Below are 144,179 nucleotides of genomic sequence, written 5' to 3' on the forward strand. Positions count from 1 at the left end.
TACGGACCTACACAACATTTCTGAAATTCATTGACAACAAATTGCCAGAAAATATATTATACCAACGGGGAGAAGGAAATGATTCAGTATGATGTTCTACAAATAAAAAGTTATAAGTCAGAATTACGTAAAGTAAATGTTGACAAAGTTCAGAGAGAACAGGAAAGTACATGTTGAAAGTGTTTGCACAGACATATGGGGAACGACCGTGAGAAATTACTTAGCACGGCAAAGTGAATTTCATTTATTCAGTTGTGATAAAAAATGCATAAAACCGCAATATGCTTCTAAGAAATATCAACTGGAATAGCGATATATGGACAGCAAGAATGAGATAGATTATGACAGACAGAAGCATTACAAGTGATAACGAATGGTAGGTGTGCATTATATTTTTACAAATCATTGTTGAAGCACATGTGGGTTTTAAATACGGTGGCAGTAAATTTAGAACAATTTGATGCATGGAATATTCACAGTGGCATTTATATTGAATAAACTGGAAAGATACTAACCAGTTTCACCTATGGACCTCTGATGCCTATGTTCCATTTCTGTAGAAGACATGTATTCTGTTAAACAGATGTAGAAAAAACTATACTGTGTGAGAAATGGAACAATTAAGTCGTGTTTCCAAGTCTTCATCCGTATAACATTGATTCGTATAACATTGTTAGAAATTAACATATGAGGCAGCAAGCAAAATTACTTACCAGTTTCAAATGAACAGTTCAATTCTAAATAAAATGTGCAAAAACGTCTGGGGCCGGATGATTAAAAAACACACACTTTGCAATTCAATTATCTATTGAAGAAGCCACTCATTGTTGATCAATTGTCCACAGCCATTCGATCAGGAAATGGTCAGGAGCAAACGTAACAATATTCTTCAAATAGATTGTTACTTTTTCAAAATAATGCTTGACAATATGTCGTCTTATGGGGTGATTTGAGAAGTAGTGCATTTTTTTACAAATGAGAGAAGTTAGCTGCAGTAAAACATCTTAATTTCAAGAGAGTAAAAATACGTGTGTGTAAAGGATTTTGTTTCTGTGTCTATTAAATACACTGCTTCATAAGGTTAACATACACGCTTAAAATACTCCACACAGCGAGAGAATGTTGCTACCTACATAGCACGAACAACACAACACTTGTGGACGCACACAGACGCACAAACTGCATTTCTGTAAATTTCTGTATTTTTTCTACGTCTCCTATAGATTTTTAATTATGCAACATCATTGATTGAAATCTGAAACATTTATGTTTGCTTTTCAGACCATGCAATTTCTGAGTTGCAAAAGGAACAATGATTGTCAGATTTTTTAAAGAAAATTCTGTTTGTGATTCTTAATGTGTAAAACCACATTCATAATGCCAAAGCAAATGCAAAGTAATATATTACATTCCAGGTGTACTTGGACTATCTCATTACGAACGAATAACTGAAAGAGACATATTTCAATTCTCTGAAACAGAATTCTATCAAGTAGTTCCAACTCCAGGGTTTGTCTTGTTGAAACGGATCTCAATGATACTTAAAAAAAAGACTAAGATTCAGGAGCTCACAATGCTGTCAATGATAGAAAAGAGTTCTGAACATCACTGACAGTTTTCACCATCTTCCGTCCAAGTTATGACCTTTCATGTTATCATATTTACTCCTGAATAAAAAGCGTAATGATATCTTCCCAATGTAAACTCTCATAAGCTGAAACATATAAGTCTGATCAATTCTAATTCAACGTGACAGAATGACACAACTTATGCGATTGCATGATGAAAACATTTATAAAGGGAGATTTTGGGGAAAAAAAAGAACATTTTTGATTTTGAATTTGATTTTGATGTCTGGCGTACTCAAATACAAACATACAGGAAGACAGTGAGAAGTGTAGAATGTCGCCACACAAGGCACATTTAGGTCCAAGTGCGTAGGCACATAATCTTTAGAACGAGGAAGATGGAAAGACAAAGTTTAATATTACACACTGCAGTAATTACAGTACAGTGGAAATCAAATGAAGCAATGTGAAATGCTACAACTTGCACAATGTCTGATGTTTAAGCACAAAATAAAGAAATAATGTTAGAAGTTTAATAATTATTGTGATTAATCAGTGCTTAACCACGGTGGGGGAAGAAGTTTGGAGGATCACCTAGCACCTGTAACTCCACACAAGGCCGACAAAATGCAACCATGCCAGACCGAGAGACCAGCAAGTTGGGCCACCAAGTGATCAATGTGCCATGTCAAGATTCCACCATATCTGGCTAAGAGACTGCCACGCTGGGCCACGAGCTTGCCGTACCAAGTTGGAAAGTTGCCTCACCAGGTCTGCCATGACCCCTGATGTGAAGAGTCTGTGGCTGTGAGAAGAAAGAAGACAGAAGAAGAAATCGAAACATAAAACAAGAAAAAAAAGAGGAAAAATGAAATGTAAATGGACGGAGCAGACGATCTCGTTTTAATATAACCTACTGTGTCGCAATCTTCTTTGCTCACATGCAATGACCCTTAATCGAACGTTTCCTCATAGCTGAGACTCTGCAGCTCCAGCAAAACTCTTTTCAGCATTCATTGCAAATGCATTTTTTTTTGTAAAAATGTGTCATAATTGAGATGTGACAGAATTAGTTTAGATAATTGACATTGACTTCAGAGTTAAGCTTCTAACGTTACAGATATTCCTGCTTCTTTGGGCTATTTTCATCCAAAATTTGATACCATTTTTGACTGATCACTGCAAAAGAAAAAAAAAATCAAACCTGTCATGCTTGAACTCCAAAATTAGGAGCCTTTTGTTGCTGAACTCGACAAGTGCACCCGAATTACCAACAGGGAAATAATTGATACTGATTTTAGAAAGAAGAAAACGTTATACTACTCAGAGCACCCAGACATCCTGATGATTAAAATGGCAGAACAATATAAAAGTGAAGAGATTGTGGTCTGGGCATGAGCATAACTATAAAGATAAGATTGTCAATTTTAAAATTGTTCATCGAAATCGAATCTATTGTAAATAACGCTTATAGATACAGACAAAGTTCCTGTTTACTCTGAGAACATTATTGGTCTTTGAAGCACCAGTCCTGCTATATCTTTTTGTAATTAGTACTGCACTTTACATTCTAACACAAAGATTCATAAGGCAGCGTTTCAAAAACAATGAATTTCTTCTATCCATGCAAACATGGCTCTATTGATGGAAGTTTTTGAACTCATAAGCAATCAAGGTTATCAACTCATTTCTGAATTATTGTAACCTCATGAAACTTGAGCTGGCATATTCTTCAACAATGAAAATGTGGGTTATTTACAAATTTTCACAAAAGAAAACTTCATTTCTACATATAACAAGTTATTTTCAAATAGTATATGTAGGCCATGATGACAAGTTGCATGACAAATACTTCCTTGTGATTTTTTTTCAATTGGTTTAAATTGGTATAAATGTGATACTGCACGTTTGAATCTTTAAATGGAATAAAATCCATATAAGTATCGCATCCTGAAACTGCCTGCTGATGAAAATTTCAAATGGTGATTCTATTTTTTTTCGTAATTTTCTTGTGCAATCTGCAAAAGTCAGGTTCCGAAGAGATGCATTTCAATGATGAATTTTCAGAAAAGAAAATGATATTCTCCATCCTTCAGGTATGATACTGGGGACTAAATGCCTACACAACATCGTGGGTTTTCTGAAAAAAAAGTTTGCTAGGCTTTTTTTTATTTCCTATTGCAGGCAGACCAGAAATTATTTGCATTTCCCCATTCCCAGAAACTGAAGTCTCGACAAAACACTTTCAGGTCTGTAAATGCTCAATGACTGGATGTAATACCACAACTCATATCGCTGCCAATCAGATTCTGAGATACCACGCTCAAGTGTGTCAATATTACCAATGAAACAAAACAAAACAAAAAATACTGCAGACCTTCCAAACAGCGGAAATCTCCCTACTACCGATCTTCTTACCGTACCTATTTTGATCCACTCTTGTTGATAAACATCAGTAAATGTTGGTGGCATGACATTTTTTTAAAAATTATCTTCATTTTCTCACGATACTTGCAAACATATTAAAATATTATACCACAGAAAAAGTTGACATGGCACCATAATTCCATTGGAAAATTATATTTCTTTCATAAATTGCTCACATGATTCTCAGTTGACTTGCCTTCACTATTTTCAAAATAAATCAGTAACAGTGACATCAGAAAATTCTTAATTGTTGTAGCTGTTATCACAACAGCACAATTACAGAAACTAAGGAAGGCAAATCATCCTGAAATTTGCTTTCAAATTGGCTAACATATGTTTCTGGAGCACAGAAGCTGACGTTTCAGGCCGAGACCCTTCATCAGAGAGGGCCATGGGGAGATGGTTCTGAAATAAATAGGGTGAGGGGCAGGAGGACCGAAGATGGATTGAGGAGAAGATAGATGGAGAGGAGAGTATAGGTGGGGAGGTGCGGAGGCGATTGGTCAGTCAAGGTGCGAATTGAGGTGGGAGGAGGGGATAGGTGAGAGGAAGAACAGGTTAGGGAGGCGGGGGCGAGCTGGGCTGATTTTGTGATGCAGTGGGGGGAGGTTCGAGCTGGGCTGGTTTTGGGATGCAGTGCGGGTAGGGGGGGCGGCTTTGAAGCTTGTGAAGTCCACATTGATACTATTGGGCTGCAGGGTTCCCAAGCAGAATATGAGTTGCCGTTCCTGCAACCTTCGGGTGGCATCATTGTGGCACTGCAGAGGGCCCATGATGGACATGTCATCTAAGGAATGGCAGGGGGAGTTAAAATGTTTCACGACTGGGAGGTACAGTTGTTTATTGCATACAGAGCAGTGGTGTTCTGCAAAGCAGTCCCCAAGCCTCCACTTGGTTTTCCCAATGGAGAGGAAGCCACACCGGGTCTGCCTTCTGGACAGACCACTCTCTCCGTGACTCCCTTGTCCACTCCAACCACACCACACCCGACACCTTCCCCTGCAACCACAGGAAGTGCTGTACTTGCCCCCAAACCTCCTCCTTCGCTCCCCCATCCCAGGCACCACGATGATTTTCCATATTCAGCAGATGTTCACCTGCACATCTGCCAATGTATTATACTGTATCCACTGTACCCTGTGTGGTTTCCTCATCACTAGGGAAACCAAGCAGAGGCTTGGGGACTGCTTTGCAGAACACCTCCGCTCGGTTTGCAATAAACAACTGCACCTCCCAGTCGTGAACCATTTTAACTCCCCCTCCCATTCCTTAGATGACATGTCCATCATGGGCCTTCTGCAGTGCCACAATGATGCCACATGAAGGTTGCAGTAACGGAAACTCATATTCTGTTTGGGAAACCTGCAGGCCCATGGCATCAATGTGGACTTCACAAGCTTCAAAACCTCCCCTTCCTCCACTTCATCCCAAAAACAGCCCAGCTTGCCCCCACCTCCCTAACCTGTTCTTCCTCTCACCTATCCCCTCCTCCCACCTCAGGTTGCACCTCCATTTCCCATCTACCAACCTCATTCCGCCTCCTTGACCTGTCCGTCCTCCCCGGACTGACCTATCCCCTCCCCACCTCCCCATCTATACTCTCCTCTCTACCTATATTCTCCTCCATCCATCTTCGGTCCGCCTCCCCCTCTCTCCCTATTTATTTCAGAAACTTCTCCCCATCCCCCTCTCTGATGAAGAGTCTAGGCCCGAAATGTCAGCTTTTGTGATCCTGAGTTGCTGCTTGGCCTGCTATGTTCATCCAGCTTCACATTTTGTTATCTTGGATTCTCCAGCATCTGCAGTTCCCATTATCTCAAGCATACATCTCGTTTTGTTTTCTATGTGAAATACTACTCTTCAAAGTTATAATTTAAAAGTGCGTATAGATTAATCTGTAGTGTAGAAATTGAATTGCATGGCAGATATTTCCATGACATAGCTATTGCTAACTGAGACTGTGCATATTTTCTTATTTAAAGAAATTGACTCCGTCACATTATGTAACATTCATTTTGCCTATTATAGCCTTCTGCATTCCCTCCAGTACTTATATAGTCGATTGCTCAATATCCCACAGTTGTAGTCGTTTCGATTAGGCTTTCTCACCGAAAAAAAAATCTATTTGCCTTCCCATAATTTGCTCCCTGTATGTTTATGCCTTATTTACACTGTACTTGCTGTTCCCTAACTCAAAAAGTTGATTTTTTTTTACATTACCTTTCCTTTTACTTATTAGCATACATTGTCACCAGTTGAGAATGACCAGGGCATTCAAATCCAGTGATTCTTTCTTTTCATTAACCCGTTTGCAACAACTAACCCTGACAAAGTCTATGTTTCTAAGATTGCACTACTGTTTTGGATATGACAATTGTGCAACTTATTATTATTATTATTATTATTATTATTATTATTATTATTATTATTATTATTATTATTATTATTATTATTGTTGTTGTTGTTGTTGTTGTTGTTATTGTTGCTGCTGTTGTTGTTGTTGTTGTTATTATTATTATTATTATTATTATTATTATTATGTGCAATATCAACGTGCTGCTATATGTGATACTATCCAAAATTGAAATGTTTCTTCATTATTCACGGGAGTTGATTAATGCTGCATCTTTCAAAAATCCTCAGGCCTGCCTCTATAATGAGTAAACTGGCAGAATATTTCAGAATGAACTGAGCACTTTTTGTTGTTATAACCAGCATTGCCAGCTCGTTTCCGTGAGAAGAATAATGACAGCTAAATCATATCTGAACTGTTGTGCTCAACTGAGACAATTCTACTTGTTGATGGTCCTTAAATTAATGGGTTATTTCCCTAGTCAACATCCCTGTCTCAGGCTTAATTCAGTGTTCCAGTGATGCTCAGCGCATATTCAAACTACAGCACCTCAACTTCTGTTTGGGGACTCAAAACCCTCTGGCTTTATTATCGAGTTCAACAAATTGATTATGTGATAGATGAGCAAAGGGGTGGCAGCTGGAATATTATCTAGATAAATGTGAGTTGCAATAATTTGTTACAGAGAATGGACAGGACTTGAAATGTCATAGAGCCATCGAGCATGGCCAAAGAAAGTTCAGCCCATTTAATCTACCGCAACTATGATTCCAAACTCAAGAAATCGAACCTTCCTGCTCCAGGACCATACCCCAATTCTTTGCTATTTATGGACTTATCCCAAACATTTAAAAAAGCATGGTAATTATACTTACATCCATCACTTCCACAGGAAGTTGATTCCATAATCAAACCCACCTCTAGTTAAACAAAAAGTGACTCATCATTTTTAAAAACTGTGTCTTTTTGCCTTGAAAATGTGCTTCATAATCGTGAAATTCCCCATTTCTGGAAAAAGACAATTATCATTAACTCTATGTATACCCCTCCTTATTTTATAAGTTTTTTTTGCCAGGTCTCCCCTCAACCTCCAAGACACCAATGTATAATGTTTTGGCCGACCCAGTCTTTCTTTAAAACTCAAACTTTACATTCTGGCATCATCCTAGTAAATTGCTTCTCTACTCTCTCTGGGTCAATAATATCCTTCCTGTAACTGGGGGAGCATATCTAAATATAGTTTTCCAGGAATGACTTTACCAATGTCCTCTCCATCCTCAATATGACTTCTCATTGCCTATCATCAAGCACTAAGTACTTAAGACAAACGTGCAAATCGATTTTTACCACTCTGTCTTTCTGTCATATGAGCGTTAATTCGTTATGCACCTGAACACCTAGATCATCTGTCCTACAACACTATGCAAGTACCTACCATAAATTTTATATGCCCGACCCTCGTTTCACGTGCCAAAACGCAGTATCTCTCATTTCCCTATATTGAAACTAATCTAAAATTTTTGAGCCATTGACTGATTTAATTACCTTTGCAGTCTTAGAAAACCTTCACACCTACAAACCTAATGGTTAGGTCTGGGCAGTGCTGCACAAAGTAGAGTGCTTAGAATGCAAGTTCATAGTTCCTTGAAAATGAAGTCATAGTTAGACAATGTCGTGAAGAAGACGTTTGAGTACAGGAGTTTGGAAATCATGTAATGATTGTACAGGACATTGGTGAGGGCACGTTTGCAATGCTGTTTATATGCTGCGTTAATGCTACTCTGACTGATACAGGAAGGATGCTAAACTCGGAAGGGTTCAGAAAATAACTGCAATGTTTTTGCTGTGGTTGGACGGTATGAGTTTTCTAGAGAGGCTGAATGGGTAGGAGCTATTTTCGATGGAGTGTCATAATCTGAGTGGAGACCTGATAAAAGTTTATAAAATCACGAGAGACGTGAATAGGGTGAATAGTCAAGGTCTCTTCCTCAGAATAGGGAAGTCCAAATGTGGAGAGAATTGGTTTAAGGTGAGAGTGTAATGATTTCAATGGGGTCTTAGCAGCAATTTTTTTTTTCTCGCAGAGGCAGTGGCCTGTGAATGGGATGAACTGCCGGAAGACGCTTTGGAGGTTAGTATGGTTATAACACTGAAAAGACATCTGGATCAGTACATAATAGGAATTGTTTAGATGAATATCGCCAAACCCTGGCAAATGGGACCAGAATGATTTGAAATATCTGGTCAGCATGGATGAGGTGAATCGAAGACTCTGTTTCCGTGTTGGTCCCTCAAAGCACCACAGAGCAGGCAATGACATCACATGGGTTGCAACCACAAACGGTTAATTTCAGCTACTAGTAGTCTCTATTTGCAGGTGTTCTTTCTCCAAGACTGGCCTTTAAACATTTTTAAAAAGCTAACTGCATTCCTTTCTCTGTCTTTGGGCTTTATGTCTACCTAACATTTACTGCCGTCTTTAGCTCCACCCCAACCTCTACAAAAATATCAGTCTATTCACGAGCTAGCATCAGTCTAATGTAGGGTAACTGGACCCGAAAATTTAACTCTGATTTAACTCCATAGATACTGTCAGACTTACTCAGATTTTTCCAGTAGTGTCCGCTTTTGTTTTTTTTTGTTTCTGATTTCCAGCATGTGCCATTGTTCTTTTTTTTCTCCCCTTACGAGCATCTAAACCCATGATGCAATTGAAATTCAGACTGATAATTGCAGCCCAAGTCCATAAAACTATGTATGCAGCAAGCAAGTGAAGTAAAAAAGACTGTATGAGATGCTTGCCTTCATTGGTTGGGACATTGACAGTAACAGTTGGCTAGTCAAGTGCAAATGTTGGTGAGTTGGTAAGGTGATATTTGGAGTCTTGTTTACAGTTCTGATCCCCACAAATAGAAAGACATGTAGGCTTTACAAAAGTACAGAGGATGTTTCAGAGATGTTGACTGGATTTGCGGGGATTAGTTAAAAGAAGAAGCTCAACAAACATGGATTATTTCTATTAGAGTCAGAGGCAGATAGTTGTGAACTGACAGAATTATATGAAAGTGTTAGCGGCTTGAATATGGTGGTTAGTTGCACTCTGTTTCCTGGGGTAGAAATATCAAATCACAAGGGTATAAGTTTAAATTGAGTGGCAGAAAGTTTGATTTTTTTTTACTTCCCAAAGAGTTTACTAAGTGGCTGGAATGCACTGATATGGGGGCTTTTGAAACATATATTATAAAGAGGCACATTATAGCACAAAGTTGAAGTTTAAGAGACATTTAGGCAGACATACGAAGAGAGATAGAATAGAACCCTGATTATGAACAGTCAAACGACATTAGTTTAGCATGGCATTATTGTCAGCATCGACATGTTAGGCTGAAGAGTTTGTTCCTGTGCTGTGCTGAGTTATGATGTATGCTTTATAAGTTTATATCACTGCTGCATTTAGCTTCACTTCCAAAAACGCATTTTCACATTAGTTAATGCTTTTTTTAACAATTTTGAATTCTTGCACCACCAGCCATTCTCAGCATTTTACCTTAATTTTGTAGAAAATTATAATACATTTTGTGACTTTCAGAAAATATATCTCCTCATTCTTGAATGAATTTAAGAAGAAGATTGCAACCAGTTTCTTCTTTAGTGCCCTTGGTGGGGAGTTGAAAAGCCTTACTGTCAGATAAACTTACTCTGGGCAATACTAATGTGATCCAATCGGATTCATATGATCTGTAGAAGGGATTTATATTTCAGGACTCGTGAGCAATCTTCATAAGTGTGAAAATGTACCATAAATGCAATGCTTTTGATTGAAGCTGCTAAAATATCCACATTGGCTGATTATGAAAATGGAGCTTTGAGAGCTTGTTTCGCTGATGAAATATAATACGCAGAAGTACATGTTGACAGATTAAGTGAGAGGTAAACAAATTCATGAATTTGCTCAAAACCTCAGAAGCATTTATGGTATCAAATTGTCTATTTTTGGGTCTATAACTTACCTTCTATCATACAACATAACAGTCCAATTCTCCACACTTAACCATCAACGATTTAAGTTCCCGTGTCATTTATTTCAGAAAATGTTCATAAAGCTGATTTTCATTGACGACCAATGTCTATATTCCTTCATGCCTATCGATCTGTGTTCAAATAAGTTATTCACAGTCAAGTGAATTCACCACTGTCAACAGACTGAACGATCCTATTGAGTAGAATTTCCACTGAATTCGCGATCGAAACGAAATGGCTACAAGAAGAGGATCACAGAATGCTGCAGCACGGATTTGTTATCCTGGACCCTCCCCCACTCCATCCCAGAAACTATCTCGTCACCATTTACAACAGACGAGTAAGGAGAATGACGGAATAAAACTCACTTGCTTGGCTTAGTGCAGCTCCAACAACAGTGAAGTAGTTTAACACTATCCAGGGAAAAGCCGCTTGCTTGATTGGCAGAACATCCACTGCCATTCACTTCCTGCACCACGACGCTCAGTAGCAGGAATGTGTATTCCCTCCAAGATATATTGAAGATATGTTCCCCAAAGTCCTGATGGAGCATTGTCCAAACTCACCGCAACTTCCGTCCAGAAGTCCTTGTGCAGCAGACACAACAGAAATATGTCTTTTCGCTAGGTTGGGTGAGTTCAAAACCACATACCTTTAAGTTGAAAGGGAAACATTTTCACAGGGACTGAAGAGGCAAGATTTCCACATAACGGATGTCTGTATGAGGAATGAACTACCAGATTAAGTGGCATTTGCTAATACAGTTAAAATATGTAAACGATATTTGGATAGGTACATAAATAGAAAAAGGTTTAGAGAGATATGGGACCCAAACAGGCAAGTAGGATTTCTTTAGTGCGAGAAATTTGCTGGGCATAGACAAGGTGGACACGGGTGGGGTGGCTGGGCGGTTGTTTCTGTGGTGTATCGTGGCATAATGATATGTTGCCAAATTTCATGAATGCATTATTCCCGTTCAAAAACAACGGCGTTGTGGTATTTTAAAGTTTATTTTTTCGTTTCTATTTCACTATCATGGCCGTCCAGGGTACATAACGAATCGATTATTTAGAATACAGTTAGATGACTTCGAGAATCTAATAATTCTTCTTGAAGTTTCCAGAAATTTTGTTTCTGATGGCTGTGCTGTTTCGACGATTACTACACTGTTTGCTGGAGGAACACGAGTTTAGTACCTTTCAAACGTTGACATCTGTGAGCGTAGATTTGATGATGTGCAATTTCAATTCTCAGTTTTCATGAAAAAAACTATGTCCTTCCTGTTTTGTTAGCAAGTTCATGACAATTGTATGGAGGGTGATAAACGTGAAGAATAATTGTGATTTTTAAAAAATTATTGTAATTCAGCATCGTAATTGCTCATTCACAATCATAAAATGAATAAGTCAAAATCAGTGATAATAAAATGTGAGGCTGGATGAACACAGCAGGCCCAGCAGCATCTCATGAGCACAAAATCTGACGTTTCGGGCCTGGACCCTTAATCAGAGAGGGGGATGGGATGAGGGTTCTGGAATAAATATGGAGAGAGGGGGAGGTGGGCTAAAGATGGAGAGAAACGAAGATAGGTGGAGAGGAGAGTATAAGTGGGGAGGTAGGGAGGAGATAGGTCAGTCCAGGGAAGGCGGACAGGTCAAGCAGGTGGGATGAGGTTAGTAGGTAGGAGATGGAGGTGCAGCTTGGGGTGGGAGGAAGGGGTGGGTGAGAGGAAGAATAGGTTAGGGAGGCAGAGACAGATTGGACTGGTTTTGGGATGCAGTGGTTGGAGGGGAAGAGCTGGGCTGGTTGTGTGGTGCAGTGGTGGGAGGGGACGAACTGGGCTGGTTTTGGGATGCGGTGGGGGAAGTGGAGATTTTGAAACTGGCGAAGTCCAGCAGATGGACATGTCCATCATGGGCCTCCTGCAGTGCCACAATGATGCCACCCGAAGTTTGCAGGAACTGCAACTCATATTCCGCTTGGGAACCCTGCAGCCCAATGGTATCATTGAGGACTTCACCAGCTTCAAAATCTCCCCGTCCCCAACTGCATCCCAAAACCAGCCCAGTTCGTCCCCTCCCCCCACTGCACCACACAACCAGCCCAGCTCTTCCCCTCCACCCACTGCATCCCAAAACCAGTCCAACCTGTCTCTTCCTCCCTAACCTGTTCTTCCTCTCAGCCATCCCTTCCTCCCACACCAAGCCACACCTTCAATCTCCTACCTACTAACCTCATCCCACCTCCTTGACCTGTCCGTCTTCCCTGGACTGACCTACCCCTCCCTACCTCCCCACCTATACTCTCCTCTCCACCTATCTTCTTTTTTCTCTCCATCTTTGGTCCACCTCCCCCTCTCTCCCTATTTATTCCAGAACCCTCACCCCATCCCCCTCTCTGATGAAGGGTCCAGGACCGAAACGAAAGCTTTTTGTGCTCCTGAGATGCTGCTGTGCCTGCTGTGTTCATCCAGCCTCACATTTTATTATATTGGATTCTCCAGCATCTGCAGTTCCCATTATCACTTGTCCTAAGTTATGCCTCTGAATGGGTATCGTTTCCCAAGTGCAATTCAGGTTGTGATACATGTCTGCATGTCTTCAATCTTACTCGCCATTTCCCATTTTACTGCAAGTCAACAAATCTATCAATGGAACAGTTTCCAACAGTTTCATCAATAATTGAAAAAATATTGTATTAATTTAGTACAGCTGTTCTCATTTCTGTTGCATGCTAACAAAAATTGACAACAACATAACAAGAGATTAAGTACCTGTCATAAGCAAAATCTAATAGAGAAATTTCAAGATTGATTAAGTGTTGCTGGTATTGCGTAACCATCCCAAATTTCCGGCTGGGGTGAAATTCATAATTGAAGTCAGTCTTCAGCAGCTACTTTCAGCTTACAATTTCAGGACTGACAAGTAAATAAGATGTTCTGTGTCATCATAATCATGCTGAATCTGCTATCCAGCACAGTGTATTATAGGATTGCTCAATAAGAGATGCAGCGCGTTGTCTTATCACAGAAATTAACGCCACTGTCTATTCTTAATTATTTCTGGCAGGTTTCTTGTCACGATATTGCATGTTTTTGTCTTTGCTGCATTTTGCAAGCAGAATCATTCCCTACAGGTAAGTTTGAGTACATTTACTTCCCTCACGTTTCCCTCAATGCTTTCAAGGCCCTTAAGTCTGCAATAAGCAAATGCGAACACATTCTCAATAAGTACACTCCGCTGCATTGTCTGATGCAAATTTCCCATATTGACTTTAAAATGGCTTTATTGATGTCATATTTGAGTATCACTCAATTTTATTCTAAGTTAATGGGCCCATTCTGCCCTTCAGAGTTTTTAATAACCCACTTTACGTCATAGCATCGACAACATGGAAACCTATCTTTTTTTTAATCCAACCCGTCCATGTTCATTGCAACAAATTCGCCACGCCCAGAGCCAAGTTTGACACCTTATGCAGCTGAAGGTATATTTAATTAGACGGTTCCGATTTCCTGTGACTTTTTATCAAAGATGACCTTATCAGAATAGTTATGTTTCATTTATGTGCTCATTCCTGTTCTACATTTTTATTTTCATGTATGTAGCTTTTTTGTCATGATTGCAATTTGTATTCTCATGCTTGAGTGCTGTGAACATTTTTTGTTTTTTTTTAAGAAGTCATCTCATCAGATTTGATGAGAAGTTATTGCATACTTGTAGGAAGAATGAAAATATTGCCAATTTATATTCCCAAATTTAGATTTTCTTTTTCGTAATAATAGGCATGGGATCGCTCACAAAACCAGTAAAATTTGCACGGGCAGAATGGCACTTGATGTGCTGGCAACATGGCAAGTGCCTGACAGAAATAATGAATGGGTTGTCCTGAGATGTGATTGAAACATTTTAGACATTCAGAGCAATACATATGTCATATGTTGGAGAAATGTCAATGTATTTGCACTCCTCGTGAATATTACTGAACTGGCTGCATATTATATGCTATTGTTTTTCGAGAGAAGGTTGCAGTTTCACTGTGTCTATTAATCACTTTAGTTTTGTCTTTTCTTCTTGCACTTAGTAGTTTTGAAAATACTCGTAAAGTGTCAACAGCGTGTATTTGTCAATTAATCATATATTCAAAAGTGTAATCATCGAAACACATTGCAAAGCTAAATGTTAGTTGAAGTTTTTTTTCTGCAAAAAGAAGCTACCAACTCTACCTTACAGGATTGTTAGAGGACACTTGTGATTTGCCCACAAGCTCAATTCTTTGGAGAGTTAACCTTGCTGCTATTGGAGCACAGGCGTCCTGATTGAAATTGAAGTTACCAATAAATGGCCAATCGTAATCTTTCTCGATTTGAATAATGTTTCTTTTAATTCAGCATCATTCAGATGAAATTCAGAACTAGTATTTCATTCCCTCATTGTGAGTCTCATCAATAATTTAGGTGAGGTTTTTTTTTCTAATTTTTGTTTCTAAAGTGTTCTTATCTTATTCATGTTCAAAACCGTTAATGGAATTAATCAAAGTTTTTTTTTCCTCACCTAATTTCTGTGTGTGTGAATTCTGATTTCTTATTACTGGAAGTGTAAAATAAAAAGAAATGTTTCCCTCAACCATTGTCTGGGTGGATAGAATTGTTACATTTTTCATTCATTTGAAAATTGGAAAATCGCTGACACATCTATAACATTGAGGCAACACTCTATCAACATCTCAGTATTCCGCTACCACAGACATACTTGTACCTGTCATTACGTGAGTAACTCTTCATTGGTTCCACTAATTGGTTCTGCTGGCATTTTCACATGCAAGCAATTATTAGATACAGCATTCTATTTCATTTCTAGTTGAATGTGACAATGGTCTATCATGTTGCTGAAACTATTGTTCATGCCTTTTACTGTGGGCACAACAAAACAGTTTAAATTTAAAAATAAATCTAAATAAACACGGAAAGATTAAATTCGTGAGATTTTTTTATTGTTTCATTTAGACAACCACAACAACAGAAAGCATTTTCTGCTCAAAATTTCAATTTTATTTCGTTCTTTCTCTCTGTCTCTCTAGCTCAGCATCAGTTTATTTTTGGATGGCCATGAGATCTGTACCGACATTACTGCAAATGCTGATGAAGATGTTGTCAGTTGTTGAGCTTTCAGATATTTGTTTCAATTTTAGCTAGCGATATCTACACTGTATATCAAGTATATTTTGTTTTATTTTGCATTGCATTAATAATGTGACCACAATATTTTTAAAAAAGATTATTTGGCTACTTCAATTTTAAAAGTTCTCCTTCACTTTGAGATATGCACGCGTACATGTGGTTGATCTCATACAGACACCGAGATTGATATCAGCCGCATGTTAGTGGACATACACTCACATCCCTCAATCAAGCCACAGGCTCCAGCCTGCTCTTCATTTTATTGAAGGACGCTGACACTTAGAGCACTGTTTTTTTTGGGTCGGGGGGGCGGGGAGGAAGCGAGGCTGACGTCAGTGTAATTCACCCCCTTCATTTTTAGGAAACACATAACATACTTCTTTTCTCTGTTAAAGGTAACATTAAAAAAATCACACATGCTATCTTACTTGACAACAGTTACACATTTCATCCAGGTGTATTATTTATAATGAAACAAAATTTTGCTATGGCTCAGAGAACGAAATGCTGATTACAGAGCATTTCAAAATCTGAACGAAATCGTGAACAGGCTTAAGGCAACATTGACCCTTACTATTAGGTGACCTCACCTGAATCCTTCCCCTGAATGGTGTATTCTGCAGAAGAAAAATACCATCACATGGTATTGAATGTAGCAGTTTTAAGGATCATACTGTAAATTTTAATGACATAAATTGAATTATTTGTCAGATTATCAGCACAATGTATTGTAAACAATAATCTAGATTACAACGTGAAGAACTAGCCTTATTTTTCATGATGTGAAGCAAAACTAGTAAAGAATTAGAACTAAATATTTTGTACTTTCGGTACTTCCATAGCCATGGCATCTCCAAAATATACAGACAGGCAATTATATATTTTAAGATAACAAATTTCCGAATTATACACTGTGAAAATTAATGAGTCAACCATTCCTAATGTTTCTTCAAAGTGGGATCACATATGCTTATTGTAGGTTTACTCATGGCTTCGCCGTTGACAAAAGCCTCGACATTCACAACAAAACAGTTTCACTGGCTATTTAAACCGATTAAGAGTGCCAAATTTTCGCCCATTTGAAAAGAATGCAAATTACTATACTTTATTAAACAGCTTGAAAGATTGCACAAATTAATATCTGGAACAGATTTTTTAAAAAAAATCATGCATCTAAGAATGTCTTTTATAAGACACACATTCAATACAACAACTAAATACAAATTGATACATTTTCCATTGGCTTGCCTTTATATTTAGAATGAAAATGCATAGAAATTGTATTTACTCCTGCTCACCCATTTTGTAGTTGAGTTTCCACAATATTTCGAGTTCTGAAAATAATATGCTGATTTTCATGAGTCAGTTTAAAATGGTGTACTAATTATGTAATACATGTTTCAACAGGAAAGTACAAATAAAGAAAAAAGAAATATTCGTAATAGGCCACAAGCATTGGATGTAAATTGGTTAATTTCTGAAGCTTTATGAATCCTTAGAATGGTAAATGTAGTGACAGATCCAAATAATCCCATTTGCTCAAAGAATTAACAGTCAGACTTATTTTTCATGCTACCTTTTTACTTCAATTCTGCCTTTAAGTGTGAGTAATGCTGGCCATGAGAAGCTTTAAGGAGCTGACAAGGTTTAACTTTGCCTGAAAGTAACCTGCAAGTGATCTTCACGCAAGCATGCTTAATGATTTTAAGAAATAAATATTGAATTATTAGCATTCGTTTGTGCAGTATGGGCTTTTTTCGATAGGCCATTCTTTATTTTCCACATTTATCAGCCTTTCAGAATGCAGCCTTTCTCCATCTAGTCTTTTTCAGAATCCAGCCTTTGTTCCTATCGAGTAAAGCTTTGAAAAGATCTTGAGTTTTGCAATTCAGTCCTGTACTTGCTGCTTCAAATCATGGATGAGGATGTGGCATGGATTGAACAGTGTAGGTAATGAAAGGTATTTTGACTTCATGAGGTCCACCACACTAGTTTGTGCAGCCTGCTGCTGTATTTTCTGTCTGCGTTCGATGGAGTTATCCTGTATGCTCATTAGTGCTCTTCCAGTCATAATAGAACAGTACTTTTTCCCCAGAGGCTGTAGAACTTGCAATCATTATATGAAATGTCCACACACACAATATGATGTCAGTACAGATTACCATTGTCTGATTAAAGCTCTGTCATCAGAGACATTTTCATTTTTAATTTCCCACTTAGATATTTGTGGAACATGTAACATATGATTTCAATCAGGCTTTCAGTACAGACATTACAACTGTTAGTGAAGATGGGAATGAATGGTGATGAGTGCAGGAATTCAGGGTATTGTTTCTCATGAAGATCAACTATGTATTTTTTTGGAAATTTCACTTGTCTTTTTTTTATTTTTATGGTTCTGAAATAGAATTTATTCCGCCATTTTAACCAATCTTAACAGTCATAAACAAAGATATTAGGAACTGACTATGCTCGAGAACCTGAGATAACAAGGTGTCGAGCTGCATGAACACAACAGCCAAGCAACTTCAGAGGAGCAGGAAAGCTAACGTTTGGGTTCAAGACCCGAAGCATCTGTCATAAACAAATGTTTTTTTTTCCTGTGTTAAAGAAGCAGGAAGTAACAGGACAGGTAAAGGATGGTAGTTGAAAGTTTGATCAAACAACATAACAGGGGAACGCACGTGAAGTTGATAGTGACACAAACATCAATGCAATATTCAAGTAAGAAATGTTCCTTATCAACACTGTTGAGTATTTTACCGCTGAGGAGGAGGATAGTCAATGATAGGTACATGAGAATACCGGAATAATCCATGATCTTAAAAAAAACTTCATGTCTTAGCGATTTGAAAACAAAACACGGTATTTATCACCTTCTGCCTTGTGTAGTGCAAATACAAACAAATCATCAAAGTTTCTAGTTACAATCGATGTGGGAAAAAAAAGCAACTTAAGTACTCAAGCACCACAATTTTTAGCATGAGTACAAACGTAAAATGGTACAATGGTTCGCTACATTCGATACTTTTCCTGTCTCGTTTCAACCCGAGTTTCTAAAAAAGGACGAGTATTCTGCCCTTTATCAGAAAAAAAAGTACATTTTAATCGAATCTCACTGAAGGTTAGCAATTGCACTATTGAGATGAAACCAATGGATACTATTTTAAATGTTTACAAAGTTTCCTACACACGAGCAGAGGCAAACAAAACTTATTATATGATGTAATTAGTGGAACACAAAACAAGATATCTGTTCAATAGTCCTTGGACATGGGACTTACTCGGATCATCATTTTTTTTCAGAACTCGCAGTATATCAATCAAATTTATCCAGGAGATGTTAGTTCCTGGCACCTAGTACAGAACAACAGCTTTTAAAATTATACACACTATGTCTCATGGATAAAAGTAACAGCTTCTAACATTTGAGAAGGAAATTAAAGTGCCTTTCTTTACACCTGAGTTAGACACCGAGGACAAAAAAAAACTTTCAAAAGTGCAAGATCCTCTGAACACATTGTTAATTCCTGCAAGATGTTCAGGACGCAAAAAGCCAGTCACTTTGATGTTTTGCTCTTGATGGACAGAAGTTTGTTTTTGCCACCAACAAGTAGCTAAGTGCACAGATCAGTCGGAGAACCTATAATGTTTGTATAACCTTATTCTTTAAAAAAAACTTTGTGTTTTGAGTGAATAATTTTTTTTCCCACCTCAGTCCAATAAGAAAATTCACATAAAATAACAAAGACAGAAAGTTCGCACATGCTTTCTGAGATTTCCAAAATAATAAAAGTTAGATGATGGTAAGGAAGAAGACAAAAGCAATCCACCTCACTTGCCTCGATTTTTTCGGTGAATTGTTCGTTCTGCAAATCATTAAAATAAAGAAACACTTTGTATAAGCGTTTCGAAAATTTACGAGCTGTATTATTTATATGCTTTCAAATATGATTGCAGAAATGCACTTATTAACATGACAAGAATACCTTCGACCTGCTATGTTTGCTATACCTCTTCAAATGATTACTTCACCTTATACTGGTCGACTGCCCTCTGCACTCAAAACAGTTTTTTTTTTAGTGCATTGATGAGTTCATTATTTTCTGACGGTGCAAAAAAATCAATTATAATTATAAGTGTATAATTCAGTCACTCCAACCTGCTACAGCTGCCCGTGACTGAGCAAAATAAAAGACCTGAATGCTACCCTCGGCATTGGAAGCACAAGAGGGCTGTCAGCATTTGGAAAGTTGGACAGTAGCTTGAAAATTGCTTGCTTCATGTAGTCTTCAACAGTAGAAAAATATTAGCTCTGTAGACCCAATGTAACAGAGCTAGAATTTGCAGCTGCAGTTGCTAATGCATAACGTATAGATAAAGACATCCCTCACTACATTTAATTAGTCAATCTCTCTTCAATTATCTAGTCAATATGCAACAATACTAAAGAATAGGACTTCGTTAAATTCCTTGAAATAATTACAAAGATAGGTAATGAAGTAGTTTAGATTCACCTATATATGACAAATCACCAAAAAAGCATTAGAAGAACAGACACAAATGAAATTACGAGTGTAAACCAATCTCAAACATTAAAACTAACCACAATATCATAATAGGAAGAATTGGAATACAGATTCAATGAATACATTGCCGGACATCCACGGATAAAGATAGAAATGTCTTGTTTAACAAAATGATGCTGCTGGCAAGTGTCTAAGAGAAGTGTACTTGAATGCAGTGTCTATTGTGGATAGCTCCAAGAAGCGATGTAAATTACGAAACCCTTGCAAGTCCTAAATTGACCGAAACCTTCTCTGAGTTTGACTGTTCAATCATATGATTATTTAGTTGGCACTGTATGCAACTAATGTGTAACATGCCATACAAGCACAAGGTAATCATCACAATTGTTGGATAGAAATAGAACAGGACTGAGTGGAGAGAATTGCAAAGAGCCACGAAACAACTAAGACCTGAACTTATACAAGACTGCGAGGTGATTTCTTGATTGGCATTTCCTGGTTGGTTGGTTGTTGGGGAGGGTTGAGAGGAGACATGAGCAAAGAGGATTTAACGTTATCTTGTCCAGCCACGCTGGGAGAATTTTTGGTGATCACGAACATGATGAAACAAGCAAATGGTAATCCAGTAAATACTAACTCCCAGACGGTGTGTTGCCTCTCTGGTGCTCAGTTCCAGCAGTTTGCGAGCAGTTGCATTAATTTATTGATGGGGAATATGAGCAGTCAGAGGTTGAGGTGAACATTGGTAACAGTTATGTCGGGAGAATGAGGAAAAGGTTACTGCTGAGTGAGCGCAGGGAGCCAGGAAACAAGCTGAAAAGCAGCATTTCGAAGGTGGTAATATCTGAGTTATGAACAGTGACACGTGTTTGTGAGGGAAGGAATAGAAACAGAGAACAGATGAATATCTGCATGAAAAGCTGTTGGAGGGGGTAGGGATTCAGCTATTGGTATCATTGGAACGTCGGTGGCAGGGTTGATCTACAAAAGAAGGCCAGAGTGCACCTAAACAGAAGGAGAACCAATATCCTTCCAGGGACATTAAATAGATCTACTCGGGAGGACTTATAAGGGGCTGGGAAACAAAACATCAGGCCATCAAGTGGACTGAATGAAGGCAACTTAGTTGCTCTAGCTAGTACATCAGAAAAGCATGGTTAGCACTCTGCATTGTGGCTGCAGCAACCTCGGTTTGAATCCGAGTCACAGCATTGCGGATAGGCAATGTGTTCATGTTTTGGGGTAGCACGGTGGCTCAGTGGTTAGCACTGCAGCCTCACAGCTCTAGGGACCCGGGTTCGATTCCAGCCTCAGGTGACCGTCTATGTGGAGTTTGCACATTCTCTGTGTGGGTTTCCTCCCACAGTCCAAAGATGTGCAGGCTAGGTGGATCGGCCATGCTAAATTCCCCGTAGTGTTCAGGGGTGTGTGGGTTATGGGGGAAGGGGTCTGGGTGGGTTGCTTCAAGGGGCCGTGTGGACTTGTTGGACAGAAGGGCCTGTTTCTACACTGTAGGTAGCCTAATCTAATCTTTAAAAAATGGTCAGGCAGAGAGAAGGAATTGAAGACAATGCTACTAATGGACTGAAGGCGTTTTATTTCAAAGCAAGGCATATTATAGATCAGACAGATGAGCTTAATTCATGGATCAATAGATGGGACTACAATGTTGTGGCTATTATAGAGACCTGTTTGAGACAGGGGCATGACTGGCTCGTCAACTTTTCAAAGGGTCACTATTTTAGACAAAGTAGAGGTGAAGGTAAAAAAGAGCACGAGTTGTATTACTTATCAGGAAGAATGTCGCATTTAAACTCAGAGAAGACAATGCTGGATGACTCATCAACTTAGCCATTAAGGGTGGAGATCAAAAACAAGATGCGTGCAATCACTCTGTTAGAATTGTAATGTAGGGACTCCAATTGCCACTGAGGCATTCAGGAGCAAACATGTAGGCAGATTATGGAAAGGTGCAGGAACAACAAAGTCGTTATGGCGGGTGACTTTAATTTCCTCAGTATTGACTATGGCCCCCTGAGAGCAAAGGGATTAGAAGGGGTACAAGGAACAAAAGAACAAAGAAACTTACAGCACAGGAACAGGTCCTTCAGCCCTCCAAGCCTGCGCCGATCGAGATACTCTCTCTAACCTATCATCTATTTTCTAAGGGCCTGTATCGGTTTGCTCCCCGCCCATCCATGTACCTGCCCAGATATATAATAAAAGATGCTAACCTCTACCATCTCCACTGGCAACGCGTTCCAGGCACCCACCACCCTCTGCGTAAAGAACTTTCCATGCATATCTCCCTTAAACTTTCCTCCTCTCAATTTGAACTCATGACCCATAGTAATTGAATCCCCCCACCCCGGAAAAAAGCTTCTTGCTATCCACCCTGTCTCTACCCGTCATGATTTTGTAGACCTCAATCAGGTCCTCCCTCAATCTCCATCATTCTAGTGAAAATAATCGTAATCTACTCAACCTGTCTTCATAGTTATCACCCTCTATACCAGGCAGCATCCTGGTGAACATCTTCTGCACCATCTCCAAAGGGCCCACATCCTTTTGGTAAAGTGGCGACCAGAACTGTACACAGTACTCTAAAGTGGCCGAACCAAAGTCTTATACAACTGTAACATGACCTGCCAACTTTTGTACTCAATACTCCGTCCGATGAAGGACAGCATGCCATATGCCTTCTTGACCACCCTATTGAGCTGCGTTGGAACAATGAACCTGAACACCCAGATCTCTCTGTTCATTAATTTTAACTAGGACTTTTCCATTTACTGTATAGTTCGCCCTTGAATGAGATCTACCAACATGCATCACCTCGTATTTGCCCAGATTGAACTCAATCTGCCATTTATCTGCCCAACTTTCCAATACATCTAATCCTGCTCTAAACTCTGACAGTCCCCTTCACTATCTGCTACTCCACCAATCTTAGTGTCATCTGCAAACTTACTGATCAGACCACCTACACCTTCTTCCAAATCATTTACATATAGCACAACCAACAGTGGTCCCAGCACAGATCCCTGTTGAACACCACAAGTCACAGGTCTCCAATTTGAGAAACTCCTTTCTACTACTACTCTCTGTCTCCTGTTGCCTAGCCAGTTTATTTTTATCCATCTAGCTAGCACACCCTGGACACCATGTGACTTCACTTTCTCCATCAGCCTGCCATGGGGCAGAATTCGTTCAGTGCATCTAACGGGGTTTCTTGATACTGTGTGTGGATAGTCAATCTAGAGGAAGTGTTATGCTGAAACTTGCTTTGGCTGACGAAATTTCAATGGCACAGAGTTTTGTGAAAAGCCCGATTATAACACATTAAGATTTAAGATAGCTATTTTATCAGGATAGGTCGGGACCTTGTGGGAAGGAGAAAAAGCAGATTACATCAATATTAGGCAGGAACTAGTGAGCGTTAATTGCGAGGACCTGTTATCAGATAACACCACATTTGACATTTCGGAGTTTTTTTAAGCATCTACTGATCAGAGTTCAGAAACATATGTTTCAATGAGATGGAAAGACAAGGATGGCACGATAAGGGGCTCTTGCATAACGAGTGATACTGTAAATATTATTAAAAGAAGATGCAGAAGCACATGTTAGAATTAGGAGGCGAAACATAGGATCATAGGTGCATAATGTCGGAAAGGGTGCATGATGGATTTAAAGAAACCAGGGAGAAATTCAAACAGGGACTCAAGAGAGCAAGAAGTTGTAATGAAATCATGTTGGCAATTAGTGTTAAAACGATCCAATATATTGCATACACATGTTGAAAACAAAAATATACCGTGTGAGAAGATGGTATCACTGGGAAAATGATGAAGTGATTTTTGGGTCGATTGAAAGTATCTAGGCTGTATAGATCCCCAAAGTCATATTGTATCTAACCCAGGCCATTGAGAGATGAAAAAGTGGAGTTTCTGGACCATTTTGCCAAGACATATTTATTGTCTTTTTCCACAGTAGAGATTTCAGAGGTCTTGCAAGTAGCTAACATTGTTTCTCTGTTCAAGAATGGAAATAGGGATAAATCAGGTACCTGCAAACTGGTGAATCTCAATTCGGTGGTGGGAAGCTGCTAGAGAGAATTAATGGATGTATTTGGAAACGTACGGCTTAATTAGAGACAATCAGCATGTACTGTGCTGATCAGTCAGTCAAATAGTCATCTTGTAAGGGTTACAGTTGATTTGATCATTTTTAGAGTATTTTATTCAATTCTGATTGTCACATTAAAGGAAAGACGTTGGTGACAGATTTTAAGAGAAGGCATAAGCGGTTAACCAACATGCTGCCTGCATCAAACAGTATGAGATACAAGGAGAGGCTAGGGAAAAAATCGGGTTGCTTTCTCCAGAGCGGTGGAGTCTGAGGGGTTACTTGAAAGAGGTCTCGATAGGTTGATGGTCAGAACATTTTTTAAAATCCCAGAATAGAAAAGTCCTTTACTAGGTGCTATGTATTTAAGGTGAGAGGAGGAAAGCCCAGAGGAAATTTAAGAGGCGTGATTTTCACATAGATGACGGCGGGAGCCTGCTACGAGCTGCCTGACCGTTTTACAACATAGGAATAATCTGATTATAAGAAACTAATATGTAATTAAGAGTATAACAGATGAAGACATTTGGCAAATCGGGGTGAACTAACTGTCATCTGCCAAGACAACAAATCTCTGTTCTAAAAGGAAAGAACCCCTGGCTCTCACAGAATTATCTAAGACTTAGAATAGCTGCATCTAAATGAAAGTTGCTTATGGGAAAAATAGTTACCATTCATGACAAATGAGTTCGATGGATAAGGCGTTGATAACAGAAAGATTAATCGAGCAGGTGTTCCTGACAGACGAATTCAACAGAAAGTCAGGAAGCACTCCAGAAAACGGAACCTGACTGTAAGTTTGTAAATAGTTTTGTTTGTTTTCCACTGTTAGAAGCCCATAATGAATTAGTTGCTTGTTGTTTGTAAAGGGACTTTCAGTTTTTCTTCTAATTTTCTAAATCCTTTATAACAAATTATGGACACCTTTTAAAGGATTACGCGTAGAGACTTGCATTTCTGGATGTTTTGGATTTAGTTATCGAGGGGTGGGAAAGTGTTTATTCTTCACTTAATAAAAGAGTCGGGGCTCGGTTCCTAGATCTGGACAGCTCAAGAAAGCGATCTGGATGGCTCAGTTCTGGATATCTGGAAAGACTGCAACAGAAAAATCCAGGCCTTGAATGGTTCACAGATAGACTGAGCTGCAGTTGCTGGAGTCAGAGATAACACAATGTGGAGCTTCACGAACACAGCAGACCAGGCAGCAGCAGAGGAGTAGGAAAGTTGACGTTTTGGGTCAGAACCCTTCTTCAGAAAAGGGAGGGGTAAGAGAGCTCAGAAATAAATAGAGAGGGGAGGTGTGCCTGGGGACGCTAGGTGGGATTTTGATAGGTGAATGCAGGTAGAGCATGGTGGGGATTGGTCAGTGAGGTGAGAAGGGCGGACAGAAGGTGGGACAGAAGATGGAAAAGTTGTGTCCGGTCAAAGAGGCAGCGATGGGAGGGTGAGTTAGTCATGGGAAATGTTGAAAATGGTAAAGTCCACATTTAAGCCATTGGACTGTCGGCTCCAGAGGCAGAATATGACGTGCAGCTCCTTCAATTTGCAGGTGGAGCTGTTGAGACACTGGGGGAGGCCCAGCAGAGCTATGCCCCCACCGCCCCCCCACCCAGTCAATGCGAGGGGGTGTTAAAATGGTTAGTGACCAGAAGATGTCCCTTGTTGCATACAAAGAGCAGATGCTCCAAAAACGTCTCTGAATCTCCCTTTGGTCGCAATGATGTAGAGGGGGCCTGGAGCCGATGCAGTACATCAAGTTGACAAATTTGCAAGTGAACCCCTGACTAATGTGTGAGGTTTGTTTTGTGCATTGAATGGAGGTGAGGCTGGAGGTGTCGTGATAAGTGTTACACATGTTGTGTGGACGAGGGATTCACGGAGAGAGCCATCCCTACAAAAGGCAGGCAGGGATTGGAAGGTAAATACCTCTTTGATTGTAGGATGGGATTGTAGGTAGTGAAAGTAGTAGGGAATGATGTATTGGATGTGGAGTTTGGTGAGGTGATATAAGGGGAAAAGGGCGATTCTTTCTTTACTTTTGACAGGCGATGGGGATGTGAAGGCTGAAGTGTGTGAAATGCAAGAGATGTAGTTGAGGGCATTTTTTTATCACCGGAGAGGGAAGTTACGGTTCATGAAACAGGAGGATATCTGTGATGTGTAGGAGTGGAACGCCATATCTTGGGAGCAGGTGCGGTGGAGGCAGAATAATTGGGAGTAGTGTCTACTCCCAAGATGGTGCATTCCACTCCCCTACCACACTGAGAAATGTATCATCAGTGGATTATCAGGTGAAGATATCAGGTATGAAAGAAAAATAAGCAGTATACCATGTGAGCATACTGAAACATTGATATGTAAGGGAAAACGAACTGGCAAGCAAAACAAGTATTAGTTAATGACACTCAGTTTGTGGAATGACGTCCAAAAGATGCGTATTTTGACGTCCGTCAGCATAGCTTTAAAAATGAGGAAGTCCTTAAAGGTTGGGATCAAATAATGAGCTATACGTCTCAAGAACAGACAGCTGAAGACTTGTTGCATTGCTAGAAAGAAATATGCAGAAATAGTTTGGGGAGGACTAATAACATAATACCTGAGGTTGAAGATGAGCTGCTCTTCTGATGAAAGCAAAATAAAACCTAGAGATTTAATCCTCCGAAAGCAGCCAGGTATAAAAGGATGTTAATAAGTAATGGTTGACGATTGAATTGGTTCCCAAACCTGATGGCATTCAACAACTTTACATAGATTATCGAAATATCAATACTGTGACAAAATCTGACACATGTCCAAGTCCAAGACTGGAGGATTGTGTGGACAATGTAGGACAAGGAATTTACATCACAATGTTGGACTACCTTGCAATTATTGCCATGTAACTTTGTTGGAGTGAGTGAAAGAAGTTTCTGTTTTTGAAGCACAAATGGGCTATACCAATTTAAAATTAAGCCCTTTGGAATTAAAAGGAAAGTTTGCCAGCCACTTCTCAAAGTTGTCTGAACAGAAATTGGCAGGTTTGACTGATTGTACCATCTACTTATATATTTTAATGATCTTTATCCATTTGCAGTAAGTTCACATAGAACGTTTGGTAGATATCTTCGAGAGACTATGGAAGGCAAAGTTTGTTAGAAACTGGGCAAAGACAGCATTCCCAAAGGAAAAAAAAAGTGATTTTATTTTCAGGGAGAAACAGAAAACACATACAGAGGAGACGAAGGAAAATGTAAAATAAGGCCATCGAGGAAATTCAAAGACAATCCATGAAGGAAGTATTACTTTGTTTTTCGAATTTTGTGGATTCTACAGGAAATGGTGGCACCGCTGACAGAGTTGTTATAAGAAACACGAAATTTTGCTGAACATAACAATGTCATGAGGCAATTGGGAACTAAAAAGCAGTGATAACCACAAAGTCAGTTTTAAACGCGTCAAATTTCATGAAATCTTTCAAAATCGCATTTGGCCTAAGCAATGTAAATGTTGAAGCTGTGTGGTTACAGGTAGATTATTGTGAAATTGAGAGGCCAATCAGTTATCTTTCAACAGAAAATCTTAACAACAGCCAAAAATTTCAACCATTGAATCGGAGGAATTGAGTTTGGAACCGGCCTGAGAACATTCTATTATCTAAGTTACAAACAATATATCAGAGAATGTTGTGTATACATATCACAGTTCTTTGATGTTCCTGGAATGATTTAATGACGAAACCACCTGATATTTTTGCTTGAGTCTCATTTGCAGATTTTGCATGTTGACGGTCAAGAATACATTATTGTGAATGATTCGTCACATGTTTAAAAGAAAAAAAGTTTGAATAAAATAGACAGTACTGTTTAGTGTGGCAATTATGTAGAAGTATTCTGAGGCATACAACTCTAGATTAAGGAAATATCTGTTGAGTAATAGGGGCATTAAAGTTTAGATATGAAGAAAATGAACCCATCTTTTCATAATGATGATTCATTTTTCAAAGGGAGAGGTATTGTGTAGGGTGTAGAGTAATCATGGACTGGAAGGCAGGAAGATAGAATTTGGTGATTTCTGAAGTAGTGTCCTGACCCGAAACGCCAGTTTTCCTGCTCCTCCCAGGCTGCCTGCCCACCCCATTTAAAAGATGTTCTTTTCCTTTGCTTAGAGATTCAAAAATGGATGTTTGTTGGCTTGTTGATGAATAGAGCATGCAAAGAGAAACAGTTCTATCAAAAGGCTGTACTATTAACCGGCAAAGCAGATTGGTTTACAAAGGCAACAGTATTTTTTAATTTAGCCAATTTATTTCAACTTGGCCGTTGGATACCAAAACCAATTAAAATTAAGACTGATGATTTTCATCAGATTGGAACAATCCAAATGTAAGAAACTGGTGTACTTTCAAGTGGATAAAATGTAATGACGTTTAGAAAGTCGTGGGAGAGTTAACTGTCATCTGCCAAGTGAACAGCTGTCAGATCGAAAATGAAATCATCACTGGCTCTCGTAGAATTCTCCAAGATTTAAAGTAAGCTCCATCTGAATTTCAGGTAATTATGGCACGAATATTTAATGTTTATGGCATTAAAAAGCACTTTGATGGAGAAGGAGTTCCTGACAGAACAATTTACCAAAAAGTCGTTCCTGTCAGAAGAATTTGTCAGAAAAGGCACAGAACATTTCAGAAAACGTAATTTCGAACGAGTTTTTTTTTGTTTCATTTTATGGCGTTCAGATATATACATTTATTGGATCAGTGTGCCATGATAATTTTATTGTTGGTTGCTCTCCGAGCTGGTTCAATAGTTTGTATACTTTTCATTACCCTACTGAGTAGCATTATCAGTGCAGCCTCCTATGAAATGCTGTTGTGTTTTCCCGCCTGGTATTTAAACTTTGCATTCCATTAGAATATAGATCATAGAACATTACAGCACAGTACATGCCCTTCGGCCCTCGATGTTGTGCCGACCCCTCATACCGATCTGAAGCCCATCTAACCTACACTATTCCATGTACGTCCATGCACTTATCCAATGATGACTTAAATGTGCCCAAAGTCGCAAAGCGTTTCATTCCCTTACTACTCTCTGAGTAAAGAAATCACCTCTGATATCTGTCCTATATCTTTTACCCCTCAATTTAAAGGTAAGCCCCCTCGTGTTCGCCGTCAACATCCTAGGGAAAAGGCTGCCCCTATCCACCCTATCTAACCCTCTGATTATTTTATACGTTTTAATTAAGTCACCTCTCAACCTTCTTCTCTTCAACGAAAACAGCCTCAAGTCCCTCAGCCTTTCCTCGTACGACCTTCCTCATACCAGGCAACATCCTAGTAAATCTCCTCTGCACCCTTTCCAAAGCTTCCATATCCTTCTTATAATGTGGTGATCAGAACTGTATGCAATACTCCAAGTGCAGCCGCAACAGAGTTTTGCACAGCTGAAGCATCTCTTGGTTCCAGAACTTGATCCCTCTATTAATAAAAGCCAAAACACTGTATGCCGTCTTAACAGCCCTGTAAACCTGGCTGGAAACTTTCAAGGATCTGTGCACATGGACACCGAGATCTCTCTGCTCATCTGCATTACCAAGAATCTCACCATTAGCCCACTACTTTGCCATCTGCTTACTCCTACCAAAGTGGGTCACCTCACACTTGTCTGCATTAATCTCCATTTACCACCTCTCAGCCCAGCTCTGCAGCTTATCTATGCCTCTCTGCAACCTACAGCATCCTTCTTCACTATCCACAACTCCACCGACCTTAGTGTTGTATGCAAATTTACTAATCCATCATTCTACGCCTTCATCCAGGTCATTTATAAAAATGACAAATAGCAGTGGACCCAACACCGACCCTTGTGGTACACCACTAGTACTTGGTCTCCAGGATGAATATTTTCCATTTTATAATGACTTCTGCCTCCAACTACCAAAAGCTGAAGTTCAAACTCTCCATTTCTGTTGTTCTGTTGATAAGGCTAATCTCTCTTTTTCTTCTTCTTCACCTAGTGTTATTCCTTCTTTTCATTTCTTCTATGAGAGTTTTTCCCCCTTTTCCTTTGCCACACCCATTGCTGTGTCATTTGCACCTGGAGTTTAGCTGATTGCCTTTCTTGTAATCTACCTACTAGTGTTGGTACCTCACATATTTGTGCAGACAAAGGCGACTCCAACTACAGCTGATCGTCCAACTCCAAAAGCCCTGAGGTAACCCATTTTCTGAATGAATCCCAATGTGACATACTCCATCCTCAGGATACAGCACTCAAAAGATCAACATTAAGCAAAACGCAATTTATTGAAAGACTATTGGAAAATACAACAAAAGAAAGAACTTAGAATAATTAACTCTGTTGGAATGTTAATTGATTAATAGATACTGTAACGATTACTCAATAACTGGTCAAGTAACGTAACATCCCTTAAACACAACCATTAGCAAAAAAGGTAATTTCAGAAATCAGATTTTCGCACATCCAATACCTGAACAATGAAGAGAAACCACAGCTTCTCGTTGTTACTGAGAGAGGAGGAAATAATGTAATCTTCTTCAGAACTTCAGCAGGCTCTACTACATCTAAAAGCTAGAAAGAAGCAACCCACAGAGAACCTGGCTGCACCTAACCAGGCTGTTTCAGTTTTTCCACCTTTAAAATAATGGTCTTGCAAGCTAGTTTTGTTACCATGCACGCTCGTAAAATCATATTCAATCTTTCTCCGGAAGAAACTAGGAGAAAATAAAACGCATAAAACCGCAGCATTATTACTAGGTTTTCACCATGTCATCTCTGATGTGATTATCTTTTCCTTTTCTGTTACAATTTCCAGCTCACTCACGTGTCTTGAGAACAGCATTGCTCCTCACCATTATTCTTGTGCAATGTTATTTCTACGTTGATCTGACCAAGTGTTCTGCATATTTCATATTTGTACGCTTTGTACAAATGTGTTTCGAGAGAGAAGAAATGAAATCGACCATGTGTGGTCTAATATTTCTGAATCCCTGAATAAATGCAACTTAATGAACATTATCCTATTTCTTTTTATTTATTGTCATGAAGTTGCAGTACTAATGCTGAACTGATTTTCTTTTTTTTGAATGTTTCATTCATTAAATCATGAACTGTGGGTCATGCAAGTGAGGTCAAAATGTTATCACCAATCTGTAAGTGCCCAGAAGGCAGACAAGGCTGAATCACAGTTCTTAGTTTCGAGGGTCGCTTTTTGTTCCTGTAAAGGCATTAAGAAACAAAGTGACTTCTGTTCTTTACTTTCAACATTGGCTTAACGGCCATCATTCAACTCTATTTCCAGACTTTCATTTAACACAATAAAGTCATGATTGTATTTGTGCCCAGGTAACGATTAATTTGATCTGTGGATTAATACTCTGGATAACAATGCAACAATCTGTTACCTCATCCAAAGATGAATGAAACTTGGTCAGATAAGAAGTTTTCACTTTCAATTAAATTGTCAATAATTTATCCAGATAATCATTATTCACCGTTCTCTTTTAAGCAAGTAATTCATTTGTCCCTTTTTGTTTACTATGGTTGTAAAACTGGTAGGTATTTAAATCTCCAGAAATGGAACCAAGATTCTTACACATATGAAATGCACTGCATATCAAGCCTGTCCCCTACTTTGGTACATATTATGGCTTTTTTTAATTTTAAGATTATGAATGGATTTGCAATGGTTTTCCCCAAGTTATTTGGCAAACTTAAACGAAATCATACTGTCAAATTCCTATCATATGAGCATGCTCACTTTTAACAATTTGATCATGTTTTAAAGCTCATTTACCCCTATTTGCCTGGCAACCAAGGAGAATATCTAATAATTCTTACTCACTTGCACGTTCTGCGACTTCAAACAATTTCAACAATTCCTTAATCACTGCTGTTTAACACGTAAAATGTTTATGACTACCGAATTATTTTAGTTAAGACATGTCAACAGTGTATTTTTCATTTATTTTCTGCATGTTTTTTCTTCATTTGTCTTTGCCTTCTGATGCTTCATATTATCTCTAATGCTCATCTCTAGCCGAACTTGTTCCTCGTTTGGAACAAACAAACAGTGTAAGATTGTACTTTTAATTCATTTTGGGCGTGCAGTCTGTAGATTGTCAAGATACAAATATAATTGTTACATTTAAATTACCACTGATTCCATTTCACCTTACCAGCTGTTTCCTGGAGTTGAATCAGCTGCTTGATCACTGTCAAGAAAGGAAAGCACCATATTAGCTTGCAATGGAGGCAAATCAAAGTCTGAGAAGAATGTTGAGCAAAGCTATTCGTGAGATATTTCAATTGATAGTGAACTGAAAGAAAAAATATTAGTAGAAATGCAAACTCGTTACATCAGCACACATCAATGGTGACAGAAACAAAATTGACAATATGTGATTATAAGCTTTTGTTTTGAGTTGGCAAAAAAAGTTGTGACTCAAGGCTTTACTGAATTTCAATGTTTTACCACACATATAACATTTATTCATATCTGATATAAGTTGCAAGCCTACCAACTCCCAGACCTACCTAGAATATATATCCTCTTACCCATCCTCCTGCAAGATTGACATCCGCTCATCACAATTCTTTCGCCTCCACCACAGTTGCTCCCAGCATGTCCCTTTCCACTCCCAGACATTCCAGATGCCCTCGTTTTTAAAAGAGCACAATTTTCCTTCCAATGTGATCATAAACACCCTCAAACGCATCTGTCGCGTTTACCACTCCACAAACCTCACAACCCTCCCCCGCAATGACAACAAATACAGAATTCTTCTTGCCCTCACATGTCACCCAATCAACCTTTGGATCTAACGTATCATTCACCATCACTTCGGCCACTTGCAATCTGACCCCACTATCAAGGAGATATAAATTTAATCAAGGAGATATTTTCCTCCCTACCCTAATCTGCCTTCCGGAGGTATCGTTTTCTCCATGAGTCCCTCGTACACTCCAGACACTCCACTAACCTCAACACCCCGGTACTTTTCCCTGCAACCACAGGAAGTGCTACATATGCCCCTTCACCTCCTTCCGCTCCCCCATCCCAGGCCCCAGAAAAACCTTCCACATTAATCAAATGTTCATGTGCATATCTGCTAATGTGGTTTATTGTATCCAGGCTTCCAGGTATGGCCTTCTCAACATCGGGGAAACCAAGCAGACGCTTGAAGACTGCTTTGTTAAGCATCTGTGCTTGTTTCATCACAAATACCAACACCTCCCAGTAGCAAACCACTTCAACCCACCACCCCGTCAATCCCTGGACGACATGTCCATTCTGAGCCTCCCCCAGTGCCAAAATAATGCCACCTGAAGGCTGGAGGAACAGCACCTCATATTCCACTTGGGGACCCTACAGCCCAAAGGTTACAATGGTCGCTTCATAAACTTCAAAGCCTCCTCACCCCCGACTTCATCTGAAGACCCGCCAATCTCGCCTCCGCTTCCTTGACCTGTTCATTTTTACACCCAGAGATCTGTTGCTCCCACCTCACTGACCAACACCCACACCAACTTGCTGCCTACTCACCTCTCCTGCCTCTTTGACCTGTCAGTCTTCCCTCCCCCTACCCACTCCTTCCTCTTCAATGACCAATCCCTATCCCAACTCCAAACCTACACTTACCTTTACTGGCTCCATGCCCGCCTCCTTGACCCGTGCACCTTCTCCCCACCTATTTGCTCTTCTATCCATTTTCTATCACTTCTTCCCCCGTCTCTGTTTATTTCAGAGCAAACTTCCCCTCCTCCATTTCTGAAGAAGGGTCCAGACTCGAAACATCAGCTTTCCTTCTCCTCTAATGCTGCCTGGCCTGCTCTGTTCATACAGCTCTACACCTGTTATCTAACTACATTTATTCATGATCACATGAAATCGAGAAAACTGCAGTTTTTGACTTATGATTACATCTCGTGGCTGCAGGATAACTGCAAATAAACATCAAAATAAGGCGTAATGTTCACTTTAGCACATTTAAGATAGCGTTCAACAAATATCAAGATTCTCTTCGCATGCTTAAATGCTTTCGCTGGCAATTAATTGTCACCTTTATCTTTCTTCTCTTGTTGTGCATCTGAAATTCAAATGCAGTGAAGTCCGTCATTCTTTATCTTAAATGTTTTGCACACTGAGGGAAATTTTTCCATTAGCATAGAGCTAAATATTTATCATGTAGAGGGTTGCAACACTGACAAATAATAGATTCAATTTTACTCAAAAACAGAAATTGTCTTACGCTCATACGTTTGCTTAACACTAGCAAGTGGAAACAAAAAAAGCAGGTTACAACAAACACTACCTCTTACACCAATATTAAAGTTGATGTGTGGAGTGCTTCTCTTGGTACAATCAACTTACTCTAAATAAGGAGAACTATTGTGGTTTTTTAAACCTGTTCACTTAGTGCAATGATAAAATAACCAGAATGTCCTTTCTTTCCTAATAAGACACATAGTAGAATGAACTAATTCGATGTATAAGAAAATAAAAAGCATGATTAGAAAAGATTATTCTCGTGCAAAGCATACTGAATTTTTATTAACTTATTTTTAACAGTAAAGGATTATAATCTTCATCACCCTGTCTATAGCAGCCAGCTGGATGATGGATACCAGCTTTTGCTTCTAACTCAGTTATATTGAATAAATAGTTTGAGGAGCAGGAATGTATGCCCAAGCATGGAAATGTTTTTAATTTGGGCAAGACTGAGCACAAGCACATAATTTAAGCTAATACAGTACCAGTGCTTTTTGATAGGTCAAATGACAATGATATCATCAGTTGAAGAAACAATCAATAAGAACGAGTTAAAAAAAAACATTAATTTTGAGGAAATTACAATATTTCCTTCAAAACAAGTATCTACAGAAAGCATAATCACACTTGATTCCAGTGGATTTGAACGGATTCAAACGAATTTGTGTGGTATCAATCTAGCAGTCAGCCGTGCCAGCCAGCCTACAAACCAATACTCACAAAATTCCTTACGGCATCGATTTTCAAGTAGGAATTTTTTTTCTTAATTATTTACTAATAAGTTGCAGGTAATTAAATAAATAGTCTCATTAATTATTCATCAGCAGGTCTTGTGAGGTGCTACAGTTCATTTGCCTAACAGTTGAAACCAGTGCGTTTTTTTTTGTTTGGGCACTGCGAGCCATGACAACAGTTTCCTCTGAAGTAATGTGTTGGACTCTTCTTAATATCAAAAAAATCAACTAGTTTTCTCTCAGTATGCCACTGTTTGAGAACAAGAGAATCTGAAATCGATAAAGAAGCAATTAAACTTCAGCTTGTCTGCTCCTAAGATGTTGCTTGATGTGCTGTGTTCATCCAACTCTACACTTTGTTATCTGGGATTCTCCAGCACCTGCAGTTCCTATTATCTCTGCATAAATAATTGGTTGTATTGTCGATTTCTTTAAAACAGTCGTACTACATCAGATCCATTGTGAAAGTGAACTGCACAAAAGTGTACAAGCAACGTTGTCAGATTTAGATGAACGTTTTCTCAGCGTTCAGCTTGTTAACTGCCTCTTTACTTTCTCATCAGTGTCTTCTCTGAGATTTGAGCACTGCATTACTGCCATCTACCTTTACCTGATCATTTATCTTTCACAATGTTGATATTCAGGTGTCAATTTAAAAAGTTATTGGAATTAATTCAATATTATTAGGCGAATTTTCTGAGCAGCGTTAAGCTTTTGCCGTTTTCGTGTACGTTCCTTTTGTTTATGGCAAGAAGAAACTCTCTGTTTGTTATGTAAGATTTTGTTTGGCGTTTGCTGCAAACAGTGTAGCTGTCCATCCATGGTAATAGCTCTCCTGTAAATAAAACCGTTATGAAAAACCACCTCATGGCCTTGTTTCTCCCTAATAAACAGCAACGTTAAAATAAAAATGCAATCTGCAGCGTCAAAGACAATCAAACTAGCAGCGAGAGTCAAAAGGCAAATATGCAAATTAGCACTAAACGTGGAGGGCTGACTACAAAGTGACAGTTGGGTACGAGTTTCAGACACTTGTGAAAAAACTTGGCATTTAACTAGTATCCAGCATTAACTAGTCATTCAGGGTTCCAGGGTACAAGTTGTTAAAGAAAATGATGTATTATATATGGGAGATTGAGTCTGGAATGAGATATTGATTTTTGGTGAGAGGTGGTATCAGTGTTGATATCATCGTCTGGCAAGGTCAGCTGGTATATTGGGTTCTGGGCCAATGGGCAACATGGCGAGGATTTAGTCTCCTTTAATTTGGAAAAAAAAGTTATTTTCTGAACAGCATGACATTATGTTTTAATGGTAGTGACATACCTGAAACAGTGGAATGAGTATCCTGTTAAATAAGTCACGTCACAGGGTGGGTGGTTGAGTCTGGTGACAGAGTTGTTTACGTTCTGCTATGAGAGGGTTTGTCTGATCTCAGTTACTTGATGAAAACTGATGGTGGAATAAATTTAGTGATGTTCAATGCATTCTAATAGTTCCGGAGCACTTAAGCTTGAGGACATAAGTTCATTTTTCTGGAGATAAGAAATACGCTGTCCTAGTGGTGAATTCTATAATGCATTGGGTAGTTTTGACAGTTTCCTGGGTAGAACAATTTCGAGGGAACTCATAAATTTCCTCTGCTGCACCATCTTACTCTATTAGAATATAGATTCCAAGTAAGTCCGAGTCTCAACTCCCTTATATGATGCAAAAACGACGATCAGAAAAAGGAGACCTATTGGACTGTAATGATTTAAATGGCTTCTGTGGAGGCAGTCAAGGAAATATATTCCAAAAGAAAACACAAAACACAAAGACCAACATCAAAAGTAAAGGCAGAATAAAAGAATAAGTGCAAGCGATTGTATTAACCTTAGGAAAATAACTCAATATCATTCCCCTGTGGATTGTGTATAAATACTTACAACCCTAACACAATTGAAGCAAGAAACAGATTAAAGCGACCGCAGTGCACAAACATTTAAAATGCATTATGGATTGAGCATAACTTCTATGGACCCGAAACTGGTGTGATTATTATACTAAGGCCTCCAGGTTGATTGGATATATAAATTCTCTGGAGATTTTTCACATCTCTATTGAAAGCAACAAAGTGTAATTCTGGGTGAGATGAACATTTATCGTTTCATACGAGATTTTTGGGTATTTGGTATAGTTCCTTTTATTTTGAATTTCTGAACGTAAAACTAAATACAAATGGCTTTCATACTCACCATAATAGGTTTTTGTTTTCATTCTTTCTGCACATAATTTTTTTGAAGAAATGAATGAAATCATGCAAAACTTCCTTAAAACTGAATAGCATTCACAGCTGGCCAGCTGGCTAAATTTGAAATATTTCATAATTTAACATTAGGTTCCAAGGGGAGCTATCAGTTAAAATTTGCGATGCTTTCCTATTGGTTATAGGAACTGTTCTTATTATTAATATATATGTTTCCTGGGGGCTTTGTTTTTTTTACTCATTCAGAAGTTATTATGAAACATAATTGCCTTGCTGTTAAGCAGTTTCATCAAGTGTTGAAGTTGTTGTTGTGTAGACAACAACAAGGCTTGATTAATCAGCTGCAATTCTGCCCCAAAGACAGCAAACGAATTATTATATATTCCACATTATTTTTCTATGTTAGAGTGAAACTTCCGATATTGTTTACTGTTGTGGTATTGTCCTTCTTCGCTTTTGATTGCTGAATACCTAATTAAAATCTATTAACATTATTTCGGCATATTTTACAATAGCTTTTCAAAACAAAACAAATTAAACGAAAGTTTTCCTTTTATGCATTCGCAACGTGCAAAATGGATCTAAGAATAAAATAATTTTGCATTGAATCATTTATTATAACTCACTATCCTTTATGCAAACTTTGGGTCAAAAAATTAAGAAATCGAGAAGTTCAAATAAATTCTAAAAGAAAATTGATGTAATTCTGAGAATTTTTTTTCAAATAAAAATTATCTAAACATTCATTTGCTCAAAATATGTCCAGTTGCAATAAAATTGTTTAAGAAACGTTAGAACACCAAAGTTTCTTCAAAGTGGACCAGTAATACAACGCATGGTGAAATGGATCTACTGCTTCAATTTTGATCCCAAGGACAATGTCTAAGTTTGTGTATGTTCCAAGTGTGTACCTTTAAGTAGGAGTGATGTATTTAAAACATTATATTCCTTTGAAATGAACGTTCCCATGCATACGGGAGTTCTTCTGGGTGCTCTGTTGCCTCCGACAGTCCAAATGATGACAGGGTAGGTACATTGATCATGTTAAATTGCCAAATGATTTCAGGGATGTGTAAGCGATATCGATTAGCAATGGGAAATGTGAAGTGATGGGATGATATATAATATATGATATTACTCAAGTTCGATTGACTTTTTTTGGCTTATTTACCTTCGAGTTTACAATCATGAGATGAACATTCTTGGATGAGCATACGTTTCTGAATGGGACTTTTTTGCATGCCACCACGGTAGTTTTTTTTTATTAAATGAATGATGCAAAAATCTGGAATAACAGACTTGACTGATGACGACCATGGAAACAATGCTCATGGTTTTTGAAATCTGTTAAGTTAACCAATATACTTAATAGAAAAGCATATGCTTTCTTGCCTGACACACATGCGGCTGCAACATCCCCTGCAATCGAGTATATTTTTTTACTAGCCTCTGGCAATAAATGTTGACATATTCAGTGGAACTGATTCCGCACAATGTATTCAGACCAAATTGCCAAAATGTCTGTTTACTCTTACAATTTATATGTTTGTAATTTCGTATGCATTGCTAGGAGCGGATAATGGCTCGAAATATCGTATGGATATTTTTGTTATCGCAGTGAAAGTTTTCTGCTTCACAGACAACCTTGGTGCAGATGTTATAGAATGATATCCAAATAGATTCTTTATCCTGCTAACACATTATAACAGAAGACTAAGCTAGCAATGGCACTGCAAGTAAACATTAACATGGAAATAACAGAAAATTTCAGCAAAGCCTCATCCTTCACGTCAGGTAACATATATTTTCAATGTCACAGCCATACTACCTCACGCACAAGGAAGGATCGTCCAATTTGGTATTGAAGCATGCCGACTTGGTGAAATAATAGATTAAAAAACCTGAGCAAGTGCTTCAAGACAGAATAGCACAATTATCTGTTAGAATAAAAAAAAGACAAAATATTTTCTATTTATGTGCAAAGCACATCAACAAATATGGAAACAGAGACAAACTCATATTCTGAGGTGCTTATTGATGTTATCCCTTTTGAAAGCTCGAGGAACAAAATATGGATGGACCGTTGTACTCTTACCTGCTATAACTTCGTCAATATGATCTACCATGCCGTTATTTTCACTGAGATATTGTTGTGGCATGTCTCTTCTGTCCCACATTCTGATGTGTTCATCAGCGAACATTGCAGCTGTAGAAATTGGTGAAATGCAATTTATTACGAAGTTTATTACATTGCAACAACACAACAGTTAACATTTCAGCAGTACGTTTCAAAATACTGACGTAATTATTGAAATAAAAAATGGTAAACAGCACAGTAAAATGGAAATGTTTGAATGAATGCAGAAACGAATGAATGGATTTATTAAGAGAAAAGCTTTTATTCATCACCACGATCTGCTGTCAGTTTGAAAATTAGCAGAATACAAATAAACAAAAAGTATATTTTAAATAGAAGTCCATCTGCATTCTCCTGCCTCCTCCATGAATCATGAACCAGCCGTGAACCATCACAGATACGCTACCGTGAATGCTGGTGTCAATTAATTTCAAATTCGCCAGTATTCAGGAACTGCCACTCATTCTGGGTTGATTATTCTCTATCACCACGTCACAGTTGGCTTTCATTTTTGTTTCTGATTTTCCTTTCCCTTCTGCAACATCTTCATTGTGGCCAGGGCTGGACCCAAGCAAACATGATTTTGACAGCTCTCAGCTGCCATTTTTCGCCCCTGAGCCTACCTCACTAACGTCTTCACTGATGTCGCAGTCGCTGATTGCGAGTCCTGTGCTTCTACCAGAAGTATAAGTAAAAGCTTGCTCAAGTCTGTACTGGACTCAATTGAGTCTGCATGAAGCCTTCTCATGTCTGTGTTTGGACAAGGCGACTCTGCATTGAATTCAGTCAGCTCCTACATGAACCCGTGCTGGTAAATCTTGCCACTTCTCAACTGTTAAGAGATTACCAGATATACAAAACGTAAGTCAGAGAGGTAAAGAAAAAAGGGGGGGGGAATCAGGAAAGTGAAAAGAAAAGACAACGGAGAGGCCGACCTGAATCGGGTTCAGCAGCCAGCATGCTTCATCAGCAAATCTGTTCTGAAGACTACCACCTGCCACAATCCTAAGAATGAAAAGGAAGTAAATCTCACTTCAACTGCCAAAAAGCATCGCGACATCTTCACATACAACAAAACACCTTCTTATGGCCCAGGCCAGACGCCTTCATAATGTTAGGAACGCACCAGCATCCATGTCACTCGTGTTAAAAAACACATTGATCGGCATTACGTAATTAGGTCTAGCATTAAGTGGAGCAGTGGCTATCACAACATGCAGCTTGTTGAATGCCTCCTGAGCCTACACTTTCCACTTGAATATTCTGCACTTCTTCAACAAGTCAGTCAGTGGAGCAACCACACTGCTTAAATTCTGTACAGGCATCCATTAAAACATAACCAATCCCCGGAATCGTAGTAGTCCTCTTCCTCAATGATTTGAGAAACTCCCCAATGATCTTTGTTTGCATGTCCTGTGGGACCATCTGCCCATGTCCAATAGCATGTCCCAGGAATGGGACTTGTGTTTTTGCAAATTCATTCTTATCACCAAGTTTGCCTGTTAAAGTCGATCAAACGAATCCAATAGATGCTGCAATCATTCATTCAATGTATGACGAAAAAAACTAGGTCATCGAAGTACATCATAGAATTGGGTAATTCAGAAATGATGTTGTTTGCTTAGCTTTGAAATATAGCTGCCAGATTTTCCAAACCCAATACCAAGACGTTTAATTGAAATTGTTTGTTTACTGTCATGAAAGCCACTATTGTCTTCACACATTTGGATACAGTTAACTGTCAGTGCCCTCTGACTACGGCCAAATTATAAGTGCAAATTGTTTGACTCAACTTCTCAGTATTGTCTTCCAATCACAGAAACCATATAAATAAATCGTTGCAATTGCGCTGACTTTATGGTATTTCACACAATATTGTTCGGTTGTATATGTTTTGGCACCATTACTGCAGCGGGAGCTCCAGTCAACTAAACTCACTTGGGTTCTTCTGTCTTTGAGCGTGTGTTCAATCTCTTTTCTGCATCTGTGCCAACTCCAAACCTTAAGTCTATATGGATGTTGCTTAATTGGAACAGCAGTTCCAATATCTATATCATGTACAATTAGATTGGTACTTCTCAACTTATGTCCACATATCTCCTCATGTGATTGCAACAACTTTTCAGGTCACTTTGAAATTTCCCGAAGGGAACTCTGTAATTTATCCTACTTTTTGAAAACATCCTTTTTGTCCAATTAATGTGAGGAGTGCCCAACTCATAATCCACTGAATGTCGTTCTTAAGACTGTGTTTTAACAAGTAATATATTATCTTTTTTTTTGCTTCCACTTCAAAATATCTTTTCAGGATGTTTCGTTGACAAGTTCTGTGAAATTTCTCTCACCATACTCAACGTCCGTTCAGTTTGTAAATTCAATAAATCTTGCATTTCAAGATTTAGCTACCCCTGGAAGTAACACTTTCATTTTAACCTATATGAGCAAAATTAAAAGGTTTTTTTTGATTTCCTCTCTGCTTCACATTTCATCACATGCTGCGCTACTTTTAAGCGACAGCCAACTGAGACATAACTTCATTTTTCCGATTTTAACAATAGCGTCTTCCCTACCCTTTTCACATGCATGCAGTATTTTTTGGTTTTTTTTTTCAGATTTAGCAATGGACACTGGTTACTCTGTATGGCACCTGATTTTTTTTTAATGAAAAACTCGACCTCACAAAGCTACTGAAATTTCCATGACGATTTCCAAAGCAATGGTATTTTGTCTGATTAAATCTTCTCTAAAGAACAAGTAAATTCAATACAGAGATAATTTCTTATCTATCATGACCATTCCAAATACACACTTCAAGTTCTTCTTGAACTTTATATAAAGGAACATCGATATGTGCTGTCTACGTCGCATTTAACAACACATCTGTTTCCTTTGAATTCTCTGGAGTGTAATCCAACTCCTTTGCCAAGAAAATAGTTTGATTATCCCGCGTAATTCTGCTTGTTCTTATCTGATTGAGTACTTGTTTGTAACTGAAATAAATGCTGATTTTATCCACTTTACATGAAAAAAAATACACTTGATTTACTTAGGATAAAATAAATGATGTACTTACCTCTAGGATCTTCATTGTAGCTAATGTAGCAATCTAACCTGTGCAAATTTACCTTTTCAGGATCTTTTAAAATTATTGTTTTGCATATATTAGCATGATCTTTAGCAAGTCGCATGGCTTATCCTCTGTGCACAAACATTCTGAAAGAATGTGCCACATATTGCTAATACAGAAGAACTTTGAATTCTAATTTTAACCTCCACCGTCCATTCTTTCCATTTCTGAGTTCAGTTAATACCTTAGGTGCTTGTCGCCATCAATGTTTTACTTTGATACTCACTAGGCTTAATTTTTCATCCTTACTATCCCTCTTAAACCTACCAGCCTGATAGAAATAAAGCTATAGTTTAGGAATTAATTTACAAGAGTGAACAATTAGTGCTATCTGTCAATTAGTTAGAATTCTCTAATTCTCAACAGAATTCTAAACATGTGAAGTAACGAGGTATTAACGCTGCCATGATTGCATTGGGGGTTTTATATGCATTTTTAAAAATACAATGTTCGTATCAATCAGTAAGGCCTACTTCTCCTAACACTTTTGTATATGAATTTTTTCTCCCAAATGCTTCAGGCGATAATTTGCCAGCCACAAATACTCAGCTTCATAATAATGGGAAAAAAAATTACATTTCCATGTGAACATAAAATACTAAGGCACAGCAGGAGAAATTTGTAATGTTTTAGTCCTTTTTTGTCTAAACATTGTATCAAATGACATGAGAAAGGCACATCCACTTTTTTGTCAACATTTGTTTGACTCATGAATATATATTTTGCATGACTGAGCTTCAAGTTAATACTCAAATTAGTAGCAGTATGGTCCGGAGTAATATGTAATGTCTCCTGTTTCTAGAGCTACATATGGACTGCTTCACACCTTCCTGTGTGTTCTCTTCTCCTTTCGTTTCTATTTTATCTCTTTGTTAATTTAAATCAATCGCATATCCCATTCTGTTTTTATTTTTCTCTGTGCTTTCTTTGTGTTGTTGTCCTCTTTGGGATTGAATCTCCTGTTTCATGTTTTTCTTCCAATTCTCACCTCAGATCAAGCTCAGCTAAGCGTAAGAACACAGAACCTGCAACCGACCTTCACAACCGAGGTACTATGTTCTCATGTTTTCACTGAACACAGAAAAGGATGGAATAGTAGCACCAAACTTAAATGAAACCTGATCATTCGTTATGATAAATGACCAGTCTTGCAGAACATGCTCCATTCTTAACTTATGAAATGCAACTCTCTCTCTCTCTCTCCCTCTCTCTCTCTCTCTCTCTCTCTCTCTCTCTCTCACACACACACACACACACACACACACACACACACACACACACGCACACACACACACACGCGCGCGCGCACACACGCGTGCGTGCGTGCACACATGCGCACACACAGTCCTTTGAAATAAGGGGTTAAAAAGAAATCATTATGGATGGAACTAAAATTTGAACGAAGGAAGACAATAGCAATTCTGGGGTTCAGTAATCTCAGCTCAGAATATGAGTGTAATGTTCTTCAGTTTAGTCAACGTGTTATATGCTGTTTCTTTTGATTCATAACTCAACTAATTCCATTGTCAAGTCAAATGGTAATGCCCACTCCTGCTGGCACAATGATTCATTCATTTGAAATTGCTCATGTATTGAAAAAATATGTCCACACTTTTCCAATTAAACAGTACCTGGACATTATCTGAATGAATTGTTAATTATATTGTGACCATTGTATCCTGAACTATCAAAGTCTTAGACAAGTTACTCTCGTTCAAATAAAAGTACTGTATTAGTCTAGCCTCATATATTATCAAGCTAAGCCAGCTGAACAATTCCTGAAATTCCCATAGAGCGGAAAACAGTATTTTATTGATGACAATTTCTCTCCACCATTTACGTGATAAAATTCAGGAATAAATAATAATCTTCATTTGCCTGCATTATTGCAGCTGCAACTAAAGTGAAGAGGCTTACTGACAAGCACAACGGAATATAACAGTACAAACCCTCATGAACTGATGTCCAGATGGTCTAGAGTATGCAGTGAAGAAATTTACAAAGTTTCCTTATACAGATTTCATTTAACCTATGATCAGTTGAATTTGGAAGGGGAAGGGAGCAAGTAGATGGGAACACTGCTAACTGAAACTCTGTCAGAATGCTGATAGTCATGGTGAAGTGTTTGATGGCGACTAAATTTCTGGCCAGCTGGACACTTTTTGACAAATAATTGCTGAAATATAATTTAGCTTATGCTGATCTCTGTCATTGAAGGGCGCATTCTAGCTAAACATGTTGCAATTGTGTACTTTTTCATATGTATTCTCTGCTCTGATCGTTCATAGACACTAGCTACTGACAAAAGCTCAGAAGAACTTTTGATTATTATTTGCTTCATTCTTTTTATTTTGTTTTAATGCTATATATATCTGAAATTCCAAGCAGGAGTGTTATTATTTCTTATGAAACTTAGGATTTCTGGAATCATGATACAGTTAACTGTGCATTTCTGTTTGTGTTATTTTTGTTTACTTTAGTGTGATGTATGCTAGGTTTTACTTCGTAATGAACATAGCAAAAAATGTTGTGTGCATTTTGGTGATTACGTCCTCATTATCTATTGTAAGCTGACAAGAATATTTCAATCAGAGGTAGTAAGAACTGCCGATGGTGGAGTCAGAGTTAACACAGTGTGGGGTTGATTCACCATAAACCCTGAAGACAGGTAAATAGAGTTCAGAGTAGAAGACCCCCTGGCATCAGGAGATAAAGAATTGTTGTACGCACTCCAAAACCTCAACAGAAATGAAGCCAGTTAAGAATTCTGAGAGAAAAAAAAAACAGCTCACCGAAAAGTATAGATTGAACCTTGACTAAAGTCAAAGCATCAGAAAAGACAAATTCCGCACAGCAGTGTGGGGAATTGTAACAAAAGCCTTCAATGCCTTCTTGGATTACTGGCCTGCTCAGACAAAAAACAACCCAGAATGGGAATGGTTCAAGAAAGCCTGCATTGGAGGCCTGGGCAAATCCCTTCCTAATTAGACAAAGGTGACCTTGTTCATCCAGAAAAAAAAGGGAACCTTTAGAATGTTATGCCGATGCCACGTTTGCAGTATACAAAGAATGTTGGGGGTGGTCCAGAATCCCATTCGAGAAGTGAGATATATCGATGAAAATTTAAGTTGGATTGGGTGCACATTTTAAAACAGTGATTGACCTGTGGTTGCTGGTTGGGAATGATTTAAAGAAAATACCTAGTCGGGGTCTAGAAGCAGAAAATAACGAAGGGAATGTTAGGAAGCTAGTGGCAGTTATTCATGGGATCCCAAATTAACAGGATGCTGGCTAGTCGCAAAGCAAGGAGAAATGGGCTTTGCTTGCCAGTAGGGAGGAAATTTCGCCAAAATTGATCCAAAAACAAATCATTAAATATGGGAATTGTGGGAAGCTGGGAAAGTGAGAAAAGAAGACTGTTGGTCTCCTGGTGGAGGCAAGCATGGACATGGATGAAAGCAGAATCAGGGAAATCCCCAGCCAGTTGCCAGCATAGTAAGCAAACTAACACAAACTTGCCGCAGGCAAGCAGAAAAACTAATCACGGACACGTAGTAGGTCGTAGACCATTGACAAATGGTAGGAGTTACCCAGACGTACATTGTGCTCCTGAGATGCTGCTTGGCCTGCTGCGTTCATCCAGCTTCGCACTTTGTTATCTTGGATTCTCCAGTATCTGCAGTTCCATTATCACCTGTACATAAGCACGCTGTCAGTGGGCTGGCAGTGCAGTGTGCTAATGTACACTGGAACTTTGATCATTTTCACTGATCTAGATTCACCATTATGTAATAAAGCATTGAAAATACAGGGTGTGGGTGGCGGGATTCGCCCAACCACTCTCAGCTAACGGGTTGACATAAAAGTTGCAGGTTGTGTAATTAATGTTTGTGTATGTAAAGATACTGAAGGCAGTATGCTAGGAATAGAATTATTGTAGCAATTTTGACCTTTAATTGAGTAAGAAATTCCTAAATTGATTGGAACTGCTGATTTTATTTTGGAATGGTGAGGATTCAATGCTTCTGTAATCTGTGCCACCACAATTCAATGGGAATGGGATTCCGAGAACACCAATCACAAGATGGCAATGATGCCCCCTGGCTTATGGTCAACTATCAAAACCGAGTGCGGTAGATCAGACATAAACTATTTAAGCTACTTGATAATGCACACATGCCTAAAAAGCAGCGCTGCACACTATCCAATTTGAAGACATTGAGGTGATTGAAAAGATTGTGCAAGATTTGGAGAAACAGGGGATAATAAAAAAAGTTCCACTCTTAACTCCCCAATTTGATTAATGAAACAGCCCGATGGATCATACCGACTAACAATTCACTTACAACAATCTAAACAAATGTGGTTGTAAGACAGTTTATATTGTATCAGATCCGACACTATAATGGACAATATGTGTCCCAAAGTCAAAATTATTACGGTCCTGTACATGACTAGCAGCTTCTGGGATTTGCTGATAGAGTCCAATCGTCAACGTACATTTAGCAGTGCCATTGATGGTGGGCTGTACACCTGGATGAAACAACAACAGTGATTCCACAACAGCCCGTCTAATTTTCACTCGGCTATAGCCGATTTAACAGCAAAGATTCCTAAAAAAAAGTGTTTTTTTTTGCAATACATTGTCATTATACTGTTTGTTTCTATTGGTTAAAAAAAACTATAGTACAGTACTGAAAACCACCAAAAGTTCTCAATTAGAGGTATACCTCAAGATTGCACAGTGAGTCAAATCAGAAGTGCCTAACCTAAGACAGATAATGACATAAGGCAGCCATAGCATTCCATTGGAAATGAAGTGTGCAATATTGCAAATGAAAAACAGCTAAGGTATTATTAAAGGTTAAGACAATTTAGAAGGCTACTTAATTGTTGCAGGACATTTGTAGAACTCTATCATGATCTGGCTGGACACATGGCAAGACCTTACAAAAGCGGGGCGACCTAGCTCGAAGACGATTGACTGAGGACCTAAGCAGGAGATGGCTTTTGTCAAAATGAAACAGATACCAGCCTCTGCACCAGCAATCAGACTCACTTTCACCTCCTTTGCAGTGAACGCTAGGTCAGTCAACCACAGTCGAGTTACAGAGACACGGAAAAGGCTCCAGCCTATGAGATATTAGTCAGTTAAATTGGATTGCTTATGCTGGAACAAGACTTGTTCAAGGCATCCAATGCACTACCTAGGTACTATTTCCATCATCCACCTTGACAAAACTAAGGAAGGTGATATTACACTCACTGCATTGTACAATACATATATTAGAAGCTGACAAACTGAAAGGAGTTGCAAACAGTTGACAAGCCAAATGGGAAGCTGTGCTGTTGTCTATAAACTAGCATATAAAGTTGTTCAAGCTAATAGAGAGCATTCAGCTAGCTATGTGTATTTAGAAGGGCAGACAAATGATTACTTCCACGTCATGGAGCAGGAAGAAGAGAGACATGGTCGAGCTAAGGAAAAGCCAACAGAAGGGCTTGATGTGAAGTGCATGTATGTCGATCGAGTGGGCCATAGTTAATTTGAAGGAAGCTTCATCGCAGGAGGAAGCTCAGTGAACCAAACTAAAAGCACATACTGCTGACCTGCAGTTTGGACAGGACAAAATGGTAACATCTACACAAGCAGTACATATGTCTTCACTGTCGTCTATGAGTGCATAATGGCTTGGACAAGGCAAGGTTACATCACTTGGCATTGCTGTGTAATTCAGCACGAGATCCCATTTGAGAAACAACTGCATGCAGATTTTGAAACATTGGAAGTCGTCTTAATTAAAATAAAATCCCGCAGAAAGATTCAGAAATCAGAGCAGCATTGAGCAATTTAGCAGGCAGTGCAGAAAAAAAAGCCAGAAAAGGAACCAATAACAGTAGCAGTGGTGAGAGAGGAAGAGGCCAAAGATGATCAATGAAAAACTTTAAACCTACAAGCAGCAGCTAGCTCAGAGGGAAAGGGCAGATGGATTTTAGACAGGACAGTGTTAGAAGCAGATGATGTTTGGAGAAAGGAAGGTAAGGTAGTAGCTCTAACATTATGCCAACTGATAACATGCAATGTTTATCATGGATTAGCACACGAAGGAAGGGATAGAATGATACAGATAAGATCTAATTGTTGGCAGTAGAAAGGAATTGGAAGTGGGTTGCTGAATTTTGACAGATGTGCACTGCACAAGGCACTAAATTAAATTTTAAAAATACATCAGCTCCATGCATGACGGCCATGGGAAGACATACAAATGGATTGTATAGGACCATTTCTACAATGTCAGAATAAGAAATTCTGTCTGCTCATGGTCAACTGCTTTTCCAGATGGGTTAGTAATGAAGGGTGTAAGCCTGAAACTTTGAGGTTCCTGCTCCCCTGATGCTGTCTGGACAGCTGTGTTCCTCTGCTCCCAACACTATCTTGATTCTGACTCCACCATATGTAATTCTTGCTTTCTACGAGATCAGTAGAAGTTTTCAGCACAACGGCCGCACCGGAACATTGGTGTCAAAGGTATTGGCAGCCAAAAAACAAAAAAAAAAATACCGGGGTGGGCTTTGCATCACAATTAATCTCAGATCAAGATATGTCATTCACAGGCAAGTGCTGACAGGAAGCATGAAAAATCTCGGGAATAATACAGAAGTATCATATCCCCTAGAATGCACAGAGATCAAGTATGCCAAAGAGATGAACAGAATGCTGAAAGATGGTCTGACCAAGGCAACGATAGAAGAAGGTGTTTAATAGGCCATTTCCCTACCAGCCATTCTTACGGTCCAGCGGGAAACACTATCGAGGTCCACTGAACTAAAACCCTTTGAGCTTTGAAAGGATGAGAAATGACCCTTCCCCAGGTCCTTATCATAGCTTGAGCACAGCTGACAAGCATCAAGAGACAAATCTAGGATTACAAGCAATCCTTCTGTAATCATTTACACAGAGTTTACGGTGTGGCACAAAACCCGCAGTTTGTTAAGGACTGGGATTCTGAGAGATGCCCAGGACAAACAAAAATGGCAGCCCTGGATTAAAGGTTTTGATGTAAAATATCTAAAGCAAGGGAGCTTTCTCTCCCTTATGGACAGACCTCATGAGGTAATAGTAACAGGTAAAGGGAGCTCATTTATGATTGTAAAAGAATAGGGAAATGGAAACATCCCATGCAGCTAAGGATATATATGTGTTAAAAGTATAATAGTCCAGCGTGTTAGTCTGATATGCTTGGTTACTCTCTCTCTCTCTCTCTCTCTCTCTCTCTCTCTCTCTCTCTCTGTCTCTCACTCTCTTTTATCCCACCAGCTTGTAGTTTTTAAAGGACCCTCACTTTGAAATCACCAACAAGCTGCAGGACCAGAAGCCTCGACCCCAGGGTGCCACTTTGAATAGATTAAGGTGGTATGTAAATTTATGTGACATGACTTTGCAGTGGCAAACAATAATGAATATTACTATTATCATTGTACGCATGAAAACGCTAATACCATATTAACTCTTCTTAATTTTTATCCCATAAGAGGATGGCAGGTGAGTAGATAGAAGGGATATTCATGCCAATACATTTTTATACATTTTGTATGCCTATCCTAAACACAATAATGTTTCCAGTTGTGGAGCTGTATGCACATCCCAATCTGATCCACCCTTTCATTGCCTTTGAACTAGCTGAATGAGGCAATACAGTATCACATGCCAGGGTTTTGGGGAAGGACACAAAATGCCCAACCAGGGAAATAAGATATGTCATCCACATCACTTTCCACTACATCCAATGCAAATCAGCAAGGTAAGGCCTGACTGCATTTGCAGTGCGGTACCAGCACAACTATAAGATTTCACATCAGCCTCCCTTTGTCACACTGAATAGCACTTTCAGAATAAGTAAAATTTAAAGGGACATATCTGAGACAACTGAGAGCGGTAATTAGTAACTCTATTCAGAGATATAAGGTCACCCCTCTGTTGTTACTTCATCGATGTCACCCCAAGTTTATCACGCTGTTCTCCATATGCAATAGCATCTATTTTATGTGTAGACACAGAGGCTATGTCTGACTACTAACATCGTGGACAGGATCATCAGACTTGAGCTTTATGGCACAGTTCATGCGCCAAACGATGCCTTTCCTGATCTATCCTTGCTAGAAGTGCATAATTGTGCAATCTCAGAAAGTAAAAGATTCTTCACCATATTAATGTCCGGGGATTGTAAAGCCAAGCTAGCCAGACAATCCATCTATCTGGCCACTGTCGTAGAGCAAGTGGCACTGTCACCTCACAGGTTCTCTGCAAGATAAATGGAGAAATGGTCGCCATATGAATCATGGCACGATAGAACTAATTTGCCCCAGACTAGACATTAGTCGAGAAAAGGGGCACACATTCACTCACTAGAAAGGAGTACTTTGAGTACATCCCTCATGAGTAGGAGGAAATTACTAATGAGGCCGTGCAGATAAAAGACTGCTTATGCAATCTGATTTAGACTGTTGATTAGTAATATCTTTGTGGCTGCAATCTGGACTAAGGCCTAAGGGGAGTTCTGCAAGTGTGGCCAAATACGGCTAAACAGAATAAAACAACCTGCTCCAGCAATAAGAAACAAAGTGGCCGGCAAGGGATAAGTAGAATTAAACTGCCTGTTTCAGCATTTAATTGAACCATAATGATACGTTTGAACAGGGCTACTCCAACATGAATGAGACACCCTGCAAACATCCATCCAAGGCAGTTCAATACAGAGATTCCTAGGGATAGACAAGTGATTATTTTCAAACTTATTAATGAACGGATGTTGTCCCATTGAATGAATAGCACCATTTACAACAAGGGATGCAAAACAACAGCTCATAAACCAACCAGCCTAACTCATTAAGTGGCTCTCAAATAATAGTATGATGAAGTCAATTCTGAAGAAGGGTCCAAAACAGAAACGTCAGCTTTCCTGCTCCTCTGATGTTACTTGGCCTGCTGTGATCATCCAGCTGTACACCTTGCTTTCTCAGAGTCTCCAGAATCAGCAGTTCCCACTATGTCTGATTAAGCAATTAGTTGTTTCTTTGAAGCCATTCACGATATTAAGGGATAGGTACCCGTCAAAGATTCCTCAGAAAATCAGAGATATATTTCAACAAAAGTGCAGATATACCTATAAACAACTTTTAATAAATGGATACGGTTAAAGAAAAACCTTTAAACTTCGATGTGAAGTTAATTAGTTTCAGAAAATGCTTATCTTATCTTTAAAACGGTAGTAGATTCGCCAACTTTAAGTACATTTAAGTCGTCATTGGACAAGCATATGTACGTACATGGAATAGTATATGTTAGATGGGCTTGAGAGCGTTATGACAGGTCAGCACAACATCGAGGGCCGAAGGGCCTGTACTGAGCTGTAATGTTCTATGTTCTAAAAGATATCCAAAACTCTGAACAAAAAAGGATTGTTCTCAACTTAATAGTCACAAAGTGCAAACAGTTAATGTATCTGTGTAACTTTGCATTTTATAATGATCTTTCTAAAAGTAATTAATGTAGTGAACATTATAGCAATTAGTTAAAACCAAAAATTTTTATATATTTTCTATACAGACATAATTAGAACAGTGGCAAATGTAAGAAGAAATCATTGAATTTGATACAGATAGGGCATTGAATACAATGAATAATGGAACTCAAGCAGTCCTAGAGATGAACAAGTCTGCGACAGACTAGAATAAGAAAAACTAGTAACTTCGGAAAGTGGATTAATAGGATGCACATGAAGATGCCAAGACCTGGAGATTGCAATGTCTGTTAAAGATGGTGAGATCATGGCAAACTGAGACTGTCCACAAGAATGCTCATCATCGATTAGGTGCTCATGGGATTGAGTATTACTGATAAAGGGGAAGGACACAATGACTACGCTTTGTGATTGTCAGGACACAACATGTATAAAAGTGTTGTATTTCACTGTAAAAATCAGCGTGTGCCATTGATACTTCTTCAGACATGAGCTGTAGATTAACAGAATGACAGTGTTCTTATGTCAAGGCCAGATTCAGTGAAGATTTTTGGCTCTCTCCCTGCATTAACCTGCTATTGCTTGAATAAGGATAAAGATCTGACACTTAGCTGAATCCTCCGTGCCTCTCTACTCTTTGTCCCCGGTCACGTATGTACCAAAACCAAGACATCAAGGACGCCATTTGCCTTCTTCATCATTTTGTCTGAAACTCTACTCTCAAGCAGTTATGCAACTGCACTTCTAGCTATCTTCGTTTTGGAACACTTCCTCGAGACCAACACTTAAAAGTGAATCTCCTTTGTTGGTATGCCTTACAAAACTGCCATACCTTACAATTATTTAAATTAAATTTCATATGCTACTCCTCGAACCATTGAACCATCTGATCAAATTCTCATTGTACACTGAAATAATAATCCTCACTGTCTACACCACCGACTATTTTGAACTATAAGCATATCAGTAGAACGGATTTTGGATCTCATGCGGATACTTTCTGGAATCTGGCAAATGAAATTATGGGAATAAATGCATTTTTTAAAAGTGGCTTTATGTTGGACGATTAGACAGTTAGTCAGCAGCGTGAGCTGAAACAGTGAACAGAGTTAGTCATGCTTTGAGAAGAGACCAAGAAACTGGCTGAGAAGTTTTGCAATTTACTAAGCCAAAGAGATACTGACCGGATTCATATCAGCGATTTTCAAATACAGAGTGAGAAAGTAATGGGGAAAAGTTACAAATTTCAAGAGGAAGTTAAAAAAAAGACTCACTTTGACGACACAACTGTAAAATAAACAATGAGATGATTTAAAATGGCTATGAATGTTGTGTGTAATTTCAACGGTGGAGCAAAAGGGGACCTTAGGTGATCAAATGAAAAATGTGAAGCAGATTGAGATGTGTACGCGACACATATCAGTACAAAGAGGGTAATATGTGCTGTTTAGACCCCATTCTATGAGGAGTATTGGGAGAAGGAGTAGATGATGAAGTCTTCTGAGATTGCTAGCAGATAAGTGGCAAGCTATGGAGAGCAAGGTTTAGCAGAATGAGATCACCCTCTGGAGAAAGGACTGGAGGAATGTTCACCACCCCTATCTCCCCCCAACGCCCCCCCTCCCCATCACCACGATGATCATTTGGGGACAAAGTTTAACAGTGCCAGGAGAGCTACAGTCACTGTGGGAAATTACACTTTCCACCTCTAATGACATTCAACACTCAAGAAATATAAGCAAGTGTTTAGGGAATGATCAGCTTGGGTAGACCTACGGGAACTGCCCCAATTTATCACAAGCAGCAAATCATGCAAGAGGGAAACTGGTTAGATAATGAGGAGGAGAGGTGAAAAAATAATACTGATGTGTTCCATTCTAGTATACATTCAGCCACCCCTGTGGCACAAAATGCGAGCAATAGATGCGATAAATTTGGCAGGAGCTACAGTCATGTGGGCTAATACTGGGGGACCTAAGAGGAAATACTTAATAAGAGAGAGGAAGACTAATCGCCAAAAAGTGCTTGCCGCAAGTATGCAGGAAGTGTTCTGAAGCATATAGGGCCCAAGCTAAAGTGATAAAATATAGCTGTATTTGTTGACAACTGGATGTTCTGTATGCTGCGATCCCATGGCAAAGTGGCGTGGCGGTAGTCACATGAGATGTTTGATTCATTCAACAGCAATGCACATACTGAGGTACTGGCTCTGAGGAAAATGTCCTGAGCCGAGTCGAAGGAGATGAGAGGTTATAAGTTACAGGGAGGGCGACCAGCATCTCTTAGTAATCACAATGTGGCATGGGCACATCAAGGTAAATGACCGACCCAAGGGGAGCATACTGGTCTATCAAACCATCAACACATGTCTTGGTGTGGGCAAGGAACGCCTCCCGTGTTTTTAAGTAGTGATAGGACCTTTGGAGGCTTCTGCAAGTGTTAAAATTGCAGGAAACAGCACTTTGCCAAAGATTTTCCAAGCCGGCAGAGAGCCAAGATGGATTGGACTCATGCACAGCCTTTGTGACTACAGGGACAACAGCACACGCCTCAAGAAATGTGCAACCAATTGAGGCATCAAGTACTTCGAACTCTAACTGCCATCATTGTTTCAGGGCACATTAATATTGTTGTGTAATGCCAAACCGGATGGAGACGAGAACCTTAGAAGATGATAGGGTTGGAGGTCATCCTATCATTTATTTTTGGAACAAGGGGTTAGTGGAAATTGCACCACCCTGAATACATCCAAAGAAAATGCTAATGATTGGACAAAAGTAAACAGTAATAACCTTGATGATTGCCTAAAAACAAAGAATTTAACCAGTTTAATCATCCTCCTTAGAGTTGGCTGCAACAGGATTATCTTCCTCCATTCATTCATGGCATGAGGGCTTCACTTGATGGGCAGCATTTACTGCCCATTCCCAATTGCCCAGAGGGAAGTTAAAAGTAAACCACATTGCTGTGGGTCTGGAGTCATATGTAGGCTAGGCCAAATAAGGATGGAAGTTTTGTTCCCTAAAGGACATTAGTGAAACAAATGGGTTTTCCCAACAATGAACTCAATGTTATCATCAGGTTCTTAATTCCAGATATTTGTTGAATTCAAATTCCACCATGTATCATTACAGGATTTGCACTTTGCTCACCAAAACGTCGTTTGGTTGGTAAAGTAATAGTCCAGTAATAATATCACTAGGCTATTGCCTCCACAGTTGCTGCTTGCTTATTGCAAGAGGTACATGGGCGATTGAAATCATTACTGCGTGGCTCCCAGTATCACATCTCTTCAGAAGGGGCACATGGCATGCAAAAAGCATTTCTGGTGGCTTTCTATGTGGTAAAACAATATTGGTAAAACAATACAACATTTTGAGAAGGACCAGTTAACTATTTTGATTGAATGTATTGGGGTTAATTATGGTGGTGCCGTGGCACAGTGGTTCACACCGCTGCCTCACAGCACCAGAGGCCCAGGTTCGCTTCCACCCCCAAGAGACTGTCTGTCTTCCTCCAGGTGCTCCAGTTTCCTCCCACAGTTCAAAGATGTGCAGATTAGGTGAATTGGCCATGCTAAATTACCCATAGTGTTCAGGGATGTTTAGTTGATAATAAAATGTGAGGCTGGATTAACACAACAGGCCCAGCAGCATCTCAGGAGCACAAAGGCTGACGTTTCGGGCCTAGGCGCATCATCAGAGAGGACTGAAACCTCTCTGATGAAGGGTCTAGGCCTGAAACGTCAGCTTTTGTGCTCCTGAGATGCTGCTGGGCCTGCTGTGTTCATCCAGCCTCACATTTTATTATCTTGGATTCTCCAGCATCTGTAGTTCCCATTATCACTGATGTTTAGTTGATTTGGGTTATAAGGGATGGTTCTGCGTGGGATGTTGTGAGGGCCAGTGTGCACTTGCTGGGCCAAAGGACTTGTTGCCACACTGCCAGGATACCATTAAAAAATGCATAACCACTTGGATTCTGATGAATAGATGTATGATCGACAGCATTGTGAGCCATAGCAAACCACTGGGTGACACTGCCACTACAAGGGAGAAATAATTCAATTAATTCAATCTCTTTCATAATTGCTAAAATTCACTAAATCTTGCTTGAAGACGTTCACTTATCACTGGAAGTGACACTAACACTTTGTTTCATTGAGCAAAACTGATTTTCTTTACCTCTTGTCTGATTCTGGTATTTGTCTTTCTGTTGTAATTCAGTAGATTCTTTTGAATTAAAAAAGTTCACTTTTCCCTCCACCTGTTCCTGAGTTGCCTCAAACATTTTATCAAACATAATCTATGATTATTCCAATTCAACTTCCTTACCGTTATTCCTAATCTGATCTTCCTGCTTCAGCCTGTGGCTTTGTGACCTTATTATCACACAGTCAGGAAAAATCCCATGATATAATTCCTGTAAAACTTCAGTTGTCTGACTTCCATTGTAATTGCAGCAACAGCATTTCCTACCTGTGATCCGGAAAATCATTACCAAGGGCAAATTGCATTCTAAGAGCCGTGAGTTCCTCGAGTACTGCTGACACCAATTCTCTACGTTTCAACCAATGCTCCAACGTCATTTCATGTAAGGAAGCAATTCCCGTCTCACAGTGAATTCCACATATTGTCACTTTTGCTGGCCATAGTCCTTCTGGACGACATGTGTCCTGATCTCTCATCTTCATCCTGTTTATTTCAAAATCTTTAATATCATCACCAGCTCCTCCTGAGCTATGCGAGCAGCGCTTACCCTCACAGGTAACTATTTTAAGATGATCTGACGCTTTCTTTCCAATCAACCTCTGGCACATTCACATATTCTCGTGCATCTTTTGCACTTACACTCTGCTTTCCTTTGCCACTTCAATAAACTGCACTATGTCGTCCTATTTTCCAACATCCTTCTTCCCTGTTCTCTTTTCTTAACCACACACACTGTGACTTCACGTGGCCTATTGTGAAGAACTAAGTTATTTTTAAATTATTTGTCTTTCCCCTTCTGAATTTCCTTTTAAATGCATGCTAAATGATCATCCTTGCCTTAAATGAGATCTATGTTTCCCTTACCACCAGAGGAATTCTCTTTTCCTCAATTTTTGTCCTTTAGAGATTGAAATTGATGCCAGAAACCAAACTTTGATGCATGAACGAACTCATAATCATCAGTTACTCCGGAAGCTAGTATTACAAGTTTTCACTCTCCGCTCTTCCACATGAGTTATCAGTTCTTCCCGAAGTGAATTTTTGAAATCCTCCAAAATTATCACCTGTCCAAGAGTGTCATACGTTTGATACATTTTCAATGCTCTTAATCGATATATTCACCAATTAGAATTACTTTGTTTGATCCTATCAAAGCCAATGTACATTTGACTATTGTTCCTCCTTAAATTCCTGAAATGTTGTGTGTAAGCTTTTGGCACTGCCTCACATTCAGTGAAGATGAAATTAGTGAACTCCTCATACTCGCCAAATATCTCCTTTGAAACTGGTGAAATTAACTCACGAGTTCTTCCTGCCGACCTTGTTTGGGTCTACATAACCCACATGGTCAATGGGCAAGCTTTCTTTTAGCCATTTTCTCAAATGAAATGAAAAAAGACTTCTATATCTTTCGTGTCAAACATACAGAATGCTTAGGCACATGTAAACAGATCCCCACATACTTTTAACTACGATGGGATTGCTCGTTATAACTGTTCTCTTCAGTAAGCTTTTCTTCTGCCTTCAGCTCTACCCTTTGAAGTCGATTTTATTTTCTCTAGTCGCCAACTTCTGAACTTCAAACTGTACCTCATTATGCTTTCCTGTTCTCCCTGTCTCTTTTATCTTCTGCGAGGGTCTTCTTCTCCTTTTCTTTTTCTTCTGTTTTTAATTTGAATTCAAACTGTTTTATTGCCTTTAGATGTTCAAGCTGCTTCACTGGCACTTGAATTTTAGCTTTTTGCTAGGATTCTGATGGCATTTACAATAAGTTTAAAGTTCAAACAATTGCTGTGACTACCTTTCCTTTCTCATAGGCAAATGTCACCGAAACCCCAATTTGTTTATCAATTCCAACAGGTCTGCATTGTTCATTTATTGTAAAACTCTCGGGAAAATTTCTTCCACTCCCGCAGAAACTGTAAAGGAGAGTTTCAGAGATAGTAGCAGCTAAGCATACGTTATTAAGGCTTCCAACCTTTATGGGACCCTAACAGCTTCTGACTGGTACAGCTAATAAAATAATTGAAAAACATGTTCTTTAAGAGCTGACCACTCCCCTTCTATTGTTCCAAATATTGAAAGAGAACCTGAAATCCTCATGAATTACTGACGCAAATAGTTTTCCGTAGCCACCTCCACACATCTGCCTTCACAATCTCTCTTCAAAAACAAAGTCCCAGGACAAAACATTTTTGAAGTAACAGAAGCATTACAAGAGAAACAGTCCCCATCTATTTAACAGAAAATAAAGTAATGCATAAGGAATCAAAAATTTAAAAAATGCAAAATATGTAACAAAAAAGTGCATACACGAAAAGGACAGTGGTTGGGTCTGAAGGAAAGTTTTTCACCCAGAGAGAGAAATAAATCATATAACTTATTGCTGCTGTGAGAGATATGGGCAACTAGGGTTGTAAAACGTCTTGGAGATGTTCAAGAAGTTGAGCTGATGGTCATGAATGAGAGTGGACATGGAGGATTATGTGAAAAAAAAATAATTCTGATATGTTCCTGAAAAAAACGACAAAAGTGTGAAGAAAAGAGGGTTTAGACATGCAAGGGTGGTCCGGGGCCCCTCAATAAATGTATATATTAGTTTAATGGGACCTCAACGCGCATCTGCTGGAGGATGATTGTACATCATGGTGATAGCAGATACCTTCAACAAATGGTACTCGAACTGATACTGCTAAAATCATGGCGAAGGTCCTGTTAGAAAAATTTTTTTGTTTCTTTTTAGGGTTTACCAAAGAGTATTAACTCAAATCAACAGGCACAAGTTATGGCCCAGTTGATGCAATATTTCATGACACCGCTACTAGAGATAAAACAAAGATTCCAAATATTCAACATGCCCAAACCCAGTCCAATAATTGAAAGGATGAATTGAACATTGAATAATATGTTGACCCAAATGGTGCATTAGCATCAAACTGCAGTGTTGATGATGAGCTTCCTGTCAACCTGTCAAACGTCATAGGAGCTACAGTCAGAGCTGTCCATTTCCAGGTTTGATAATTGCTTCATTGTACAGCCTTCTGATTTGTGCTGGCTATTTTAGTGATTGCAGAACCACTCATCAACAAGTTTCACTCCGGGCTTCAAACCTTAAATTCGTATAATATCTTAGCTAGACAGAGAATCCATATCCGGAAACCTGTGCAGATAAAGGCACTACTTTGGTACCGGTATGAAAAGCAGCTAGTCAACCTCCGAAAGATGACAGCAAAAGGTTCAGTCCCAAGCCTGATGGCCCGAAATTTGTTGAGAAATGTGCACCTTAATTCGATGAACATCTTTCAATTAGAAAATGACCGCCTAAGTAAATTCCCAATTAAATATCTGTTTTAATTTTTAGGAATTTCTGGCGCCTGTCAAAGGAGCCAAAGCTAACTTGATTGTTGACTAGGATGCAATTCAAAAATCCGAAAGGGCTTTTGCAAAACGTGTGAAAGGGGAGGCACTACTCAGAAAGCTGCACAGTAAAGCAATAATCAAACCAGGAAATTGGCAGCTCCAAACGAAGCTACTCTGCAGGGTGACAGATTGGTTTGCCTGTATGCATATTATGAACAATCGGTATAAAACATCTGGCAGCTAGTTACAACAACAATCTCTCCTATAGAGGACTTACATACAAAACAATGGGTGATGTGTGGTGGGCTGTATTATAGGGATCTAAACATCAGCCATTCATATCTTTAATTGCTGTTAGATGAAAACTCGAGGAGTATGCGCTTATTAATACCAATAATATTCTGTACCAATATATGAGACTGTCACTGGGGCATCATCAGCATGTGTTGATTTACACTGGCGGATGGAGAGTATGTCACAAGGTCTTCCCAAGATCACCATTTTACCCAATACCTCACTAATTAATTGGAAGCCCAATACAGAGCTTTAGAGAACTTAGATATAGTCCTTTCACGTTTCACCAAGGCAGGGGCACTCATTAGAATGGGGCAATGTGTGTTCCAGGCACCCCATTTGTCTTAAGTGGAGTAGTGAGTTAATAAAACAGGGATACAACTTTTGATGGATAAAGAAAGGAATAAGTGAGAGAGACAGGGTAGTTGTCATGGGGGACTTCAACTTTCCAAATATTGACTGGGAACACTATAGTTCAAGTACTATAGATGGGTCATTTTTTGTCCAGTGCGTGCAGGAGGGCTTCCTGACACAGTGTGTAGATAGGCCAACAAGGGGTGAAGCCACATTAGATTTGGTACTGAGTAATGAGCCCGGCCAGTGTTAGATTTGGAAGTAGGTGAGCACTTTGGTGACAGCGAACACAATTCTGTTATGTTTACTTTAGTGACGGAAAGGGATAGGTGCATACCACTGGGCAAGAGTTATAACTGGGCGAAAGGCAATTACGATGAGACTAGGCAAGATTTAGGGAGCATAGGATGGGGAAGGAAACTGTAGGGCATAGGCATATTAGAAATGTGGAGCTTATTGTGTGTCCTACATAAGTATGTACCCGCCAGGCAGGGAGGAATCTGTATAGCGTGGGAGCCATGGTTTACAAAGGGGGTGGAATCTCTGGTCAAGACGAAGAAGAAGGCTTATGTTAGGATGAGATGTGATGGCTCAGTTGGGGTGCTTGAGGGGTATGAGGTAGCCAGGAAAGACCTAAAGAGGGAGTTCAAAAGAGCCAGGAGGAGACATGAGAAGTTGTTGGTGTACAGGACCAGGGTTAAACCTAAGGCTTTCTATAGGTATATAAGGAATAAAACAATGACGAAAGTAAGATTAGGGCCAATCAAGGATAGTTTTAGTAACTTGTGTGTGGAGTCAGAGGAGATGGGGAAGCACTAAATGAATATTTTTCAACAGTATTCACTCCAGAAAATGACAATGTTGTCGAGAAGAATACTGAGATACAGGGTATTAGACTACGTGGGATTGAGGTTCACCAGGAAGAGGTATTAGAAATCATACAGAGGGTGAACTAGATAAGTCCCCTTGGCCGGATGGGATTTATCCTTGGATCCTCTGGGTAGCCATGGAGGAGATTGCTGAGCCTTTGGCATTGATCTTTAACTCGACATTGTCTACAGGAAGAGGGCCAGATGACTGGAGGATAGCAACTGTGGTTCCCCTGCTCAAGAAGGAGACTAGAGACAACCCTTGTAATTATAGACCAGTGAGCCTTACCTCACTTGTTGGTAATGTGTTGGAAAAGGTTATAAGGGATAGTATTTATAATCATCTAGAAAAGAATAAATTGATTAGGGATAGTCAGCACAGTTTTGTTAAGGGTAGGTCATACCTCACAAAACTTATTGAGTTCTTTGAGAAGGTGACCATATAGGTAGATGAGAGTAAGTCGGTTGATGTGGTGTATATGGATTTCAGCAAGGCATTCTATAAAGTTCCCCACAGTAGGCTATTTTACAAAATGCGGAGGAATGGGATTGTGGGAGATATAGCAATTTGGATCGGAAATTGGCGTGCTGAGAGAAGACAGAGGTTGGTAGTTGATGGGAAATGTTCATCCTGGAGACCAGTTACTAGTGGTGTACCGCAAGGGTCGGTGTTGGGTCCACTGCTGTTTGTCATTTTTATAAATAACCTGGATGAGGGCGTAGAAGGATGGCTTAGTAAATTTGCAAATGACACTAAGGTCGGTGGAGTTGTGGATAGTGATGAGGGATGCTCTGGTTTGCAGAGTGACACAGGTAAGCTGCAGAGCTGGGCTGAGAGGTGGCAAATGGAGTTTAATGCAGACAAGTGTGAGGTGATTCACTTTGGTAGGAGTAACCAGAAGGCAAAGTACTGGGCTAATGTTAAGATCCTTGGTAGTGTAGATGAGCAGAGAGGTCTCGGTGTCCATGTACACAGATCCTTCAAAGTTGGCACCCAGGTTGACAGGGCGGTTAAGAAGGCATGCAGTGTTTTAGCTTTTATTAATAGAGGGATCGAGTTCCGGAACTAAGAGCTTATGGTGAAGCTGTACAAAACTCTGTTGCAGCCACACTTGGAGTATTGCGTACAGTTCTGGTCACTGCATTATAAGAAGGATGTGGAAGTTTTGGAAAGGGTGCAGAGGAGATTTACTAGGATGTTGCCTGGTATGGAGGGAAGGTGTTATGAAGAAAGGCTGAGGGGCTTGAGGCTGTTTTCGTTAGAAAGAAGAAGGTTGAGAGGTGACTTAATTGAAACATATAAAATAATTAGAGGGTTGGATAGGGTGGATAGGGAGAGCCTTTTTACTAGGATGGTGACGGCGAGCACGAGGGGGCAATAGCTTTAAACTGAGGGGTGAACGATATAGGCAGATGTCAGAGGCAGTTTCTTTACTCAGAGAGTAGTAACGGAATGGAACGCTTTGCCTGCAATGGCAGTAGATTCGCCAACCTTAGTTACATTTACGTCGTCATTGGATAAGCATATGGACGTACATGGAATAGTGTACGTTAGATGGGCCTCAGATCGGTATGACAGGTCAGCACAACATCGATGGCTGAAGGGCCTGTACTGTGCTGTAATGTTCTATGTTGTCTGTACTGTGAAGGATGCTCAAATGTGTTCCATCTCCCATGTGTTTTCTGGAGCTTCGTACTTTCCTCGGAATACTGAATGATTCTGTAATTTTCATACAATACATACCTCCATCATGGAACCTTCATGTCTTCTGTTCACAAAAGTGTAGACTTGAAAGTGTTCTCGTCGCTAGGATATTGTCTGTCAGACCGTGAAGAAGCAACTCCTTTCATCAAAGGTGTTGCCATACAATGATCCTAAGATAAAGAGGGGTGAAATATTCTGAGTAACAGTTAAATCGAAAGATTGATGGGGAAGTTTTTGAATGTGAAGAGAATATGTCAATTAGAAAAGAAAGTCGAGAAAGTCAGAAGTTTGTCGTAACTCTGAAGAACAAAATAGGATTTAAGTCAATGTAATGAATCTGACAGATAAGACTGATGAACACATAGTATGCTAAGAACATGGAATTGGGACATAATATCCCACAGGTGCACACAGATGAGAGATAGTCAAGACTGGTGGTTCACTATTCTGGATTTAGATGCTTTCAAAGGTAAAGGGGAAGGGCGTTGTTGCATTTTTGATCAAGGAACACATTAATATGTTCAGCCGAGAACGCATCTCTGAAAAATCTGCCTGTGAAAATATATGGTAGAAATTAGATATAAGAAAGGTTTGATAAGCTTGATGGATTGCACTTTCATCCCACTCCCCCAAAAAAAAATTCTAAAAGAGATACCGAGAAACAAACATGCCAAGAAATCTCAGGTCTATGTAAGCATAGTAATATTGTACTGGTGGTGGGGGGGTGGGTTCCAATTTATCAAACGTTGACAGGACTACCACAGTGTCAAAAGTTTGGATGGTGAAGAATTTGTCAAATGTGCTCAAGAATGTATTTTTTTTCATCAGTGTGTGGATACTCCTAACTACAGAAGTAGGAAAACTATACGTCCTTTTGGCAATAAAGCAGGACAGGTGGCTGAAGTAAATGTGGGGAAATACTTTGAGTCCAGTGATCTTACTTCTATGAGTTTCAAAATGTTTATGGAGGATGATAAGCCTTCTATAAAAGTTTGGATTTTTAATTGGACTTAGGCAGATTTTAAATGTATGAGACAAGAACATTAAGAGTTGATCATAATGGACTGTTTGCAGGTTATATGATGTCTGACAAATGGGAAGCCTTCAGGACTGTGATGACGAAGGTTCAGAGGCACTATGTTCTACTTAGAGTGAAGGATAAGGGTGTAATGATTAAGGAGCAATGTATGAATAAAGACATTGAAATTCTCGTTAAGAATAAAACCTAATCTTAATTTAAACATAAAGGTCAAGGAGGTCGCCTATGTATTCAAACTCAGGAGATGGGAGATATACGAAATGAATATTTCACATCAGCTTTTACTGTGGAGGAAAATGCGGTCTAGAAAATGCAGAGAGATAATTTTTGATGTTTTAAAAGCAGTTCACATTACATAAGATGGACTTCAGGAGAATTTAGTGAATAATGTGGATGAATATCCAAGGCCTAATACGGATATTTGTTCCAGAATGTTGCCAGAACGACGGGAGGAAATTGTAAGAAGCCATGCAGGCATATTCCATAGATGCCCTACAGCATGGAAACAGGTAATTCGGCACAAAATGCTGAAACTGACTCTCCAAAGATCCGATCCAAATTTACCCACCTACCTCATCTCTGCAACACCGCATTGCCTATGGCTAATCTACACATCCTTGGACGCTAGATGAACTTTAGTACGGCCAAAGTGGCCGATCTGCACATCTTTGGGCTGTAGGAGAAAACCAGAGCACCGAGAGGAAACCTATGCAGGCATGGAAAGAAAATTCAATTTCCACACAGGCAGTTGACAGATGCTGGGATTGAACCCAGGTCCATGATGCTGTGAAGCAGCAGGGTTAATTGGTGAGTCACTGTGTTACCTCATTTGTATTTTCTGGAAATATGGTTGAGTAGGCTGAAGACTGAAGTGTGGATAATGTTGTAAGCGGAATCTGGAGAACTGTATACCTGTTAATCTGAATTATTGGAGTGTTGCAGAAGATCAGATTTATACATGTTCAGAGAGGCAAAGTTTGTTGAGGAATAGTCAACATATGTTTGATTGAGGAAAACCGTGTCTCTTGATTGAGGATTTGTCTTTCTTGAAATACTTCATTGAGCATTTTCGAGCAATTTATCAAAAAGATTGATGAAGCAGAGCAGTAGATGTTGTTTAATTTTCTCGAGTAAAAACTTTGATGGGCTTTAACGTGGTGGATGAATTAATGAAATTCAGAAGCGTAGGATTCTAGGTGAGCTTGCCATTTGGTAAATAATTGGCTTACTGGCAGGAGACAGAGCGTGGTAGTGATGTGTTGGTTTTTGGGCTGAAGCCTGTCAACAGCGGCATTCCTGAGGGCTGTCTTATATTTCCTGTTTATTAAATTGATTTGAATGAGAATATAGAAGATATGTTTAGTAAGGTTGTGTACAACAGAGGAGAAAGTGAATGAAGTTCTCTAAGTTTACAAAGAGATGTTAATCAAATGAACCAATGGGGTGAAAATGGCAAATCGAGTTCAATCTGTACAAATGTGAGTTACGGTATTTTGGTACCACAAAAACTGGCAGTGCCCATTTAAATAAGTGGAGGGCCGAGGGCGACTTGTAGAATAAAGGGACCTAGGGTTTCAGTTGTACAATTCTTCAAAGTCTGCGTCACATACAGACAGAGTGGTTAAAAAAAATTGGCAAAATTGCCTTCAGTGTGACGTTCTTTGAGTAAAGCAGTTAGGAAGTGATGTCAAGGAGATTTGCGAGGCTTCTTCTGGAGTACTACGTCTGGTTTTCGTCGTCCAGTGACAGGATGATTTTATTTAGTTCAAAAAGTTTCGGAAGAAATCTACTCGCATGTTGATGTGCATGGAAGGTTTGAGTTGCAAAGAAAGACTGGATAAGCTGGGACATCTTCCCCTGGAGGACACTAAATTGAGAGATGACCTTGTAAAAGCTTATAAAACATGACGGGTACAGATAGAGATAATCTTACTTGCTTTTCCTATTGGTGGAGGATTTCAAGACGAGGGAGCACATTTTTAAAGTGGGAGGGGAGAGATATACAAAAGGAATGGGCCTCTTAAACAAAGATGGTGGTTCGTTTGTGGAATGAACTTCGTAAACAAGTGGTGGATGTGGGTACAATTACAACATTCAAAAGACGTGTGGATATGTGCATGATGTGGTAGGCTTTGAGGGACGTGGGTCAGGAGCCAAATAGCTGGACTCATTTTACATTTTTTCGCCATGGAGTAGTTGAATCAAAGAGGCTGTTTTCATGTTGTACATCCCAGTGACTCTACCACAATAAGTGGTGCTGTCACGGGATTCTACCCAGTATATTATCGGGCTAGTGTTGGGTCACAGCTGACAAATGGACAGCAAAGCCCAATTGAGGGTGTTTCCCAGACTTTGGTTGAGGTCAAGTGCAAATACATTCAAAAAGGAAAGGACGTTTAAATGAACATCTGTGATGTGGGGACGTTCCAACAATATATTTGCACAGGAATCACAGAACAAAATCCCTGCCAGGGCTTTTTAAACAGGTAAGGCATTGCCGTCCATAGCTTGAGGTCAAATATAGCAGTTGGGTTTCATTAAAAGCGGGTACAATCCTGTATTGGCACAAAGACCCCGGAGGCCACATGGCAAATGTTGATGCCTTGAGCCACCTCCTACTATCAGATAGAGACCAGTCATGTCAGCACAGGAAGAGATGATTCTGGTTTTAAACATTTTGAACAACCTTCCAGTCACCACTGACACTATCACACTGTCGGAACAAAGATAATATTCTGTACTGGGAAGACCAAAAGACCAAGTAGTGATGTGTATGATGTGAGCAGTCATCACAAACAGAATTGAAACATTTCTTGATATCGTGACACCAGATGACATTACAGGGTTTAGCTGTGGAGAGCAACAGTGACTATCTCGAGAAATGGTAGTCATTAGATACTGGCTAAAATCCACCAAGGTCATCCAAGGATGTCCAAAATTAAGATCACCGTGAAAAATTGTGTCTGGTGGACAGCATAAGATGCACATGCATGTTTGTGAGGTAGTGCGTGGAATGCTGACAAGGACAACAATTACTGACAGCAGCTCCCTCACATTCGCAAGAATGGTGGGTAAAGGCTGGACTCACTTGATTCACTTAAACATCTACTATGTCAAACCTTTCATGGACTCAACATTTGTAATCAATGCGGGTCAAATTGTGTGAACATGCACAGATGCTTTCTTCATACCACAAGGGAGATGATCGAAATTCGGTGAGGAATTTTACGATACATGCTCACCAGAATTGTTGATTGTAGACAATGGGCGAACATTTACTATCAAGGAATTCAAGTATTTCCTGAAGTCAACTGCCATCCCATATATAAACACACATCCATGCCATCCACCGACCGATGTCCTGATGGAAAGCACGTGTCAAATTTTGAAGGTAGGTCTTAGGACATCACTTACAGCTTCACTCGAGACCAAACTGTTCTGGTTACTAGTTGATTTCCAGATGACCCCTTGGAACCACAGGAATTGTTCCAACAGTCAGTAATTGGGAAAAGGCTCTTCACCAGCTAAAATGTGATCTTCGGAATCTCGGAGAGAAGCAGTAATGGCATCAGGATTGCCAGTGCTAGACCTTATGAGATAAAATCTTATAGAAGAGAGGCAATAATGTTTGAGTACAATGCTGTAGGCTTAATGCAAAAATATCTAATTTGTTGTATTTCGTACTAATTGTTCATCATCATTTTATTGATTTTCTGTGTATCTTGGAAGATGTATAAAGCATATGACAAAATTGTGCCTCAGAGAAAAAGAAAATTGGTAAGATATTGTAAATTGGCTTGTAAATTTGCTTACATTTATGGGTGTGTTTTTGGCAAGTTCAACGACCTAAATGACATTTTACATAATGCAAGTGAAGTTGTGCATTGCTGAGAATACATTGTTGTGAATCTCACCACTCTTTCGAGAAGAAAGCAATGCAGAGGTAATGGTAATCAGATAAGTTTTTGAATCAAAAATGTGGATGTGGAAGATATTAGAGAAGGCTGAATATGGGGGAAATGATAAGAGTATTTATCTTGGGCTATTATCTGAAAGGAACTACACTGACTCATTCACGTCTGCTGAGAGCTGGAATTGCAGGAAGCCAGGAACTGTTGTCTATACCAAATAAACACGAAATATTCACGAATGGGCAAGAGTACAGGTAATTCAAATAAGATGTATACTACACACAGAGACCTGAGTATAAAGCAAGCTTGGAGACTAAATCTGCAAGAGGTGATATACATCAGTAGGTAGATGATAGCATCATAAAGAGTCTTATCGTGGCCAGCTGCTGACTTTCCTGGATAAGAACGTTTGGGTTGGTAACAGAACCCAGGGTAGTGAAAGATGATGACTGAGACATCTTGAGTAGTTAAAAAGCTTACTTGATTTGTTTAAGTGTTTCATGCATTAATTGGTGTGTGTAGAGCTCTTCATCTGTGGATATACTGTTGTTGCATAGACCCAGATACAATTCCTGACAGCCTTTCGTAAACACTGGTACCACATTAGCCAAGCTCCAATCTCCTGACACCTCTGCTATCGCGGCTGATTAAACAAATATCTCAGCAAGGCGCCCAGAAGTCTCTCCCCTCGTTTCCACAATGTTTCGGTAAACATCTGATAAAGTCCCAAAGATTTATCGACTCTTCTGAATTTTAAGGCTTCTGGCAGGCATTTTTCTGCAATCTGAATGTTTCCCGAGACATATTATTTACTTTCCCAAGTTCCCTCGCTGTAATTTCTACTGTCCAGTGAATATTGACACAAAATTTTCATTTAGTGCCTCACTCCTGTTGTTCCACACATTGACGGCTGTGTTTATCTTTATGGAGCCATGTTTTCTCCCAAGTTACTCGTTTAAACTTAATGTTCTGACAGAATTACTTTAGGCCTTACTCAACTCTATTATTCAAAGCAATTTCATGTTCCCTTTGCGTTTCTTATTACCATCTTATGTATACTGCCCTTTTACACATGTCAGGATTTGCCCGATTCTAGCTGGCTATATGTGATATCTGACTTTTTTTTTTCTGAAGAAGGGTCTAGGCCTGATACCCCAGCCTTCCTACTCCTCTGATGCTGCTTGGCCTGCTGTGGTCATTCAGCTCTACACTTTGCTATCTCAGATTGTACAGCATCAGCAGTTCCTATCAGTTCTGATATATGCTTCCTGTTTTTACTTGATCTGAGCCTCAATGTCATTAGGCATTCAGCATTCCCGAAACATACCAGTCTTGTTTTTCATACTAACAAAAAAAGGTTTGTCTCTTTGCACTCTTTACTTCATTTTAAAGGCATCACTCTTTCCAACTGTCACTTTCCTGCGAGTAGCCTCCCCCAATCAAATTTCAAGCTGTCAAAGTTGACCTTACTCAACTTCAGAACCTTAAACTTTTCATCAGTTATATCATTTTCAACAACTATGGTAAAAATACTAGGAATATAATTGCGTTTCCCAAAGTGTTACACCACTGACATGTCAGTCACTCACCCTGCGCTGTTTTATACAAAAAGGTCGAGAATTGCTAATTCTAGAGTAGATGTATTCATTTGTAGAATAAGAAAGTTTTATTTTGTACACTTTTAATAAATTCCTGCCCACCCCAGTCCTTAACACAATGACAGTTCCAGGTTTCTTGGGTGGGAAATTTATTATCCCCTATTATTAAAAGCCTATTATTCTTACTGTTATCTGAATTCCACTTATATGTTTGCTTTTCAGTTACCACTGTCTATTGGATGCCTAAAATAAAATCTCAACAAAGTCATCGTGTTATTCTTATTTCTCAATCCACCCAATAACTTCACTGGAAGTACTGTCAGGAAAATCCTCCTTCTGTTATGACTAGAAAAAAATGCCACCAACTCTCCTCACGTTTGTCTCTTTCTACATCATTTACATATCTACATCATTGAACGCTAAGCTGCCAGAACAACCATCCCAAAGCCTAATTTCTGTACTAACTATGATACCTAAGACCCATTTTCCCAACCATCCTCTAAGTTGATCTGTCTTGCCTGGGAGGCATCATGCATCAAAAAGGTGCAGTTTAAGTTATCAGTATTACATGTTCTTTGCCAGAATGCCTGCCTTGATTATTTCACATCTTATCCAAATTAACAGCATCAGTCCTTTCACTTTTTCAGCAACACTTTGGTAATCACCAACCACCCAATCGAAAACCCGCTGCCGTGCCTTACCAGTTTACAGCCTTAACCTAGCACTAGCAAATCTCCCACTAAAGATAATTGTCCCGTTCCTGTTCATCTACAATGTAGGTACCACTTCTAGCGGTCAACCATCCAGTTGATTTTATGTGCCGTTTTTCTATCTTCCTGAAACTGCGGTCCATCATGCGCCATTGCATTTGTAATCCCCTTATTGCCTCTCATTGCAACTCAACCTGATTTGTGTAGCCTGGTTGGATTTACCACAAAACACTGGCTACAGACATAGTCTTCTGAAACATTTAAATAATCTATCATCTCCCATATTTGATGCCAAAAACACATCACTCTATTAAGAGGCACATCGGCAACTTTAACCATGAACACATCCAGTAATTACCTAAAGACAGTTATGACACACGAAAACCAAACAATCAGCTAATCAGCATCAAAAGCTAAAGGTTCAATGTAGTTTTAGACAATGATTCATATTCCTAAATTACAAAGAATTTCTAAAACTCCTGATACATCATTCCCTGCAATGTAGTTGCATATTAGACCTTCCACTTCAGTTGTGAAATTGCACTGCTTGTTTTTTATTTCGGTGATGTCCCAAATCAAGAGATCAAATGAAATTTATCAGTCAGACAGTTTCGAAACTACACTTGTTATCTGATTCATAAATAAAACCGATCCCTGAGGCTTATCATCAAAGCCACGAAGTGTTTTAGGTAGTTATTATGTGCTCGTTTATGTCTTATCTCTCACTTCAATTTCAGATAAAGTTCACTGCTTGTATTTTGTTTTTTTTTCAATAGGAATGAAAATGCATGTTTCTTTATGTGATTGTACTGGTGAATGCTGGAAGTGCATTTACAGAAAAATCTCCAGCATGTTCTTTGTCCAATTTTGACAAAAATAAATTCAAGTCATCATCTCATGAAAACGACCACTTCTAACTATTGCACTGATTCCATTTTTAATTTCAATTGCTAGCCCTCCCACTAAGTCAACTTTTTTGCCTTGGCTTAATGACAAATACCCCTTGATATTCAGGGAAAAATATCCTTTTCCTTTTGAGCACGGAAAACACGGGGTAGTGTAGGTAGTAGTCTGTTGTACTGGCACAGACTAGTTGGGTGAAATAATCTCTTCTTTGTTGTTTGAATCGAGAATTTAAGTTTGGATAGGTACCAACAAATATACTCATTGCAATTTTTGCATTTTTTTTGTTTATTCCTCTGTGGAGACATACCATACATTAGAATCATAGTCAAAACATCAAAACTTTATTGCATCATGCTTGAGACATCTTTCTGAGATATCATTTTGGTGGCACACGTTTTTTTCACAAATCTCGAATGCCTGACAGCCTGCCTCTGCCAAATCATCTACATATACATGAGTCACAACAGAGATGCAGTTAGGGATGATCATGAAGAAGGCATTTGATATCCACAGCCTTTCTTGGTTAGTGCGTTAAAAGCCAGAGTTGGGAAATCTTGATGCGGCTGTGCAAGACACGAGTTAGTTTTCTTTGGAACAGAGTATACACTTCTGTTCTCACAGTTACTGATAATATCTTATGACACTTGAAATACTTTTGAAGAGATTTACAAGAATGTAGCTATGGTCAGAGGCCTTGAACTATATGGAGAGGTTGTCCAGGTTAGGGCCACTTTCTCTGTAGCGTTGGAAGCTCAGAGGTGGCCATATGGGTATATAAAGACATGAAGGACATGGTTGGGTTGAACTATCAGGATGCTTTCCTCAGAGTAGTCGAATTCAAAGCCAGACATCAAACATTTAAGATGCGCAAAAAAAAATTATGAAGGATGAACGATGAACATTATTATGCAGAAGCTGGTGCATTTGTGGAATTAGCTGCTCGAAGAGATGGTGGAAGCTGATAAAATTGCAGCATTTAAAATACGCGTGGATGGATATACGAATACGAAACGTTTAGACTGATATAGGTGAAATGCTGAAAAATAAATATAGTTTAATTCAGAGTATCTGGTCGACATGGACGAGTTGGATCGAAGGGCCTGCTTCCACGCTGTACATCTTTATAATTTTATGACTGTATGGCAGAAACTTTCTGGGCTAAAACATACGGGACCTCAGAATCGCTCACGAACATGGAAAGAGAAAGGTCATTTGAATAGTTCTGTGCATGCCAGATTGTTATGTCCAGAATTGCTTGTACGCTGCCCCCTTAAGACAGCGATCAGGTGACCTAGAGATGGAAGTTAGGAGGAACAGTCTTAAAATCGACAATGGAAAAAAGACAGCTGCAATAAAGCACACCCCCCTGCAAGTTTATCTTTGTCTGCCTGATGGTCTATTTATGGTTTCAGTGAAGCACAAAATTAACCCTTGGATTCGCCAGCAGCATCTACCCATATGTGCAAACATCTTTCTTGTCAGAAAGAAGGAAGTCTTCCTAAATTTGGAAAATGCCACTGGTTTGTGGATGTTACGTATACGGAACTGCAAGTCAGGGGTTTTGTGCTACAGTTGATATCAGCGAGGAATGAGATCCACTGGAGAGCAGCGATTGTGTCTGGATTGAAGATACAGCCAAATGTTGAAGAGAGATGCACTCACCCGAGAGCTCACTGAAGTCGACACAGAGGGCATTCGCAAAGGGACTTAGCCTCGGACTGATTCCAGTTAAGAACGATATAATAATATAGCTGATGAAGCAGTGGCCAAAGTGGAAAGCATTCATTGAGGAGACTGCGACTGTGAAAGGCTACGAGACTTGAGTGGCAATAAAATGATCCTGTGGGTGCACATCAAATTGGATGTTCAGTCTGGAGAACTGGGATCCTTGCTGAAGAAACAGAAAATTGATTTCTGTATACTGAAATTTCTAATGCGTACAAAAATGTGTTCGAACTCGCTGAAGACATAAGGGCCTTAATTTTCTTGAGTAGTATTGGGAGCAATGCCGACATGTTTCTTAGACTTTCGGTGCTCTGAGACGAGACCATACAGAAGAAATACGAAGAACGATGAGAGGGTCTGGGAAATTAGTTTGCACCAATTCTAATGATGATTGTGAAAGGTTTCTCCTTTTTCTTACATATAAATGTGTGCAGCATGAAGGTCTATTACCCATGTTTTGCCCACATTAAATACGTTAACACAGCATTTTAATATTGAAGGGCTCCTCCAATTTACCTGGAGGAACCGTTTGGCTTGTTAACTCGACACAACACTACTGACTGGGAGTTATAAAAAAGGAGATACCTCAATGTCAAGGCACTTTTCAAAATTGCAACCTCAATTGTGTCAGCATTCAATGGCGCAACATACTTCAGTGATGACGTCCTGATGTATAAAGTAATGGAAACTCAACAGAGGGTGCTACTAATCATAGAAAGCCGTCACTGAGCCAAGGCTGGGCATAAAGAGGCAACGTGTTTGGATTCGAGGAATTCAGTGGCACAGGTGTACCAAATGGGGCATATTACCCAAAATTGCCCAAGGCAAGTCAAGGAACAGAAAGAGATTCTAAACAAAGAAAAAGCTCCCTTCATGTATATCCAAGGAACAGTTCAGAAACAATTATTATCCTATTTAAGGGCAAGAGGAAGCTGATGTGTTGTGGATCGAATTAGATTGGTTACACTACTTAGCTTCAAACAAAACAAATTTTTCTTCTTAATTTACAGCTAAAATGTAAACTAAAGAAAAGAATGAAATATGTTAAGGTTATTAAACTTCACAGAATACTAGTTTATTTATGTACTAAACTGTAACATCTCATTAACACACCTTTCAAAAAGGCACAAACAAAGAATCAGATTGTCTCACATGCACTTCTGATAATAGAGAAAACTCCAGTTTGTTTTTGCTGTAGCAACATCAGCTTCAAAAAATCCCATCAACTGTTTTGTATTTCTTCAGAAAGTTACTCAGTCAAGCAATCAGTCTGCAAAAAATTGGCATGAACTTCCGATTAAAAATAAAAATCAATCCCATGGTAAGAGGTACTTCCTATTTGCTTGATGGTATGTGAAATTACCCAGTAAACTTTATTTTCACATGCCATGGGGCCATTTGTCCTTTCCATTAACATGCTCTAGGAATCGAACTTGGACTTCTGCAAACTAACTCTTAACCGGTTTTATCACTGAGACCACTTCCTGAAGTGGACAATATAACTCTGCCAAATATTAGAAATGTTCCTTACATGTGTGAGGAGATTGTCTAGAAACATGGTGTAATTAGGTAACAACGAAATGTACTGTTGGTTAGTCTTTCAAACGTGGCTGGCACATCCCTCATACTACATGCCACATATTTAAACTGTTCCAGTTCATTTGGTGTCACAGAATGCTGCATTTCCTTCACTCGTTTGGAGTAAGGTACCTACCAGGCTCTTTGAGTGAGTCAGATTTATAAATATGAGTTGCTTGTACCACGATCTCAATGTAATATTCCCGTTATTGAATTGTACATGAACCAGAGTTCGTAACTGCATTGATTTTGCGATAATTCACACATAATCATCGGGGACCACTTTTTTTACACTATTATTATGTTTGAGGTCCAGTTGTTTCAATTCACTTAGATTATGTCAGCTCTTCTTTCAATTTATTTTAAAAGCTATGGCAATTGTACAGATTTAAATCTCTGAGGAGTTTTCTTAATTGGAACAAGATTACCAATGACTATATCATGCATTATCAGTGCCACTTCGCAATTTATTCCCATATATTTCTCCTTCTGACTGTAATAATTCTTTTATATCATTTCGATCTTCCTCTGGAAAGTAAATCAATATTTATCCCAACTTTTGAAGACTTCCTCTTTTTTCCAAAATAATTTGAGGGATGTCTCAGTTGAATTATTTTAACATTCTTCTTAAACCTGTTTTGTAGACATTAACACATTCTCCTTTTGCTGTCCTTCTCTACTAGTATATACTGTGCGCATTTTCATACATGCACTTTGTGAGATTCCCTTCTATTTGTCGTGTTTATCAAACATTTCACCTCACTCAATTATCTTTCGATCTGTTAAGGCCAACTAAATCTCGACTTCAAGGACCCACCTGCTACTGGCTGTAAAACTAGCACTTCATCTCCACAAGAAAAAAAAACATGATTTTTTTTAAAAATGTATTGCCTCCTTCCTGTTTTATCACAGGTTGTGCTACTTTGAAATGTTGTCTAACCAATTCATGCACTCTATTTAATTACTTTATTTTTCCTAAAATGTGAAACTTAGAAAAGAAAAGATGTTATCTCTGAACTCTGACTCATAAATTCTTCCTTAAAAAAAATCAATGTCATTTCACCTCATGTCCACAATTTAATTCATATTTAGCCGATTCAGTTGATTCAATAGATACACTCTGAATTATAAAATGTACAAAGGGAGCTTGTTTATCATAATCATTTGAATCGTCAAAACTATCAGGCATCGTCATTGTCTTTAAAATTTGCCACCATCGTTCTAATGTTATTTATGATTTCAGAGTGTTAAGCAGTTAATGTAAATTGTTTAATTCCTAAACAATCCATAACTTCCTTGAAAATCTGATGTAAAATTTGAAAAAAAACAACATCCAAATGCATTTCTGTGTGTAATATGTGTCTAGTTTTTTAAAAAAAGAGTAATGCTTTGGCAATCTTCATTCTTAGCCATGATACAGTGTACTGAGATGGCCTGCGGAAATCTAGTAGGCACATGCATTATGATCAGCAAATACTGGTTCCCATGTTTTGTTTGAGGTACTGTTTTTTGCATGATCAGTTAAGACTGTTGGAAAAGATTCACTAAATGTGGGAATGTGTAATAGCTGTGCAGGGTTTATCATTGCCTGAGGTTCCTACATTTACTGACTTTTGTGGCGAGTCCAACAAAATTCAAATACATCTTGTTGCAGCCCTGGCAAAGCTAAAATCTGAGATAACAAAGTGTGGAGCTGGATGAACACAGCAGGCCATGCAGCATCTCAGGAGCACAAAAGCTGACTTTTCGGTCCTACACCCTCTCTGATGAAGGGCTAAGGCCCGAAACGACAGCTTTGTGCTCCTGAGATGCTGCTTGGCCTGCTGTGTTCATCCAGCTCCACACTTTGCTCTCTTGGATTCTCCAGCATCTGCAGTTCCCATTATCAAAGCTAAAATCTGTTTTTTTTTTTCTTTCTTTCTTTTTTCACCCCTTTTGCCTTGAGTATTCCTTTATCGAACTAGTGCCAAATGTGCTATCTGGAACATTTCCCTTCTATGAGCCATTGGTAACACAACTTGAAGAAATTCTGATTATTCCTCATCCAGCTCAAAGTGTGCTGGCTACCACGTCGTCATTGTTGTAATCGTTGAAACGTGGTCACCCAGGTTGACTGAATGGGACTATCAATCTGTCATGATTGGGACTATCAAACTGGTCTGATCAGGCAGCCCTGCCTGGTAGATATGAACCAGAGCATCAGAACTCCTATTCATTCTCAGAACTGGCTGTGATGAGCTGGTTTAGTATTAAGACACTTCACGTGCAAATAAAGATTAATTCTTCTCAAGAGTTATTTCAGTGCTACCAAAAGAAATGGAAACCGTTGCCAAAGGAGATGGTGGAAGCAGACAGTATAGCAGTTTTCAAAAGAATTTGGATGAGTACCTGAATAGGAAGAGAATGGGCTGGTATGGATCCTGTAATTGAAGACAGTTCTGATATGGAACGACAAAATGTGTTTGTGCCAGTTTGGACGGCTGTAGGGCCTGTTCTTGTGCTGTAATGGTCTTTGTTCTTTGATCTAAACCTTACCAATGTAAGTAAATTATTAAAAAGTGCTCTGGACCTTTCTCTTCAATCACAATTTAACCAGGTTGTGCAATATTTTGTAGCTTGTTAGTTTCCACTGTGCTTTCTTTTTTACCACTTCAACAAAACTCACTGACTTAGTCTATTTTAATACATTTGTTCTCCAAATGCTTTTCTTAAACCAACCATACAGTATCTTCACATGCTCTACTTTATTGCAATGAAAATACATAAGTTTTCTCCCCCAGCTTCTGCCGACACACATATTGAAATTGTTGTCGGAAGACAAACTTTGTTCTTTGAATCAAGTCATAATCATCAGCCATTACCACTTCAAATCTTACAGTGCCAATCAATGCTTTTTGTCCACCCATTCAAATTACTTGGTTTGATCCTTTCAAACTCTCTGTACGTTTGAAAAGGCCGTTATCTTTCTAAAGCATTGTTTGTCGGCCTCTGGAACTTGCTCAGTTGCACTTAAGAAGTCAGTTTGCTCGTTAGCATATGCCCCGGATGTTTCCACTGATATTGTTGCAAATACCTGACTAAATCTACCTACCTATATTGTTTAACAGACATATTCAGATTCTTGCAGGTTACGTTTGGTATTTGGCTGCTTTAGCAAATGAAATTTAATGTTATTAATGTTTCTCCATCCTTCGTGTCAAATGTAGCTGACATTTGCAGATATTTAAAGAGATCCCCGGCAGTCCTTTGGCTACTGTGGGATTGCTCTCTATCATTGTCCTAATCAACATTTTTTACCTTTCCCTTCTACCTGCACCACTTTATGTTAAATTCAGTTTTCAGTTACCACTTCTAAATATTTGCTGCAGTTTATTTACCCTCTCTGAATATACACAGGTAACTCATCTTGATTTGCAATTGTGAAGATTTTGCCTTGCTTAATTTCTGTTAAACACTCAAAGTGACTTCTTCCAACACCAGAAAACTCTAAGTGACTGAACGAGTCATCCCGACACAAGGTGCACCCAGTTTAAAACAAACAAATACATTATCTGAATAAAAAGAGACGCACCACTTTGAGTCCCATTCTCCTAAATCAAACCTGGAATTTGGCAGTTTGATCGTAGGAAGAGCAATCAATTTGTTTTGAGCCAGATAAAACCCCAGAAGTGCATCAAGGATACAGGCTCGACACTATTTTTTACTTTACTGACGGTGCTAAAATTCTATTGGCTACACAAATCTGTTTCAAGAGAAACAGTTTTTTTTTAAAATTCTTTTATAAAAGACAGATCAACTGTAATAAATGACTTCGGTGGGTCAACTTAGCAAATTATTAGATTGTGTAAGTATGAAACAACAATTCTTGTAATATCCCATTCACGGTATCCAATTCACATCCCATATCCGATTCACAAAGCAAAATTCAGCAAATCAGAGTGTCTCACATTTGATCGTGGCAACAGAGGAAACTTCAGCTTTTAATTGTAACAAACAGAAAGAGAGAGAGAGAGAGAGAGAAAGTGAGGGGGCTGGATTGAGAGAGACGTTTTAATTTTCACACCTTGTTTCCAAAAGCTACCCAGCAACTACAGAAGGCTAAACTAAAGACATGGCTCTGTGAAAGATCAACACCACCCCTTCATACTTGCATGCTGATGTATTGTTCTGACATTTAAAAGAAGGCTTCACAAGCAGTTCAGTTTTTAAATCTTGGGAAAGACTTCTAAATCATTCTGTGTCAGTATCTGTTCATTAAAAGCGAAACAGTATTCCCAATTTCCAAAAAAAAACTTTTGTCACAAATGTATGCGTTGTGTGCCACCAGCCAGGGTATGGTTGGGAGTCAGCTAGGTTTGTGGGACTGGAAGAAGGTCCATGGCACCGCAGTTTCCGTTAAACATCCTGTCAAGAGCAGTTAAAGTTGATCACTTCTGGGTTCTCACCATAACAGTGGGAAAGACACAAGAGATGGAAGACTCACAAGAGATGGATGCAACAGTATCTCTGATTCTGACATAACACAAAGGATAAAGTTAAAGGTACTGCAAAGAAGCCTGCTGAAAACATATCATGGACATAAATAGAAAAAGTGGCGCCAACGAAGGTCCAATGTACTGGAAAAAAATTACAGCTAATGGCTCACAGTGCCAAATTACTTTTGTGTGGTGAAAAGGTGATGAACATGCATTATTCTAATGCTCCTGATTACAGAAAATGAAGTTAAATTAGAGCGAGTTCAGTAACTGGTGAGCTCAAAGCAAGTTTTTCAGGCAGGTTGGGACACATGAAAAGAAAAAAAAGAGTCTTCGCGGAAATCTGGGACGAAGTGAAAGGAATTGAATTAAAACTTAAGTTGAAGTGGGTGTCGCAGCTAAGATATCTGAAATCGTCTGTACCCCATCCTGCTAAAAGTGGAGGCGCACGTGGACGGCCGGTGAAATGTAAAGCCTTGTAATCAGTACGCACTAGTAAATATGCAACTCTAACCATTCCAGACTTAAAACCATTAATGTCGAGGGATTTGCAGTGACTTAAAGATCGTAATCGATTTTGCTGTGTTCAGATAAACAACTATTCAAATCATTGATTACCCGCTCAGGGTATTGGCTGGGGAAAGGTAATGCTCAAAATGTATGTGTCATGTAGGGATGCTACAGGTGACTTTATTTTTACACCAAACGGAACTTGGTCTGTCGTAGAGGACAAGGGATCAAATTTTAAGTAGATTGTGATGTGCCCAGAGTTGTGTGGACGCTTGTAAGGTTATTCTTCAAGGTAGAGCATTTGTAATATTTTGCAGAAGCCCTGAAAATGTTGCAGTAGATTTTTTTAAAAATGTTAAAAATGTGAGTATTTTTAACTCTATAGGAGTTGGGCCATGTAACCGAGGTTGTAGGATTATACAAGGCGTGCATTAAAAATAAAGGCTTCCTAAAAGCCGTTACACTAAAGAATATATGTCAGGTTTGATTGTTCTTGGGACTGGTGAACTACTATTGGAAGTTTGTGTCTGATCTGGCGAAAGCAAAAACATTGGTTGCTGTCTAAAGGCCAACCGTAAAAATGAACCTAGGAAAATGACAAGGCTTACCAGCTAATATCGCAAACCTTAGAAATCCTCAGAAGTGTATCAGAGATAATGGGAACTGCAGATGCTGGAGAATCCGAGATAACAAAGTGTGAAGCTGGATGAACACAGCAGGAAAGCAGCATCTCAGGAGCACAAAAGCATCAGCTTTTGTTCTCCTGAGATGTTGCTTGGCCTGCTGTGTTCATCCAGCTTCACACTTTGTTACCTTAGGTCAGAAGTGTTGACAGTTTACAATGCAAATATGACACTGAAATTGGCATGCAAAGCCTACACTCACGGTGCCAGTGTTGTATTGCTACACATCTTGCCTGAAGAAGAGAATAGACCAATTCATTCTCACCACTGTTTCTAGTGATGACACAGAAGAAGTACGCTGAAACAGGGAAAGATGGGATTTGATATCGTTTCCGGCATTTGCAAAATCATGTTTTTATTATGGCAGGCACCTGGTGCTTCTGAAAGTTCACAAGCTGCTAATAACATTTTTATAAAATGTGAGGCTGGATGAACACAGCAGGCCAAGCAGCATCTCAGGAGCACAAAAGCTGACGTTTCGGGGCTAGACCCTTCATCAGATGAAGGGTCTAGGCCCGAAACGTCAGCTTTTGTGCTCCTGAGATGCTGCTTGGCCTGCTGTGTTCATCCAGCCTCACATTTTATTATCTTGGAATCTCCAGCATCTGCAGTTCCCATTATCTCTAATAACATTTTTATGTTTTTTTTTGGCCAGAAGATGTTAATAGCATCAAGTAACTGTTATTGTATTCTAACTGTTTTCAATGGCATTTTCGAGTAGAAATTGCACCCTTCTGACCAAATATATTTTAAAATGGATTCCTTACGCATACAAAATAACTGAGCTGTAGCTGAGTAAAAAATTAGTCATCATAAAGTTATGTTTTCTTAAAAAAACAATTTTCACTAAGTAAAGCCACTTTTCTCAAATAACTTTTATGACCACTTTGCATTGCTGACCTAATATTGGGAGAGATCAGTTGACAAAGTTACCAAAGTCGCTATAATTTTCTGTCCACCACAGCGTCCTCTTGTTTACCGTTATCCCTTGCCTTGATTGTCCAGCGCCAGGGTAGTATTTCACACAAATCAGCTTGAATTATGTACCCCAATTATTTGCCAATGGAACCATTCTGTTTCTAAACATTGTTAACCTAATGCAACACTTGACAGTGTTTAGCTTTTCTGTAACGATTTTTGCATCATTTGCAAATTTACAAAAACCTTCCTGCATTCAAGCCTGATTCGTCAGCTTTATTTTTTACTGACGATCGGATGCGGATAACACTGGCTAGGCCATCATTTATCAGTACCCCTATATGCTCAGACAGCAGTTAGGAGTCAACCTCATGTCTGTGAGTCAGGAGACACATGCAGGCCAGACAAGGTAAGGATGGCAATATCGTTCCCGAAAGGACATGAGTGAATTGGGTAAGTTTCTTTCTTTCTTGCCAATAGTTGACAGATTTATCAACGAAATAAACTTAACTCAAGACTTTAATTGACTTCAAATTCAGCCTTCTGCTGTGGCTGGTTTCGTACCCTGGGCCCAATACACAGTATGGCTCTCTGCGCTAATAGTCAAGCCATTAACGCTACCAGGCCATGGTGTCCTTTACACTATGTGCAAGAGCACAAGCAATGATCCAACACCCGTGAACACCAACTTCCCGTTCACAAATAAAGTCCTCAATCATCCTCTATCATCGACCCATCGCCTTTCCTTGAATGCCATGGACTTTTAACTTTGCTATCAGTCTGCAATGCAGCAGTTTATAAAATTATTGGCTGATTTCCAAGTAAACCATCTCCAATGCATTATCTGTATCCGCACGCCGAGTCTCACTTTCTGAGAAATCCTCTGAACAAAATCCTTTACCTTTTTGCGTGTATATTAATATTGTTCTTCAGCATGGCCTGCAATACTTTCTTTATGTGGGAGTTGGAATGATGATTCTGTGGGCACCTGTGTTATCTTCAAACCTTTTGGTCTTAATCATTTTAACTGACCGATAAAGGGAGAAAAGGAGAACACAGGTGTCTTCAGGACGAGCATTCCATCCCCAACAGAGTAGAACATTACTCCCGGCAATGCTGAGAAACATAATTTCCCATAATCTGAACATTTGATTTGGATTGCAATTTTCAACCAGTAAACTTCAACATTGAGCCAAAAACAATATAAACCAGGATTCCACCACTTTGATTCAATTATAAATCACTGAATTGAAAATTGTTGGCTGTTTGTTGATATAAACATTACAACCACAAAGAAAATGATGGCATGTCAGAGCTGTAACAATTTGTGGCTTGCTTGAGAGTTTGTTTTAGAAAGTGCTATCTTCAAAAAAAAGCTAAAGTTATTGGACAGTTAATTAGTCCACTACAACCTTGCATTCACTGGAACCATCTCCAATACTCCTCTCTCCTTCCAAGGCCTCTCTGTTTCCATCTCTGGCAATGACCTGGAAACCGGTATCTATTTCAATTTTACCGACTCGCACAGCTACCTTGAATACATCTCATCTCACCCACCTTCCTGCAAGAATGCCATCACCTACTACCAATTCGTTCACTTACGCTACATCTGCTCCCAAGATGAGACATTCCAAACTCAAACATCCCAGATATCCTCGTTTTTCAAGGACAGCAAATTCCACTCCAGAAGTTTCGAAAATGCCTTCGACCACATCTCACTTGTTTCTCACAATGTATTTCTCACACTCCCTCCCCAAAAAAGAACACAACAAAAACAGAATCACCCTTTTCCTCACGTACCACCCCACCGACCTTCAGATTCAAGGCATTATTCTCCGCCACTTCTGCCATCTGCAATCTGACCCCACTATCAAGGACAGGTTTCCCTCCCCACGCTTACCTGCCTTCCAGAGGAACCACTCTCTGTGGGGCTGTCTTGTCTTTTCCACACTCCCCACTAGACCCACCACCCTGACACGTTTTCCTGGAACGGGAGGGAAGCGCTAAACCTGCCCCTACCCCTCCTCCCTCACAACCATATAAGGCCTCATGAAAACCTTTCACATTCAACAGATGTTCACCTGCACATCTGCTAACATGGTGTATTGTATTTGCTGTTCTCAATGTGGCCTCCTCTACATCGGCAAAACCAAATGGAAGCTTGCAGACCACATTGTGGACCACCTACGCTGAGTTCACGACTTTCGACTGCACATCCCAATCATGAAATACTTCAACTCTCTCCCCGACTCCTTGGACGAGATGTCCATCCTGGGCCTCTTTTAGTGCCACAACGATGCCGCGCGATGGTTGCAGGAACTGCACCTCATATTTCACTTTCGAACCCTGCAGCCCTACAGTCTCGAGGTGGACTGCATATGCTTCAAAATCTCCCTGCCCACGCCCCATCCAAAAACCGGCCCAGCTCATCCCCGACTCCTTGACCTGTTCGTTTTTCTCTCACATATCCGCTTCTCTCACATTACTAACCTACCCCACCCCCATACCATACCTACCAGCCTCATCCCTGCCTCTGTGACCTGTTTGGCTTCGCTAGACTGACCAAACTACATGTTAACTCTTCAACCACAGCCACATTTACTGGCTCCATTCCCACCTCCTCGACCTGTCCGTCTCCTCTCCACCTATCTGCTGCTTTATCCGGCTTCCACCTGCCCCCTCACTCTCTCTATTTATTTCAGAATCACCTTCCATTCCCAAATTTGAAGAAGGGTCCAGGTCTAAAACATCAGCTTTCCTGCTCCTCTGATGCTGTTTGGTCTGCTGTGTTCATCCAGATCTACTCTTAACAAACTTTGCAGGGCTGTTTGTTCACCTTCTTAAGAAGTCCCAAAAATGTCAGGTCCATTGTAACGCAATTGTTTCCAATACAAATGCTCCCAGACATGAAATTATTCAAACCACATTCTCGAAGATACACGTCCATGTATGTTTTTGATTTTTCTTTTTGTCTCTGTTGTGACTCCAACGATTATAGAAATCGACTAATTCGCTCGGACTTGTACAGAATTACAGAATTAGCTAATCGTAATAATTTGTTAGTGATAGCTTGCAACAGCTGGCCAACATTAAGTTTTTGTTTTATTCTATTTCGTGCGAACATTTCAAATGTATTGCAATACCTGCTTAAAACAATATTTTCGGTCAAAACAACTTAGACATTATAAACAAGTAAATTGTTCATAACAAAAGTTTTTTTGTGCAATTCAATAACTCATTTTAAGTAAATCGGTGCCGATTGTTATTGAAGTTTGTGAAGAAATAATTTGGAATTAAAATGCATGCACAGAAGAGAGGTGTTGCATGATCCACAACACAGAATACTGCACGTTTTGGACAGTATGGTTATTTCTTGAAGTGTTCCAAATTTTCACAATATGTAACAACACTAGGGCTTGATGGGAAAAGAAGAATGTTTTCAAATTGTGGAATTAAAAAAATGCAAATACTTATATACTAAAGGTATCCTGTATATTAAACATTATTTTTGCTTCGGTATATAAAGCAACAGAAAACTTCCGTTTAATCATCTCTACGTGCATCCAGCATCTACAATGGAAATGTTGTTGCAAAAGGCACCATCTGTATATTCATTTCGAAAAAAACATCGCAACACCAAACTCATAAGCACATTTCGGATGCTTGAATGCCATAAACGAGGGACAGTCATCAACTTCTTATGACACTTAGCTTCATTTCATTTTCTTTTTTGTTCATTTTTTAAATACATAAGTCCAAAAAGCAAATTTGAAAACCTGCTGCATGACGACAGAGACTTTCACAATGCAAACAAAGATTCATTTCTGTTCTCACGAGTTACAATACGTAGATTGTTAACTATTTCCAACTTACCTTCGAACTACTTATTTTGTAGATTCTTTTTGATCACGAGTTGACATGGGCCATTTACACATCTCAAATACAATAGTCAAGATGCAATATTTTCTACTTTTGTGTGTTGCTCGATTGAGTAAGTTCACGCTTCTGAATGAGGATGATCACGAGTTCTCCACTGGTACAGGAAGAGGCAGCAGATATCAGCAGGAACGACGGTGGGAGGAGATTAAATGACCCAATCTGATACCATATAATCTACCAGAAGTTTGTACATATGGGTTTTAATGACAGACATTTAAGGAAGTGAGATAGGAAAGAAACAGCTTTTAAAAAAAAACACTCATGTTCTGTGCATAGGCTTGTGGATGTATTTGCGAGTAAGTGCTGACAGTTCAGAATTTACCATGCAAATTTATTTCCAAAAGTTACAGGCTTTTAAAAAAAATGTCCTAATACTCTTTGTGGAGAACAATTTGCATTGCATGAGTACAGAAAAGTGTTTTTTTGGGGAAAATAAAAGAAGTAATTTGAGGAGGCAGTTTAAAATTTACTTAATACCAGATGATGTTGCATTTTGTTGCCAGACATTAAAACAATGAATAATATCATCCTGGTACGTAAAGTGCATGAATTTAAAATTGCAGGGGCATGTGATACCGAAGTTTCGACGACAGTTTCTTGTTAAATATGCGACTGGAAATTTAAAGCTCACGTTACTCTGGCAAAAGCAGCAACTTATGCTTATACTGCAAAAAAAGTAATATTATTTTAACAGGTAGGTTTGAGATCATAGCTTAGAAATAAAGGGTGTGATTTACCTTGTTGGTGATCCACCAACTGATGTTATTTAATTGGCACCAAAATTGCTCATACTCCCCTGAAAAAAGTTCATACTTTAACTATTAATGCTCGAGGAAGAATGAAGCAAGTTATCAAACACGTCCCAAATATGTCAACTTTTCTTTCTTGTCATTCCATTTAGTAGAAAACTGAGTTTTCAAGCACATAGAACAAGACTGTAAACGCTTAAGCCCCTGTATCAAGAACAATAGCAACACAATGAAACAAATATATCAATCCTCCTGCAGTAACTAAAAATACAAGCGTCAGAGACAGGCTTGAATTGTATTCTGGTATAATTCCAATGAGTCTGAACATGTTTTCGCATATCTTGAAATGGAATATCCGGACTAACAGCTACTTGTTTCATTTGGTTAAGCAGCTGAAACGCTCCAAAAGTAGAGAGGACAAGGTCATATCTCTTGGAATTCTTGATGAATCGATTTATATCTAATCTGGTATATTGAATTTGCTATGCACTACCTCATAATTATGTTGTTTTAGCATTAGAGTGGCAGGTATGTTAAAGGTATGATTTCATATGGAAGAGAACAGGAAGAATTTTAGCTCAATTTATTACTTGGCAGACAAGATAATTAACTGTCATAGCATATAATACAGTATTTGTTTAAAACAAAACAAAAAAAAAACGTCAGTTCCATGTTCAGCCATCAAGCTTTTCTTTAGTTTGTAGTGGGTGGAATTCGTTTCAAGTTATATTCCACTTGCCTTTGTTCTTTTCTCTCTCTCTCACTATAGAGAATGAAAATGAAGTTTACTGAGCTGGTTCAACTATTTCTCAACATCACCATGAAATGTGACCGTTCCTACAAACTAGCCATTGACGTTCAAAGTTTGAAAGCAAGGTCTCGATAATGCAATTATCCATTCACAATTAATTGAGATTTCCTTGTTTGTGACTTGTTATTTGATTCTAAAATGGCATTTCCGCCTGCAAAATGTTATTATAACCCTATTGTAATCATGACATCGTAGTATAATACCACTTTGATTGTCAGAATCTTCTTTTCCAGATACATAATTTCACAATTTGATTTATTACACAAATAAATATTTGCAAAGGGAAGACTTATCTTGTGGCAAGGTTAGGTCATATTGGAAGTTAACTGAGTGAACAAAAACAATTTAATGACAGCAAATATATCCTACCAAAAAGATAAACAAAGTAACAAAAAGTAAATTTACTTGAATGATTGAATGGTTTGATGCATTGCTACAGCCTTGGAATTCATCACTAGGACTTTGAAAATGCATTTATGGTTTTACTGCTTCAAAGTTAAACATCGTACATTCAGAGGTAATGAACGAGTTAGCAACCATGAGACTGTAATGTTTCTTCACATTTTTCATGTAGCTGAGTTTTTGCCTCATTTCCCTCACATTGCATGACAGTGGAGTGCTACAACAATCACTATGATCAATAGTGTTCCTTATTTATATTTTCACAAAGTATTTGTTTTCGCATTCTTGACTCGAAACAGTGTTTCTCCAAAAAGGACAAAATTTGTAAAGTCAATAGGGGAGGCAAAGATCTTCTTGTAATAAAACTTGTTTATTGGCTCAGATCCCCAGTCCACAGTTGGATAATATGGTTTAGAATCCCACTGGTGTCTATTTTGAATTTGGGATCCATATGGTAAAATTTGTCTAATGATGATCATAAGTTAATCGATGCAAACCTATTCCTTTGCAGAAAAGGTACTGGCTCACCCTTGTCTACGTGGGAAAGGTATCTACCATACTTTTCCGACTAACATTTGATTATCAACTTGGAGCAATTTGGCTGATTCTTGGCTGTTACCTGGATAATTAGAGGTCTGCCGTATATATGTGGACATTTGCCATTAATGACCACATACAGTGACCACATAATGATAAAAAAAAATGTCAAACCATTATGCAAAATGTCTCAGATATTGTGGTTTCGATCTTTCAGTGCCTGACTGAAATAAAAGTCGCATGTCAAAGTATAAATATATTCACAAAATAAAAAGCATAATCATAATCTTTCAAATTATTTCCTCTTTAATAAAGAAAATAAATACATAGAAAACCCTTTATGCTGGGGTTACATTACAAATACAGCGAGATTTTATCATCATGCGTAATCAAATATTGGGCGACAGGGGTGGAGTGAAAACTGTACAATAGAGCCATTTCCAAATGTCAACAAAGGCACAAAACAGTAAGAGAAACATCTTAGATAACAATTTTAAAAACACTATATTTTTTTAAAAAGCATAAATATTGGAAATATGTCCAAAAAAAAGTGAAACATCAATGTCTTAAAGTCTGGTTTCCATAAGGTATATAACAATCCATTCCCCCCGCCACCCCAGTCAACCCTCCTGCTTCTGCTCCAAGTTCAATGTTGCTGCTGCTTCTGCCTGCCACCTCAACTCATTGCTACCACAGCCGCTGTCAATTCAATTAACTCGCTCCATGTTTTTACGAGCTTCACCTTATACAGTTGCTATATTGGGTATTGAGACAATCCAAGGCTTGGCAGGTATATTTTGTCCTGTATTTTGTTTATGAAGAATGTCTGGGACAGAGGTGAACAGCAATCTGCTCAAAGCCAATAAAACCAACAACTGGTGAGGCCTATTTTTCTTTAAATTTGGAACATTAGAATAAGCCCGAATAGGCGGGGTCAGGCTCCCACAGAAACTAGATTTTTAGTTTTGTCTTTCTGCAGTTGAAGCTGAATGTGGGAACTATTATTCCTCCTTCTGTTGCAGCAACGATCTGGAATTTGACGTGAGAAAGTATATTATACCGAGTTTAATAAATATTACCTTGTCGGTCGTATTATTTCAGTGTGGGGATTGATACCTAAATTATAGAGAAAATAATTTACTAACTACATTTAAGTGAAATGTGACGTTTCTCCTCCATAATGTGTTAAATTCATGTAGTATCTGTACTTAGACTAATTAGTAGCAGAGATTTATTTCTTTGTTGGTAATGTTTGGAATTTTTGTTTATTTCTTTACAAGATGAGGGACATCATTCGCTAGGCAGCTTTTTATTGCCCATTCCTAACTGCACTGAGTGCAGGACAGATCAACAACATTGCTCTCGGTCCGAGTCACATGTAGGCCAGATCAGGTAAGGATAGCTGCTTCCTAACTGTAAGAACATGAGTGAACCAGAGATAGTAGGAACTGCAGATGCTGGAGAAATTGAGATAATAAGGTGTAGAGCTGGATGACCACTGCAGGCCAAGCAGCATCAGAAGAGCAGGAAGGCTGACACTTCGGGCTTAGACCCTTCTGCAGGTCTAACTTTAAATTAAATTTAAATACTTAAAACTATCGAGTTATGAAAACCAGTTAGTCATTTTCTCCTTGCTTCACTCTGTTATGCTGTTTCTCCCTGATCTGGTAATATGCTTATCTTTTCCACTTACTTTTCTTGCATTAAGCAACACTGTCTTTGTCCCTTTCGGTTATCTCCGTTTATTTCTGTTTCTTAAATTCTTCACAGCTTTCTATTTTTCGGATTAGAATGATTCTTCTTTTTATTTTCCCTTTTTTGTGTATGAATACAATTGCTTCTTTTCGTTTCTCCACGTTTACTGCCATCACCAAGAATTTACAGTGTTCCTCTCACTTTGATGTCACTGCAAATTGATGTTTACTATCTTCATTTTACAAGACGTAATTACGAAACAGATATAAGCAACCTGTAAATGTCACGTTGCAGCTTGATTAATGCCATTGTTTTACAAATTGAGTCCTTGAAAGCAGTTATGCAAAACTTCGATGGCTTTGGAAAAGTAGATGCCATGTATTTGAATTTTCGTAAACCCTTCCACAAGAATCCGCATGGCAGACTAATGAGTAAAGTTAGGTCACATGGGATTCAGCGAGAGCTTGCCATTTTGGTACAAAGTTGGCTGAACGGCAGGAAACAGACCGTGATGGCGACTGGGTGCTTTTGTGACTGGAGTTTTGCCACCAGCAGTGCTCTGCAGAGTCGATTCTAGGTTATCTTTTGCTTGTCACTCATATAAATAATTTGAATAAGAAGACAGAAGACATGGTTAGTGAGTTTGTGGATAACACCAAAAATTGTAGATATAGTGGACAGTGAATATTTTCTCAGATTACAAAGAGGCCTTGAGCAAGTGGGTCCATGGTCTAAAAATCAATGATGGTATTGAATCTGAAGAAACCGAGGTATTGCATATTGTATAAACATGTGTATGGCTGATAGGATAAATGTTAAGGCCTTGGGTAGATTGTAGAAGTGAGGAATCCAGAGGTGCAAGTACAATTTCTTGGACATGTGTGTCACATAGAGTCAGGCTGTGTAACAAGGCAATTGGCACGCTGTCCTTCATTGCTCATTCTTTTGAGGAGAAGAGTTGGGAAACCATGTTAATATTGTAACAGGCATTTGTGAGACGTCTTTTGAAATGTTATGAGCCAATATTCTGCCAATTCTATTGACTCCATGTGCTATCAAGAAATGCTTGGTGACACTGGATACTGCAAAGGCTACGGACCCTGGTAACATTGTGGAAATACGTTTGAAGATTCGTGCTCAACGGCTTGCCACTCACATAGTCAAGATGTTTGTTTATGATTACGATATTAGTATCTATGTGGTCATGTGGAAAGTTGCCGAAAAATGGCATGTGCACAAAGAGCAGGGCAAAATCCAACCTGGAGATTTAGCACGCTATCTCTCGATGCTCAATCATCAGGAAAGCGAATGAAGGTGTAATCAATAGTTTATCAAGCAACAGTTACCCAGCAAAGACCCGCTCAGCAATGCTCAATTTGCGTTCCGCCAGGACCACTCAGTTCCTGACCTCATTACAGCCTTGGTTGAAACATGGACAAAACAGCTGAATTCCAGAGGTGAGGTGAGAGTGATAGCCATTGATATAAGGCCACATTCGACCAAGTGCAGCATCAAGGAGTCCTAACAAAACTGGAATCACTGGGTATCAGAATCAATCTGTCCGGTGGTTGAAGTCATACCTAACACACAGAAAGATGGATGATCATGTTTGTTGGAGCTCAATCATCTCAGTTCAAGGAAAGCTGTTCAGGGGTTCCTCTGGGTGTTGTTCTCGGCCCAACTATCTTCAGCTGCTTCATTAATGACCTTCTCTGCATCATAAGGTCAGAAGTGGGGATGTTCGCTGATGATTGCACAATGTTCAGCACCATTCGTGACTCCTCAGATACATTCCCGTTCAAATGCAACACAATCTGCACAATATCCAAGCTTCAGCTGAAACGTAGCAAGTGACATTCGCACCAAAAAATACCAGCTTTGTTCAATGCCATTCAATTTGATCACCACCCTTGACATTCAACGAATTTACCATCACTCAGATCTCCACTAACAAAATTCTGCAAGTTATCATTGACTAGGGATTCAACTGGAATCACCGCATAAACACAGTGGTGATAAGGCCAGCTCAGAAGCTAGGAATACTACAATGACTAACTCAACCCCAAATCCACAAAGCATGTCCTCCATCTGCAAGACACAAGTCAGGATTGTGATGGAATACTGCCCACTTTTTGGATGAGTGGAACGTGAACAAGATTCAAGAATGTTGATGCCATCCAGGGAAAAGCAGTTCACTAGACTGGCACTAACCCACAAATGTCCTCTCCGTCCATCAGGGATGGTCCGGAGCAGCAGTGTGTGCTATCTACAAGTTGCACTGCAAAAATTAACAAGAGATCATCAGAGAGTACTTTCCAAACTCATGATAACTTCCATCTGGTAGGACAAGGCAGCAGATATATGGGAACACATCACCTTCAACTCCCCTTCCAAGGCTCTCACCATCCTGATTTGGAAATATATCACCGTCCTTCGATGTTGTTAAATCAAAACCTGTAAACTCCCTCCCTAATGGCTCTGTAGATCAACCCACAGCAGTTGGACCACAGCTGTTCAAGAAGCCAGCTCACAGGGATGGGCAAAGAATGTTGACCAAACAGTGACGCCCACATCCAACATTAGTAAAACAAAAGTTCTGGGCATCCAATTATAGGAAAGATACTGTTAAGCTGGAGACAGTTCAGGAAAAAAAACAGAAATGCTTTGATGTTACTGTGCATGGAAGATGTGAGTTATAAAGAAAGGGTGGATAATTTAGAACTCTATCCATTGGAACATAGCAAATTAAGATGTCGCCAAATGGAAGTCTTTAAATGAATTGAAGGTACATATAGAGTTAATGGTAGTTGCCTTTTTCCTAGTTTGGGGGATTTAATCCTTTAGACTATATTTTTAAGATAAGAGGAGAGAGTTTTGAAGAATAAGTCATGAGAGGCATTGTGTTTGCAGAGATTGTTTCACGTATGAAATGAACTTACTGTGGAAGTGTTGGATTTAAGTTTAGCTACAACATGTAAAATGCATTTGTATATGTACTTGAATCGGAAAGGTTTGAGGAACATGGGCCAGGAGTAGATAAGTGCGGCTAGTTTAGTTTGGAATTATTTTCAGCATGGTCTGAAAGTCCTGTTTCCTTGCTGAATGAATCTATGACTCTATATGAAAAAAAAATTAACCAGCCTCTAATAACAGCAAAGAATAAAAGAGACAGTTTCCACTTTATGTCAAATTCTTATTTAGAAACTGCTCACCATGAGAGTTAATCCAAGGTCTTAGTCATACAAATTGATAACAACTGAAGCGCCATTTCTGATCCTGGACCTAAATCTAGTCCTCTGTATGATATCATGGATATCACAAGGGTAAACATTTCAGAGTTAAATGCAGAACAGTGATCATACAGGCAGTGTTTCATTTCCAGTGCTATTTTGATCCTTTTTAATTTGTTTTCTTTCATTTTTTTAACATAACATGCTATTGATGATTTGATACTTGATGTATCTCCAAATGCATAAAACACAGCTTCTTTGTTATGTTCGCAGCTTGATGAAACCTGTGTTCTACTGTGGTGTTGAGGAAATTTGTGTCGAATCTGACAAAGCAAATGCAGACAGGTACTCAGAATTGCAGTTTGCATAGCCAAATTCATTTTCTCTGCTCAGTTTATTCCTACAAGTTTATTGATCTGAATTTTTAATTTCAATGAGTGATGAACGTATACTTCACATATTTTCACACATAAATATGTCCCTCTGAGACAGGCAAGAAGGGGTAAGATGAAGGAACCTTGGATGACGAGAGCGGTGGAGCTTCTAGTGAAAAGGAAGAAGGTAGCTTACATAAGGTGGAGGAAGCTAGGGTCAAGTTCAGCTAGAGAGGATTACATGCAGGCAAGGAAGGAGCTCAAAAATGGTCTGAGGAGAGCCAGGAGGGGGCACGAGAAAGGCTTGGCAGAAGGAATCCGGGAAAACACAAATGCATTTTACACTTACGTGAGGAATAAGAGAATGGTCAAAGAAAGAATAGGGCCGATCAGGGATAGCATAGGGAACGTGTGTGTGGAGCCTGAGGAGGTAGGGGAAGCCCTAAATGAGTTTTTTGCTTCTGTCTTTACGAAAGAAACCAACTTTGTAGTGAATGAAACCTTTGAAGAGCAGGTGTGCATGCTGGAATGGATAGAGATAGACGAAGCTGATGTGCTGAAAATTTTGTCAAACATTAAGATTGACAAGTCGCCAGGCCCGGATCAGATGTGTCCTCGGCTGCTTTGGGAAGCGAGAAATGCAATTGCTTCGCCACTTGCGAAGATCTTTGCATCCTCGCTCTCCACTGGAGTCGTACCTGAGGACTGGAGAGAGGCAAATGTAATTCCTCTCTTCAAGAAAGGAAATAGGGAAATCCCCGGCAATTATAGACCGGTAAGTCTCACGTCTGTCGTCTGCAAGGTGTTAGAAAGGATTCTGAGGGATAAGATTTATGACCATCTGGAAGAGCATGGCTTGATCAAATACAGTCAACACGGCTTTGTGAGGGGTAGGTCATGCCTTACAAACCTTATCGAGTTTTTTGAGGATGTGACTAGAAAGGTTGAGGAGGGTCGAGCTGTGGATGTGGTGTATATGGACTTCAGTGAGGCATTTGATAAGGTTCCCCATGGTAGGCTCATTCAGAAGGTCAGGAGGAATGGGATACAGGGGAACTTAGCTGCTAAATTGGCTGGCCAACAGAAGACAGCGAGTGGTAGTGGAAGGAAAATATTCTGCCTGGAAGTCAGTGGTGAGTGGAGTTCCACAGGGCTCTGTCCTTGGGCCTCTACTGTTTGTAATTTTTATTAATGACTTGGACGAGGGAATTGAAGGATGGGTCAGCAAGTTTGCAGACGACACAAAGGTCGGAGGTGTCGTTGACAGTGTAGAGGGCTGTTGTAGGCTGCAGCGGGACATTGACAGGATGCAGAGATGGGCTGACAGGTGGCAGATGGAGGTCAACCTGGATAAATGCGAGGTGATGCATTTTGGAAGGTCGAATTTGAAAGCTGAGTACAGGATTAAGGATAGGATTCTTGGCAGCGTGGAGGAACAGAGGGATCTTGGTGTGCAGATACATAGATCCCTTAAAATGGCCACCCAAGTGGACAGGGTTGTTAAGAAAGCATATGGTGTTTTGGCTTTCATTAACAGGGGGATTGAGTTTAAGAGTCGTGAGATCTTGTTGCAGCTCTATAAAACTTTGGTTAGACCGCACTTGGAATACTGCGTCCAGTTCTGGGCGCCCTATTATAGGAAAGATGTGGATGCTTTGGAGAGGGTTCAGAGGAGGTTTACCAGGATGCTGCCTGGTCTGGAGGGCTTATCTTATGAAGAGAGGTTGACTGAGCTCGGTCTCTTTTCATTGGAGAAAAGGAGGAGGAGAGGGGACCTAATTGAGGTATACAAGATAATGAGAGGCATAGATAGAGTTGATAGCCAGAGACTATTTCCCAGGGCAGAAATGGCTAGCACGAGGGGTCATAGTTTTAAGCTGGTTGGTGGAAAGTATCGAGGGGATTTCAGAGGCAGGTTCTTTACGCAGAGAGTTGTGAGAGCATGGAATGCGTTGCCAGCAGCAGTTGTGGAAGCAAGGTCATTGGGGTCATTTAAGAGACTGCTGGACATGTATATGGTCACAGAAATTTGAGGGTGCATACATGAGGATCAATGGTCGGCACAACATTGTGGGCTGAAGGGCCTGTTCTGTGCTGCACTGTTCTATGTTCTATGTTCTATATTTTACTTATCTTTAGGAGACAATATAGAGTTTCCTACACGATTCTAATTAGTACTTGATCTAAATTAGGATCGAGTGATTTGGTTTCTCAGACTAGGTCATGCAAAAGCAGGTTAAACAAGATAATCAAAGAACAGAAAACATTTAATTTACGCTTCTCCGTTGACAAATACATTTTAAATATCTGGACACATTGAACAAAATTATGTCTTCATCTGTTTTCTATCGCTTTTATGTAATCACATGGATTGTATTCAAAGCCATGAAGGTGCTGAATTTACAGCAGTGTCAATCAATGCAATAGTTTCATCAGCGAAAAAAATGAGAATAAGAATGTTTTCTGAAGGAATTCAATAATTCTTTAATTCTCCAGAATGTCGACATTCCAAAGGCTACTGGAGTAAATGTCAAGGTAACACCCTCTCATCAACATCTTATTGCAGCAATATGGAGAAGCATCTGTTGATTCACATTGACATTATCAAAATTCAGGTATAATGTGAATTCCATTGTGCATTGTTCATGGATATAGTATGCAATATCTGTAACATACATCTCAACGCCCATGCCACAGAAATTGAAATAGTTAACACGAAACAAAGTATTAAAAGCTGCCTGGTGTTACAGTGTTGAAAGGGAGAGATTCTTAAAAATTATTTTCTAGCTGCTTTCTAAATTAATGGGGTAAATCTAATGACGTCAAGCCATTTAAAAACAAGATACGCATTTTAAGAGCAGCACATTATCTTATTACATTGGTGTGCTCTAATCCTGCTTGATTAGCCATATCAAGATAATAAAATGTGAGGCTGGATGAACACAGCAGGCCAAGCAGCATCTCAGGAGCACAAAAGCTGACGTTTCGGGCCTAGACCCTTCATCAGAGAGGGGGATGGGGGGAGGGAACTGGAATAAATAGGGAGAGAGGGGGAGGCGGACCGAAGATGGAGAGTAAAGAAGATAGGTGGAGAGGGTGTAGGTGGGGAGGTAGGGAGGGGATAGGTCAGTCCAGGGAAGACGGACAGGTCAAGGAGGTGGGATGAGGTTAGTAGGTAGCTGGGGGTGCGGCTTGGGGTGGGAGGAAGGGATGGGTGAGAGGAAGAACCGGTTAGGGAGGCAGAGACAGGTTGGACTGGTTTTGGGATGCAGTGGGTGGGGGGGAAGAGCTGGGCTGGTTGTGTGGTGCAGTGGGGGGAGGGGATGAACTGGGCTGGTTTAGGGATGCAGTGGGGGAAGGGGAGATTTTGAAACTGGTGAAGTCCACATTGATACCATATGGCTGCAGGGTTCCCAGGCGGAATATGAGTTGCTGTTCCTGCAACCTTCGGGTGGCATCATTGTGGCAGTGCAGGAGGCCCATGATGGACATGTCATCAAGAGAATGGGAGGGGGAGTGGAAATGGTTTGCGACTGGGAGGTGCAGTTGTTTGTTACGAACTGAGCGGAGGTGTTCTGCAAAGCGGTCCCCAAGCCTCCGCTTGGTTTCCCCAATGTAGAGGAAGCCGCACCGGGTACAGTGGATGCAGTATACCACATTGGCAGATGTGCAGGTGAACCTCTGCTTAATGTGGAATGTCATCTTGGGGCCTGGGATGGGGGTGAGGGAGGAGGTGTGGGGACAAGTGTAGCATTTCCTGCGGTTGCAGGGGAAGGTGCCGGGTATGGTGGGGTTGGAGGGCAGTGTGGAGCGAACAAGGGAGTCACGGAGAGAGTGGTCTCTCCGGAAAGCAGACAGGGGAGGGGTTGGAAAAATGTCTTGGGTGGTGGGGTCGGATTGTAAATGGCGGAAGTGTCGGAGGATAATGCGTTGTATCCGGAGGTTGGTAGGGTGGTGTGTGAGAACGAGGGGGATCCTCTTGGGGCGGTTGTGGCGGGGGCGGGGTGTGAGGGATGTGTCGCGGGAGATGCGGGAGACGTGGTCAAGGGCGTTCTCAATCACCGTGGGGAGAAAGTTGCGGTCCTTAATGAACTTGGACATCTGGGATGTGCGGGAGTGGAATGTCTTATCGTGGGAGCAGATGCGGCGGAGGCGGAGGAATTGGGAATAGGGGATGGAATTTTTGCAGGAGGGTGGGTGGGAGGAGGTGTATTCTAGGTAGCTGTGGGAGTCGGTGGGCTTGAAATGGACATCAGTTACAAGCTGGTTGCCTGAGATGGAGACTGAGAGGTCCAGGAAGGTGAGGGATGTGCTGGAGATGGCCCAGGTGAACTGAAGGTTGGGGTGGAAGGTGTTGGTGAAGTGGATGAACTGTTCGAGCTCCTCTGGGGAGCAAGAGGCGGCGCCGAGACAGTCATCAATGTACCGGAGGAAGAGGTGGGGTTTGGGGCCTGTGTAGGTGCGGAAGATGGACTGTTCCACGTAACCTACAAAGAGGCAGGCATAGCTGGGGCCCATGCGGGTGCCCATGGCCACCCCCTTAGTCTGTAGGAAGTGGGAGGAGTCAAAAGAGAAGTTGTTGAGTGTGAGGACGAGTTCCGCTAGGCGGATGAGAGTGTCGGTGGAGGGGGCCTGGTCGGGCCTGCGGGACAGGAAGAAGCGGAGGGCCTTGAGGCCATCTCCATGCGGAATGCAGGTGTACAGGGACTGGACGTCCATGGTGAATATGAGGTGTTGGGGGCCAGGGAATTGGAAGTCCTGGAGGAGGTGGATGGCGTGGGTGGTGTCACGGCCCACGCCCTCCACCTCCTCCAGGACTTCCAATTCCCTGGCCCCCAACACCTCATATTTACCATGGACGTCCAGTCCCTGTACACCTGCATTCCGCATGGAGATGGCGTCAAGGCCCTCCGCTTCTTCCTGTCCCGCAGGCCCGACGAGGCCCCCTCCACCGACACTCTCATCCGCCTAGCTGAACTCGTCCTCACAGTCAACAACTTCTCTTTTGACTCCTCCCACTTCCTACAGACTAAGGGGGTGGCCATGGGCACCCGCGTGGGCCCCAGCTATGCCTGCCTCTTTGTAGGTTACGTGGAACAGTCCATCTTCCGCACCTACACAGGCCCCAAACCCCACCTCTTCCTCCGGTACATTGATGACTGTCTCGGCGCCGCCTCTTGCTCCCCAGAGGAGCTCGAACAGTTCATCCACTTCACCAACACCTTCCACCCCAACCTTCAGTTCACCTGGGCCATCTCCAGCACATCCCTCACCTTCCTGGACCTCTCAGTCTCCATCTCAGGCAACCAGCTTGTAACTGATGTCCATTTCAAGCCCACTGACTCCCACAGCTAACTAGAATACACCTCCTCCCACCCACCCTCCTGCAAAAATTCCATCCCCTATTCCCAATTCCTCCGCCTCCGCCGCATCTGCTCCCACGATAAGACATTCCACTCCCGCACATCCCAGATGTCCAAGTTCTTTAAGGACCGCAACTTTCCCCCCACGGTGATTGAGAACGCCCTTGACCGCGTCTCCCGCATCTCCCGCGACACATCCCTCACACCCCGCCCCCGCCACAACCGCCCCAAGAGGATCCCCCTCGTTCTCACACACCACCCTACCAACCTCCGGATACAACGCATTATCCTCCGACACTTCCGCCATTTACAATCCGACCCCACCACCCAAGACATTTTTCCATCCCCTCCCCTGTCTGCTTTCCGGAGAGACCACTCTCTCCGTGACTCCCTTGTTCGCTCCACACTGCCCTCCAACCCCACCATACCCGGCACCTTCCCCTGCAACCGCAGGAAATGCTACACTTGTCCCCACACCTCCTCCCTCACCCCCATCCCAGGCCCCAAGATGACATTCCACATTAAGCAGAGGTTCAGCTGCACATCTGCCAATGTGGTATACTGCATCCACTGTACCCGGTGCGGCCTCCTCTACATTGGGGAAACCAAGCGGAGGCTTGGGGACCGCTTTGCAGAACACCTCCGCTCAGTTCGTAACAAACAACTGCACCTCCCAGTCGCAAACCATTTCCACTCCCCCTCCCATTCTCTTGATGACATGTCCATCATGGGCCTCCTGCACTGCCACAATGATGCCACCCGAAGGTTGCAGGAACAGCAACTCATATTCCGCCTGGGAACCCTGCAGCCATATGGTATCAATGTGGACTTCACCAGTTTCAAAATCTCCCCTTCCCCCACTGCATCCCTAAACCAGCCCAGTTCATCCCCTCCCCCCACTGCACCACACAACCAGCCCAGCTCTTCCCCCCCACCCACTGCATCCCAAAACCAGTCCCACCTGTCTCTGCCTCCCTAACCGGTTCTTCCTCTCACCCATCCCTTCCTCCCACCCCAAGCCGCACCCCCAGCTACCTACTAACCTCATCCCACCTCCTTGACCTGTCCGTCTTCCCTGGACTGACCTATCCCCTCCCTACCTCCCCACCTACACCCTCTCCACCTATCTTCTTTACTCTCCATCTTCGGTCCGCCTCCCCCTCTCTCCCTATTTATTCCAGTTCCCTCCCCCCATCCCCCTCTCTGATGAAGGGTCTAGGCCCGAAACGTCAGCTTTTGTGCTCCTGAGATGCTGCTTGGCCTGCTGTGTTCATCCAGCCTCACATTTTATTATCTTGGAATCTCCAGCATCTGCAGTTCCCATTATCTCTGATTAGCCATATCACTTTAGTTTTGGACAAGAACAATATCGTTTTCTAGACAATGCTTACTCCAATACGAAGTTGATTAGCATCTGAATGATCTTTTTACGCATACACGGTGACAGAGCCATTACTTCCAGAATAGAAACATCGAGGATGCACTTTCATTTGTTAGAAACGTTTGGATAATATCACTTTATTTCATATAACTAAGTAAATGTTATTTGTTTATCTGTGTCCAATAATATTAGCTCCTTTTTATTTTGTGAAGATTTTCTCGCCACTTCCTGCTCAAAATAAAAAAAAAATGTTTGCCAAGTAATGAGTCCCAGCTTGGTCTATACTTGATGTCCCGTGTTCCATTACCATGAATGCTGTTCATCCTCTTAGACTTGGTTCCAAAGAAGGGTGGAGGACTTGTCGATTGCAAGGCAGGAAGTTAGAATTTGATATTTTAAAATGATAGTAAGAAACTGATAATGTGCTTTTTCTTTCTGTGCCTCCAGAATAAAAAAAAAAGTTTTGGAGTTCGACGATACTTCCAAAAATGACCAAAAATGTTTAGAAAGACAGGAAAGGCAGAAAGTTTCGAATTAGCAGGGAGGAGATAATTGGGTTTAACATTTTTAAAAAAGGCATAAGACAAAAGCAGAAATTGTAACGGACTTACATAGAAATATAGAAACATGGAAAATAGAAGTGGGAGGAGGGCACTCGATCCTTCAATCCTGCTGCACTGTTCTTCATGATCATGGCTAATTGTACAAATCTACAGAGTAATCCTTCTTTCTCTTTTGCTCCGATGCACCCCAAGTGTGAATATCCAGTCCCCATTGGAATACACTGATATTTTGACTTTGCATACTTCCTGGGGAAATGAATTCCAGAGGCTCAGTCTGTTTGGGTGAAGAAATGTCATTTCGTTTTTTTCTGATACTGTCTAGTCCACATCCTCACACTGTGACCCCTGGTTCTGGACACATTCACAGCCGGGAACATCATCCCTGAATCGGGCCTGTCTACTCCTGTTAAAATTGTAAAAGGCAGTATCAGACAAGCCAAGCATTTAGGTATATCAGAGTGAGAAAAACAAAGAAGTGCAAGTTCGATGATTTGAGCTGGAATTTAAACAAAATGAAAGAAAAAGAATTAGACGGCTTCAACTTTGAAAAGTTAGCCATTAAACAGAAAAGTAAAGAAGTAAAACAGGTTACTTGGAGTCCTGACGAATCAATGTCAGTAGAAAATAAATAAGGCATCAAAAATATAACGAAGGAACCAAGTCAGACTTATCTCCACTTTGAAAGAAGTAAACATATCAATTTCGATCGACGGGTGTGAAGGTTAAAAATTCAAGACTATTGAGGATCTTAGAGAACCCTAAATCTAGCTCTGGAAATTTTCAGAATCCATGCTGACGAGCACACAATTAAAACTTTGAGAACAGTTGCAGAGATGGTGGAGGGCACAAAACAAAATTTAGCTTCCGACAGCAATTTCATTCTGTGAGTGATAGAAATTGAAAAAGAGGGAGATCCTTCAAAGAAATACAAACCTAGAAAAAGAACACATTGGCAAGTATCTACTATTTGTGAAAACGGAAATGAAAGAGGGCAGAAAAGAGGTGAAAGACTTCAGGCGTTTTCATTACAATAAGGTGGGACACACATAATCTTAGTGCTGGCGGTATAATAGACAACTGAGCGATAACGTGTGGCAAAGGAGGCTGAAGCATTGGGGATAGTTGAAGTTTTGAAGGAAAGCCAAAGACTATTTGACGATCTGCAGAAGAATGCCGTCTCATCATAATGCAATATGTGATAATGAAATAGTCCCTGATCTCTTCAAAGATTTCACCTCTGTGAGTAACGTTTATTCAGGAAGAGCGAGAATGCAAAGGAGTTGAAATATTGAGAGTTAGAGCATCTGGTCAGTCTCTAATAGCAAGAGATGGACGTATATGCAGTCCATCTGATATGTTGCCTGAAACAGTGATAATTTACAGAATAAATCGAGAGGGAATTAGTATTCCTCTATGCATGATAAGAGTAGAAAATACAACGAAGACTGGGGAAGAGACAGTTGGAGTGATTTGTAAAGTGCCTTTGCAGGAATATAGTTTGTTATTGGAAATGATCCGACGTGATCAAAGCTAGGACAGGTGTCTATTGTAGTGGAGAAGCCGGAAGAAAACCAGGGAAATGGAGGAGTTAACACAAAAATAACCTCGGATTTTTCAGGACTATGTGGTGACAAGAGCCCACAGTCAAAAAATAAATCACAAAGGAAGAGAAACGTGAACGACAAAGGAATTGATGTCTATTCTTGCAAAGTGTTTGATGAGTTATGAAAGACCAATGCCGCTGGAACAAAAAGATCAGAGAATTTAAAAAAATAAATCGTAAGAAGTACTCAGGAAAGGAATCAGAATGTAGTCTAGAATGCTATTACCTGAAGGAGAAAATTGTAAGGCGAAACAGAAGACCTTTCCAGGTTAGCACAATGTAAAATGAGAGGAAAATCACCAGATTGTGTTGCCGGTGGAACACAGGCAGAAAGTATGGCGGGTACCACACAAATTACCTGCATAAGGTAGTATAGGAGTGAAGAAGACTAAGTCTAAGTTACAGAAGCATGTCAATTTGTCTGGATTACATAAGGTGTGGCTGAAAGTTGCTGTACCTGCTACACATGTCAGATGTTACGAAAGCCACAATCAGTAACAAATACAGCTCTTTTGAAGGGAAGCCCCACATTTGAATAGGTTTTCATGCGGGTTACACTTGATTGCACAAGTGCCCTCCCTAAAAACAAAAGTGGGAACCAGTATTTGTTATACATATTGAAAGTATCTACCAGGTTTCTGAGGGAATTTCGTTTTGGACTGTTAAGGCAAACACGTTTGTGGAGAATCCAAGATAATAAAATGTGAGGCTGGATGAACACAGCATGCCCAGCAGCATCTCAGGAGCACAAAAGCTGATGTTGCGGGCCTAAACACTTCATCAGAGAGCTCTCTGATGAAGGGTCTAGGCCCGAAATGTCAGCTTTTGTGCTCCTGAGATGCTGCTGGGCCTGCTGTGTTCATCCAGTCTCACATTTTATTATCTTGGATTCTCCAGCATCTACAGGTCCCATTATCTCTCTACGTTTGTGGAGAAGTTGCTTACTTTCTTTACCCATTATGGACTATCCAGAAAAATTCATTCAAACCAAGGTTACAACTTCACTGCCAACCTGTTTAAGGAAGTCGTGGATAGCATAGACATTCAACATTGTAAATCAAGTGTGTACCATTCTGAATATCTGGAAATATCATAAAGGTATGATCAGACCCTAAATGCCATGCTGAGGCTTATTTCCAAGATTACCCAAATGATTGGGATAAAGGTATCCAATTTATATTCTTAGCTATTAGAGATTCTCCAAATGGATCTACTCAGTTTACTCCAATTCAATTTAATACAAACATGATGTAAAAGGTAATTCAAAATTAATTAAATAAAAGTTACTCATTTCAAAGACAGAATCTCACAGTTGGATTATGTATCTGAAGTCTGAGAAATATTAAACAGAGCAGCAGAATTATGTAGACAACATTTGAACGTGACACAGCATCTAACGAAGCAAGAAGTGGACAAAAAATGTAGAACTCACATTTTCCCCCATGGTGATAAATTACTGGCATTGTTAACAGCACTTTAGGAGATCCCTTCAATGAAAGGTTTAGTGATCACCATCAGATTCAGAAGAAGTTAAAACAGCTGAATTATTTGTTAAATTTGCCAGACAGGAAAATAAATAATTTTGGTTGTGTCAGATGAACACGCTCAAGTCTTACTGTGCCAAGGAAGGGGAAAGAAACAAATAGACGTCCTTCAAGAGTATGACAGGGTCGTGACCTCTCTGACCCAGGAGCAGAGAACTGAATTGAAATGCTTGTTGCAATGTTATGAGGACATGAGGGAAAATGGAATGAGGAAGACTAATACCATAGTGCATAAGATTGCTGTAAGTAATTTTAGTCCAATAAAACAACACTCCAACAGATGCAAAAGGAAGAGAATCAATTATCACAGAAGACATCATCGACTCGAGTCAAAGGGAGTGGAGTTCACTGATTGTGTTGGTTCCCAGACCTGATGGTACTGAACGATTCTGTATAGATTGGAAGAAGGTTAATATTGTGACTAAATTGGGTTCATACCCCGTTCCACGGTTGGATATCTGTGTGGAAAAACAATAGGACTATGCGCTTATATCACAAATTTGGTCTTACTACACGGTTCCCTGCAAATACCTCTGTTGGGGAGAGTGAAAGACGTTAATGCTGTTGTAACTGAAATTTTCCACGTCAATTTAACATAACAATCTCTGGAATGAAGAACACACCAATCCCTTTTCAAATAATTATGAACAGAGTTTTGGCCGGATTGATGAGCTGTGATTTCAAGAAGGATGACTTTGTGATCTTTAACTACTTGTGTCAATGTCACAGGGATCATTGACCAGAGGACTTTGAGAGATTGCAGAAGGCAAAGTTGCTCAACACCCTGACAAAAGCAGAATTTGCAATCACAAAATGATGTTCTTAGTGCAAAACCTCAGACATATCAGATTACACCGAAGAACATGAAGACGAAGACCATCGAGGAATGCCCAGAATCATCTTTGAAGATGGAGGTACTACGATTTTGGGACAAAGGAAATTCGACAGGAAATTTGAGTAACCATTTGCTATGTGTTGATACTACTGATGGAATTGCCAAAGATGAACATGGAAATTCAGTGAACAGAACATTGCCAGGAAGGACTTGAGAATTTAAAAGCAGTGTCAGCCAAAGCTTGAGCTTTAGCAAGTGGTGTCGGGCTTAGGCTGTGATGTTGCAGGAGGATGGTTGTGGAATTTAAAGTCCAATCAGTTATCTATCAAAGAAACTCAATGTCCTCCAGGGAAAACATTCAACTGGTAAAAAATAGTTATTGAGTTTGGTACTGGTTTACAACATTTTAATCTTTATGTTGCAATCATTATATCAGAGATGATTGTATACACTGATTGGAATACTTTGACATTGTTTGGAAAGTTTTAAAGACAAGAATACCACACTATTTTGTTGCAGTTTTGTGCTAACAAGAATTCAATTAACAGATTGTGTGTGTGTTGTGGTCGTGAAAATGTTATTGCAGATGTCTTACAACATATTGAAAAGAAACAAAAGAGAAGTTGGAAACGGTAGTGTTCAATGTCAAAAATATACATAGAATTATTATGCTAGGTTAATTGCTCGTGGATCCAGTAATAATGGTGTTAATGTTTCAGGTTAATAAAAAAAAGGATGACGGTTGTTTCGCTCTCTCTCTCTCTCCCTTAAAAGGGGGAGCTGCTGCGAACTTGAGTAGAGTATCTGTAGATTGTTGAAGAGGTGGTTAGAACTTGATGATTGTGAAATGATAGGAAGGAAGTATAATATCTTTAAAAGACATTATTTTACCTTAGAGGCCCAAAATAAAATGTCTTTCGTCAGGTCGTGGTTTTCAGGTGCCGAGAGTGTTCCTGAAACTGATACATTCGCATCAAAGGCTGTGTCGTTAGCAATCCAGTAAGCAGTTTTGGAGATAACAAGGCATAGATCTGAATGAATACATGAGGCCAAGCAGCATCAGAACAACAGGAAAGCTGATGTTTCTGGCCTAAAGAAGGGTCCAGAGCAGAAAGTTCAGGTTTCCTGCTCCACTGGTACTGCTTGACCTGCTGTGTTTATCCAGCTCGACACATTGTTATTTCGCATTCTCCATTATCAGCAGTTCTTATTACCCAAGGAAGCAGTTTTGTTTTGTTAGCAAGGCAACTAGATTAATATCAACCAATTAATTTAAACCAGGCACTTGAGACTAAAATCCATTTAAATTTAAATCTGTCAGGTTTTGAAAGTTGGAACCAATTCAATGCCAAGATGTTGAGCAAAGAAACAAAAGAACAATGGATTTGAAAATCAGTCTGAAAGCAATTGGTATTTGATAGAGTTAAAAGCCATAATCGCTAAAAAGAGAATCACACACTGTCTAAAATTATCTACACTGTCAGAGTAACCATAAGCAAACTAAATCTGCAACGGTACTCATAGGTAATATTCCTGATGCAACAATTCAATGGAGAAAGTTCTTCCTGACCGAAGATCAGTAGAGAAGGCACAGAGTATTCTGAAAGAGGTATCCTGGCTGTAATTTCCAGAGACTGGAATTTCATGTATTCTGTTTGTTTTTGTTAATTTGTTTTAGTTGACATAATTCCGTCTTGTGTTTGTTAGGACAGCAAATAAACATAAAATTTTGTTTTACTTGTTGGTGCTTTTTGGTCAATGAGGAATTGTTTGTTACAGTTCAGTTAATTTGTTCACTCGGAGAGTTAGATAAATAAGTTGCTGCTTGATTATAGTGTGATTGAAAGTATTTCATTTCTTTTAACGACTTCTTGATAACAGCTACAGGTGAGATGGTTATACCACTTTTCAAACTTCTTTTAACACTTCGGTTAACAGATTATAAGATGATGCGAGACTCTCTTGGTATTTCAGTTTCAGTTATCCAAGGGCAACGACCTATACCTTGTAAGAACTGTGATCTGTAGCTCTTATCAGTGTAAACAAGAGGTGACATTTTACGTCAAACAATGTGTGTTAGGTGTGAGGCATGTTTTAGAATCTGTTTGTGTCTGGATTTGGAATAAGACTGGTTTTAGTTCCAAAGTAGGATGTCACAAAATGCCACATTGATTCCCTGCCTGCAAATGTTGAGCTTCTTGAGCAAAATAAAATGCATCTGCCAATGCAACTTCATCCAATAGACTAGTGTGTATGAGGGACAGAAAGAGTGACTGCGTGCTCATGAAGGAGGAGAGAGAGAAAGGGACTCTATGTACGTGTGTGAGGGTAGAGAGAGAGAGAGAGAGAGACTGTGCGTGTGTGAGAGGGGCACTGTTTGTGAGTGAGAAACGGTTAGTTCTCACAGGCATAAAAAGAATTCGCAGGTTTACATATACATATAAATCAATTAAAACCTTCTAACTGATGAAAAATTTAATATAGCAGGTTTGATTCCAGTATCAGGTGAAAACATATGCACAGTTTTCACAACCTCACCATATTTCTGTGACTTTCCTCCTGGTGTTTCAATTAACTTTCACAGTTCAAAGATAAGCAGGGTTAGGTGGTGTAGCCATATTGAGTTTTCCACAGTGTTCAGGGATGCAAAGGCTAAGTAGATTAGTTGTGGGAAATGCAATGTTACAGGGATTGTGTGAAGTGCTTTCCAAAGGGTTAGTGTGGACTTAATTGGCGAAATGGCCTGTTCCCACTCTGTGGGGATTCCACAAGTACTTTAACAGTCTCCTTCTTTTCTACTTTGCATCATCTCTAAATTATTTGCATTTAATTTTTTTTTTTTAAATTTCAGCAAAGCATACTTCATTCATCATACACAATTGTCTGTCTTCCTCCACAATTTTTTTATCGTTGCCATCAAATATACATCAATTTTGGTGGCATAATAGCCACTCTGCTGCAATCCACATTGCTTGTAAACAAAATATTTCTCACTGCAATAACGTTGAGTTATTTTTAAATAATACTTATCTTGTATTATATTTAGGCTAAAATTGTTGTCATGCTTCTGAAAGCAGTTAGTAACAAATTTCATCCCAAGTATGCTGGAAAAATGCAGGAGGTTTGACAGTACCACTAAAGAGAAGCAGAAATAACATTTCAAATCCAGTAAGCCTACTTCAGCACTGATGATTGCAAGGAATGTTTTGCAGAAGATGAAGTGTGAGACGGTTTGAGTAAATAACAGATAAAGAGTAAACAGACAGAAAAAATGTTGGACATGCAAAGAAATTAATAACAGTCAGCCGTGGAGAATGATTGACTGCTAATAGAGACTGTTAGCAGGTGCCAGTGTGTTGCGCCTGTTTGCAGCACTTGTAGTGGCAACACCTAGAGTGTGGAAGAGGTAATCGTATGACACAAGGTGCTCAAGCAAATACATTTTATGTCCTGAAGTTTGAAATGTTTTCAAGTCTCAGATGGTATATACTGCTCTTCCAATGTATGCTGACGTTTGCTGGCGAACTGTAGCATGCACGATCCAGAGACTTTCCAGGGAAATCAGAGGTGAGTTGAAGTGTCAGCCAACTGCAACTTCAGAGTCATTTTGTGAACAAAAGGTTGTTTTTGCAAACTGGCCACCCAGTCTGATTTGTGATTCCCAGTGTTGAGGAAACACGGTTGCGAACAGAAAATATAGTGGGGGATATTAAATGAAATGCAACTAAAGTGCCACTTCACAGCAGGTGCATCTGCTGCCTTGGATGATGAAGAAGTCGGAAGTAAATGGGTAGTTGCTACACCTGTAGCGATTGCAAGGGAATGCAACTTGAAGTTTGGGGGTATGTTGAGAGTGAAGAAAAAGTGGAGCAAACGTTCCCTCTTAATTCTGACAAGGGATTTGGAGTGGGAATATGTGCCTAGCAGTGGCATTCCACTGGAGGTGGTAGTAATGGCACCTAATACATCATTGAATGTGGATGATGTTGTGATTGAAAACAAGGCAAAGGGAACAATTTTGTTTAAAGGAGAGAGGTTATACACCAAAGTTTAGGAGTAAGTTTGGACCGGACTGAGCATCCTGTCAACCAAGTTTCTGGGAAATTCCTGGTCCAACAAGATGATGGACATTTCAGAGACCTCCTTGTTGAAGTTTGCCTCATCTAACATATTCCAAATAGATGGTGGAAGAGGGAGAATGGGATAGAGTCGATGCAAAAATAAGCATGTGATAATGTATTGACAAGGAAATTGTGAGTTGCTGTGAGTTTGTCGTGGATTTTGGTCAGCATTGTATTCCTAAAAATAACTGGAAACAGAGATGCTAAAGAAGTCAAGGGATGAATTAAAGATGAAACAGGTGAAAGTGAGAATGGGATGCAAATTGTAAGCAAAATAGATCATCTGTTCTATTTTGGGATGAGAGAGGTATACTCCACCAATGATATCATCAAAATATCACAAAAGGAGCACTCGATTTGGGTCATAGAGGGATGAAATAAGAAATGCTTGACAAATAACACAAATAGATAGGCGTAACTGGAGTCTTTTTGGGAACCACCTAAGCCTCCAAACCAGCTGTCGATTGAGAGGCTGTTGACGTGCAGAAGAACCTGATAACACAGAAGAATTATTTTTTTCAAGAATTCCTTTCGTTTTCATTCTTTTCATTACCTGAATAAATATCCATATTTCAGCAAATTACTGTAGTCGGGTCTTGCCTTAACTACATTTAATTGAATCTGAAAAGAACAGTTCAGATACAGCTATGATCTAAGATATTTTTTCTAGCCATGGATGGGATCTGGGAAAATGTTTTAGCGAAGGGAAAATCAACCCGGTGTAGAGTGGAATGCAACTCAACTATTACTTGAAAAAATGACATGAGTTAAACAAAAAGTTGTTTAGACTGATGAAGAATTGGAAAGACTGCGGAGATTGGTGGTGGATGGAGATGGCTCAGATCTTCTTTTCCAGTGAGAAATGGAGAGACTTAAAACCATAAGACATAAGAGTGTAAGTAAGGCCATTCGGCCCATGGAGCCCACTCCATCATTTAATCATGGCTGATGGGCATTTCAACTCCAATTACCCACACTCTCCCCAGAGCCCTTAATTCCTTGTGAGATCAAGAATTTATCAACCTCTGCCTTGAAGACGCTTAACGTCCCAAACTCCACTGCGCTCCGTGGCAATGGATTCCACAGGCCTGCCACTCTCTGGCTGAAGAAATGTCTCCTCATTTCCGTTCCAAATTGACCCCAACTAATTCTAAGGCTGTGCCCACGGATCCTAGTCTCGCCGCCTAACAGAAACAACTTCCCAGCAGCCACCCTTTCCAGACCATGCATTATCTTTTAAGTTTCTGTTAGATCTCCACTCAACCTTCTAAACTCTAATGAATACAATCCCAGGATCCTCAGACGTTCATCGTATGTTAGGCCTACCATTACAGGGACCATCCGTGTGAATGTCTGCTGGACACACTCCAGTGCCACTATGTCCTTCCTGAGCTGCGGGGCCGAAAATTGGACACAGTATTCTAAATGGGGTCTAACCAGAGCTTTATAAAGTCTCAGAAGTACATCGCTGTTTTTATATTCCAACCCACTTAAGATAACCATTTGAGATGGATGAGTCAAGAGATTGCACACACATCGTACAGAGCAGGTGAAAACTTGAAATTCTTAACTTGCCATAAAGTAGGTGAATTTTCCCAGATCCAATTGGGAAGTATCTGGACTAGGGAAGAACTTGGGACTATTAATCCTTCTTGACAAAATTTAGAACTGAATTAAAAATTTGGACTTGGCAACTATTTTGCAGGTGCTTACCCAACCCCCTCATACCAGATATTGTTCTCACATGGGTTGCTAACACACACAACATACTGACGTCAGCCCATGTCACTCATTAACATTTATTTATTCTCCCAATAAGAACTTTACCCCGACCTTATTCAGCCCATGTTTTATGCGCCGAAGTCTGAGCTCTGTTGCATTCGCACATGACCATGCCAACAAGATGGTCACTTGGGGCTTCATTTAACTAACACAAAATGGATGAAAGGGTTTGACACTTACTTAGACCATAAGACCAGAAGAAGTAGGAGTGTAAGTAAGGCCATTCAGCCCATCGAGTCTCGTATGTCCTTCCTGAGGTTTGGGGCCCAAAATTGGACACACTGACAACATGACATTCGCTTTCTTAATCACCGACTCAACCTGCAAGTTAACCTTTAGAGAATCCTGGACTAGCACTCCCAGGTCCCTTTGTTCTTTGGTTTTATGAATTTTCTCACCACGTAGAAAACAGCCTATGCCTGTATTCCTTTTGTCCAAAGTGCAAGACCTCGCAATTTCACACATTGAATTTCATCAGCCATTTCCTGGACCACACTCCTAAACTGTCTAAATCTTTCTGCAGCTTCCCCACCTCCTCAGTACTACCTGCCTGTCCACCTATCTTCATATCATCGACAAACTTCGCCAGAATGCCCCCAGTCCCTTCAACAAGATCATTAATATATAAAGTGAACAGCTGCGGCCCCAACACTGAACACTGTGGGACACCACTCATCACCGGTTGCCATTCCAAAAAAGAGCCTTTTATCACAACTCTCTGCCTTCTGTCAGGCAGCCAATCCTCAATCCATTAGCTCACCTCGAAAACCATGGGCCCTCACCTTGCTCAGTCACCTCCTGTGAGGCACCATATCAAAGGCCTTTTGGAAGTCTAGATTGATAACATCTACTGGGTTTCCCCAGTCTAACATACTTGTTAATTCTTCAAAGAATTCTGACTGGTTTGTCAGGCACGACCTCCCATTACTAAATCCATATTGACTTGTTCTAATCTCACCCTGCACTTCCAGGAATTTAGAAGTTTCATCCTTGACAATGGATTCTAGAATTTTAGCAACTACCGAGGTTAGGCTACTCGGCCTATAATTTTCCATCTTTTACCTTGATCCTTTCTTAAACGAGGGAGTTACAACAGCAATTTTCCAATCATCTGGGGATTCCCCTGACTCCATTGACATTTGAAAGATCACAAACAATGGTTCTGCTATTTCCTCAGCCACCTGCCTCACAACTCTAGGATGTAGCCCATCAGGGCCAGAAGATTTATCAATTTTTAGACATTTAACCTTTTCCAGCACTTTCTCTTTTGTAATGCCTACCATACTCAACTCTTCCCCTGACTCTCCTTAATTGTTGGGACATTATTCCTGTCTTACACTATGAAGACTGAAGCAAAGTACTTATTACGTTTTTCAGATATTTCCTTATCTCCCATCACTAGCCTACTAGCATCAATTTGGAGCGGCCCAATGTCTATTTTTGCCTAGTGTTTGTTTCTTATGTCTTGAAAGAAACTTTCACTGTCATTTCTAATGTTATCTGCAGATATACCCGACAGCAGATCTTCACCACTGGATTTGTAGTCTCCCTGTAGATGCTTTGCATAAGATGAGATTCTCTCCTCGAATTACTGGTATTATTTTTATCATTATTTTCGGTTTTTGATTCTATTCCTTGCATCCGCATTTACCATGCTATTATTGCACTTCCCGAAGCTCTTTGCTAATAATATCAGATATATTGCCACCCCCTTATTTCGCAGCAAAATATGCTTTTCCATTTCACTTGCATCTGTGAGGAAAAATTCTGCTCAATAAAATTCTTCGTCACAAACCTCACACCTCTTTTGCACACTTCAGTTTGTATTCCTGTTCTGTACCAATGATTATATTGGCAATTAGTCCGTCTTACAGTCATTATACTGATGTTATGAGACAATTAGATGAATGCTAAGAAACTCATTTATTAATGTTTAGAGGGTGGGCATTAGAGCCAAAATTTTTGATAACATTCGTCACCTGCAAGACCTTGAATGTGACTCTTGAACATTTCTTTATACGCTTTGGACAGCACAAACAACATGAGAGATAATAGGAACTGCCGATGCTCGAGTCTGAGATAACAAGGGGTAGCGCTGGATGAACAGAGCAGGCCAGGCAGCATTGGAGGAGCAGGAAAGCTGACGTTTCAGGTCTGGACCCTTCTCACTTTGACGTTTTCTTTTTTTTTTCTGTGCTTCCAAACAGCTTGTTTTTCTTTCTGCAAATCCACTTCCCCCTCTCTCCCTAATAATGTTAGAACGCTTTTCCCCTCACCGATTTCTGATGAAGGGTCTCGGCCCGAAAAATCAGCTTTCCTTCTCCTAAGATGCTGCTTGGCCTGTTGTATTCATCCAGCTCTACACTTTGTTATCTTGGATTCTCCAGCGTCTGCAGTACCTATTATCGCTGTTTCTTTTCTGCACTTGTGCCTTGCTAAAATGTATGACATTCTGATCTGGTAGACTTCAATTCAGACCAAGCTCGCGAACAGTGCCAGGAACCACCTAAGCCTGTAGACCAGCCATCCATTGAGGGGTTCCTGACTTGCAAAAGAACACAAGGTTTATTTTTAGATTGAACTTTTTAAAATTCCTTTTATTTACTGCATAAATATTTGTATTTCAGCATAATACTATTGTCAGATCTTGCCTTAACTAAGATTAACCAAATCTAAAAATAAATGTTCAGATACAGTGTGTGACCCAAGAATATTTTTTCACCCCAAGGATGCGATCAGGGATTTTATTTTAAGAGAAGAGAAAATCAACCTGATGCTCTTGAGAGCTTCTCTATTCCAGTTTGGAATGTGTCAGATTCTGGCTTGGGTGCAGCTGAAATGTCATCACAACTAGGACGCCCAACAGGATGGGAAGCAGCCATAACCAGTAAAATAGGAGAACTGAACTGTAGATTCATGTGTTTTGCAAGTGCACTGAAACCAGTAGGAGTTTTAATTAATTGTGATTTGGTTTTAACTTGTCTTTGTTTGTTGGTTGATATGCATCATCTTGCACATTTTGAGTATTTTTGTTGCCTGGAGCTCAAGATCTGCTGATATGTTGAAGTTAGTCTACATTTTGATATTGCATGCTTATTTGACAATGTGGTTTTGTGTCTGGATCAATGTGGAATGCATTTGGTTAATCGAACGTCCTTTAAAGAAACCGTCATTGGTTTCGTCAAGTAAAAGTCTGTGAGGAATTGTCAATTCAAAAAAATTGCTTCATAAATCCTCATTAAAGAAACTAATTGATTAATTAATTGAGTGATTGTTATATGTGCAAAAATACAGTGAAAATATTTGTTTATGAGTGATACAGTTAGATCACCGCAGGCAAAGGTTATACAGATCAAAAACACTTAGAGGTATAAAGACCATTATAGGTTACATTATATGAGGCCAGAATCCATTCAACAGTCTGATAATGCCCTGAAAGAAGTCATTCCAGAGATGGCTCATGACTTTGTACAGATTTCTGTATCTTCTACCTGACAGGAGAAGTTGTAAGAGGTCATTACTAGTATGTGATTGCTTTCAGACTATGATGCTCACATTTCTGCATAGCAAGCGGTGTAAACGGAGTCAATGAATGTAAGGTTGGCTTCTGTGATGGTGCGGGCTGAGCACACCACCATCTGTAGTTTCTTATAGTCCCAGGCAGAGGACTTGTCACATCAGAATGTTATCGACCTGACCGTATGTCTTCAGTGGCGCGTGTGTAGAAGTTGGTGAGGGACTGTGGAACATGTCAATTCCTTGAGCCGCCTGAGCTAGAAGCGACATTATGTCTTCTTGACGATCACATTACGTCGCAAGTCCAGGACATGTCGTCAGTTCTTGTCACACTGCATTGTGTTTGAATTGTAGAAATAATCTCGAATACATTTTAATACAAGAAATTTCAATGTTTGAAATTTTATTTTATTGCCAAATTGAAGTTCTCGATACTGTTTTAACAAATAGGTGAATCCTAATTTCGGAATTATAACCTTTTTTGTTTCCATTGCAAATGTACTTTGGTGTAAAAGCGTGCAAGTAATAGAGAAATTTGGAACCTTGGAAGAACAATTCTGTTTGAACAAATGGGGTCTGCTCTGAGAACTGGGAAAACTAATGGACACTTTACACAAGGCAAGTTTAACAAAGAGCGTAGTGCAGAACACAGAACAGTACAGCACAGTACAGGACCTTTGGCCCATCATTTTGAGCTGATGTATTATCCTACTAAGATCAACCTGCCCTGTACACCCTACATTTTTCTACCCCCAGATGTGCCTATCCAAGAGTTGCTTAAAAGCCTGTAAAGGATCTGACTCCACAACCAATGCCGGCAGCACATTCCATATGACCACCACTCTCTGTGTGAAGAACCTACTTCTGACATCTCCTCGATAACTTCCTCCAATCACCTTTAAATTATGTCCCTTGTAATAGTCATTTCTACCCTGGGAAAAAAAGTCTCTGACTATGCACTCTATCTATGCCTCTCAACATCTTGTGCACCTTTATCTAGGTACCTGTCTTCCTTTATTGTTCCAATTAAAAAAGCCTTAGATCCGTCAACCTTTCCTTCCTGGTAAATCTCCTCTGCACCCTCTCTAAAACTTCCCCATCTTTCCTATAACGAGGTGACCAGAAATGAACACAAAGGTGTGATATTTTCTTAAATGTATGACACACTTATTTCCCTCAGTACAAGGAGACACAAATGACATAATTACCTACTAGTATTTAAGTGTAATCCCATTTTTCAATCCGTATTATATTAATCTTAATTAAACAATTCTGCTTGACATGGAATGGATAGACGGTTTTTTTTTAGAAATTGGAAACACTGATTGCTGACCATGTTTGCTGCAACACAATGGTGAACGAGGCACCCTCAACCCAACAAACTATTTAACTGTAATATATTTCTGTGTTGGCAAACTATTATTGAAATAATAATTCTATTAAGAACAGGAATCTCGAGACTACTTACACTGGGTTTGTTTAAACGAATGATGACATGAACTATGTTACTTAGATGTCCCGGTATTCTAAAGTATTTAAATAGAATAGGTACCTGAAATTTGAAAAGCATTCTGGGAAATGATAAATTGCATGTAAACAGTCTTTTTATTTAAATTTTATATATTTTGTGCCTTTGATGGACTAAATAAAATTTGGACAAGTTTGCATAGAGATACACCAAATATTTAGAATGAGTTATAATTCGTTTTTTTGACAAATTGCATCATGTTCGGCAAAGAACAAAGTATGCTTTACCTCAAACAAACAGAAATGTTTAACTTCAGTTTTAAAATGTTTTGCAATCGTGTGCCGTGGACTACAAATCTTTCTAGACCTCTGGAATTAAATTAATAATAATAATTCAGTTGCTAAATTAGATGACACAAAGAAATTTAGGATGGAAGTAGAATAAGGAAAAAAATGATGCATCGAAATAGCAATTGGGATTAAAATGCATATTAGTGAAAAGGAAGTTTGATGAGAGAACGAATCGAATAGATTTTTTTTTCTTGGTGATGTTTGTCTTCTTTTTTTAGCAAACTGAATTTGCTGATCAAGCCATGACTGAATGCACTGGGGCCATGTGTGGAGGGATAAGCAAAATGTCATAGATCATTTAATAAGTTCATGTCGGAATCTACAATGCATCAAATGGAATTGGGACACCGATGCCAGTGTGCAAAAGTAAATGTTGCTGCTTTGTAACAAACATGAGAGAATCAAGGAGAAAAATAAAATGCCGAGAAGAATTTGTCTGAGACATGTAAGACTACTTTACAAAAGGATTGGTGTGTCCTCAAAGGGCACAATAACATAGTTTAAATAGTAAGACAGTGACACATCAAGAAACTAACTTTAAAGTAATAGCAGTTGTATTAGTGAATGATGCAAAACGAATTTCAATTGATGTTTTTAAAAGTGTGTTTATTATACGAAAATGCTACAGACAAGAAAGAGTGTGAACTCTGGATCATGTCATCGTGGAGTGAATGAGAGCGCCCATCGGATGACACGCAGACCATCTTGAGCATTTCTATGCTGCATGTATTCCACTGTTTAAACGTGTAGTTGCAGTTGTAATGTTTTAGAATAGTTCATATATACAGAAGAAGATTGAGCTAACGCTCAGGTGTGTCAGATTTTGTAGTAAGGGAACACTGGAGAAAATAAAAGGCAGGAAGAATAAGCTGAATGTAAACCCTGAAGAATGTTTGAGTTGTCCCATTTGACACATTGTAGCTTATTGTTGGCATTGGGAGGCAGTTCCTACTCAATAATACAATTGTGTTATTCAGTTTGCTATATAAAATTGGCAAGAGAGGAAATGTAATGAAGAAGTATCCTCAAGATGGGCACAAATCAATAGAGTTCGAGAAACTTTGAGATGATGTGTAATGTTATTTTCCTGTTATTGGGTGAGGTGATCTGTCTGTAGGCAACGAGAGGACAAAAGGGAATAGAAATTAAGGGATCTGCATGTGGAATATACTGAATTTAAAGACAAATTATGTGAATGATTACCCCTAGAAATGAATGTGGACGACTTTCTGGTCATCCTAAACAGATAGTATTACCAGAAGTGAAAAAAGACAGTTACTCTTAAAGGGATAACGCAAGTCTTACGACTATTTTAGTCTGACAGGAACTTTGTAAATAATTGCATTGGACGATCCTGACTCCTGCAAGACCTGATGAAAGAGGGGCGAGCCAGCTGAGAGAAAATAGATTGGAGACCTGAGCGAGACTTTTTTAAAATTAAAATCAAAGAGACACTATCCTCAGAACTTATTTTGCAGTGAAAGCAATGAAAGTCAGTCTGCAGTTTTGCTACAATGACACAGAGAGAAGCTCCAGCCTGTGGGATGCAACAGAGTCAAAATCGATTCTATCATGATGGGGTAACACTCGTTTATCAGAACCATTCAAGTTTCCGCTTTGGCACCGACGACATCCTTCACATCGACAGTAATGGGGAAGGTGATATCAAGTTGTCTGTGTAGGAACGTCCAGCTACTGGATGCTGGCAAACTAAGGGGTGTCAGAACAATCAGAGGCCAAATGAGAAACTGTCCTGTTGCCTGGAGACAAGCATATGTAAATACAGTAGAGAGCACCCAGCAAGCTGTATGAACCAGGAAGGAGAGGCACATGACAATACCCCTTCATGGAGCAGAAAAAAGAGAGAAAGTGTGAGTTAATGAAAAGCCATTCAAGAAGCCAGGTGTAAAATGCATTTTTTTATTTAGATGAGACCTGGAAGTATTATGACTGTGAGACCTGGACAGGCTGTGTTGTGTTTAATTTGAAAGTGGAACTTTGGCAGGAGAGAGGGCAGAAATATACAATTCTGAGCAGGTAGTGGACCCAAAATCACTGAACGAAAACCACTTATTGCTGCCATTCGACTTTGAAATAAGCAGAGAGTTAACATCTATACGGTTAGTAAAAGTGCCTTTGGTGTAGTCCATTATTAAATGATGGTTTTGGCAAGACGATGGAATATTATCTCGAGCGGTAGTAACATCCAACACGAGACACTGCTCATGGACCCAGTGACATCAGTCATTTAACTTACAAACATACAAGTACAGAAAGGAATTTACGAATAGCCAGCCAGTCTGGCCCCCTCTCTCCCTCTTTCAGGTTTCAAGGACTGTCACTGCATGTTCATCAACAATCTAACAGGAACTGGATCCACAATCCCAGGACGGCAACTGGGATAGATTAAGGTCACAGGTAAATGCAGGTGTCGTTACAACTGCAATTAAGGATATTACTGCTATTAACAAAAGCATCTAAATGCTAGTCCTCTGTGGGCTCCTCTCAATTTTGGACAAATCGAATGTAAGCAGGCACATGGTGAAAAGGAAACTAAATGTTAACAATACCTGCTGATTTCACCATAGCCTTGAAAGCACATCCCTTTAAGGGTTGACCCCGAAAGGCCAATGCACTCACTAACTTGATGGTGCATCCTTCTTAGATATTATTCATCTTCATGCTGTTTATTTTCGTTGTAATTTTAATCATCTTGTGCAGGTTACAAACCCTTGATATGCATTCCAAAGCCATTGTCACACATTTGCATCGGTATCTGTATTTGGAACAAGTGTCATCAAATCTCCTCGGGTGGATTGTACAGGATGAGCTAACGAACTAAAAAAAAAGTTTCTAATATTCGACAGTTGCATGATCTTGACTGTGCCCTGTTAACAGCCTTGTACGTGCTGAAGGCGGCATAAGCAGCGCATTCTTTTTCCTGTAATTGTCGTTTCTGTAATGGCAAGCAGATTGTTTCTTTTTTTTTCTATACTTGCAACTTGCAAAACTGCAAAAAGAGAGAGTTCATTCCGAGTTGCTGAACTTCACCTTGGACTGGGATCATGAACAGTGCCAGAAGTGACCCAAGCTTCCAGGTTATCCATCGGGTGAGGAATCCCGAAGGCCATTTGCTTTTAATTCGTTTTGTTGACTTGACAGAAGTTTCTCTTTAAATTATTTTTACAAATGATCATATTTAAGCATAATGATGTTTTCATGTCTTCTCTTAATACATTTAACAAAATCTGGAAAGAACCGCTTCAGCACACGCTATGATCCAACATCACAATGGCTTCCTTGAGTATGCTTTAGTCTGCATCTAACCATGGAATCTGATCAAAGATGTGCGGCCACGAGAGCAAGGATCCAGTTATATAAACCTTTGCAGCAGTACGTTTGAAATATATGCACATCCACAAGTATGACTAAAAAGAAGTGTGTCAGTGCAAAATGAGGTCAAAGTGTTGATGGGCAAATCCTTAGATAAAAACCACATTAGACAAAGCATATTTGACCAAGCAGCAGTCGAACAATTGTTCTGAAGTGTGTACAGCAGTCAACTGGAATCAATCAAATCCCTTCAAAATTTACTACAAAGACATCCTAGACCACGACTCCTTGTTATCTTTAAAAGAAAATGTAAGGCGCTGTGCTTGAGTGAGAGAGCTTTAAAAGAAAATGTAAGGCGCTGTGCTTGAGTGAGAGAGTGATGTGGAGTTGCGGTGGTGGGGCGGGGGGGTTGGGGCACTGGCATAGAGCAGATTCCAGTGTTTTGCTGTATCATTAAAGCCCTGGTTCTGTTGGGAGATTTACAACACTCCTTATTACTTCTGTTGTTCCAAATTAAAGAAAAATCTCCAAGCCTCATGATCTGTTTACTTGAATGGTTTGGAATAGATCGCTTTACAACTCTATCAGATTCTCTGTTCATCACAAAAATGGGAAAATACACCCGTTAAAAATTTAATATTATCGTATGTCCCCCACAACTTTTAGAAAATATCCATCAACATACTGTTATATATACCCTACTGTATTTTAAACTGCTTTAGTATTCTGTCATTAGTACACTTCAATATATACATTATATTCACTCTAGACAGGCAAAGAATCAGTACCGTAGTCCATTTCCACCTGCTTTTGCCACCACTGATCAACTTTGTCTTCTTTTATCACAGTCGTGACAACATGACAGCAATTAAGTTATCTCACCCTGTTATGATTTTAATAGTCAAAATGAATGGCTGCAATTATGAAAATGATCTGAAGAGTTTTTTTTATTGTGAAAAGTTTCAAAGAAAGTATGTCGTGGATCGTAACAGTATGTTCCGTTGTCGCAAAAAAAAATACTGGCACTAAAAATGTTGAAATGCCGCAATATCAACAGCAAATTCATCAGTCTTAATTAGCAAATATTTCTATTGACGAATAAGCAGATTTATTTGGACAAAGAATAAACCTAATAGGGCTTTCTGTCTTCTCATCACCGTCTTTCAAGATTAAATCACCAAAATCAACATGATTTGAATTTGTAGATTTCTCAAATGTATTCACATACTTGAGTCTGCCTGAAACTGAGGCTATGGTTAACACAGCTTTCACTTTGGCACATAACTTCTCGGACTCTTGTGTCCACTGAAAAGAAATTGACACTTCTTTAACAAGTCAGTCACTGATCAACCACAATGTTAATATTTGGGACAAATTTTCGATCGAAATCAATCAGTGACTGGAATCACAGTCCCTGCCATTTTTTGTCGATAGTATGGCAAGCTCCTTGCAAGCTTTGTTTTCACATCCCCGAGGGTCATTTGGCAATGCCAAATGGCATGGCACAGGAAAGTGTTATGGGTTTTTGTGAGCTCACTCTTGGTCAGATTAATCAACAAAAACCACCACACACCAACTCTCGGAAGTCAATCGAAGAATTCTGCTGGAAGGTCCAAATATCACTTCCTTGTATGTCTAAAAATTACCAGATCATCTATGTGCACCACACAACCGGGTAATCCCAAAGTGATTTTTTGGATATTCTTTGAATTGCAGCTGGCATATTCTTCTTTGCAACTTGCATGACTTTCAACGGGTACCATCCAATCTTGGTCACGAAAGCTGAAACTAGCTGCGCAATTTAGCAGAAAAGTATCTGTCAATATCCCCAAGTGAGTCCACTATGAAATATAAGCTGCTTGTTCCACCTTCTCAATACAATGTTTCGAATGTGGATTAGGATATACATCAAATGTTATAACTGTTTGCACTCTGCAATTCACATACTATAAATGGATTCCAGCTGAATTTGACACAATTTCTATGGTGAGCTCAATTTGCTGCACACCACTTCAATTATATTTTATTTGAGCATGTTTTCAATTCGTATTGTACGTGTGTCAACTTAGTGGGTTCAGAGCTACATGGATCCTACTTAATTAGAACTACGTTTAGCGAGTTTTGAGAAGATTTGTAGCTCAGGTTGAGTTTCTAGCTGTGAGGTTGCTCACTGAGCTGGAAGGTTCGTTTTCAGACGTTTTGTCACTTTTTTTATTTGAAAAAATAGACTTTACTCAGAAGATGTACAAAAAATAAAACATATTTATACACCTACCCAGTCATGCAAGCCGCTCCGGGTTACCCAAAAGGGTACATACACCAACTAAAGTAAAAAAAAACAAAGTAAAGAAGAAAAAAAAAACAAAGCAAATAAAATACCCCGGCAGCCGTCTCTCCGCACAGTCCCTGTTGGCCCCCTGACAAGTTGGGGAAGGCGACAGCTGGGCCCAGATACCAGATAGGGCCCTTTTTTCGATTCTGGACGAGGGGTTTCACACAGTGGTCTTTCCCCACCGTGTCTTGGCGCCGGCTGCCCCAAGCTTTAGCGCGTCCCTCAGCATGAAGTCCTGGACCTTGGAGTGCGGCAGTCTGCAACACTCAGTCGGGGTCAGTTCTTTCAGCTGGCAGATCAGCAAGTTGCAAGCAGACCAAAGAGCGTCTTTCACCGCACTGATGGTCCTCCAGGTGCAGTTGATGTTGGTCTCAGTGTGCATCCCGGGAAAGAGCCCGTAGAACATGGAGTCCCACGTCATGGAACTGCTCAGAACGAACCTCGACAAATAACATTGCATCCCCCTCCAGACCTCCTGCGCAGAGGCACACTCCAGAAGGAGGTGATCGACAGTCTCGTCCCCCCCGCAGCCACCTCAAGGGCAGCATGCGGTGGTGCAGAGATTCCGGGCATGAGAAAGGATCTCACTGGCAGAGCCCCTCTCCCCGCCAGCCAAGCAATGTCCTTGTGCTTGTTTGAAAGTTCTGGTGATAAGGCATTCTGCCAAATGACTTTGGCAGTCTGCGTGTGCAACCTTACGACATGACCCACCCTCTCCTTTTCCCAAAGGGTCTCGAGGATATTACGTGCTGACCACTGCCTGATGGCCATGTGGTCAAAGGTGTTATCCTTCAAAAATTTCTCCACGAAGGACAGGTGGTACGGGGTGGTCTAACTATTTGGAGCGTTCCACGGCAACGAGGCCAGGCCTATCCTTCGCAACACCGGCAACAGGTAGAACCTCAGTAAGTAGTGACTCTTGGTGTTTATGTACTGAGGATCTACGCACAGCTAGATGCAGCTGCACACAAAGGTAGCCATCAGGGCGAGGGTGGCGTTCGGTACGCCCTTTCCCCATTTTCCAGGTCTTTGTACATGGTGTCCCTGCGGACCCTGTCCATCCTCGACCCAAAAATGAAATGGAAGATGGCCCGGGTGACCGCAGCGGTGCAGGTCCATGGAATAGGCCAGGCCTGCGCCACATACAACAGTACAGAAAGCCCCTTGCACCTGACAACCAGGTTCTTACTTGCGATGGAGAGGGAGCGGAGCGTCCACCTGCCCAGCTTCTGCTTCAGTTTGGTGATGCGCTCCTCCCAAGTCTTAGTGCATGCCCCAGCTCCACCAAACCAAACACCCAGCACCTTCAGGTAGTCCGTCCTGACGGTGAAGGGGATGAAGGAGCGGTCGTCCCAGTTCCCGAAGAACATGGCCTCGCTCTTACCCCTCTTGACTTTGGCACCCGAGGCCAGTTCAAACTGGCCGCAGATGTCCAACAGCCAACTCACCGACCAACGATCGGTGCAGAAGACGGTGAAATTGTTCATGTACAGGGAGGTCTTGACCTGAAGGCCTCCGCTGCCTGGGATAGCCACGCCTTTCAGGCTCACGTCCTTCCTGATGGATGTGGCAAAGGGGTCCACACAGCACACGAACAAGGCAGGAGAGCGCTGGCAGCCCTGCCTGACTCCAGATCTGACGGGAAAACTGTCCAATTCCCACCCGTTGATCGAGACTGTGCAAACGATGTTGGTGTAGAGCAGCAGGATTCAATTGCAGATGCCCTCCCCGAACCCCAATTCGGAGAGGATATCCCTCATGTAAGCATGAGAGACCCTGTCGAAGGCCTTCTCCTGGTCCAAGCTGACGATTCCGGTGTCCACCCGACTGTCCTGCATGTCGGCAATCATATCCCTGATGAGCGTGAGGCTCTCAACGATCTTCCTGCCCGGCACAGCACAGGTTTGGTTAGGGTGAATCACCGACTCCAGGACAGACTGACCCGGTTTGCTATGACCTTGGCCAGGATTTTGTAGTCCACGTTCAACAGTGAAATGGGACGCCAATTCTTAATTTCTTCCCTCTCCCCCTTACTCTTGTAAATAAGGGTGATGATGCCCTTCCTCATGGACTTGCACATTTCCCCTGCCCGAAGCGCAGTTTCGTACACCTCCAGCAGTTCCTGGCCAACCAGGTCCCACAGAGCGGAATACAGCTCGACCGGTAAAGCCATCGCTCCCGGGAGTCTTATTCCTCTCCAAGGACTTGAGGGCTCTGGTCAGCTCATCCAGGGATATCGGCCGGTCCAGCCACTCCCTCATGCCGTTGTCTAAGACCTCCGCAATATATGACAGGAACGACTTGGAGGCCGTGCTGTCTGTGGGCTTCACGTCATACAGTCCGGCATAGCAGGATCTATTGGTCCTCAAAATGTCGGGCCGAGATGACTTCACCAAGCCATCGTCCTCCTTCAGCCGGCTAAGCACAGAGCTCGCTTTGTGCACCTTCTGAAAGAAGAAATGCGAGCACGTCTCGTCCTGCTCCACGGAGCGGACCCTGGACCGGAAGATTATCCTGGAGGTCTCCACGGCGAAGAGCGAGGCGTGCTGGCCCCTCGCCTCACAGAGGTTCTCTGTGAAATCGACCCCCATCAACTGAAGAAGGAGTAGGTTCTGCACCCTATTCTGGAGTCGTGACAGCTTTGCCTGCCTCTCTCTCGCCTTCCAAACACCCTTGAGAACAAAGAACCTCTTGGTGTTCTCCTTCACTATCTCCCACCAGCCGCCCATAGACACAAAGTGGGGTTTCACGGTTCTCCACCCAGCGTACTCCCTCTTAAGCTCCTCGACATTCTCTGGGGTCAACAGAGTCATGGTGAGCTTCCACGTCCCCTTGCCAGCCTGCTGGTTGTCCTGTAAGTGACAGTCAGCCAGCAGGAGGCAGTGGTCAGAGAAGAACACCGGGTCGACGCCGATGGACCTGACCGAGAACGCCCGTTACACAAACAGGACGTCTATCCTTGAGTGGATAGACCCATCTGGCCGCGACCAGGTGTATCTCCGCTGCGCTCCGTCTGCAGGGGTGCTGGAGACGTCAAGCAGCTCGGCATCCTTCACCATGCCCATCAGGAATCTGGACGTGATGTCCAGTTGACTTCGCCCACCCGCTGTCCCCACGCCAGATCTTCCATCTGCATCGATGATGCAGTTGAAGTCTCTGCCTATGATGACCGGCCTGGGCGTAGCCAGCTGGGGTGGAAGCCGCTAAAGGACGGCCAACTGCTCGCTCCATACCGCTGGGGCGTACACGTTGATCAGCCTGAGGGGAGCATTCCTGTAGGTGGCATCAGCCACTAGGAGGCGCCCCCCCACCTCCTGAACTTGAGATATGGTGAAGTTGCACCCCCGCAGCAGAATAACCAGGCCTGAGGAGCGACAGTCGTTACGCCCCGACCAGATCGAAGGCCCACAGGTCCAGCCACTCGACTATTTCCCGTACCTGCTGAGGTGTGGTATCCTGCACTCCTGCAGAAACAGCATGTCTGCCTTGACGGTGGTCAGTTAGGCCAACGTGGAAACACATCTTGCGGTGGACTTGACGCTGCGCACATTAATGCTCACAACTCGTATCCCCATTTTGGGCAGTGACCGCAGTACCCTCCCCGAGTCCAAGGTCCAACCCCTCCATCTGCGCCTTCATGCCCATTGCCCGGGCCAACTGCTGGACACTCTCACGGCTCAGGAAACTATCCTTGCTGCCTTCTGGGTAGCATCCCTCTGTCGGGGGTATGGAGGCAGGAGATTCCAGCTCTGGGTCAGGCTGGGGACACGCTGTTTCCTGCTTCCCGCCTGAAGGTTCCGGGGTGCCTCCAGGGCCCCAGCGGCGTGTGGCTGGGTGTCGGATGGAGCCTCAGGACGCCTCCGGTCACCTGGAATCGGGGTGCTGCTTTCCTTCTCCCTTGAGATCTTTAGCTTCTGCTTTGGGCGGGCCTCCTCCGAATCTCCCTCGTCAGAGGAGCTCTTATGGCCCCCCTGTAGCTGCCTCTTCCCGCCTGATGGTTACGGTGCTGGCGCCCGCCGGCGCGCCTTCCTCCTCACTTTCTGGTCCATCATCCACTCCCCTGGGTCACCTGTCACCTCCTCCAATGACTCCGGGTTTTTGTGGGGGAGCGAAGCCTGCAGGAGCGCTTTGCTAGCCTTGGGCGAGTCCTGCGGGGCTTGGCCCTCCTGCACAACCTGGCCCTCCTGCACATTAGGGCGGTTCCTTGCAGGGCCCTGGTGCCTTCCTCTCCTCCGGGGGCGGGGGGGGGGGCTTGCTCCGCATTCCCCCTGCCGGCGATCTGGGCGTAGTTGGTCCCGCGCTGTGGGCATGCCCTATAGAGGTGGCCCGCTTCCCCGCAAAGGTTGCAGCTTTTTTATTTTGGGCAATCCTTTGCAAGGTGTCCCTCCTCCCTGCAGTTCCTGCAGATGGTGGCTTTCCAGTCGGCCACCACGTGAACTGACCTACCACAGGCATGGCAGACTTTAGCTTGCCCTGCATTGGTCAGGTAGCCCTTGCTCCCGCCGATCGTGAAGCTGGACGGTGGGTGTACAATGTTCCCGTCCGTGCCCATCCCCAGCGTCAACCTGGCCTGCCTCTTACTGGTCCAGATCCCGAAGGGGTCCATGATGTTGGTTAGGTCCCCTTCCACCTTCACATACAAAATGTTTAGACAGAAAAGTGCCCAATTCAGGCAAATGGCATTCGTTTATTTCAGAAGACTTATCAGTATTGATGAGTTGGTCCGAAGGGACTTTTTCCATGTTGTATACCTCTACAATACTTTGAATCAATAATATAGATTACTTCACAAGCAACTTCTGTAACACAGAGAGAACTTCCAGTTTTTTGCTGTAAATAAGAAAGGGAAAAACTGGATTTAACTTCTTAAAAGCTGCAACAGCAACTGCAACTAAAAGGCAAAAGTAAAGAACCTGATCGGGTGGGATTTGTTCCACACCCATTCAAATTTCCAACATTTAATTAATTTAGAAAAAGATAACACGGTGTCACAAGTTTTTATCTTCACATAGACTGCTTGGTTGCTGTCCCCAGTCTCTCTTTATGAAAGGAACCAGGAAACAACACTTGTATTAAAGTTGCAGTTTTGTCTCAATATCTGTGGGGTGGCTTCACCTGTCCCAAACGTAGGACCGTGATCCGAGAGAAAAGGTTAATTAATTTGCTCGTAAAATCCTTTGGACAATAGTTATAATGAGGGAATGTGCAAGACATGTTATTAATTTTTCCCAATAGCGTACTAAGACAAACGGTATGGAAAGTTTCAGGAAACTAAATTCTGGCAGAGCAGATACGTGAACAGAGATGAATTGCAGGGTCAGTCAAAACAGGTTGAGGGAATCGTACCTACAATGTATACAAGATAAGTGTGGTTGCCTGAGAATTTCGAAACTGGCAAATGCAATATTGCTGGCAACACAGTGACGCAACTGTAAGGAACTAGGAACTAATCATTGAATAACACCCATCTAATCAAACATACAGGCAGGTGGACAGAGGGAGCTGATTTGCCTTGTTCAGAAGAAATGAAGTTAAATCGATAGCAAGTTTGATTGATTATTGATAGGTTGTTTTACTTATCGTCACATGTACCGAAATACAGCATAAAGATTTATTTTCAATTGTTGCAATGATATCGTTGAAAGGACACACAAATCAAAAAATGATTTAGAGAGAGGCACAGAGGTTATATTGAACAGATTGTGCGCTAGGCGAGATTGAGGAGCGACATGACGCCATGAAGTGTTGAATGTATGAGAGTAGAGTTGCATATTTCAAAGGGAATTTTTAAAAAGACATCTCCAGGCATTATGGAAAAGTCTCCGAAAAAAAGCAGTATATCGAGTGAACATAAATCAAAATATAGCAAAAGCATGCAAGAAAGGGAATAATATGACAGCTATGAGGTAAATAAATATTCAGGTCGACTGATAAATTTACATTCGGAGCAGATCTTAAGAAAATGAACTCGTGGAATGTCTGCCAGATATTTTGTTTTGAATCAGCTTTCCGTAATGTCCACTACTGAGCAGGCAATTCTGAATGTTGTGATGAATAACAAACCAGATTTATTTTGCTGCTGAAGGCGAGGAACGCCAATGGCCATGATAAAATATGCTAACCTTCTCCCGATGGTTTGAGAGGGAGAAGCCTGAATCTGGATTGATGGTGTGTTCATCTGGGTAAAGGCAACTGCAAAGACATGGATATGGAGTTTATTTTTCTTTATCGATAAATTTCCAAAGGTAACATGAAAATGTTGATCTATATCTTTATACTCCATTCTGTATTCATTGCCTTTTATCCTAAAAGAGCATTAAGGGATAACCTACATTGATGAGGAGCAAAATAGATTTTAAAAAAAACAAAATCAGCTACAATGTAAAGAAATTATTCCTGAATAACAAAATGGTTATCTAATGAAATTTGTACAAGTTTTGGTTTGGAGAAGCGTCATTAGACTCGAAACAATCATTCAGTTTTTCAATACAAATACTGTCAGATATTCAGAATTTCTCAAAATATTCGGCATCCTCAGTTTTATTTGTTTTAGTTAGTTTCTTCCAGTGTTCAGTTTGTATTGTATTTCAATTGAAGATTATATTTGTTATGCCTTTAAAAGAAGTCCATGAAATTCGTAACTAATTCTGTTTATTTATTTGTCTCCACTAAACACAAAACAGGGTACTGAATAAAGTGGACGTTGCCTCATTACTGCACAAATTTCACGATTATTCTATTCATTGTTTCGTGAATGAGACACAATGAAAAGCTTTGTTTCCGAACAGCACATGCAGATCATAACCAACAAAGGATGTTCGGATCAAAAAGACTTAGACAGAGGCGTTCAGGTTATATTCCACAGGATGTGTCCTCGTAAAGATCCATGTTAACAAGATCGACGTTATTTGAGGTTACAGAGCCCATTCTTCAGCCAGAAGAATGCCCAAACTTGCTTGTGTGCATTCAGGCTTCTGTATCTTGTATCTGACAAAATCAAATTTCACCATCTGCCAGGGCGGGTTTCAAATGCGGATCCCTGGAATGTTATATGTGTCTTTGGATTAAGAGTCCAATGCTAATACTACTGGGCCATCACCTACCCTATACCTGTTGGCAGCTTTCTGCAACATTGAACCATGCACATTAAATCCTTGGAAGGAATGTTAGATTCCGTGATGGCCTGGGCTGTGAACACAATCTTCTATAGTTTCACACAGCTTTGGGCAGAGCAGTTGCCATACCAGGCCATTATGCAACTCGTGTTATGTTTTCAGTGGTGCGTGGGTAAAAGTTGTCGAGCGGCTTCTCTGTATCACCCTTCATAGATATTAACAAGCAAGAACATAAATGGATGCATTTAGAAACCAGCGAAAATCTGTTCAGAAATGTGCAGGTTAATTGCTATTTTGCTTTCGTATATCTGTTTGATTTATCTTCTCATTTTCCCTAGTTTTATTTTTCATGATACAATTATGCTCCATGATGTTTGAATGTTTCAGATTCAAAGTCATTCAGATCGTTAGTTCACTTCAGGATCAAAACAAGAACATTTTTTTCCAAATTTCAGCTGATGTTGGCCAATTAAATTAGAAAAGGGATCTTGATTCAGAGTTTGCATTGTGTGTTTAAAAATGTACACAAAAACCGTAATCTATTGAGGAGCTACTGCGATGGAAAATTATTTTCCTACAATTCCTACGAAATCTGTCTACAAAAATACTTTTTTTGTCTTTCTTCTTAAAAATTACATTGGCCCCTGAGTGTCTCATCTATAGCTTTTCATTTACTTAATGATTCTGCTGTAAGGTTAATCTGTCAAAAGTTCCCTTACTGATAATGTTCAGTTTTGTTTCTCTGTGCAGAGTGACATTTTTCAACACCCTATGCTCTTTACCTGTTAACGGACTCAGTAGGCCATAACTCTTTTCTACCTTTTCGGTAGTATGAACTGTTTATGATACGGACAAATCCTATTTGTAAAATGTCTCTTTTTTCACATATTCCCACTTGTGTCTGTCTCCAACAATTTTACTGACACAACTCCATTGTGCTGAAGGTGCTGTAGTGTTTCATCGAAATGTTATCACACAGCAGTTGGTAAGAAATAACTGTTTACTGACACACATTCCGGGTTCAATCCAGTTCACTCAGCTATTTACACCATTGTGATTTTAGATCAGGTATGGACAAAATAAGTAAAATAGGAACACGGCGTAGGAGGCCATATTTTGACAACAAACCACACTTGATTGATTGTGGAAACAAGGAGATCAAACAAATCTCGACACACTGGAAATTGGGGGAAAGGCCTGTGCTAGGAAAAGTCATGTTGGGCACAAATTAAGATGGCTATGATGCTTAGAATTGAGTAAGATCAATTCCATAACCTCTCTAAAGGAGTTCCTTAGTGTAATGCCTTTTGTCATAACATCTTCACTGCTTCATGGATGACGTTCTGCCCATCATAAGTTTATAGCTGAACAATTATTGCTCTAGAATCAGAATCATCTATGACTCCTCAGAACTCCCAGGAATTACTTTACCAATGCTGAAAGAACTGTACAATGTCCGCGTTCCAAGTGACATAAGATGCATTGATATCCTGCCCACACCACCGGCGATCTCCAACAAGAGACAATCTAGCCTTTGGTATTGTCAATTCAATAATGTTATGATCGCTGAAACCTGCATTACCAACACATTGATCATTGTTAATAAGGAAAAGGACAATCGTCATATACTTTATGGTAACAACATGAGCTGGTCAGTCGCAAGGAAACTTGCAGGAAGCAACTCCCCAGCTGACTCCCAAAGCCGTTGCAATATCTCAGAATTATGATGGAATATTTTTAACATGCCCGGGTCAATAACCTAACAACCCTCAAAAAATGTCGACACAACCAAGACAAGTTAGGCATCTTATTTTGCATCACTTCGATAAGCGTTCAATCTCTCTAACACTAACTCACTAACGACATGATATATTATATACTAGATGGCCTACAGACAATCACGACTTGTCCTCACCATTTTCTGAAACTGCAACAAGAACAATCTTGAAGGACAAGCAAATGAATTTTGGAGAACAACACAACTTGCAGGTGCACTTTCCTGCAGCTGACCTTTCGGACTTAGAAATAAATCACACTCCTTCAGTACTGTTCGGTCATTGCCATCAAGAAAAGAAATATCCAAATGAGAATATTGATGAATCTACTCGAGAACGGCTGTAGCTATTCAAGAAAACAGCTCACTGCACCATGTTAAGGGCTTAGATTTGCTCCAAATGCTCATATTTGTTCTGCAGTCTGATGCTTTCTAGCATTTTTTTTTACTGTTACATAGTGTTTGACCTTTAATTTGCCCTGTATCAGTTTTCTGTCTCTCCACATCCCTGCTTCTGTTTAATGCCCAATCTGTTGTGCCAGACAAACCGAGTGAGGCTGACTAATGAACGGCCATCTTTTTTTTTTTGATAGTTGCAAAGTTGCCTTGCAAGCGGGGAAAGATGTTAGTTTCGTTGTGTGACACACTAAGGGATAGTGAGTGAAGTAATTTAAATCAATATGCAAGAATGAGACAAAAAATCATCAGGAAGCAAGGGCCATATGAGACCTAATATAAAGAACTAATTTTTGTTCTGCGCTATTTGAAGTCATTGCTCATACAAAGACAGCTGAATGATGCTTCGTTCTCATTAATAACTCTGGACACATTATTTCACTTCATTATTGTTCGCGGGCATTTTTCAAGGTCCAAACATTTTCAGTTTCTGCATCAATACCTTACTCCAACGTAAGGTCAGAGACAGAGGGACGTTCAGTGTTGTTTACATCATGTTCACCCTTATGGTAAGTTCCTGTGAAGAAAAACCAGCCATGCTCTTGCTGCAGAACAACTTGGAAACCATCCAGTCTCAGAGCATTATGGAGAATTAACATGCATTCTGCCGTGATGCCAGGCAAAAGAAAATTATTTCCCTTTAATAAAACCGTGGGTCTACTTATTTTTTAATGGTAGTAACACATCTGAAATAGACTGCAGTAGTTCAAGAAGGTAGGTCCCCCACACATTCTCAAGAACAACAAGGAACAGGCAATAAATGCTGACCGGAAAGCCGTGGAGCATCACCAGGAATGAATGAAAATAAAACATTATAAATGACGCACCTGGTGATTAATGTTGTCATAATATGAACTGGATATTCTTGATGGATACTTGAGAAATCCAATTTGTCACAGGCGAGGTAATCCAGAGCATCCAATTGCTGTAATAACCTACAAGTCGGAAGTCAGTCGTATAATCAAATACTACTCAACTGCTTGAGCAGATGTATCTCCAACAGTAGATTGGTCAATCGACAATACCTATACAAAGAAAGCAATTTAACAGGTATGTCATCCGTATAGTCACCATTTGCTGTCATCACAAGCAATCCAATGAGTATCAATAAACTGCAACACACTAATTAACAAGGCATTTCTTTCCTTCAATAACAACAAGAGCACCAACAACGGAGTTCTCATCCAACTCACAGGCAGCCCTGATTCGCAATGACTTTACTGTTGTGTTATTCTTGACTCATTCAAATCCTCAAACTCTTTAACTACATGCAAATATTAAACATATGATGAACACAGCAATGTAGCTTATCACTTCTCCGGACAACTTCAGATGAGCAATAAATGATAATTAGTGGGGGCCACCAATAACCACAAAGTAATATGTTGAAAATAAAAACGTTCGCAATGTATTGACGTCTCAATTGGAAAATGAGGTAAATAATTGTCATGCTGAATATGGTGCTAAGATTAAAAGTCTTGTGAATTTCTATTTCTTCGCTGGCCGTTGGAATTTCTGTAAATTATCTCGACAAGTATTCCAGTTGCGGACTGAGCGAATCCTACAGTTGCAAGTTGCACATGTGATTGAATTGCATCCTTTCTCTTGTTCGTTTTGCTCTAGACAACAGATGGAAGACTAAACATCATCACCAGTAATGCGAAATATATCAATGTGTTCAGGTAGACTGAAGACAAAATAGAATCGCGTTCAAAAACAAAGAGAACCACAGTTCTATCGCATTACAAATATGCTACACAATGCTTTTAAATTCATTTACAAAATATTTTACATGTAATGTTGAGGGGGTGCACAGCATCATGTTCCTTGCAGTGACGATAACCGATAAACTGTTCTGGAATTTTCACAGAGATGCAAGAGTCAAGAGGCACAATTTCCACAGGCAGCTCAGGAAATTTGGCGTGTACTTAAGGACCCTCAACAACTTATCCAGGTGTATCATTGAAAACACACTGTCTGGGTGCATTACGGTTTGGTATGGCAACTGCTCTGCCCAGAATTGTAAGAAACTGGTGTAGTGTACACAACCAAACCCATCGCAGAAGTCTTTCTTCCATCCATAGAGTCAATATAAATGGCTCACTGCCACAGAAAAGCTGACAACATCATTGAAGAAATATTGCACCTCGGTAATTATCTCCTACTACCTCTTCCGCAAGGCAGAAAGTGCAGGAGACTGAACACATACTCCAGCTGATTCAGGAACAGCTTCCTCCCGACCGTTATCGGACTGATGAATTTACCCACAAGTTAAAATAATGCTACCATTAATAATGTTGACCTAGCCTAGTGCACACCCTGTGCTATGTAAATTGTATGCCTGTGCCCAAGCCTTTCTGATCTGTACGTCCTTGATATGATGATTTGCCTGAACTTCTTGTAAACAAAAGTTGATACCGCGTTTCAGTGACAATAAATAAACCAATTATCTATGACTAAACGTTTCTGACAAATCCTCCGTTAAATTTTGTCTTTCAACGCCTTTCTCCCTGCTTTTCAATGGTTGGAAGCTGCAATAGGCTGCAGCTCATTAGTTACATACTTATCATATTATTCAGATGATGTATAATTTAGACCTATGGAACGAGATACACCACTGGCACTTTGTTTAAAAGAAACAAACGGCCTCTGGATTCCTCAAAGTCAAGAGTCCTCTATATTCTCTGCCACGGATTTTGACTGTTTTACTTACTTATACAGACGGTTCTGTATTTCAATGTAATAAAATGTGAGGCTGGATGAACACAGCAGGCCAAGCAGCATCTCAGGAGCACAAAAGCTGACGTTTTGGGCCTAGACCCTTCATCAGAGAGGGGGAAGGGGAGAGGGAACTGGAATAAGTAGGGAGAGAGGGGGAGGCGGACCGAAGATGGAGAGTAAAGAAGATAGGTGGAGAGAGTATAGGTGGGGAGGTAGGGAGCGGATAGGTCAGTCCAGGGAAGACGGACAGCTCATGGAGGTTTGATGAGGTTAGTAGGTAGATGGGGGTGCGGCTTGAGGTGGGAGGAAGGGATGGGTGAGAGGAACAACCGATTAGGGAGGCAGAGACAGGATGGACTGGTTTTGGGATGCAGTGGGTGCAGGGGAACAGCTGGGCTGGTAGTGTGGTTCAGTGGGGGGAGGGGACGAACTGGGCTGGTTTCGGGATGCAGTAGGGGAAGGGGAGATTTTGAAACTGGTGAATTCCACATTGATACCATTAGGCTGCAGGGTTCCCATGCGGAATATGAGTTGCTGTTCCTGCAACCTTCGGGTGGCATCATTGTGGCAGTGCAGGAGGCCCATGATGGACATGTCATCTAGAGAATGGGAGGGGGAGTGGAAATGGTTTGCGACTGGGAGGTGCAGTTGTTTGTTGCGAACTGAGCGGAGGTGTTCTGCAAAGCGGTCTCCAAGCCTGGGCCTGGTTTCTCTAATGTAGAGGAAGCCGCACCGTGTACAATGGATGCAGTATACCACATTGGCAGATGTGAAGGTGAACCTCTGCTTAATGTGGGATGTCATCTTGGTGCCTGGAATAGGGGTGAGGGAGGAGGTGTGGGGGCAAGTGTAGCATTTCCTGCGGTTGCAAGGGAAGGTGCCGCGTGTGGTGGGGTTGGAGGGCAGTGTGGAGTGAACAAGGGAGTCACGGAGAGAGTGGTCTCTCCGGAAAGCAGACAGGGGTGGGGATGGAAAAATGTCTTGGGTGGTGGGGTCGGATTGTAAATGGCGAAAGTGTCGGAGGATGATGCGTTGTATCCGGAGGTTGGTAGGGTGGTGTGTGAGAACGAGAGGGATCCTCTTTGGGCGGTTGTGGTGGGGGCGGGGTATGAGGGATGTGTTGCGGGAAATACGGGAGACGTGGTCAAGAGCGTTCTCGATCACTGTGGGGGGAAAGTTGCGGTCCTTAAAGAACTTGGACATCTGGGATGTGCGGGAGTGGAATGTCTTATCGTGGGAGCAGATGCGGTGGAGGCGGAGGAATTGGGAAGAGGGGATGGAATTTTTGCAGGAGGGTGGGTGGGAGGAGCTGTATTCTAGGTAGCTGTGGGAGTCGGTGGGCTTGAAATGGACATCAGTTACAAGCTGGTTGCCTGAGATGGAGACTGAGAGATCCAGGAAGGTGAGGGATGTGCTGGAGATGGCCCAGGTGAACTGAAGGTTGGGGTGGAAGGTGTTGGTGAAGTGGATGAACTGTTCGAGCTCCTCTGGGGAGCAAGAGGTGGTGCCGATACAGTCATCAATGTAGCGAAGGAAGAGGTGGGGTTTGGGGCCTGTATAGGTGCGGAAGAGGGACTGTTCCACGTAACCTACAAAGAGGCAGGCATAGCTGGGGCCCATGTGGGTGCCTATGGCCACCCCCTTAGACTGTAGGAAGTGGAAGGAGTCAAAAGAGAAGTTGTTGAGGGCGAGGACGAGTTCAGCTAGGCAGATGAGAGTATCGGTGGAGGGGGACTGGTCGGGCCTGCGGGACAGGAAGAAACGGACGGCCTTGAGGCCATCTGCATGCGGAATGCAGGTGTATAGGGACTGGACGTCCATGGCGAATATGAGGTGTTGGGGGCCAGGGAATTGGAAGTCCTGGAGGAGGTGGAGGGCGTGGGTGGTGTCACGGAGGTAGGTGGGGAGTTCCTGGACCAAAGGGGAGAAAATGGAGTCCAGATAGGTGGAGATGAGTTCGGTGGGGCAGGAGCAGGTTGAGACAATGGGTCGACCAGGGCAGGCAGGTTTGTGGATTTTGGGAAGTAGATAGAAACGGGCCGTGCGGGGTTGGGGAACAATGAGGTTGGTTGCTGTGGGTGGGAGGTCCCCTGAGGTGATGAGGTACTTCCAATTCCAGGACTTCCAATTCCCTGGCCCCCAACACCTCATATTCACCATGGACGTCCAGTCTCTATACACCGCTTTCCGCATGCAGATGGCCTCAAGGCCCTCCGCTTCTTCCTGTCCCGCAGGCCCGACCAGTCCCCCTCCACCAACACTCTCATCCGCCTAGCTGAACTCGTCCTCACACTCAACAACTTCTCTTTTGACTCCTCCCACTTCCTACAGACTAAGGGGGCGGCCATGGGCACCCGCATGGGCCCCAGCTATGCCTGCCTCTTTGTAGGTTACGTGGAACAGTCCCTCTTCCGCACCTACACAGGCGCCAAACCCCACCTCTTCCTCCGCTACATTGATGACTGTATCGGCGCCGCCTCTTGCTCCCCAGAGGAGCTCGAACAGTTCATCCAATTAACCAACACCTTCCACCCCAACCTTCAGTTCACCTCGGCCATCTCCAGCACATTCCTCAAATTCCTGGACCTCTCAGTCTAAATCTCAGGCAACCAGCTTATAACTGATGTCCATTTCAAGCCCACCGACTCCCACAGCTACCTAGAATACACCTCCTCCCACCCACCCTCCTGCAAAAATTCCATCCCCTATTCCCAATTCTTCCGCATTCGCTGCATCTGCTCCCACGATAAGACATTCAACTCCCGCACATCCTAGATGTCCAAGTTCTTTGAGGACCGCAACTTTCCCCCCACAGTGATCGAGAACGCCCTTGACCGCGTCTCCCGCATTTCCCGCAACACATCCCTCACACCCCGCCCCCGCCACAACCGCCCTAAGAGGATCCCCCTCGTTCTCACACACCACCCTACCAACCTCCGGATACAACGCATCGTCCTCCGGCACTTTCGCCATTTACAATCCGATCCCACCAACCAAGACAATTTTCCATCCCCACCCCTGTCTGCTTTCTGGAGAGACCACTCTCTCCGTGACTCCCTTGTTCGCTCCACACTGCCCTCCAACCCCAAAACACCCAGCACCTTCCCCTGCAACCGCAGGAAATGCTACACTTGCCCCCACACCTCCTCCCTCACTACTATTCCAGGCACCAAGATGACATTCCACATTAAGCAGAGGTTCACCTTCACATCTGCCAATGTGGTATACTGCATCCATTGTACCCGGTGCGGCTTCCTCTACATTGGGGAAACCAAGCGGAGGCTTGGAGACCGCTTTGCAGAACACCTCCGCTCAGTTCGCAACAAACAACTGCACCTCCCAGTCGCAAACCATTCCCACTCCCCCTCCCATTTTCTAGATGACATGTCCATCATGGGCCTCCTGCACTGTCACAATGATGCCACCCGAAGTTTGCAGGAACAGCAACTCATATTCCGCCTGGGAACCCTGCAGCCTAATGGTATCAATGTGGACTTCACCAGTTTTAAAATCTCCCCTTCCACTACTGCATCCCTAAACCAGCCCAGTTCGTCCCCTCCCCCCACTGCACCACACAACCAGCCCAGCTCTTCCCCCCCACCCACTGCATCCCAAAACCAGTCCAACCTGTCTCTGCCTCCCTAACCGGTTGTTCCTCTCACCCAACCCTTCCTCCCACCCCAAGCCGCACCCCCATCTACCTACTAACCTCATCCCACCTCCTTGAGCTGTCCGTCTTCCCTGGACTGACCTATCCCCTCCCTACCTCCCCACCTATACTCTCTCCACCTAACTTCTTTACTCTCCATCTTCGGTCCACCTCCCCCTCTCTCCCTACTTATTCCAGTTCCCTCTCCCCTTCCCCCACTCTGATGAAGGGTCTCGGCCCGAAACGTCACCTTTTGTGCTCCTGAGATGCTGCTCTGCCTGCTGTGTTCATCCAGCCTCACATTTTATTATCTTGGAATTCTCCAGCATCTGCAGTACCCATTATCTCTGCATTTCAATGCGTCGGTACTTTCACTTCCTCATTTTATCTTTTGAAATCAGCTTAAACTCTACCATTATACTTGACTTTTAAGGCAGTTGTAACGTCTGTCTGCCTTTCTGCTTACCTGCTATTTCCATGCACAATTGACAAATGTTGAATGCGTCTAAAATTAGCAATTACTATTTTCCATGTGAAATTCTTATCTGACTTTTTTAGTCATTTAATCAACTGAAATTTGTTCATTTATGTTCTGTTTATTGTGTTTTACCTGCATTTCGTATGTGAGTACGTATCAAAATAAGTTCCAAAATCTCATATTCTGCAATGTATTTGTGCATGTCTGCAACATTTGCTGATGTGTGCTATCTTGGCAACATCAATGAAATGTTTGCATCAGTAATATAATGCATTGCAAGTCATTGATTCTGTCATGATTGTTCGTGTTTCTTTTTCTCTGACAACTGGAAATCATGACCTCAAATCAGTAGTACATTTGTCTTAAAAGATGGAATTCAGTATACTTGAAAAAGTGACATAATATATAACAAAATAAATAATGTTCAAATGAATTCTGTGATGTGGTGCTGTACAAAATATTTGCCAAAGAATCAATACAACTTTTTTTTTCAAATTCAACTGAATTAGCTTTATTTTTAATATTATAATGTCTGCAAGAAAAGAAAGGAAATATGAGTTGAAATTATTCTATTTTATATACATATCTTTTCGTGGCACTTAATAGCCACGTGATTTCCTTACATGTGTTTTGTCTTTGAGTAAAACTCCAGTTGACAGCATTCATGCCTAAACATGGGGGTGATCTGTTTTTGGAATGCTGATTAAGAATATAGGAGAAAGAAATACTTAATGCCTGCAGCACAATACTTTTCAGATGTTTGCACTGTTGTAATGGAGCTAAAATTAAGCATCACTTTTGTTGAATGAGAGACCAATGAAGTTGAGATCAAAACATTGTGTTAAGAAACTGAAAGACAAAGCTAGACTTTAGCCCTGAGTGGGGTCTTTCTCTGTCGTGTGTAAATTTAACCTGGTTATTAGAAGCATTCAAAACAATGAATTATTTCTAGGCAGAACTTGCTTCACAAATTTTATATCACCCATTGAGATCAGATCCTCATTGTATCAACTGTGGAGATCAGTTTGCATTGTGAACAGAGGATAAAGTAGACTGGATAGCTTGGAGTCCAGATAAAGTCGCTGCTTCACGTGGGAAATGTATCTGAGCACTTGCATATTAATTGAGGACAAAGGAAAGAGGAAGATGTTAGAACTTTTGGGGTTACAGGGCAAGATAATTTCGAAGCATGGGGACATGTCAAAACGAAGTTAACCAAACTATCCAGGAAGGAATAGTATCATCCAGAAGGCAAACAAGGGGGAAGTGTGTATCATGGTGACATGACTTTGGATATGGTGAAGAAGGTAGCTAATTTTGTGCTTGAGCTGAAGTTTAATTTCCCCATTCCAATGCTGCAGTGAAGTTTTAATCATATCACCAAAAAGACCATTTCTTCAGTCTTAGTGCGCTGAGCTTCGCTGAACTGCCTATCCTAAGAAACTTAACGACTGACCAAAATTTTCGGATTGATATACAGCCAGTTGACTGGCAATTGTCTGGTTATCTGGAAAGGTGTTTTATGTCCAATGTTCTGTTCAAGACGCCTCTGTCTGTGGAAGTAAAAGCCACAACAACTGTCGGTGCTGTGAATCAAGATCAAAAACAAAACTTGCTGTAAAAGCTCAGCAAGTCTGGTATCATCTATGAAGGAAAACGCAGAGATGACTTTTTGGGTCTGGTGACCCTTCCTTCTGACATAATCTCTGATTCTTTAATTCGCAGGTACTGCACGAAATGCTGAGCCTTTTAAGCAGCACTTGTTTTTGTTCCAGCTTTTTTGAATTTTTAACCAAGGAGATTATCACTGTATTTCGTTGTGTTTTTACAGAAAGGACAAACGGACATATGCCTGAGAAAATTCAATGGGAACATGTCTAAGAATGAAAATAAGGAACAGTGGAGTCTTTGAAAAAATTAAGATCCAAATCGTCTTCTGGCATAAGTTGCATTCTGTCAGCATCAAACTGCTCTTTGCAAACTTTACCTTTGTACATTTCTGAACGTAAAAGAATTCACAACAGTGTCGCCATTAGCTCAAAGACATTTTATTTACTGTCGTCTCATTGCTATTTATTGAAACTAATTGGACAGCATCAACGTTATAACATTATTGCACTTGTTCTTTTTTTTAAGTACCAGAAAACAAAATCATTAGTTCCATCATAATTTGTTGCTCATCGACTAAATTGCTTTCTATTTTCCTTCACCAGAAAATATAGTTATCACATTCCGTTCAAACGTAAAATGCATGAAATTGACTGGACAATCATGTTAAACTCTGTTATTATGCCTCATAACTAACAAAGAACAAAGAAAATTACAACACATGAACAGGCCCTTTGGACCTCTAAGCCTGTGCCGACGCAGATCATCTATCTAAACCTGTTACCTATTTTCCAAGGATCTGTAAACCTCTTCCCCCTGCCCGTTCATGTATCGGTCTAGAAACATCTCAAATGATGCAATCGTGCCCACCTCTCCCACCTCCACTGGCAACACATTCCTGGCTCCCACCCCCATCTGCATAAAAAAATTTCCACGCATATATCCCTTAAACTTTTCCCCTTTCACCTTGCAATCGTGAACCGTAGTAAGTGAATCCACGACTCCGGGGGAGAAAAATAGCATCTTCCTGTCCATCCTGTCCGTTGTTCATTTTGTAGACCTCAATCGGGACCCCCTCAAACTCGGTCTTTCTAACGTAAATAATCCTAATCTACTCAACCTATCTTCACAAAAAACATCCTCCATACTGGGCAATACCTTGGTGAACCTCCTCCACACCCTCTCCAAAGCATCCGCATCCTTCTGGTAAAACTGTACACAATATTACAAATGTGTTCTAAACAAAGTTCTCTGCAACTGTAACACGACCTGCCAACTCTTGTACTCAATACACCAAACGATAAATTGAAGCATGTCATATGCCTTCTTGAATACTGTATCCAACTGCGTTGTCACTTTTAGGATTCAATGGACCTGAACACCCAGATCTCCCTCTGCATCAATTTTCCCCACGGCATTTCCAATTACTCTATAGTTTGTTCTTGAATTGGATCTTCCAAAATGCATCACCTCCCATTTCCCTGGATTGAACTCCATTGCCACTTCTCCACCCAACTCTCCAATCTATCTATATTCTCTGCATCCTCTGACAGTTTCCTTCACTATCTGCTTCTTCACTGAACTTAGTGTCATCTGAAAACTTGCTCATCAGACCATCTATACCTTTGTCCAGATCATTTATATACATCAAAAACAACAGTGGTCCCAATACGGATCCCTGTGGAACAATACTGGTCACAGGTCTCCATTTTGAGAAACTCCCGACCACTACAAACTCTCTGTCTCCTGTTGTCCAGCCAGTTCTCTAACCATCCAGCTAGTACATACCTGGACACCATGCAACCTCACTTTCTCCATCCGCCTGCCATGGGGAGCCTTATCACACTCCTTACTGAAGCCCATGTATATGACATCTGCAGCCTTTCCCTCATCTATCAATGCTGTCACTTGCTCAAAGAATTTTATCAAGTTGGTAAGACAAGGCCTTCCCTGCGCAAAACCATGTTGTCTATCACTAATAAGCCCACTTTCTTCTAAAAATAAATAGATACCATCCCTCAGTATCTTCTCCACAGCTTCCCCACCTCTGGCATCAGGCTCACCAATCTATAATTTCCTGGATTATCCTTGCTAACCTTCTTAGACAAGGGGACGGTATTAGCAATTCTCCAGTTCTACGGGACCTCAAGGATGCTGCAAAGATATCTGTTAAAGCCCCAGCTATTTTCTCTCTCACTTCCCTCAGCAACTTGGGGTAAATCCCATCTGGACCTGGAGACTTGTCCACCCTCCTGCCTTTTACATTGTCCGTCCTGATGCCGACTTGAACTAGAATAACCAAACAACTATCCCTAACCTCACACCCGTTACGTCCTTCTCCTCAGTGCATACCGACACAAAGTGCTCTTTAATGATCTCACTCATTTTCTCTGACTCCTGGCATAACTTCTCTCCTTTGTCTTTGAGTGGGCCAACCCTTTCTCTCGTTACCTTCTTGCTCCTTATGTATGAATTAAAGGCTTTCGGATGGTTCCTTAACTCTGTTTGCTAAAGATATTTTGTGACCCATTTTTGCACTCTTAATTCCTCAATTCAGATTGGTCCTACATTCCCAATATTCTTCCAAAGCTTCACCTGCTTTCAGCCACCTCGACCTTATGTATGTTTCTGTTGTCCTCTTTGCTAGCCTCACAATTTCACCTTTACTCCATGGTTCCCTCATCCTGCCCTTTCTACCCCTCATTTTCACAGGGAGATGTCTGTTCTGCACTCTAATCAATCTCTCTTTAAAGGCCTCCCACATATCAAATATGGATATACCCTCAAACAGCTGCACCCAATCCACAATCCCCAGCTCCTGTCGAATTTTGTTACAGTTGGCCTTCCCCCAATTCAGCAGTCTTCCTTTAGGACCTCTCTCGTCTTTGTCCATCAGTATTCTAAAATTTTCTGAATTGTGATCACTATTCCCAAAGTAATCTCTGACTGAAATTTCAACCACCGGGCTGACCTCATTCCCAAACACACAGAATGGCCAGTATGGCCTTTTCCTGAGTTGGACTATTTACATACTACTCGGGAAAACCCTCCAGGATGCTCCTTACAAAGTCTGTTCCCTCTAAATACCAGCACGAAATGAATCCCAGTCAACGTTGGGAAAATTAAAATCTCCCATCACCACCAACCTGTTGTTCCTACACCTTTCCTGAATCGCTCTACATATGTGTGCCTCCATCTCAAGCTTACCTTTGGGAGGCCTGTAGTACAGCCCCAAAATTGTTACCACACCCTTCCTATTTCTGAGCTCTGCTCATATTGCCTCACTGCGCAAGTTCTCCATTGCAACTTCCTTCAGCACAGCTGAGATAGCCTCTTTAACCAGTGAAGCAACTCCTCCACCCCTTTTACCTCCCTCTCTATCCTGCCTGAAGCATCTATATCCTGGGATATAGAGTTGCCAATCTTGCCCTTCCCTCAACCAAGTCTCAGTAATAGCAATAACATCATACTTCCAGGTACTAATCCAAGCCCTAAGTTCATTTGCCTTACCTACTACACTTTTTGCATTAAATCAAATGCACCTCATAACATCTGTCCCACTGTGTTCATCATCTGCTCTCTGCCTACTTTAGTTACTAACCCTTACTGTCCATTAACCCCCTCATTTGTTTCCCATCCCTCTGCCGCAATAGTTTATAAACTTCCCAACAACATTATCAAAAGCAGCACCTAGGACCTTTGTTCCAGCCCTGCCCACGTGTAATATTCCTGCCTCACCCAGAACCGAGCCTAATGTTCCAAAAACCTGAACGCCTCCCTTATGCATGTCTCAAGCCACTCATTTGTACTGCCTTTTTTTTTCATTTCTACTCTGACTAGCATGTGGCACTGGTAGCAATCCCGAGGGTGCTACCTCTGATTACCAGCCACTGCGCAAATATATTGGTTCACTCGCTTCCAAGCGTGCAACTCACTGCTACCACTCAGCTCTAATGCTGATATGAAGATCGTATATCCCAAAAGGCCCTTGATATCACTGCTCCCACTGCTGCTGCAAAAAAAAACAGAGGCCGCTGATTGCATGAGTTAAGTTTTTAACAGGGAAGCCTACCTCCTGATAGGCCCCTGACCCTTGCAGTCACTGCTCCTGCTGCTGCTGCAGCAAAAAGACAAAAATGGAGGCCACTGATTGCACGAGGTCAGTTTTTAACTGGGAAACTTACCTTCCGATAGGCCCCTGGTGCTTGCTCTCTCCCGCTGCTGCTACAAAAATGGAGGTTCAGTAATGGAGATTCAGTAACGATTCAATGGTTATTGTTTCCTGCTTAAACATTTGAAGATGTTATGCATAAATTGACCAAAGGTGCAGTGTCATGATTTTTAATTTGTTAAATCAATGGTCAATGTAGTAAAGCTTGTGCTGTGTCATAAGAAATTTGAGAAGGAAACATAATACTTAGCAAATACCTTAAATAAATTAATGAGTTTGATTACTACTGCTCATTCAGATATCTGTGACTGGCATTTGACCATGTTTCACCCTATCAACATCAGAAAGAGATTTTTGATGTTGTGGTCAATGGCAACACTTGTGATAAATCAGCTCTTCAGCTGCACTATGTTTTTGCGAATTTACAGTGTGGCCTTGCTAGATTATAGACTGCTGGAACACAACCTCAAGTCACTGATCTGCAAGTTATCCAAGGGGACACCTAATCGAAGCTGAATAAGAAGGAATATATCACATCAAATTTATTCAGAAAGGCTTTGGTTTGCATTGCATTTTCAGCATACTTTGGATGTTCATGTCTGAACTATTCGAAAGCGTGGCTTTACCACTGAATTCTTGAAACACTGCAGACTGCATTGGCTCAAGTGTGGCAACATTGCTATTTGTGCCCTCCTATTTTATTTTCTAAAGAATGTTTATATCTGCCAAGTCTTACACCTGAATATGCAAAGTCTTTGTCTATATTTCTTTTTAATCTACAGCTGTCAATATTAGAATACTTCCACAACAAGGATACATTTTGTCAAAATCCGTGAGTTTGATGCCACATCTTGTCCTTTTGAATGTCGAGTAAGTACATCGAGTAATCCTTATACCTATGATTAATCACTCATAAATCTACTTCTGTTGGCTTTCTTTTCAAAATTACTCTCTAAATATTTTACATGACACATCATTGAAAGGAGCAATTACGATTTTTTTTTGAAGTTGATCACTAGCTTTAGGAAACTATCCTATTACTGAAATTATCAAACAAAAAAATTAAGGAACGTGTTGTTCCCTTGCTCACAAGATTTCTGCAATTCAGGTCTAACTGCTGGCCAAAACTCGAAGAAAATGTCATTTGAAGATGCTTAAACTCCACTGTCAGTGTTGCGGATATATGTTAACTT

This window comes from Stegostoma tigrinum, chromosome 41, assembly GCF_030684315.1.
Source record: "Stegostoma tigrinum isolate sSteTig4 chromosome 41, sSteTig4.hap1, whole genome shotgun sequence".
NCBI lineage: Eukaryota > Metazoa > Chordata > Chondrichthyes > Orectolobiformes > Stegostomatidae > Stegostoma > Stegostoma tigrinum.